General features: G+C 36.3%; 21 protein-coding genes and 2 long non-coding RNA genes across 26 annotated transcripts; 8 read left to right on the forward strand and 15 right to left on the reverse strand.

The window, feature by feature from the left end:
• Nucleotides 1–220: 220 nt before the first annotated feature.
• On the reverse strand, nt 221–1,536 carry LOC106440095 (non-specific lipid-transfer protein 12). The gene is made up of 2 exons (XM_013881685.3): nt 1,137–1,536; nt 221–406 (listed from the first exon to the last, which is right to left on the reverse strand). Exons 1-2 carry the CDS (start codon nt 1,475–1,477, stop codon nt 388–390), a joined length of 360 nt encoding a protein of 119 aa, XP_013737139.1. The 5' UTR covers nt 1,478–1,536; the 3' UTR covers nt 221–387.
• Nucleotides 1,537–4,232: 2,696 nt separating this feature from the next.
• LOC125589932 (non-specific lipid-transfer protein 5-like) lies at nt 4,233–4,995 on the reverse strand. The gene is made up of 2 exons (XM_048762638.1): nt 4,576–4,995; nt 4,233–4,473 (listed from the first exon to the last, which is right to left on the reverse strand). The coding sequence occupies exons 1-2, from the start codon at nt 4,920–4,922 to the stop codon at nt 4,464–4,466; spliced, it is 357 nt and encodes a 118-aa protein (XP_048618595.1). The 5' UTR covers nt 4,923–4,995; the 3' UTR covers nt 4,233–4,463.
• Nucleotides 4,996–17,956: 12,961 nt separating this feature from the next.
• On the reverse strand, nt 17,957–18,717 carry LOC106440093. The gene is made up of 2 exons (XR_001287614.3): nt 18,320–18,717; nt 17,957–18,231 (listed from the first exon to the last, which is right to left on the reverse strand). It is a non-coding gene; the product is annotated as an uncharacterized LOC106440093 (long non-coding RNA).
• A 1,589-nt stretch (nt 18,718–20,306) lies between these two features.
• On the forward strand, nt 20,307–25,593 carry LOC125589933. The gene is made up of 9 exons (XM_048762639.1): nt 20,307–21,544; nt 21,730–21,921; nt 22,057–22,149; nt 22,308–22,490; nt 22,570–22,672; nt 23,262–23,450; nt 23,533–24,077; nt 24,155–24,456; nt 24,566–25,593. The coding sequence occupies exons 1-9, from the start codon at nt 21,374–21,376 to the stop codon at nt 24,621–24,623; spliced, it is 1,836 nt and encodes a 611-aa protein (XP_048618596.1). The 5' UTR covers nt 20,307–21,373; the 3' UTR covers nt 24,624–25,593.
• A 729-nt stretch (nt 25,594–26,322) lies between these two features.
• On the reverse strand, nt 26,323–27,368 carry LOC125589934. The gene has a single exon (XM_048762640.1). It carries the CDS (start codon nt 26,841–26,843, stop codon nt 26,637–26,639), a length of 207 nt encoding a protein of 68 aa, XP_048618597.1. The 5' UTR covers nt 26,844–27,368; the 3' UTR covers nt 26,323–26,636.
• A 3,992-nt stretch (nt 27,369–31,360) lies between these two features.
• Nucleotides 31,361–33,193, forward strand: LOC125590648. The gene is made up of 3 exons (XM_048764302.1): nt 31,361–31,873; nt 31,952–32,920; nt 32,996–33,193. Exons 1-3 carry the CDS (start codon nt 31,856–31,858, stop codon nt 33,191–33,193), a joined length of 1,185 nt encoding a protein of 394 aa, XP_048620259.1. The 5' UTR covers nt 31,361–31,855.
• Nucleotides 33,194–33,254: 61 nt separating this feature from the next.
• Nucleotides 33,255–36,055, reverse strand: LOC125589935 (uncharacterized protein At1g43920, Chloroplastic-like). The gene is made up of 2 exons (XM_048762644.1): nt 33,932–36,055; nt 33,255–33,822 (listed from the first exon to the last, which is right to left on the reverse strand). Exons 1-2 carry the CDS (start codon nt 34,184–34,186, stop codon nt 33,535–33,537), a joined length of 543 nt encoding a protein of 180 aa, XP_048618601.1. The 5' UTR covers nt 34,187–36,055; the 3' UTR covers nt 33,255–33,534.
• Nucleotides 36,056–36,284: 229 nt separating this feature from the next.
• On the reverse strand, nt 36,285–39,571 carry LOC106442485. 3 transcript variants are annotated; one of them, XM_048762642.1, is made up of 7 exons: nt 39,105–39,562; nt 38,816–38,900; nt 38,626–38,730; nt 38,292–38,474; nt 37,620–37,731; nt 37,124–37,203; nt 36,285–37,014 (listed from the first exon to the last, which is right to left on the reverse strand). In XM_048762642.1, exons 2-7 carry the CDS (start codon nt 38,873–38,875, stop codon nt 36,658–36,660), a joined length of 897 nt encoding a protein of 298 aa, XP_048618599.1. In that variant the 5' UTR covers nt 38,876–38,900; nt 39,105–39,562; the 3' UTR covers nt 36,285–36,657. The 3 variants fall into 3 exon arrangements, with proteins under 3 accessions (XP_048618599.1, XP_048618598.1, XP_048618600.1); XM_048762641.1 differs by having other exon boundaries at nt 38,816–39,560; XM_048762643.1 differs by having other exon boundaries at nt 36,757–37,014; nt 37,528–37,731; nt 38,816–39,571.
• A 781-nt stretch (nt 39,572–40,352) lies between these two features.
• LOC106440092 (macrophage migration inhibitory factor homolog) lies at nt 40,353–41,792 on the reverse strand. The gene is made up of 3 exons (XM_013881684.3): nt 41,667–41,792; nt 41,418–41,587; nt 40,353–40,715 (listed from the first exon to the last, which is right to left on the reverse strand). The coding sequence occupies exons 2-3, from the start codon at nt 41,526–41,528 to the stop codon at nt 40,488–40,490; spliced, it is 339 nt and encodes a 112-aa protein (XP_013737138.1). The 5' UTR covers nt 41,529–41,587; nt 41,667–41,792; the 3' UTR covers nt 40,353–40,487.
• A 3,797-nt stretch (nt 41,793–45,589) lies between these two features.
• Nucleotides 45,590–48,656, reverse strand: LOC125589937. Its single transcript, XR_007326101.1, has 2 exons — nt 46,193–48,656; nt 45,590–46,106 (listed from the first exon to the last, which is right to left on the reverse strand). It is a non-coding gene; the product is annotated as an uncharacterized LOC125589937 (long non-coding RNA).
• A 151-nt stretch (nt 48,657–48,807) lies between these two features.
• Nucleotides 48,808–52,656, forward strand: LOC125590649 (patellin-6-like). The gene is made up of 5 exons (XM_048764303.1): nt 48,808–48,829; nt 48,966–49,741; nt 51,381–51,505; nt 51,600–51,741; nt 52,142–52,656. The coding sequence occupies exons 1-5, from the start codon at nt 48,808–48,810 to the stop codon at nt 52,403–52,405; spliced, it is 1,329 nt and encodes a 442-aa protein (XP_048620260.1). The 3' UTR covers nt 52,406–52,656.
• Nucleotides 52,657–59,467: 6,811 nt separating this feature from the next.
• LOC106374978 (short-chain dehydrogenase reductase 2a) lies at nt 59,468–61,706 on the reverse strand. Its single transcript, XM_013814886.3, has 2 exons — nt 60,566–61,706; nt 59,468–60,408 (listed from the first exon to the last, which is right to left on the reverse strand). Exons 1-2 carry the CDS (start codon nt 60,652–60,654, stop codon nt 59,595–59,597), a joined length of 903 nt encoding a protein of 300 aa, XP_013670340.2. The 5' UTR covers nt 60,655–61,706; the 3' UTR covers nt 59,468–59,594.
• A 5,258-nt stretch (nt 61,707–66,964) lies between these two features.
• Nucleotides 66,965–67,999, forward strand: LOC106442482. The gene has a single exon (XM_013884161.2). The coding sequence runs from the start codon at nt 66,965–66,967 to the stop codon at nt 67,997–67,999; it is 1,035 nt and encodes a 344-aa protein (XP_013739615.2).
• An 11,164-nt stretch (nt 68,000–79,163) lies between these two features.
• On the forward strand, nt 79,164–82,235 carry LOC125589938 (PAN domain-containing protein At5g03700-like). The gene is made up of 2 exons (XM_048762646.1): nt 79,164–80,775; nt 81,101–82,235. Exons 1-2 carry the CDS (start codon nt 80,224–80,226, stop codon nt 82,103–82,105), a joined length of 1,557 nt encoding a protein of 518 aa, XP_048618603.1. The 5' UTR covers nt 79,164–80,223; the 3' UTR covers nt 82,106–82,235.
• A 457-nt stretch (nt 82,236–82,692) lies between these two features.
• LOC106440090 (prosaposin) lies at nt 82,693–84,531 on the forward strand. The gene is made up of 6 exons (XM_013881680.3): nt 82,693–83,012; nt 83,095–83,199; nt 83,405–83,553; nt 83,628–83,825; nt 83,990–84,055; nt 84,154–84,531. The coding sequence occupies exons 2-6, from the start codon at nt 83,106–83,108 to the stop codon at nt 84,295–84,297; spliced, it is 651 nt and encodes a 216-aa protein (XP_013737134.2). The 5' UTR covers nt 82,693–83,012; nt 83,095–83,105; the 3' UTR covers nt 84,298–84,531.
• On the reverse strand, nt 84,354–86,223 carry LOC106444340. Its single transcript, XM_013885828.3, has 2 exons — nt 85,164–86,223; nt 84,354–84,874 (listed from the first exon to the last, which is right to left on the reverse strand). The coding sequence occupies exons 1-2, from the start codon at nt 85,420–85,422 to the stop codon at nt 84,813–84,815; spliced, it is 321 nt and encodes a 106-aa protein (XP_013741282.2). The 5' UTR covers nt 85,423–86,223; the 3' UTR covers nt 84,354–84,812.
• Nucleotides 86,224–86,787: 564 nt separating this feature from the next.
• On the reverse strand, nt 86,788–90,376 carry LOC106448264 (ethylene-overproduction protein 1-like). Its single transcript, XM_048762645.1, has 4 exons — nt 88,027–90,376; nt 87,659–87,950; nt 87,270–87,579; nt 86,788–87,198 (listed from the first exon to the last, which is right to left on the reverse strand). Exons 1-4 carry the CDS (start codon nt 89,997–89,999, stop codon nt 86,966–86,968), a joined length of 2,808 nt encoding a protein of 935 aa, XP_048618602.1. The 5' UTR covers nt 90,000–90,376; the 3' UTR covers nt 86,788–86,965.
• Nucleotides 90,377–91,904: 1,528 nt separating this feature from the next.
• Nucleotides 91,905–94,044, reverse strand: LOC106440088 (BAG family molecular chaperone regulator 4). 2 transcript variants are annotated; one of them, XM_013881678.3, is made up of 4 exons: nt 93,503–94,044; nt 92,891–93,150; nt 92,475–92,621; nt 91,905–92,229 (listed from the first exon to the last, which is right to left on the reverse strand). In XM_013881678.3, exons 1-4 carry the CDS (start codon nt 93,705–93,707, stop codon nt 92,152–92,154), a joined length of 690 nt encoding a protein of 229 aa, XP_013737132.2. In that variant the 5' UTR covers nt 93,708–94,044; the 3' UTR covers nt 91,905–92,151. The 2 variants fall into 2 exon arrangements, with proteins under 2 accessions (XP_013737132.2, XP_022562825.2); XM_022707104.2 differs by having other exon boundaries at nt 93,491–94,044.
• Nucleotides 94,045–94,483: 439 nt separating this feature from the next.
• On the reverse strand, nt 94,484–97,019 carry LOC106440087 (ERBB-3 BINDING PROTEIN 1-like). The gene is made up of 9 exons (XM_013881677.3): nt 96,753–97,019; nt 96,577–96,661; nt 96,344–96,493; nt 96,095–96,248; nt 95,456–95,671; nt 95,243–95,379; nt 95,067–95,158; nt 94,813–94,989; nt 94,484–94,713 (listed from the first exon to the last, which is right to left on the reverse strand). The coding sequence occupies exons 1-9, from the start codon at nt 96,844–96,846 to the stop codon at nt 94,646–94,648; spliced, it is 1,173 nt and encodes a 390-aa protein (XP_013737131.2). The 5' UTR covers nt 96,847–97,019; the 3' UTR covers nt 94,484–94,645.
• Nucleotides 97,020–107,237: 10,218 nt separating this feature from the next.
• LOC106440086 (calcium-dependent protein kinase 13) lies at nt 107,238–110,194 on the forward strand. The gene is made up of 7 exons (XM_013881676.3): nt 107,238–108,198; nt 108,310–108,453; nt 108,621–108,773; nt 108,868–108,983; nt 109,081–109,248; nt 109,338–109,568; nt 109,715–110,194. Exons 1-7 carry the CDS (start codon nt 107,574–107,576, stop codon nt 109,862–109,864), a joined length of 1,587 nt encoding a protein of 528 aa, XP_013737130.1. The 5' UTR covers nt 107,238–107,573; the 3' UTR covers nt 109,865–110,194.
• Nucleotides 110,195–115,992: 5,798 nt separating this feature from the next.
• On the forward strand, nt 115,993–119,784 carry LOC106440084 (vacuolar cation/proton exchanger 3-like). Its single transcript, XM_013881673.3, has 10 exons — nt 115,993–116,419; nt 116,856–116,923; nt 117,404–117,432; nt 117,520–117,716; nt 117,964–118,185; nt 118,299–118,439; nt 118,530–118,646; nt 118,974–119,027; nt 119,112–119,228; nt 119,381–119,784. Exons 1-10 carry the CDS (start codon nt 116,138–116,140, stop codon nt 119,534–119,536), a joined length of 1,383 nt encoding a protein of 460 aa, XP_013737127.2. The 5' UTR covers nt 115,993–116,137; the 3' UTR covers nt 119,537–119,784.
• Nucleotides 119,785–119,934: 150 nt separating this feature from the next.
• On the reverse strand, nt 119,935–121,532 carry LOC106440085 (high mobility group B protein 1). Its single transcript, XM_013881674.3, has 8 exons — nt 121,375–121,532; nt 121,135–121,210; nt 120,925–121,038; nt 120,784–120,841; nt 120,639–120,683; nt 120,447–120,527; nt 120,290–120,370; nt 119,935–120,184 (listed from the first exon to the last, which is right to left on the reverse strand). The coding sequence occupies exons 2-8, from the start codon at nt 121,200–121,202 to the stop codon at nt 120,104–120,106; spliced, it is 528 nt and encodes a 175-aa protein (XP_013737128.1). The 5' UTR covers nt 121,203–121,210; nt 121,375–121,532; the 3' UTR covers nt 119,935–120,103.
• A 447-nt stretch (nt 121,533–121,979) lies between these two features.
• LOC106440083 (sulfate transporter 3.1) lies at nt 121,980–126,570 on the reverse strand. Its single transcript, XM_013881672.3, has 12 exons — nt 126,135–126,570; nt 125,753–125,960; nt 125,170–125,341; nt 124,922–124,987; nt 124,492–124,605; nt 124,091–124,207; nt 123,422–123,548; nt 123,041–123,327; nt 122,734–122,924; nt 122,564–122,649; nt 122,410–122,486; nt 121,980–122,316 (listed from the first exon to the last, which is right to left on the reverse strand). Exons 1-12 carry the CDS (start codon nt 126,478–126,480, stop codon nt 122,131–122,133), a joined length of 1,977 nt encoding a protein of 658 aa, XP_013737126.1. The 5' UTR covers nt 126,481–126,570; the 3' UTR covers nt 121,980–122,130.
• Between the last annotated feature and the right edge of the window lie 4,984 nt (nt 126,571–131,554).

The raw sequence follows: 131,554 nt of genomic DNA on the forward strand, positions 1-131,554 counted from the left end.
TGTTAAATTATTTTGGACGGTGTATGCCATCTTTGGATTGAACGTGCAAACAATTATCGATAATGTCTGTGCATGGGTTATGCTAATTTAGGATTTTATATGCCGTCTTAAGTAAAAAAAAATAAAAATAAAATATCATGCATCGTATTTGATCATATCAAATGTAAAACAGGATGTTGTATCCATATCCCTGATGGTACTTCGGTATGCGAAAAAAACAGAGCGAAAATAGTTCCTTTTTCGTTATTAATTAGTAGAAGTTATTACCATATGAAATGGGTGATTACATAATGAGAATGAACTCATAAAATGGGAAATAGCAGCATGAAACTTATTATTTAGGTTAAAAGCTTGCAACTTTGATTAGTCGTACATCTCTAGCCTCCTTCACACGGCAGTCGATATACTGCAACATTCGAAATACCAAAACAATATATGTATCATGACACTTGGAACCATGCACTAAGACAGAAACTCCAATTGGATTTATACATTCATACAATCATACCAAAAATGAAAGGATTATCACTCCATTATTCTAATCATCCAGAATGCTTGACTTTTACAAATTAAAACGTTATTATAATATTATGTCAAAAGTACTACTTTTGTTATGAAAATAAAAGATCACCAGCTTTCGCTTTTTTTACGAGTGTGAATTGCTACCGATAGTATATGACATTTTAACTATTGTTAGAGATGATCTAATTAGCTGATTTTGTCATATACTCATGTGTGTAAAGAATTGTATTCTATTTGATTTTCTTAATCAGAACAATATATTTCTTCTAAAAATAATTGTATAATTTTGAAATAACACTGAAACAAAAATTGACATTTACTACAAAAATGAAACGATTTGTTTTTTTTTTGTTTTAACGATTTGTTTGTTGTTTTGTTCTTCGTAATCTTTACTTTAGTATATACAAGATATTTTGAACTATGTATTTATGTTGTAGTTTAATTAGTGCCTACATATTCATTAACTGAACTCTATGTACTTTTTTCGAGCCGCGTGTATAAATGAACTTTTAAGATATTTCCTAGGATAAAAAAAAGCTTTAAAGTTATTTTCTACATCCGAAAAAGAAAGTAATACTATGAAATAAACGAACGAACAAGTTATGGAGACGTACGTGTCACAATTGGTGCTAAAACGAATGGGGTAGGGAACTGAAACACCACAAGTTGTAGGGAGTGTGGCCACAAGGTCGGTGTTGAGGCCAGTGATATCCTTAGCCGCAGATTTTAGGCACTCACAGACTTGTCGGCGGTCCGGTGTGGTCTGAGCCATTTGGTTCAATGATTTGACTCCAACGCAGCAGTCTGATGGCAATGAACCACTGTTGGTCAAGTAGCCTATACACCGTGCCAGTGTGCTTGTCACTGTCCCACACGTTATGGTTGACTCTGATGGGGCTGCCATGTAGACGGCTAGGACGAGGAGGCATGTGGTGATCTTTGAAGGGAACACCATTTTTTGTTTTTATTGTTTTGAATTATTTGTTTTACTTTCTTGAGATCGTCGGCGAGGTTTTTATAATTCGGAAAGCTCATGAATATCATGCGTACCCGTTAATTATGCTTAATTTCTCATGCATGCAAATTTAATGAATACAAAAAGTTAATATTAAACATTATAGTACACATATTCCAACGTTAATACATTGCTTTCCCGATCTTGGGTAGTTGAGTTTCAAGAAGATGTAACATCAGAAATCTAAATAGATATTTCTACTTGGGGTTGACTTTTTTTTTTTTAACACAAACTTACTTTCATTCATACTTAATCTTCTTCAATACAATAGATAGAGGGAATGAAACATCCTCTTTGACACCAAGCATAACATACAAAACATAAATAAGCTAAGCAAGATAGGTCTTCAATCGAAGATGACAGCGGATTCGAGACGATGCTCAAATGCGTCGGGGGAGCCTTCACGACAAAGTCGTATAGCTGGTAAATAGTCACATAATGTGACGTTGAGGTCCAGTCCTTATCTACGAGAAACACCAAGGTGGTCTCGATTGCATCTTCAGGTCCCGTGGAGACCGCTCCGCAAGATGACAAACCGATGAAGAAACTGAAACAAACACTCGGACGCAAGACCGAGGAAACACCTCTTTCCATAGAAAGAGGGTAAGGTAGTAACAATTTCAATTCAAAAGAAGAGGATGGCCGAACAAGAACCGAGTCCGATGAACGCACCAGTAAATTCATCCCAAAGGATAGATTTGATCGTGTGATACAAAGAGGGGAGATCCCTATGAGCCCACCTGAGATCTCTGATGAAAAATCCCAATATCTCCAAACCATACAAATCTGACTCGTATCTTCAATCTTAGAGTTGGGCTTTAATAAGCTTATGCTTGAATTGGCAGGTTTGGTAGATCTAATGGGCCAAGCCCATTCATAATTGAAGAGCAGCCCACTACACCAAAGATGCACGAAGCTTGGCTGTTCGACGGTGCCGTAGGAGAGGTCACCGGAGATACGTCGGAGAAAAACAGTGCAGCCGTTGAAGAAGATCCACGCAAAAGGAGAGGACACCACTTTAGGAGACGCGTAGAGTGAAGAATCGCGGCAGAAATTAAGTTCTAGTCTCGTGGAGCTTTGAGATCTGGTGCCTGAGAGTTGGTGAGGAGCAAAACATACTGTGAAAATAGGCTCAGTCCTTACCAGAGACGGAAGGGGAGAGCTCTTCATGTAAAACCAATGCTCAAGGGGCGGATGACAGTACGGGACAAAGTCGACCTCGAGACTCGTTAGACAGCTATCAGGGGGAGGTTCGTCGGGAACTGTTCCTAAGAACCGAAACACAGCAGTGGCGAGAGAATCCTCTCGACTCGTCGCTGGAGAAGAAGCCATCTGGGGAGAAATGACCGCCGGTAGATCTGAGACGAAGAGTCCTCGGCTTCGTCGTTGAGTCCGTTGGGGTCTCTCTCCTTCGATAGCCTGATGGATACCACACAGTAACAAAATATGGAGAAAGCGAGATACAGCCATAAGAGTGAGAGAGATTAACATCGTCAGAGATAGAGCCCCGCGCCGGCGAGAAACCGTTTCGCCGGCGCCAGAGAAAGTAGATCTGGGTTGTGCCTCGAAGATCGTGTCTGGGAGAAAATTTCTTTTTTTACAAGACACTACTTCAGTACTATCTACTTGGGGTTGACTAAATATATATATATGAATATAGTACCGAAAGACTAAATTACGTTAAACAAATTTCCACACGAAAAAAAAAACATTTTCCGCAAAGGTAAAATCATTTAGTTATGAATGTAAACGAAGCGCGGCCACGTTATTTGGACATGTCAAAGCAGGTTGCAAGCACAAATTATGAGGCCACTCGTACGAGTTCAAGAGACTAACAAGATTTTGGACATGTGGACCGAAAATGATGATCAAGTGCAGTCCAAGGATATAAAGGAAAAGATAAGGAAAAAATGGACATGATCCAAGCAAAATATTAATGAACGAAAGCATCAAATGGTTTTAAGAGTTGGAGGCATTATTGGAGATAACTTAGCAAAATGTATATCTTGTGCATCAACTATTACAGACCGTTAATTTAATTTGTTAAATTAATATAATGATATTAATATCAAAATTTTAATATATATATATTATTTTCAAATTTTCCTAATACTACTTAAATCTTTTCAGATTTTCTTCTGATTCGCCTAGATTATCTCTTACCAGTTATATCTTTATATTTGTGTTTTTCATAATGGTCGATTTCCTAATAGATAGCAAGGGAAAATGACAACAGGAGAGGATGTAAAACAAATAGCCGGGCAAAAGATATTAGGACAATGTCTATCGTAGGCAAAGCTGTTAAATTGTATGATCATAAACTTCACACTCTCACAACTTATTCCTTCACACACTCGCCAACAAATAACAAGAGCACAAACGAGAAGGTGAGAAATGAAAGCGAAAAAGTTGTGATCATAATGTGAAGAAACTGCAGAAGGACTGATCTTGTTTACGAGTCAAGTCTCTTGTGTTTGTGAGGATCAGTTGTTTTTCCTCATATATATAGTGACGATCTTTTCTCGCAAACTTAAAGCACAATAATTAATCCAGTGGACTATCTTAATACTGATTATAAATATTTTTTCTACCTCTACTTAAGTCAGTTTGATAACATTTGTGTTTAAAAAATTCCTATAGTGCACGGTCCTGCGGAAGTAGTGATGCATTAAAAGCAGAACGTGGCAACAAGATGGAAACAATACATATCGTAATTCCATACATCATGAGAGGAATACATAACACAGACGACCAATTAAATGAACCGTCATATATAAAGAAAGACATGAAACACACAAATTCTAAAACACAACAGATAACAGTAAATATGATTTGGAAACACTTATACTAGTGACATCTTAATTATTCTTTAATACTCTCTCAACGATTATATGATAAACCCTTCAACGTATACATCCTCTCATGCTCACCTGACGCTGCAACCAACCAAATACATTCAACACATTGTTACGTGGTTAGTAACATTCCAATAAACACCCTTAAGTAAAATGAAATATATAAAGTAAAGAGTATATTACTTGTTACAGTTGGTTCTTGCGCTGATGGGGTAAGAGATCCTAACACGGCAAGCACCAGGAAGACCAGCAGCACGGCCTGCGTTAAGTCTAGAACCCAAGGCTTTAGCTGCTCCTTGGATGCAACGACAAGCTTGCTGGCGGTCAGTGGTGGTCTGAGCCATGCTGTTGAGCCTCCGAACGCCATAACAACACCCTGGAGAAATGTAACCACCTTTTGTCAGGTAGTTAATGCATTGGCCCAAGTTGCTGGCGACTGCGCCACACGAGATTGCTGCCTCGGTCGCCATTGGAGCGGACACTAGCATGCACACAATCACCAACATCGACAACTTTAAGAGCCCCTCCATAATCTTAACTTTTTGTATTTCTTTTTTTTTTTCTTAAGTAAGGAATGGATTTGGATGATGAAAGAGAGCTAATAAGGATGTGTTTATATAGAGAAGAGCTAAAGAGGGCAAATGCATGAAAGTGAGGGGAGCGGTGTGAGTGTAGTTGGTGGTTGGTTTCATTTAATACATTGCTTACTCTCTTTTCTCATCTTTGTAGTTTTATATACTACTTTAGTAAATCTATGTCAACTACTACATACTGATCTCCGTTTTGTTCTCTCTCTTTTTTTTGTCAGATCAGATCTATACACTAGATCAGAAAGTGTAGATCATTCTTGTAGACACGTAAAAGACCAATCATCATGTTACTCTATGCCCAGCTTAGCATTTTGTATTGTAACCAACGTCTGATGTAGTTATAGAATTAATGCATGGAGGTGAAAATGAAGAACATAGTTTGTTAGAAGATACATAGAGTAAATTGGATATTTAGGCTTTTAAACAACAAAATCTTATATATGTACGCATGAAAGTTAATTTCTTGCAATTTATGCTAGCAATTTGTTGATTCCTTAATTTATGCTACCAAGAAGACCTACAACAAACTAGTGTATTCTCTTCCAAAACATGGTTTGGAACAACCTATGGCAAAGACATAGTATTGCTTTCGACTATTCAACTTTGATCAAATTTCTTCGTTTTCTGGACTTGTTTTTCTTCATCAATAAGGTTAATCGTAGATAAAGAATTAACCTTATTGATTAGTATACATATACTTTTGACTATGACTCTCAGTCAGCATTGCCAAATTCTTCAATATTCGAGCTGCTTTCCACAACAGTCTCTCTTACAAACCTACAACAGTGTATTTACAAGAGTTAGGTTCAAGAAAGAAAGATGCATGTTTAGCAACAGCCTATTTTTCCTATTGAATAGCCAAAAAAAAAAACAAAGATGATTTACCTGAGACAAAGAGGACACAAAGTCCATCCTGAGGAGACATCAATTTCTGACTGTTCCTTCCTGCGTTACAATATTGGGTCTCAGCTAAATATCAGTAACATGATGTTTCAGAAGCTCTGCTACTTGACTGTAAGCATAAGCTTATTATCAAGGAGAGAGGAGAAAAAAGGTCAACAGAGTTATTGTACCATGTGTTTCTAATAAGAATATGCTCTGGCAGTGTTGAGGATCCCAGGACTGTCTTGCGGATGCGTATTCAAAGCTGTTCATGGGTAAGAAAATCTCAGCTCAGACAAAAACACTTTCTTTCAATATTTGAAGAGAGTGAGTGCCACTCTATGGCCGTGGAAGCAAAATTGCAAATTCAAAAATCAGAGCATCGAAACTATGAAACATGGAAGAATAGATGGCCATGGCAATGTAAACTTCATGTAGCAATGCCACTAGAAAGATGAATTATATCAACCTGTGTAATAGACATAAAGGTAACATCAGAAAAAAAATGAAGACGATCGAACAAACTGCCTCTATATAAATATATGTGTGTATTCGGACAACCAATGCCTCCAAGAAGATGAATATATAACTTTCACTAGATTGTAAAACCCTAGATATAACAGATAGCAGAGAGATTAACTAGGCATAAGACATGGGATTTAAGCAACAAAGGCATCACAATCTTGAGACGCTACCACCAAATAATGTCAGATATTTTTGAGTTTTCAGATTTGAGCGTAAGACTTGACATATCTGATTAGGCCAGATTCGTATTTAGTAGTTCAGAAAAAAAAACACTTATTCATATAGAAGACAGACGATAAGGAGACACCTAAATCATGATTCAGGAGAGTAAAAAATGAGCTAGATAAGAAGTATTACGTACAGCTAAGAGGAATGTTGGGGTAGAAAACGGTTACGACGAAGTTAACGTCCAAATCCCCGCAGAATACAAGTATGTCTTTCCGCAACAAATCATGCTCCATCGCAACGTATGTTCCCGAGATAAAGCTTCGTTCGAATTCTATTTAGATCAAACATAAGCCATCGGAAACATACCCAGACCAGCTACGGATAGGTCCGAGTATGACGATCAAAACACGGACGAACCAAGCTCGGTCATTACGCAACTACCGCACATGCACGCTGTCCGGTCGCTAGAGCTCGAGCCAAGCTCGGTCGCTACGTAGCGTCCGAGCTAGCGTCCGAGCTAGCGACCGAGCTAGCGACCGAGCTAGCGACCGAGCTAGCGACCGAACTCTTTCGAAACGTCGATACGACATTAGTCCATGCATTCTCGTCTACCCTTCGATGCTATCTCCCGAAGACCGTAGCGAACCCATTTCATGTTTCCCGCCATTCTAAGTCATCGATCAAACTTTACGGTAAAAACCGTGGAAAGTTCGTTCTTCATCGAAAGAAGCCGCAATAAACGCTTCGAGTTAGAAGACGGTCCAAAGGGACCTAAGACATGACTCGAGGCCCAACTTACGATTTCTTAACCAACAGCCCGTAAGCCGCATGACGGTTTACGCTTGGTTCGCAAGAAAAGATAAATGTCAAGTTTCCGCAGATAAATACGAAATTTTGAAGATAATTACGAAGATCGGAAAAAATGGAATATCTCCATTTTTATGCTATGACGGCTTAAGGGTAGAAGAGGAAAAGCGTAAACCGACCTAGGAGCCAGTATATAAGGAGTCCTAGGCGAGAGGCATGGAGAGAGACTTTTTTCGGAGCAAACTTAGCACTTAGAGCGATTTAGGCATATTTCCGTTTTTGTTATTTCGAGCTGCGACTCAATTAGGTTTAGCCGTCTTAGGAATCTCGCCGACAGCTCTCGAGCCCAGGCTTATACCTTGTTGTAACGCTCAAACACGAATTCGGAATAAGATCTATTTTGCTCTCTTTTTACGATTTTTGTACTTTGTCGTTGATATCTCGTGTTCTGATTGCTTAGCGTGTGGTATTAACAGATCTCCGGGACCTCTGGGAAATTAGAGTTTTCCTAGTTTCCTAATTTAAACGGACATCGGCAGTGCGAATTTCGGTTCCCACAGTTTGGCGCTAGAAAGAGGGGGAGGGGGGTACGGATCAATCTAACTCTCAACCACATCACGCTCAACCAGACATGTCAACTGACGACGCAGATAACGTGCAGACTCCTCTTAACGGAAGCAGTGGCACTGATCTTCACACTCCCGCAGCAGACGTATCCGCGGCCAACGCACCAGCCAACGCCACGGCGCTCGAAGAGTTTAAAAAGATGTTCGCCACCTACGAAAAAAAGTCGGAAGAACAGGACAGGCTCGTGAGCACCTTGACCAAACAGGTTGAAACCTTAACGGCAAGGACCAGAGCTATCCGTCCCCGCGGAACCACTAAAGTCCACGGGAAAAGACTCGACTTCGCTACCCCACTCGATAGGCCTGGAGCCGCGCATGAACAACCTTCGGGTCAAAACCCTAGCGAAAAATCTCCCGTCGAAAAGGGGAACCCTGAAAGTCCTCCGCCTCCCGCTAAAGATTCGGAGGATAACGAAGTCAGCACGTCGACCTGGATCCTAGCGATGTCTCCAACAATACCGATGCGGACGTCGACAGACATCCAAGGACCAGAAGCCGATCTGCTCGGGAAACCTCTCTGTTCGACAAACCGATGACGGAAAAGGAGGAAGTCCTCTATTGGAACGAACAAGAAGAGCTGGCTGAAAAGCAAACCGAGCTCACTCGCAGTAAACGCCGACAGGCTCGGAAATCTACTGACGAGACGTCGGATATCTGCGATCTTCGCGACTATATCACCAAGACTGCGGCAGAAGTAAGAGCCGTGAAATCCTAAATCCATCACGCTACCAGCGCTGCACCCGAGATCGACAGGCTGTTGGAAGGGGCTCGAAAGACCCCCTTCACCACTCGCATCTTAGATATGAGGGCATCCGATCCGTGAAAAATCAAAGTACCGAAGTATGATGGTACGACCGATCCAAAGGCGCACCTTCAGGCTTTCCACATCACGATGGGAAGAGCGAGACTGACAAGAGTCTTAACGTTCGTAGATTTTCTAGGCGTGTCCTGAGACTTTTGCGTTTAACTGAAGCGTAAGCGTTTTAATTAAAAAGAAGCAATGCATATTGTAAAGAGAGATTTTAAAAAAAAAAATCTCTAAAAACTCGATTACAATAACGCGTCTTTTCCTATGTGGGAGTATAAGAGTATACGCACCCACTCCCCTCCCCTTTTTAGAGAAGGGGATAGCTGAACTCGCCTTTCGACGAGCTGCCTACGTACCTCTTTCGAGGGTCAAGCCATCTCGTAGTTTTGTTTTATGCCGCGAGCGTTTTTACTCGGCGGTTGTCGCCGTGCTAACCGCCCTGATCGTGATGACCGTGGTCGGGTCAGCGTTCTCTTCCAGATGTTCTGGTTGAGTTGTAGCGTCGGCTTCGGATTCGTGTTGAGTTTCGACGTCCGAAGCGTTTGCGTCAGCAGACGATGTTAAATCGTCTTTCCTTGAAGCATTTTTGCCGAAGATTAATCTATCTTCGTGCGCTTGCGATTTGCCGTTGCAGAAGTCGTCAGTTGCCTTTAACTTGTGCTCCGCGAGGAAGCATAGTCCCGACTGTTTCTGACATCCTCAGATAGCTGCGACTCCGTTTGGGGTCGGGAATTTGACACCTAGGTGGCAGGATGATCGACCACCGCGAATTCGACGATTTTCGTGATCTCCTTGGCCATGACTGGCAGCTGGATTGACCCGAGGGTCATCGATACTTCTCCTGAAAAACCCGTGAGCGGTTTCGGCGTTGGAGTTACTTCTCCGAGTTCGATGCTCATCTGATTGAGAGTGTCGCGGAAGATTACATTGACTGTGCTTCCCGTGTCAATGAGTACTCTTCCGACATCCAGATCTCGTATGACGAGCGGATCGCGGTGAGGTTGGTCGATCCCGCCAGCTTCTTCCTTCGTGAAGGTGATTGAGCAATTTTGACCATCTCGGGTAAGAGACCATGTAGGCTAGTTTGCGCTCGACTCCGCCTTCCGCTGGTAAGCCTTGATGGCCGAAACCGTATCGTTGCAGAATTGCGATCCTCCAATGATCATGTTGACTCTGCGACGATTGTTATCGTTCCCCTTGTCGTCCGGCCTTCTGCCGCGTTTATCCCCGGATTGGTTTCTTTGAGGAGATTTCTCCGCGGGCGGATTTCTGTCTGTCTTTGGGGGGCGATCAGTCTCGAGGATGATATCTTTCACGCTGGTCACTTTCGAGAGCTCTCCAGCTAGTAGCTTCGTGGCCAGCCTTGCTCCCAAGACTTTGCAGTTAGTCGTGGAGTGTCCTCGGGACTGGTGGAACTCGCAGAAGGTGTTTTCGTCATATCCTTGATTGCGAGTCCACGTATTACCCGTGGTTCGGCCCTGGTCCGAACTGATCGCGTAATTGTGCGCTCCTTGGAGATCTTTCCCCTCGTGATGGACATACTTGTCGTTACGAGAGTTCTTCTTCTTCGTTTTTGGATCTACATCTTACGAGGATGGTCTTGCCGACTTATGTTTTTGCGATAAAACTTTCATTTCTTCCTCGATTATGATGTAGTCCGTCGCCTTGTGGAGGACGTCATGGATCGTCCGCGGTTTGTCGAGAGTTATCCATTTTCTAAATTTCGACTTGTACCAGAGCGTCTTTCTGAGCGCATCAATGGCCACCTTGTCGCTTATCCCGCTGACCCTGGACATTACCAGCTTGAATCGGCTGATGAACTCGCGGATGGATTCGTTTTCCCTCTGGGACAGACTAGAAACTGATACGTATCGATAACTTGAGCTGTGACTCCAAGCAAAACTCCTCCTGTTATAAATCCATGATATGGATATGTGGATTGCCATTAACCATCAGGGAGGTTTACATCTGACCCGACTATCCGGTCCGTCTACACCCGTCTCCGGTTTGTCTCATCCGTCCAAGACTAGTCAAGATGAAGACTCATTCAACCGGAGCATTTATGAGCTTTGACCAAGTCTAGATATTTGTGGTCAATATGTAATAAATGTGTAGATACTCTCCTTTGTTGTAAACCCTTGGAACCTCCACTATATATTGATAGTGAGAGCTAATGAGAAAGACACAACTTTCACAACAACACTTCTCTCATATTTCTAACACGTTATCAGCACGATTGTGCTCTCCACCTGAGAAATCTCTCTCAGCCGGCGATCCCCTTTCCGGCCAGCTCCTCCGGTGCTCAGCCTTTGCTCCACCGGCGCTCAGCCTTCTCTCCACCAGGCCACCTCTCTCTCTCCGCCGGAAAACTCCTCTCTCTCTCAAATTCCGGCCAACTCTCTCTCTCTCACGGTGGTCCTCTCAGATTCTTGTGGTGAAAAAGGTAAACAAATCAAAACCTTGAAATCTAAAGAACACCATTATATCTGAAACAAATCTAGGATCTATATGAATCCATAACTTATAAACAATCTATGGATTTAAAATATTGATCTTGTTTCTATGATCCATATGATCCATATGAAACTTGATTCTAAAAGTATCTTGAATCCATAAAACTTAAAATTCTCTAAAGGTTCTATGTTTCTCTAAAAACTTATAAACTTATCAAAATACCTAAAGATCTACATGAATCTTGTTTATAAAAACTTATGAATCATAAAATTATTAGAGAAAGCTTAAACCTTTTGATTCAATCCTTTTGTTTGGCCATTTTACCAGATGTGATAAACATAAGTGTATAATCTGGCCAAAACAAAATTCCATCAATCCCTTGCTGTGCCATTTTCGGCCAGATCTCCTAAAATCAGTCAACCCATCAATAAAATCGAAATTAAAATCATTCATTGCATATCCTTGACTATTAATATTTTTTTGTAACTATCAAAGTTTTAAAAACCTTTTATGATTTTATAAATGCATAATCGATTTTATAAATGCTTGTTTGAATTTATTAAGTGCATATCTTTGACTGAAAATTATTTCTAAAGTTTTATAAGCCATAGTCTTGTTTTAAATTGATATGTCATAAGGTAGAATAAAATCTGGTTGAAATCATTTGATCATATTGTTAATTAAACCAACCATGAACGATTTTATATCATACTGAATTTTGATCACATAAGTTTGCTAGTTAAAATAAAACTTGATCTAGTTTCATCCTTGAACCTGATTCTATGATTAAATTATGAACTGATCATTTGCATACCTGATAGTATCATTTAGTAAATCATTAGATCGAACTTGAATCATCCATGAACTGACCTTTGCATGCATCCAACTATCATATTGTTAAAACTGGACATAGGTATCACATAATTGAAACCAAACATACATGTTCGCATAGCTTTAGCAATGATGATACTAGTGCGTCTGAAGTGGTTCATGTTGTTTGCATCTAAATGATTCACACTGTTTGCATATAGTTAGACAAAATCGGTTTCCATTTAAAATTTAGTACATTTGCTTTATTCAAAATTATAAACCAAGTTTTAACCGATTTTGAAAATCTACTTTGGTTTACAAATATCTTGAACATTATAAAAGTTATTTGTCTTGTCCATGATGCATTTTAAATCCATCCACATTGATTGACAAAATTTTATCTTAATGCATATAAAATATTTTCTGAAAATAAAATGCATAATAAATCATCAATCTCCTTGGCATATAAATTCAAGTCCTGAATTATATTATGAATCCTTACTCCTTTATGGATATTTGATTCAGATGTCGAAAATCAACAACCTTGAATATGCTTCCCTCAATCTCTCCGGAGATAATTACCTCCAATGGGAGCTTGATACCAAAATCCTCTTAAGGTCCAGAAACCTTGGTGATACTATCACTGAAGGCACTGAGCCATCAGACAAGGATAATTACAAGGCACTTGTTGTCATTCGCCATCACCTTGCTGAAGGTCTCAAGGACCAGTATCTCACAATTGAGAATCCTCTGGAACTTTGGACAGAGTTGAAAACCAGATTTAATCATCAGAAAACTGTGATATTGCCAAAAGCCCTTTATGATTGGAGAAACCTGAGAATCCAAGACTATAAGTCTGTGGAAGAGTATAACTCGGCTTTGTTCAAAATAGTCTCAAAGTTGAAACTTTGTGGTGAGACTATTACTGATGCTGATATGTTGGAGAAAACATTCTCCACATTCCACACCAGCAATGTTGTGCTTCAGCAACAGTACCGAGAGAAGGGTTTCTCCACTTATGCTGCCTTAATCTCTTGTTTGTTGCTAGCTGAGCAAAACAATGAGTTGCTCATGATGAACAGTGAGCTAAGGCCTCCTGGTGCTAAAGCATTGCCTGAGGCACATGCGGCCGTAGAGCCAAAGGATGAGACTCCAAGAGAGTCATACCATGGTCGCATGAGAGGCCGTGGTAGATGGCAAGGTCGTAACCGTGGGTTTCAACCACGTGGCCGTGGATTTCAACCACGAGACCATCTTGGTCGCAGCCGAGGCCGAGGCTACAGCCGAGGTCATCAAGCTAACCGTGGGTATAAGTCCGACTTCAAAACCCATGGCTCGAGCTCGACCAAATCTGCTTGCTATCGTTGTGGGATGACCAATCATTGGGCTAATAAATGCAAAACTCCCCAACACCTTGTTAAGCTCTACCAGGAGAGCATAAAGGGCAAGAACTTTGAGGCAAATTTGGTCCATTATGATAATGAGAATGATCTGGATCATGAGGATGATCAAGCCCATGACAAAGATGATCATGAGGACTTTGAGACTTCAGACCTCCTTACAAGTGGCTGAATATGAAGATTTCGATATCATATTGCTTTTGTCTTTGCATTCTTGATTTGGCTTTATGTCTTTTTCCTATGTTCTGTGACTTTGCATTCTAATGCATTATATTCTCCTAAATCAAAGAGAAATCTGTTAAGTTTCAAAGACATTCGCATGAATGATCTACATGTTGAAACTAGGGGCGAGGGAAAGAAAGAATTCCTCTTGATTTATGAAAATGCCCAAGGCCATAAGAAAGTCCTAGAGACTATCCCTGCTATATCAATAGGCCTCTATTGTGCCAATATAAAATCGAGTGAGGCTAACACTTCAATTCCTAATGAGTTCAGAGAAGCCTTTAAACAATGGCATGAAAGGCTTGGCCATCCTGGCAGATCCATGATGCGCAAAATAATCTCGAGCTCAACTGGCCATTCCTTGAAAGATAGGATAACTATCCCTATGAGCATTACATGTATTCCATGCTCACAAGGAAAATTAATAATAAGGCCATCACCTGGAAAGGTGAGTAAGGAAACATTAAACTTTCTGGAAAGAATACATGGTGATATATGTGGACCAATACACCCACCTTGTGGGACATTTCGATATTTTATGGTCCTCATTGACGCATCGACCAGATGGTCGCATGTTTGTCTATTATCATCTAGAAACTTAGCATTGGCAAGACTATTGGCACAGATCATAAGACTGCGAGCCCATTTTCCAGATTTTCCACTAAAGACTATACGTCTTGACAATGCAAGTGAATTCAGTTCCCAAGCTTTTAATGATTACTGTATGTCCATGGGGGTAAGTGTGGAACACTCCGTGGCACATGTACATACACAGAATGGATTGGCCGAATCCTTCATTAAAAGAATCCAGTTGATTGCTCGACCATTACTCATGAGGTCGAAGCTACCAGTATCAGCTTGGGGACATGCGGTATTACATGCTGCTGAATTAATACGCATAAGGCCATCCAGTGAACATAAATATTCTCCATCCCAATTACTCTCGGGTCATGAGCCAGACGTATCCCATATCAAAATATTTGGATGTTCTGTGTACGTCCCTATTGCACCACCACAGAGAACAAAAATGGGACCTCAAAGGAGGATGGGAATATATGTTGGTTTTGATTCTCCAACCATTATTAAATATCTTGAGCCTACTACTGGAGATTTATTTAAGGCCAGATATGCTGATTGTCATTTTGATGAATCAGAGTACCCAACATTAGGGGGAGAAAATAACAAGCTGGGCAAAGAAATTGTATGGAATCAAACATCCTTATCATGGCAAGATCCTCGGACTCAATCATGTGATTTAGAGGTCCAGAAAATAATTCATATGCAAAAGCTAGCTAATCAATTGCCTGATTCCTTTGCTGACCCGAAAAGAGTGACTAAGTCCTATATACCAGCTTGTAATGCACCAATAAGTATTGATGTCCAAGATGGACACAATCAAGTGGCTACAGAGTCTAAAGCACGTCTTAAGCGTGGTAGACCAATTGGTTCCAAAGATAAAAGACCTCGGAAACTAAAGAAAGGTGCAAAAGAAACCGAGGTCATAGATTGTCCAGACAAGGCCGAAATGGCCATGCCTAAGGTACCAACCAATGAGACTCGGGACGCCGAGCCTCATGGTACTGAAGGTGCTAATGATGAGATCTCAATTAATTATTTAATGTCTGGGACAAGATGGAACCGGAATGATGTCGACATCAATGATATATTTGCATACCAAGTAGCCCTTGATGTTATGGACTTAGATGAGGATCATGAACCCACGTCTATACTAGAGTGCACTCAAAGATCAGATTGGCTCAAATGGAAAGAAGCCATAAACGTGGAGTTAGAATCTTTTAAGAAAAGGAATGTCTTTGGATCGATTATCCGGACACCTTATAATGTTAAACCAGTGGGATATAAGTGGGTATTTGTGAGGAAAAGAAATGAACATGGTGAAATTGTAAGATACAAAGCACGGCTTGTTGCACAAGGATTCTCACAAATACCAGGCATCGATTATGAGGAGACATACTCCCCTGTGGTGGATGCAACTACATTTCGATTTTTAATAAGTCTGGCCATCAAAGAAAATTTGGATATGCGGTTAATGGATGTTGTAACCGCATACCTTTATGGTCCACTGGATAACGAAATATATATGAGATTACCAGAGGGTGTTGAGCTCAAAGCTAATAAAGGTTCTCGAGAAGAACACTGCATAAGGCTGAACAAATCCTTATATGGACTTAAGCAAAGTGGTCGAATGTGGTATAATCGCTTAAGCGAATACCTTGCCAAAGTTGGCTATAAGAACGACCCTATCAGTCCATGTATCTTTATAAAGAAGTTTGCAAACAAAGGATTTGTTATCATAGCAGTGTATGTTGATGATTTGAACATCATTGGAACCCCTGGGGAAATCGCCCAAACAGTTGAATATCTCAAGAAAGAGTTTGAAATGAAAGACCTAGGTAAAACTAAAGTCTGTTTGGGGTTACAACTTGAGTACATAAAAGGAGGAATCCTTGTGCATCAAAAGGCATATACAGAAAAGTACTCAAGAGATTTAACATGGACCAGGCTCACCCATTGACCAGCCCAATGGTCGTGAGGTCCCTTGGAGTGGACACTGACCCATTTCGTCCTAAGGACGAGAATGAGAATGTCCTGGGTCCAGAAGTGCCTTACCTCAGTGCCATAGGAGCGTTACTGTATTTGGCTAGCCACACTAGACCAGATATATGTTTTGCCGTGAGTCTCCTAGCCCGTTTTAGTTCATGTCCGACCCAAAGGCACTGGAATGGAATTAAACATATCCTACGTTACCTTCAAGGAACTAAGGATTTGGGTCTATTTTATACCAATGAAACCAAAGATGGTTTAGTAGGCTTTGCTGATGCAGGCTACTTATCTGATCCACACCATGCTCGGTCCCAAACCGGATATGTGTTCACTCATGGTGGTACTGCAATATCATGGCGTTCCATGAAACAAACTATAGCAGCCACATCATCAAATCACTCAGAAATCTTAGCCATGCATGAGGCAAGTCGTGAGTGTGTATGGTTGAGGTCTATGACTCAACACATCCGATCAGATAGTGGAATGGTCGAGGACAATGGTCCGACCATCATATATGAGGATAATGCAGCCTGCATTGCTCAACTCAAAGATGGGTATATCAAAGGTGACCGAACCAAACATATACTACCCAAGTTCTTCTTCACACATGAGTTGCAGAAAGCCAAGGAGGTCAGCGTCACTCAAATCCGGTCAAGTGAGAACTCAGCCGACCTCTTCACCAAGTCACTTCCCACCAGCACATTCAGGAAGCTTACGCAGCAGATTGGCATGCGAAGACTCAAGGACCTTCAGTGATGTCCAAATCAGGGGGAGTAATGTGTGTTGTACTCTTTTTCCTGTCCTTGGTTTCCCTTTTTACCACATTGGGTTTTGGGTTTTCCGGGAGAGGTTTTAATGAGGCAACGTTAGCACATTACAAGCCCGATATGGTTATGGCATCCAAGGGGGAGTGTTATAAATCCATGATATGGATATGTGGATTGCCATTAACCATCAGAGAGGTTTACATCTGACCCGACTATCCGGTCCGTCTACACCCGTCTCCGGTTTGTCTCATCCGTCCAAGACTAGTCAAGATGAAGACTCATTCAACCGGAGCATTTATGAGCTTTGACCAAGTCTAGATATTTGTGGTCAATATGTAATAAATGTGTAGATACTCTCCTTTGTTGTAAACCCTTGGAACCTCCACTATATATTGATAGTGAGAGCTAATGAGAAAGACACAACTTTCACAACAACACTTCTCTCATATTTCTAACACCTCCATAGTATCTCCGTGCAAACGAAAAAAAAATCAAGCCACACCGAAATGACTCAAACCAATGCTAAACACATAAACTTCATTAATCAGGCAAAGCTTATAAATGACTAGAAACCGATGCCAAATTTACTAATCAGCCAAAGTTAATAAATGACTCAATGCTAAACATACCAAATTGACACCAATCACTGGAACTTCTAAGCTCTTGCGATTTATCACCAAAAGCCAAGTAAGAAATTATTCACTTCCAACTTGGAATTTTCTGCATGTAAAAGTCATACCATAACCACACATCCGACATGAAATCAGCACATGAGTACATGACTAATCTACAAACAAGGAGAAGCTGAAACCCAAATCAACATAGTACTCTCCATATTCAGCACAGCAGCAAAAAGCAATTAAAAAAAAAAACAAAATCATAGCCACACATCAGACACCAACTCAGCACATGACTAATGTACAAACAAGAAGAAGCTGTGGACAAAGCAACATCGTACTCCACATTCAACAGCAGAAAATAGATAATAAGAACACAATCTGCAAAAACAGTCTGAGACAGAATCATCACTGTGTCTTCATCATTAGCGCTACTTGAGCAACAACAACAAGAAATTGCTAGATACTATCCACTAACATGGCCACAGAACTCAAAGCACCCTACAAGATTATAATCTGAGCAGTAATCTCACATCTTAATAAGGATCTGCTCCAGTGTAGGCCATATAGGTTTCGCTATGGGGATCAATCATAACACCTACAAAAATTAACACGATATCAATTTAATTTCCAGAAAAAGGTATTATAATCCGTAAACACCAAGAACCTAATCATATACGCAGTACCTCGCGATTAACAGCGAAGATCATCCCAAGTCGTTCTCGAACTACAAGAGAGCCTTCAAATTAGATAGTAAGCTCAGCTCAGCTCAGCTAATATGCTGCCTCATCTTGCTCATCGCGACGATATCTCCTGGTCTGTAAGCGCCGCCGGAAACGATAGTGATAGCAGAAGTAGAGCTTGGATCAATGAGTTCCACGGATGCGATCCTGCCACCACGGCAACCATTCCCGCCGCCATAACTTGCTTCTTCCGTGACATTTTCGCCTGGAAACGGAGGAACTTAGACGGTGGCGATGATGAGCAACCGACAGAGCACTCTTATTGGGCCAAAACTTTAGCCCAACCCAACTTGTTGATTCAGTATTTGATCATTACTCTGCTTTTGCAGATTCATTGTTCCCAAAAAAAAAAAAAAAAGTTAATAGTCTTGAAACAACTATTTTTTTTTTTTGTTACTGAAGAGACGACTAAATTTAAAACTGAGAAAAGACTTAAAAATGAAATTCACAGTTTCATGGTAGAATTCAAACCTAATGATTAATTAAGAAGTGATGAGAACATCAAAATCCGCTAATATATATGATTCTAGGGAAAAAAATCTTACTCATTCATTGGATATGATGGCGGAATAAACCATAAACTTTATTATTTATTTTGATTTTGATTTTGATTTTGAAACTTTGAAAAAAACAACAAACATAAATAGATATTGAAAATGGGGATAAAGATCCAACTGGAAAACTTACTAACTCCGAAATTGAAACGATCTAGAAAAGATTTTAATTGATAACATTATCAAAGATTTTGAATTAGTTTGGGTCACCTTCAAGTTGGCTAGTTTAGATTTTATGTATTATGGATTTTTTTCGAATAAATTTTTATATCAAATATGATTTTTTTTTTTGAAATATAAGACATAAGTTTCCCTATCTAAAAATATATATATATGCAGATGATTTATAAATGTAAAGTAAAAAATACCAATGTAAGCTTAATCAAGCATGTGCTTGTAGCACAACATAACTTTAATATTTTAAGGAGCCAATACTTAGTAGAAAAATATTTACCGTTCTGTTGATTATTAGCCATGTTCGTTTACTGAACTCAGCGTCAATAACAAACAATCAAAAAATATAAAGGGATCTTATGTGACAGGTCAGCTTCTAAGGCAAAATTATGAATTTGAAGATGCAAAAATTGAACGCTAGCGGCACGTAATACATGTGCGTGAGCAGCTAAAATTTACGGCGGCTATAGAAATGGTAAAAAGGCCACCGGCGGCAGTTACCAGCGACAATCGTATAATAACGATGCATCACTATTTCTCTCTCATGCTTGTTATTTATTGTCGCTGCCCGCTTGGCGTTTGAGGAAGGAACAGGGCTATTGTCTTTGTGTGCATATTTAAGGTCATAGGTCAGCTCCATGTGTACATATTTTTCTAAAAGCTAATAATTAATGGGCTAAATTTTTTTTTTCAGTTATATGTTTTCCAACTAATATTTTCATAGACGAAAATTTGGCAAACCACTAACTAAAATATATGCAAGGAAAAGGTGGAAAACATTGCATCAAAGCTACATGATAGAACCTCATGTGCCTCCCTAATCCTGATATGCCATATCGGTGCTTCGTAGATTGATATTAGCCAATTAGTGAATTAAGAATGTGTCTTTAAAAATAACATAGGATACCATATATTTGGTCAGGGCCGGCCCTGAGATTTAAGGAGTTTTAAGCGGTTTTAAAAAAATTCCAGCTAAAAATTTTTTTTGGTAAATTTGGGGGCCTGAAAAAAATATTTTGAGGATTTTTTTCTATGTAATTTTTTCCAAAATTTTTGGGGGCCTAAGGCCAATGTTTCGTTAGGCTTTGCCCAGGACCGGCCATGTATTTGGTGCTGGTAGATGTTGCATGAACCTTTTTAAATTGAGTATTTGCACTCAGTATGTCTAGTTTGAGAAAAATGGATATTTATGATTAGATTTTAGATAAGTTGTCCATATTTTTTTAAAAAAAATATCAAGGATCCAGAAAATTGATTCGTATATATTTTTTTTTTGTGCAATATTAGAGATCCGTTTTAGGATTTAGTCTATTTTTAGTTTTCTGAAGATTAAATATTTATACCGACTTTTTCAATAAAAGCCCGGATACAATATAAAGGATTAACTAACAATAACGGTTATTTGAAAACCACGATCCGAAAATTTTAGTTTTTTTTTTAATTTTATTTTGTGAAGATAAAATGTGTATACCAACTTCTTCGATAAAACGCGGTTACAATATAATGTATTAACTAACAGTAACAGTTATTTAAAAAATATCAATTTTAAAATTTTAATTAATTTTAATTTTATAAAAGATGTTTATACTGACTTCTTCAATAAAAGACGCGGGTACAATATAAAGTATTAACTAACGATAACGGTTATCTGAAAAAGTGTTATACTAACCAAATTTAATTTAATATGCTAAGTTATAAACCAAAAAAAAAAAACTAATCCCCTCACAATCTAAGCAAGCATCCAAAATACCCAAAAAATCATAATTCGGACTCAAAATTTGACTTTCTTTACCAATAGAAAGACAAACATCGAACTAAATCTCTTAAAAATTGACCAAACTCAGACTAAATCAAAAAGACATAATAATGTATAACTGACGAATCAATAACCAAACTCCAAAATGGTGTCTAGAATCCAAATCTAGTTAATGCTGGTCTCCCTTTCCAAATACTGCATTCGCTAAGAATAAGAAAAGCTCATCGTCATCAGTCACAAAGGGGTCTGGAAGAAACTTTATTGATTGCAGTCAAATTAAAAAAAAAGGAGAGAGAAAGAACATTAATACACAACAGAACCGAACCTTTGAACATTAATCACTTCGAAACCAATCACATCCTCTTCCTTTTGCTCTGATATCGTTTGTACTCGCTTGTTTTGTTTTGGCCATCGCCGAATTCAAATTCAAAGGCGTAGCTTACAACGAACTGATTCCTTTCGTGTTTTGATCAATCGGTTGCTCTCGTATCAATCGTTATTCTGTCCTCTTCCATGGCTGCGCCGCCTCTGTCTCTGACTAATAAGCCTGAGTTCTGGAACAGAATGGAGGAAGTCACCCGTGAGATTATAGAGCAGGTTCATCCAACACTTGCGTCCGAGGATCGAAGAAGAGATGTGACTGATTATATGCAAAGACTAATCAAAATGACACTAGGATGCGAGGTTCATTCCTTTGTTTAAAAACATTCTCTGTTAATGTTGTTATTACATTTGGCTTCTGTCTGCATTAACATCTTGAAGTCACGTGCGTTTAATAATTGAAATCGACTATGTTTTAATCAGGGTGCAGTGTTATAGCAAAATATTCATGTTATGCTCTGTCTTGTTATTCTTATGTGTATTGTCAGGTACATGCTTTTGGATCAGTCCCATTGAAAACGTATCTTCCTGATGGAGACATTGATCTCACAGCTTTTGGTGGACCGTGGAACGATGATGAACTGGCCCATAAAGTTTTGGCTGTGCTTGAGAATGAGAGGGAGAAACATAATGTGGATGCCCGGTTTATAATTAAGGATGTGAAGTTGATACGTGCTGAGGTTTGTTTATGTAAAATATCTTATGCTATTTTATACTTTGAAAACTAGCCTCGGCCGTTGAGTATGTGGGTGTTTATGAATGCTGATCATGTGTTCTTTTTTTTTTTGTTGTTGTTCGTTATCTACTTGCTGCAGGTTAAGCTTGTGACATGTCTGGTGCAGAACCTTGTGGTTGATATCTCTTTTAATCAGCTCGGTGGGATTTCTACTCTATGCTTTCTCGAGAAGGTAATCTGTCCTCTTCGGTATCATTATGTTGTGATCATACTTCTGGTGCAGAACCTTGTAGTAACATGTTTGAAAGGCATTTGCCTAGAACAATGTTCGTATTAGCAATTTTTGAAGGATGACAAAGATTGATGATGTTGACGATTTGATTTACGCAGATGGATCACCTCATTGGAAAGGACCATCTATTCAAGAGAAGTATCATACTCATCAAAGCTTGGTGCTTCTACGAGAGCCATATTCTCGGGGCTGTTCATGGATTGATATCCACATATGCTCTGGAGACTTTGGTCTTATATATTTTCAATCTCTTCCACTCATCGCTGGATGGTCCACTAGCAGTAAGAGTGTTCAGCTATCTTCAGCGACAAATCATTGTTTAGTCTCGTATTTGATTCATTGAGCTTTTGTTTTCTGCAGGTTTTATACAAATTCTTGGAGTATTTCAGCAAGTTTGACTGGGACAAGTATTGCATTAGCTTGAGCGGTCCTGTCTGCCGTTCCTCTCCACCAGAAATTGTTGGTAAGCATTGGCTCGAGCTTATGTAAATTTGAGATGTTAATTGCCAGTCTCAAATTATTTAAAGAAGTAATGATATAATTTTAAAAGTTAATAGCTCCATCCATATATGTTTGATTGTTTTGAAAAATTTAGAAGTATAATTAAAAATTAAAAGTTTTGAAATTTTTTTAGAATCAAGGCAGTGCCGGTCCTGAGATATTTCGGGTCCAATACGAAACCAAAAATGTGGGCCCAAAATGACAATAAAAATTTTAGTTACGAAATTAAAAGTAAATTTACAATATTTTTAAGATTGAAAAAGTTTATCAATCCTAGAAATTATCTATTTACTCTTTTTATATATAGACTAATGAAAAAAATATTCAAGGTTTTATTATGTTGCAATTTGATTAGGATCCATTCTTACATTTGTTACAAAAAAACAGTATAAATTGTAAGCTTTCAAGTGTATAAAATTATAGGCCCCATACCAATGTTTCTTGAGTATCTGCTCAAGACCGGGCCTGAATCAAGGCCAGCTCCACTTGCACGTGCTAAAACGGCCCTAGCTTTTGTGATCTCAGTGTCTGCATTTCTTTGATTTATATAGTTGATACTCCGGAAAATGGCGGGCAAGATCTACTGCTGACAAGTGATTTTCTCAATGACTGTCTGGTGATGTACTGTAATGTACCTTCACAAGGTTTAGAGACAAATCCACGTGCGTTTCCATCAAAGTATCTTAATATAATTGACCCGCTTAAAGAAAATAACAATCTTGGTCGCAGCGTGAACAAAGGTTGAGACTCCTTTTCTTTTCTTTTCTTTACTGTTTTGGTAAAATTATAAAGCTCTCGTGGATAAATTGTTCTCTTACACAGCTAACTTCAATCGGATACGAACTGCATTCACATTTGGTGCTCGTAAGCTTCGGCAAATCATCTTGCAGTCAGAGGAAGACATAAGTTTTGAGCTTCGAAACTTCTTCTCGAACATGCTACTACGTAAGCATAGGAGTGACCATCATTCTCTCAATCGGATCGAAAACGGTGAAGTATTAAATGGAAACGTTGCGGAGAAACTGCACGAGAATTCATGTCTTGCTGATTCTAGAAGAGTTAAAGAAGACATGCATGCCGGCACTCCAAATGTTCTGGCTGACCTCACAGGGGATAATGACAGCCAGTTTTACAGTTTGGTATATGGACGCTGGCAGCTTGGTTATGTCCAAAACGGTCCTATGTCTCCACTATGGACTCAGCTTCCGGATAACAATTCATGGGAAGTGTTTCCACACGCACTGCCATTCATCCCGGATAATAGCGCTCATGTCTTTCATATGAACCCTCAGATGATTCCAAATGCTGATTCTGGTCTCGAGGAATTGACTAAGCATCAAGAAACTGGGACATACTTCTCCAATATGGTATTTACTAACACATCTCTAATTAAAAAATTGTGACCTCTTAATGGCCAAGCTTCTTAACATTTCTTTTGGTGCAGAACCAATACGGGGATAGACAACGGCTTAACAACGGCGGTAGCACGGCACAATGGCCATCAGAAATGAATTTCCGTGACGGAAACAGCCGTGAGCGACGACACCATCATCTTCATCATTATCCCAACCAAACAAATGGCTGTTGTGATATTAGTCAAGCTGGTATACTTGGAAGCTTCTTTGGTACCAATGGGTTTATAAATCATCCATGTGAGCCTCTACCAGCTGAAGTACGTGACCATCCTGAGGGAAGCAAGCAAAGTGATATCGCAACATCTATACCTTCCTCCATGCAGGAAGATCGGTACATCATATTCTCTGACACCATTAAAACGTCATTGAAGTATTTAATATTTTGATCATCAAATCCGTTTCACTGTGACTATTTCATTCATTGTGGTATGTGCGTGTAGGGTAACATGTAGGCAATCATACAATTTGACGGATGATCAGGAGTTCCCTCCTTTGTAGCTCTGATCTGATCACAAAAAACTTGCTCGTTAGACCGGTATAGGAACTGGTATAGCTTTCTAACTTGTTTGTTTTGTTTCCTTAAGTTATTCGTATCCCAAAAAACAAAAAAAAAAAAACAAAAACAAAAAGATGGAACTGATTTGTTTTGGGTTATGTTTATTGTTTCCCTTTTTTTTCTATAGAATTTTAATCTATGTAACTATTATCAAATCTCAAACTCTGGACAAAGCTAGCCTTGTTTACAAAAAAAAAAAAAAAAAAAACTCTGGACAAAGCTTTTGAAGAGCTTTGTACTTTATACTTAGAGAGGTTTGCGAGTATATTATAGCCTCTAATTTATAAGATGTTTTTTTTTGGGTTAGCTTCAAGCCTCAACATCAATAGTCTACTCTGTTGATGCCTTCGAAATGCATTTTTTTCTTCTTAGCGATGAAAGAAAGTTATTAAAGATATGGGTCCTTGTGTAAACTGTGTATATTTTGTAAATGTGTAAACTGTGTATATTTTGCTAAATAGAGTTTACCAAAATGTGAATGTCTTCTCTCTTTGAGTAAGATAAACAAACTTTCATTCTTGGGTTTTTTTTCTTCCGAGTCCGAAACAAAATTCGATTTATTTAAACAAAATATAGAGTGATAATTTAATAATCAAATAATCAAAAGAATTATAAGAAATGTCCGACTCCTAGACAAAGATGGTTGTTTATCTTCTCGTATCAAACGTAGGGGCAGTTGAACAATTCAAGAAAGGAGAATGTAAAAGTTGCAACAAGGAAATGGTTATTAGATAATGTGATTAGCAATTTGACAAAACATATGAATGAGTTTTAAGTTATTTTGTTATCATTTAATCAACTTTTACAAACAATGTAGAAAAACGCATTTAAAAGTTGTTGTAAACTGTAAATATTGAATTGCAATTTATAGTGAAGTTAAACAAGATTGGTTTGTCCCCAAAAAAACACACTAGATAGGAATACTCATAAAAGAAGAGAATATACATGACTTTTTCTTGGGTTCAAAGGTTCACCAACCAATAGAAAGTTGTCATTTTAGATCTAATATCTTTTAATTAAGGAAACAAAATAACTTACCAAATTATATTATGCTTTTAAAATAAAAAATAAAAAATTAAATAAAGAGAAATAACAATAGTTCTAAAAAAAGATTATTTAAAAAAAATATTTATTTTTAAGATTTAGAGTTTAGTGTTTAAGATTTAGAATTTAAAATTTATCCAAATGTTTAGTGTTTTTCCAAGGGTTTAGGGTTTACCTAAGGGTTTAGGGTTTACCCAAGAGTTTAGGGTTTACCCAAGGGTTTAAGGTTTTCCCAAGGGTTTAGGGTTTAGGATTAGAGTTTAGGGTTTAGTGTTTTGTTGACAACATGTTTAGTGTTTTTCCAAGGGTTTAGGGGTTTACCCAAAGATTTAGGGTTTACCCAAGGATTTAGGGTTTAGGATTAGAGTTTAGGGTTTAGTATTAGGGTTTAGTGTTTTGTTGACAACATTTTTTTTTTTGAATTCGTTTTTTATATATTATTTTTATTTATTTTTAAATTTTATTTTGAAAAAATAATATAATTTGACAAGTTATTTGGTTTTCTTAATTAAAAGATACTAGATTTAAAATGACAATTTTCTATTGGTTGGTGAACCTAAAGGTTCACCCTAGGGGGTGAACCCAAGAATAACTCAATATACATAATAATATATAGAAAGTAATAAGAGTTGATCATACATAAGAATAAAACATAATGGAATATTAAAAAGAAATTTGCGGTAATTAGGTTATCTAACCTCATGCATCCAACCAAATCATGTATATTAAAAAAATTGTCACGTACGAATATAAAAGTAATGAAATGCATGGAGAGATCCTTAAGCCAAGGGCTAAAGTGTCGATAGAGAGAACATGGAGAGCAAAGGGCCGTCGCCAGTACTTCCACTTGTGCTCGTCGTAGTCTTTGGATGGCTCCTCTGCGGCTCATACCTTATCTTGCTATTAGAGGATTACATATTACCAATCTTACAAGCCGGAACATTCATTGTAGGAATCCTTCTCTTACTTCTCCTTCTGCTTCTCCATGTCTTCTCTTCTTCTTGGATCTCTCCATGGATCCCTTCCCTTCTCATTATACCATCACCTGCCTCTGCGACTTCCACTGACTCAGACAGCTTCGGCCTCGGATCCTTTCTTTTGCTTTCACTTTTTTTCATCTTCTTCTGGTTGTTTCAGTCATTCTAATTAATGTTTATAATTGTAATTGAACATATTGATATGTTCTCTTCTGGGTATTGTGTTTGTGAAATATTGTTTCAGTTGTTGTACATTTCCTAGGAAAAAACTACTACTTAATCAATCATGTAAGACTCCAGCATATAGAAAAAAAGATTATGTGGTTAATAATGCAACTCTCTATAGATTGCTTGATTAATAATGAGTTCAAGCAACTCCAAATAAAATGCTATACCAAAACAAAATAAATATCATGTCATTTACTTGAGTGATTTTTTCCAAAATATCATGAGACAGGGTAGAAAAAGACAAGCTAGGCTAGAGAAGGAGCTTTCAGAGGAGAGGTAGAGAGAAGAAGTTGGAAGACTAGTGGAAGAACAGAGAAAGCTAAGAGATGAGAAAAATTGAGGCATAGAAATGCAGCAAACTTGTTACTGTCTGTCAAGGAGAAAATCATCGACGAGACGGAAAAGAAGCGTTAGAAGAGAAGGAAAGAGCGAGAGGGATAAACCTTTTAAATAAGAGCAGCTCTGATGGTGAAGAGAAGGAAAGGAAACCGAGCAGAAGTGCAATCTTGATTACATGCACTTGATAATTTTCGAGGCTCCAACATGGATAGGAGACGGGGACATGGTTTAAGAGAATAATAATGCCACTCGTATCGGTATAAAACCTGGTGGTTGGTTTCCTCTATACGTATCTTTGACAATCCCATCAGTTTTGTCCTCCCATCGCCATTCACTGTACTTTAGTGGGTCCATTACCAGTAGTTTATGTTCTTCCCTGCATTATCTAGCACGGAGAAGTGTTTCCCTTTTAGTATACAAACAGAAAGCATCCTCTTGATGAACCTACCCCAGACAATCCATTTGAACACCTTTGTCCTAATAACTGGCTCAGTTTAAGTGATTGTTCGATTGAAGACCTTTTGTTTCTGTAGTTTGCTGAGATGGCCAGATGACAAGATGTTAATCTCACTGATAGATAACCGAATATTAGAGCTGACGTGGCTGATGGCTGCTTTGCTGGAAGATAGCGAAGTTGCTGATTCATAGAGAGGCTTTGCTGTTACTGAACAGGAGGAGTATAAATAAAAGATCCATGAGTGTTGTTCAGTGGTACCAAACTTAAGCAGCCTAATCTTGAATATGTGCGATGAATTAAGAGCTGAATCATATGGTACAATTTGTGATTGTGCAGGAAAGTGAAGGGCTTAGCCTCAATGGGATAATGGTTACGGGAAGCAATATGTGGCGGCGGGTGAAGTTGAGAACAACCAAGAGAAGATGTAGAGAGTGGTTTTGGTGAACAAAGATTTAAACGTAGTGAGGTCAAAACACACTTCAGTTTGTGTTCGAACATGTTCCTACTGAATCTACACGTGCGATATAACCCGTATAAACGAAACCAAATGTATAATCTTTTTGTTGTATAATTGAATACTGGCGATTTGCGAGACAGGCCCAAGAGAGAAACTCTCTCAGACCCGCATCCCAAGGCGCTTCCGATGGATCTCCCCTGCTTCAGCCACGCTGTTCCTTCCTCCTCCCTCTGAAGCAGCCATGCTCCTCTCCATGGCTATGATGGTCACTACTCCTCCGTCATGTATCCGGTCCCCTCCAGATCTGCCGCTGTCGTCGTCGTGTTTGAACGTTCCGTTTGAAGGTCTCTCTCCCGTCATCCCTCCGGAACCACCGGAACCACCAGACGTTACTCTCCTCCCGATGTTACTCTCCTCACACTGCTCCTCAGCTCACCATGTTCCCTTCCGGGCCGGATTTCACCACGCCGTCGCCGTTTCCTCTACACTTCCTCTCGTCCCTGTTGCGTCTCCTCTTGGTGTTAGAAACGCCGGAGCTTCTCAGCTCGAGGGAGGCCTCACCGGATCTGGTTGTTCTCACCTCTTCGATTATATGCATCGCCAGCCAGATCTAATACCTGCTACGCCACCGCCTCCTGGACGAGTCACTACCGGACGTGAGACTAGCTCTCCGCTGCGTAGTCGCGCCTCTCCTATACAATCACCACAAGAAGCTCGCCCATCTGAAAATCCCGACTCTAGCTCGTTCATTCAAAGCTTGTTTGAGTCCGACGACTGGCAATTTGGCGTTTGTTCGGCCAAACCTTCATGGTTCCTTCACGGTAATGCTGGAACTAGAAGCTCTTGTCTTAACTCATTGCTCATCGTTGCTTTAGAAGTTCTCGTCAAGCCTCATTATATTTTCAATGTCGTGGATATAGTCATCTACTCATTACTGGATTCACATAGTCCATCTATTCTAGTCAATGCCAAATCAAGTCAGTTAGGACTTTGTTTTCTATACGGTCATGGAGCTTCTCACCAAAAGCTCTTGTCGGTCATCATTCCAACCGTTGCTTACAGGTGTATCAACGTCGTTTTCGACTATCAGTTCGTTTTAGAAAAAAGATGAAGTTTCTCCATGGGACTCTTTATACCGCTGAGCTTGACTCGCCCTTTGAAAGCTCTATCTTTCAATGTTTTGTAATGCTTTTTATTATCATCTCACCGTCGAACATGGTTCCGGGATCTTCTACTTTGATTGTAAACTTTGTTGATCTCTAAGCTTTTATAATATAAGTTGTGATCAAAAAAAAAAAAAAATACTGGCGAAAGTGAGAAAGCGAGAAAGCGTATTACTCTACGCGATCGCTTGAAGCGGTAGTAAAGTGATAAAGTGCCTTTGGTTAATAAAAGCATCACTTTTTTTTCTTTTTCTTTTGGAACATAATAAAAGCATCACTGAATTTTCTCTTTAGCATATAAACAAATATCTTTGTCATTTTGGCTGCAACTGCATCCACACATATTAATATATTATTAACTTAACAAAATATCTTACTTCAATTATTCAAATAATATAGAGAAATCGGCCAAAAAAACACTGAACTTTATGGGAATTGCCAAAAAAACCTGTACTCGAACCTGACCAATAAAACCCTGATCTTTTGTTGACTTTTTTAGTTAATTCACAAACTTACGGTTGACTAACCAGATTAACACACCGTTAACCGACAGTTAAGACAGTGTTAACTCACCGTTAATTATTGCCGTGTAGTGAAACTACGTCGTTTCATTCAGTTGTTTTGTTAAACACAAAATCTCAAGACGACGTCGTTTTGCTTAATTAAAATTGTTGTTGCCTGGACTCGAACCCGTGCACTCGTGGTCCTAAGGGGGTTTTGCCACTGAGCTAGTGGACTTTTCGGAAGATTATCACACATGTTTATTTTTATTGATCAAAAGATGTGTTTGATTTCAATCAAACAAAATGAAACCCGTGTTTGAACGTAACCCTAATTTCTCAAATCGATTTGGGGATTTCTCTTGTAATGGTGAGGAGATGGTAAAGACGAAGTTCACAAGGAATGGAAGGGAGGTAATGATTTTCGGAGCGATGAGGAATTTCGATTACGGGAGTGACGAAGCGGTTCAAGAGTCGAAGAAGGGTGGAGAACGCGATGCTTCTGTGAGTTTGTCATCGCCGGAGAGATCGAGGATTCGTAAAAGCGTTGAAGGGATATCGATGTTGGCATCTACAGAGGTGTCGAAGGCGTCGAAGACAAGGCGGGGAACTTCATATGGGTCGCCTGCGTCATCTCCGGAGAAGACCACGAGGAGGGGAACTTCATATGGGTCGCCATCTCCGGTGAAGGCCACGAGGCGTGGTTCAACTCTGTCTCCTAGAGTTTCGAAGAAGCAGAAGGTAAATGTGGCTCCTTCTGGTGATGACAGAGAAGAATGGCCAGAGACTGAGATGTTGGCATCAACAGTTGCGAAGAAGACAAGGCGGGGAACTTCATATGGCGGGTCGCCTGTGTCTCCTAGACAATCGAAGAAGCAGAAGGTAAACTCGGAGAGGAGTCTAGGTGATGATGGTGATGACAGAGAAGAATTTCTCCAGATTGAGGAATTTGGGGATATAGGTGATGATGGTAGGGAAGATGAGAACGGTATTGCTGGCATTGAGGAAGTTGGTTGTACAGATTTGAGTCTTTATTTTGGTGATAAAGCAAAAAATGATGACTGTGAGGTTGATGAAGACGAAGGCGATGATGATGCATGGGATGATGATAAAATCCCTGATCCTCTGTCATCAGATGATGAGAATGAAGAGGAGATGAGACCTGCGCAAGCTTACAGAGAAGACACTGATCCAGAGGAGCTCCTTCAGCTAGGCAAGACATTTTCAGATGCTGAGGACTTCAAACATGCTTGTCTGAGGTATACCCTGAAAACCAGATACAACATCAAGTACTACAGATCCAGTAGCTTGAAGATGGGTGCAAAATGTGCCGCTGAGATGAGAGATGATGAGGCTCCTTGTCCCTGGATGGTCTACTGTTCGTATGATAGGAGGAAACAGAAGTTGATGGTAAAGACATACGTCAATGACCATAAGTGTGAGAGGACAGGGTATTCCAAGATACTTAAGAGGTCAGCAATTGCAAGTCTATTTGCTGAGAGGTTAAGGCTGAATCCTAAGCTCACGGCAAAGGAGATACAGGCTGAGATATTGAGGGAGTATAAGATGGAAGTTTTAGAAAACTCATGCATTAAGGCCAAGACGAAGGTGATGAAAGAAAGGAGGAAGACCCATGAGGAGCATTTTGATAAAATCTGGGATTACCAAGCAGAGATATTGAGGAGCAATCCTGGATCAACCATGGAAATTGAGACCATACCAGGAGCCACGGTTGGAAGCAAGCAGCGGTTCTACAGACTCTACATGTGTTTCCAAGCAAAAAGGAAGCATGGAAGAAGACTTGTAGGCCTGTTATTGGCTTAGATGGAGCCTTTTTGAAATGGGACATCAAGGGACAGTTGTTGGCTGCGGTTGGAAGAGATGGAGACAATAGGATTGTCCCTATTGCTTGGGCTGTAGTGGAGATAGAGAATGATACAAACTGGGATTGGTTTGTGAAGCGTTTGGCCTTGGATTTGGGATTGGAAAATGGGAACGGCTTTGTTATAATGTCTGACAAACAAAAGGTAAACACTTTGCTTTCATGATACTCAATGAATGTTTGATTCTTGTTTCTGATTTTTTTTTTTTTTCTGATCTTGTAGGGATTAGTGAAGGCAGTTCATACCCTCCTTCCAGAAGCTGAGCATAGACAGTGTTGTCGCCATATCTACGAGAACTGGAGGAAAGGTGGAAAAGATCTAAGGTTACAGAGGTTCTTCTGGTTCATTGCAAGGAGCTACACTCCTGGTATGTTCAACTACAACATGGACGAGCTTAAGAACTATGATCCTGGCGCACATGCATCTCTGATAAAGACAAAGCCAGAGACTTGGTCTAGAGCTTTCTTCAAGATAGGCTCCTACTGCAATGATAATCTGAACAACTTGTGTGAGTCCTTCAACAAGACCATCAGGGAGCCTAGGAAGAAACCTCTGCTAGACATGTTAGAGGAGATAAGGCGCCAATGTATGACTAGGAACTACAATAGGTCTAAGATGGCTAAGGACAGGAAGACTAGGTTCACCCCGAAGACACATAAAGAGTTAGACAGGGTTGAGAAGAAGTCAAAAGAATGTAGTCTGCGTTGGGCAATTGGGCCAGAGACTGAGGTGGAAGATAGAGACCAGTCATATGTGGTGAATTTGGAGAATGAGACTTGTGCATGTCGAAGCTGGCAAATGAATGGTATTCCATGCATCCATGCTGCTAAGGTCATCCTTGGCGTGGGAAGAAAACTCTCTGAATTTGTTGCTCCTTTCTACACAACCTCTAAGTGGCGTGAAACCTACAGTTTTGGGATCAGACCTGTAAATGGGATGATAGAGTGGCCTCGGACCAATAGATTAGGTGTGATTCCACCACCTAATCGAAATGGCAAGCCTGGTAGGCCTAAAAACCATGATCGAAAGAAGGGAACCAATGAGACAGTGTCTACTACCAAGCTGAGTCGTGCGAACAGGGTAATGACATGCTCTAATTGCAAAGAAGAAGGGCACTACAAGAATACATGTCGGAAGGCTTTTGTTGAGAGCCCACCTAAGAAACCAAGAGGCAGACCAAGGAAATATCAGGTTAGGGTCTTAGTTTCTATCTCATTGTTTTTTAGCTCTCGGTAATGTGTCTAACAATTCATTTATATGTTGCAGGGACTACACTTTGGCGAGTCACAAGCTCAATCCTCAGAAGCTCAAACCTCACAAAATCAATCCTCACAAGCTCAAGCATCACCATGGGAAGTTCCTCAATCTTCAGAAGGTCAATCCTCACAAGCTCAACCATCACGATGGGAAGTTCCTCAATCCTCACAAGCTGAAGCAGCAGCGTGGGGAAGATGGTTTTTTTAGATGCTTGTGTGTTGTTTATGATGGTCTCTGTCTGAATGCTTTCGTTGTCTGTTGTTTATGATGGTGTCTCTGTCTGAATGCTTTTGGAACAAGAACTACCTTTTTCTTTCTTCTCTTCCTGCTGTTTTAATTTGAAACTCTCAATGAAGATAGTGTTGGTTATTATCTTTGTGTTTTCATCATGTTGTTTATCTTGATGGTCTGTTCATTGGTGTGTTCATTTGTCCTTCTATAAACAATCAAGAAGTAAAACATAAACATTACTGAAACATTGTCTTAAAACATAGCCTTACATGAACCATGATTCTTAAATAAACATAGCCTTACATAAACAGAGTCTCCTAGTAGCTATTCATAGACAACCCAGCTGCTTTGTCAAACATGATCAACACAAGACATATCACAACGCCTAAACAAACCACCGAAAAACCCACTTTCATGATCACATTCAGCTTCTTAAGTTCATTGCTCGCCTTCCTGACATCTTCTTTCAACTCTTCCTCCACGGTTTTCATGCTTTCGATCTCCATTTTAATTTTCATAACATCTGATGCAAAGCACTCAACTTTTGGCAATGCATCTTGAACCTCTTCGTAGACAGCTTCATCTACCCATTTATACAAGTGATCCTAGACACAAATCATGAACACAATCTTTATATTCAAACAATTTCTCACTGACTACCTAGCCATTGAATCTTATGTTCTTTTCTTAAACACAATCAAATTAAACACTTACATTTTGAAACGTTGGGCATCTAAAGAAAGTTCTTCCTGGATTGACCTTCGTTTTTGATGTGTATATCCCAGTTCTTCGACCACAGCCGCATTGCTCCGGGATACCACGAATTCCCATCGTATTCACAGACGAATCCTCACAACCCGAACTCATCATGCGATACTCGAAGAAGGAGAGATGAGAATCGAGATTCTTAAGGACGAGATCGAAGAGAATCGAGCTTGAATCGCGAACTGGATTTATGATTTCGCCCATTTAGGGTTTATACCAATCGGAGGAGAAAACGCCGTCGTTTCTTTTTGATTCATTTAACTCGGATTCAAAGAGAATAAAAGAAACTGTGTTCGTATATCCATTGCAAAGTCCACTAGCTCAGTGGCAAAAACCCCTACCATTAAACCCGAGTGCACGAGTTCGAGTCGATGGAACCCCATCTTTTTAATAAAAAAGTTAATGTAAAACGCGTCGTTTCATTAATTTGTCTTTAACTCGGATTCGAAGAATAAAAGAAATTGTGTTCGTAAATCTATTGCAAAGTCCACTAGCTCAGTGGCAAAAACCCCTACCATTAAACCCGAGTACACGAGTTCGAGCCGTTGGAAACCCATATTTTTAATAACACAGCTATATAAACGACGTCGTTTGTCTTTAATCAGACAAAGTGATGAAACGACGTCGTATACTTTAACACCCAAAATTAACGTCCGCTTAATTAACAGTTAACTCGGTTAACGGTGTGTTTATCTGGTCAGTCAATCGTAAGTTTCTTAATAAACCCGAAAAGTCAACAAAAGTTCAGGATTTTATTGGCTAGCCCATATGTTCAGGTTTCTTTCGGCAATTTCCGTAAAGTTCAGTGTTTTTTTGGCCGATTTCTCAAATAACATATGTCATATGATGTCGGTCTATTCGATTGGACATTTAGTATTTTTTTAAATATATATTTCTGTCAGCCCATCACTATAATTATTCTGTCCAAGATCATCCACGGTGGGGTTCAACAGTTGAAACTATCGCATAAGGTGTTGATAAACTGGGCTCATCTACGTGGCATAAACACACCTGTTGTAAAGTTTGAGCGGTTGAAACATTATTTTTTGTGGCCCAGTGCTCCCACGTTTCGCCTTCTAATTAGGCAAAAAAAGTGAGCGCATCACGCACTGGCTTTATCACAATTTTTTTAATCTCGTTAAGATTTAAATATTGTGTTCTGATTAGCTCTGTAGAATTCTTTTGTTTTTTATCATCGCCCAATAATTCAAACACATTTATTATATAATAATTTTTTAAAAAAAATATCAAAATTCAAAATTTTTTTAATCTATAAATAGAGAAAGCTCTCGTTTCATTTGGATACAGAAAAAATGTAATTTTTCATTATAATCAACTATTTTAGTATTTTAATTTTTTTTTCTTATTAAATGGACCCCAATAATAATAAATATCCTACTTAACAATATCTTACTTAAAAAAAATATGTTCTTAATTTTGATTGTTTTATTAATACATATTTTGATATTATTTAAAAATTAAGCTAAGTATAATAATTCAAAATAAAAATTATTAAAAGTTATGTTATTTTAATTTTTAAGTTAACCGTAAAAAACAAAAAATATGAATTAAGGGTTGTAGAGTAGAGTGTTAAATTTTTTAAAACAAACTATTATAGATGTATAGATTGAACTGGGTGTTGAACAAATGAGGTAGAAGAGAGATAAGATGATACGAAAAGTTTTTTTTTACGTCAAAAGATCATTCTATTACTCAAACTTGAAATGGTCTGGGTAACCATACCGAAATAGAACAATCGATAAAATGTAACTCTTCCAGATGATGTGAAATGTTTGAAAAAACAATATTGAAAATGGGAGGGTATTAAAACCATTTTACATCGTCTGATGTTAAGCATTCATGGTATTTCATATCTTTTTATAACTATTATTATAAAATACAAGAAAAAAACAAGAAAAACCGATTCATGAAGAAGAAATTTTTACAAAATTATTCAGGAACTTTGTGCACACTTGTCATCTTACTGGTTTGGTATGTTTATAATTTAAAATTAATTACATGATTACATTATATAAAATATTAATATTTTATTTTAAAAACTACTAGAGTTTTGTTTATGATATGCTCTCACTAAAATCAAGTCCATTGGTTAGAGACCCTTATGGGCTCTAATGAATAAATTAGTAATGAATTTTGTGAATCGAAAAGTTTAGAACTTTTAATAGGTTAATTAAATTTCTCATGGTCAAGTGAGAGAACTTAAGCTCTTAAATATTTTTGTTTTAGAAGTTGAATTATTAAATTTAAATTTAACAAAACTTATAAATTATAGGATTTCATAAAATCTAAACAAATATGACATAGAAACATATTAAAAATACAAATACAAATTTTTAATTAAAATTTTTAAACAAACATGAAAGAAACAAAGTAAAACTTCCTATAGAATTTGACAAAAAAACTAAACAAACACTAGAACACTAGAATCAAAATCCAGGTCATGGTGAGAAGTGTTTTTGAGCATATATACCTTGATGACAAGCTCAAAGCGTACAAGATCTGAATCTAACGTTGTGGGAATGTAAAGCTGAAAAGCTGAGTGATATTGTCGAAGTTGGGATGCTGAACAACCAAATTCCACTGCGAGTAATTCATATTGTAGTTGAAGTTTGTGATTGTGACCTTCACACACCAGTACTCTTTGTAGTTCGTTTTCACATGCCAATGAACTCTGATGGGACACATATGCTGTGTACATTGCAAGAGCGGCTGGAGGTTGTTCTTCCCACGGCTGTTGCGGGGTCTTGTGCCCATGAGCTAATCAAACCGCCTCGACAACAGTTTGATATATGTTGGTTGTATGGAGTTCCCGGTAACAAGTCAACTACGGTGGGGGTTTTCTTGCAGCAATGAGGAATGTTGCCTTTGAACTTAGAACAATCTCCTTGCTCTGTGGCTTGTGCACCAACCATACTCCATATCACTTCCTTTTTATACCAACTCCATCCTAGTTGCCAACCTGGGGCTTGAATGTGACGGTATTGTTGAAAATTGAAGATTGATACAACAGTCTGACGATAGAAGAAAATATTATGAGTTGGTTAGTATGGCAACTATGAACACAAGAATTTGATTATATAACAAGTGGTATTGAGGGATGAAGTTATAAATATTTGTTACCACATAGCCATCAGCAGTCCAGCTAATGATGTCCCATTTTATGGTGATGTTTCCAGTTGGATCAAGTGCATCATAAGCTTCTGTGTATAAGATGATACAAAATAGGTGAGCTCATAACCAAGAACAGAGCCAAATCTAGAAAGAACCCAAAAACAATTTTTTTCTTTCTTATCAATTGGTTAAGTGAAACAGAACAGATCAAAGCTTATGCATGTAACAAGTTGACCAACATCGGCATTACATGGAGATGGAGGTTCTAAATGTCAAATTCCTATATCTGTTTCCTTACTTTTTCACTTGTTTAAATTGATTTCAAGGGTTTTATTAGAATCAAACACTAATTCTCTCAGAAAGCAAAGGAGCCAAAGGTCATAAGAGAGAAAACAGAGCATTGAGAGCCAAACCTGTTGTGGTGAAGCTGGTCCAAGAAAGATGGGAGCTTTATACGAGCTAACAACATCCTCAATCATGTCAAGAAGAGCAACAGAAGACGAACCTCGATCATGTCGATGAAGCTGATGATGTTGGGGTGATTGATCTTCCTCGAGATGAAAATCCCCGACATCGCGATCTCCATGGCGATCTCCTTGATAGCAACCACGTTCCATCTACACCACCGAAAACGATCCCCACCCGAATTTATTGTCCCCATCGATTTCTCAGACCAAAAAGAAAAACAAAGAACGAAGACGAAGACGAAGAGGAAGAGAGAGAGAGAAGACAAAAAAAAAAAGAAAAGCCAATAATAAAGCTACACGTACGGGGTTTTTAACAACTCTATTTCCTCTTAATTAGGCAGCAGTTCTCTTTAATTTTAGCATTATTAATTTATTTATTTTTGTTTTTTTCACTTTAGAACCTTGGAGGTGGTCTAAAAGCATGTTCATTGCAATAATTCTTAACTGGGTTCTTAGTCATTATTTTAGTAATAAATTTAAGTTGAGAGTTTATGGTAAGAAACACTTAATTTTGGTCCTCCAATGGTAGTTTCTTAAGCTAAGAGTTCTTATAAAAATTATTAAACTTTTATCTTTTTGATCAAAGATAAGAAAGTGTAGTTTTGAGATTATTGTTAAGAAGATACACCAGTTTATATCATCATTTCTGAAGCCATAAACAAGAGCTTCCTATACAAAAAAAAAAAGGGAGATAAACAAAATGGAGTTACCGTGCCTGGTCCCTCAGAGCATGGTCCTCCAACTAAAGCAACGATCCTAGCACCAGTCCCAGGGAAACAAGCTCCAAGCAATCCCGCAGCCACACTCAAAGCCACTCCAATACACCGCTGTGCAGGCCACTGATCCGTCTGCAGCTCATCCAACAGCTCATCCTTTTTGCCGTGATAGATTATCTGTTCCATACGCAAATAAATGGTCAAAAACTAAACAAAACTGAATCATCCCTGAAACAATTCATCAACAACCAAATCAATCTACACATGCAAATAAATCTCCAAGCTGAATCACTACTCAAAAGTCCCTATCATGGTTATGATTGCTTACCTCGTACTTAATATGAGGGATCTCAGGGAAAAACTCTCCCTCCCAATCATCAGAAACACTACACTTCCCTCCCGAATCCGCAGGCCACGTTGGTGGGTCAGCAGACTTCACACGAATCAAATCAATAAACAAACTTTAGAAGCATCTCAGAAACGTTTTAGTGATCGAAAGACTCGAGCTTTGAACTTACCACTAGATATAAGGCAGCGTTTAAGCAGAGAAAGATCATAAAAATCTCAACGTTCTTCATAATGTTCAACCAGACGAACAAAACCCTGAACAATAGTGTGATTGGTGAGGATAAAACAACACTTTGAATAATAACACTAAATATTCATAATCGAAAGCTCATAACCCAGAAAACCCGAAGAAGAACACAGTTCTATGAAAAAAACTCAGTTGATGTAACCGAAAGAGATAGAGTTTAAGCCCAAAGCTTTGTGAAGATAAGTATAAAAGAGTAGGGATTAAACATAGACTTGATTGACTTCTTATGGGAGAAGATGTGAGTCACGGAGGCGAGAGAGAGGGAAGAAGGAAGAAGAATCGCGGCGGATCGTCTTCGGAATCTAGGTCGACGGAGGAGAAGAGGAAGCACTCGACTTCGTTGGCCATGGAAGGCAGAAGATACCGATCAAAGCTTGATCATACAGCCTTCCTGCGACGATTGGTGCCAGAGAGATTCAACGGTAGAGAAGAACCAGATTCTTCGTCGGGTTCAACTTTTTTTTTTCCTTTCAAACACCTGTCTCATAAGAAGCGTTTCTTGCAGCCCTTAATTAAGACCCGCCTCTTAGATAAATGGCTATTTTCCTTTTAATTTAATTACTTATTATACTAAGAGCCACACTTAAGATACCCCAATAAACATGCTCTAAGGTAGTGTCCTAGTGGGTGCACCCTTTCCACTAGCACAAATAGGGAAAAGTAATTTAATTATTATTCCAATAGCTTGTAGGCTTGTAGCTTTGCTAATGGCTTGTAACCAATCAATCACATTTTCATTTGCTTTATATCCAAATTATAAGGCGTATCCAATGTATTTAATTTTCAGAGTAGCTTGTACGCAAAATAGTTTGAATTTGGCTCCCGTCATGTAATTTTCATCGTTATTTCTAACTACTTTTCTTCATGTTGTATTTGGATCGGTTGACTTTCTAAATTGAGTTATATTATTCTTGAAATGCTCTTAGTTGCATTTTGAAATTTCATCTTGCAATTCTCTGAATCCCTCTTTGATCTCAATGTGTATACCACTATATTGTGGTCCAAACCAAGAACGTGTGTACCAATGGTTGGTCCCGATCATAACCAAAGACAATTGTAAACTGGTGAGATATTTTTAATTTTAGAAATTTTTTTTGTCTGTTTTATTCATTCATCTCAGTTCATATTTTAAGATAGCGATTATAAGGACGGGAAACTCATAGACTTCAAAGTTTGTTCCTAATCTTCAAGGAGTCTACTTCTCTAATCAAAAAAATGGTAAAGTGATTATAGAAGAAATTGAAATTATGACCCAGTCCAATGACTCAGTATACGGATCATATGGTCAAGATCTTACTGAATGATGATATTAGTATATTAAAGCTTCTAAGCATACAATGATAGAAACAAATCAAAAAGAAGAGATATGCGACTATGATGAGAAGAAAAATGGAACTATGACCGAGTCTAATAAGTCAGTATATATACGTCTCTGGGATTAAGATTATATGGTCAAGATCTTACGAATGATGATGTGATAGTATAATAAAGCTTGTAAACATATAATTAATGATACAAAAAGGTTCAAGAAGAGATATGTGTTGTTCGTTAACTCGAAAAAGTCAAGTATGAACAATAACAGACAGATCATAAAACTATAGTTTAGAAGGAAGAGGCAAAGAATTGATATCAAAAACTTTAAAGATAAAACGACTGGGATGAATAGAAAAATGAGTGTGAAGAATAGAACCAACGGTTGAAATAAGCTGCCTCTTAACTTGCTTGGTGATGCCTCCCATCGACACAATCTCTGCATATGCAGCTGCTTCTTTGTTTCCACCGAATACTATCTCTATTGACCCCTTCAACACCACCATCACCAACTGCAATAAACATTTTTTTTTGTTTAATAAAGATAGAATTTGGAAGATTTCTAATCTCATCTTCTCAACACATATAATAAATATTTTAGAGAAAACAAATCTTGGCCATGATATTATTCTTTGGGTTTCAATAGGCACCATGATCCACATTATAGGGTTATAAGCAAGATCTAATCATAATTCCAGGAGGACATCTGATCAATTCTTTACATATAAAATATCTAATAGAAAAGACAATGATGTTGACCTTTTTATAAGCCATATTTTTGTCAAGATGCCAATTTAAGTGAAACATAGTAAACAATATTTTTATCATTGGCATCCCAGTAAAATTATTAGTATCATTTTATAGTATTTAGGAAATATTCAACCGAATTCTATAAGTTGTACAAGATGCCTCAAATATCTTTCCCAAAGACCTTATATTTCTAAACCAAAAATATAGCTCCTTCTATTTATACAAGATACTAATTAGAGAAGATGAAGTAATTGAGTGTATTTAGAAAAAGATACATCATTTGTAGGATCTGTAAAAACATTATATACATTGAACAAATTTTAACTTGTGTAAAACTCTAAAATGGAAAGAGAATACTGAGTTTCATTAAAAGACAAAAAATGCATCTGGAGAAGCTAAACAAGTTGCATATGTAAGTCCAATTCTAAAGGAAACAGGAATCAACCGTAAAGAGAGCTTCTTACGTTCTCAGGCCGTCCAACGATAGAAGCGACGGCTTTGGTGACTTCCGAGTAGAACGGATCGGTTTTGAAGCCGTCCAAATTGACGTTAGTTGTAATGTAAAGACAAGGCATTTTGTTACCGTCAACACCAACGCCCGTTTCTTGATGCCCTTAAGCTTATTTCCAAGAATCTGAAGAAAGACAAAAAGAAGGATCAAGAAAGGCTTTATTATGGAGTTGAAGTTGAAGATGAAGAAAAGAAGATCTCACATGGCCAATAAATAGAGAACTTAGAAGAAAACATGTCTCTGTGACAAAAAAAAAAAAAAAAAAAAAAAGAAGAAAAAATCGTCTCCAAGTTAATGAAGTGGTTAATAAGAAATGATTGAGTTGCATTATTATAAAATGTGTAAGATGTGAACAATCTACGAAATAATATCTTTGGTGAAATCTGACAACTTGACGTGTGACTGAATCAATTACTACAGCTACGTCGCCCTCTAAAACAATTGGTTTCAGACCCAAATTGGACCACATAACAAATAAAAACACGTCCCTAATTAATTATTATTTAGGATAACCAAAGGATTAACCTAATATGGTGAAGCAATGTTGTTAGCATCTCCTACATACGTGGAACCTTCTGAGAAATATTGAAAGATAGAATTAAATCAGATTAAATATATACTTCATCAGATCTTGGTTATGCATAATTGCATATACATGTGGTGTGGATGGACCGCTATTTGATTATGGTTTCTACTATTAAGCTCACTTTTATAAAAGTTATTGGACAAAACTTATAAATAACATTAACCAATTTTTTGTCAAAAAATAGTATTTAAAGAAAAGAATTCTAAAATAGCATTTATTAATCAATAAAAACACTAAATTACCCTACATCTTCAACTCTAAACCCTAATTTCATGTCCCTCTTATAAATTGAACCCTAAACTCTATCAATAAATCATAAACTCAAATATATAAATATATTTATTTTATTATCTAATGAATACTGTTTTAGATATTTTTTTGTATGTTATTTTTTGAACAAAAAACTTGGTTTAATATTATTTGAAGGTATTTTTCAAAACGATTGGCTACAGCTGCCTAATTCAATTTTTATTGAAATCGTTAGGTATGGTTACTGGTTACACGGTTTGCAGTTGCGATCACACATGCTTGTTACACGTTTTTTGGTACCAGGGTTTTTTTTTTGATAAACCCTATCGGCTGATCCGATCGGCTTCGGGAGGAACGCACTTAGTGCTATAGAGTGGACTGGCTACCACACTGCCTAACCCGAGTTTGGAATACTCAAACCGGATCCGATCCGAATACTCAAACCGGATCCTATCCGAATACCCAAACCGGATCCGATCCGAAATGGACCGATTCGGCTCGGTTTCGGATCCATGAGATTTAGTCGATGGATAAAGTTATGAATATTCATGGGTATCGGGTGGGATTCGGTTTATATCTGGAATTGTTCAGGTTACCCGATTAATCTGAAAACTCTATGTAAGAACGTGTACAATAGATGATTTCTTTTACTTTTCGAGTTTATAATCGGTGATTCTATGTTAAATCTTGATATTTTATGTATAAATGGCAAAAAATCACGAATCAAATGATGAATTTCAGTCTGCAACACTAAAAGAGGCTGCAATTTTGGGTTTGGGAAAAGGAGGCACAAGAAAGCAGATACAGAAAATTACAAAACTGCCGTTCATTAATGAAAAACTAAAAAAAATGGCATTCGGACCAGAATTGCCAGAGATTTTAATAACGTTTGTGACCGCTGGGAACTATAACAAATTGTTTAAATTGCTCAAAGTTTATAGAGATATTTACATTTTGGGTTTTAAATGGTAAAACCGACCCGGAATCGACCGGATCCGAACCGAATTCAAATCGAGATTCAATCAAGTACTATTTGGATACACTTTCTAAATAACCGAAATATCTGGAACCGAACAGGTCTTATCCGAAACTGACCCGATTACCTGAAATTGCAGACTTATTTACAAGTGTGTTTTGCATACGTGTCGTAATGAGAGTTTTTCTCGATCTCTTTTGATCTTTACCTTTAATTATAACTAAAGTATTTACTAAATTTGCCACTGAACTGACATATTATATTTAATTTGACAATGCTTATTTTGTAATGATTTTTGCTTATTTACTGTGGGATTTTCCATACTCGATTATCAGCTACATTTCCATTACATGCATGCATTCTTAACATTCATAGTTGTCATTAAAAGAAGAATTGGGTGACGATGGAAAATAAAGGTTTATGTAAAAAAAATTGAAATTTTTGGAACATCAACTATGATTTTTATTTTTTAACCAGAATATGTGCATGCCCTTGGTTAGATTACTGACTCAAAAAATATGCTTGGATCGTCGACATCAATAATATGTAGCTCGAGAAACTGATTCAATTTTTTTCTCTAAACAAACTAACTCAAAATAGACATGTGATTTATAAATTTATGTCATATTTTTAGTAGTTTTGAGACTTTGTTAGTTATCTAATTATGTCATTTTTGATTTATTGATACAGAGAAATAAGATCCATGCGACAATGAAGAAATCCAATTTGAGTCACAAAAACACAGTACATATTCCTAACGAACACTATATTATTTGTATGAAATAAGATCTTGCGTATGTCTTGATCTAGTTTTAGTATATATATACAGCGAAACCTCTATAAATTAATAATGTTGAGACTACACCAAAACTATAATTTTTTATTAATTTATAGAGATATTAATTTATCGATATACTAATTGAACCAAAAACTCAATTGGGGACTATACAATTATATTATTTTATAGAGATTTTTAGTGTATATTAATTTATAGAATATTAATTTAAAGAGGTTATATTGTATTTTTTTTTTTTGAACCGAAGTTTTAGTATATATTACCCAAACCGTTCCTATGAATCACTAGGGGACTTCTTTTTCCTTTTTTTTTTACTTTGCTTACAACTATGAATCTTTTTTCGTTTCTCAATAGCTTTGAGTCTTGGATTAACACTCCTCTTGTATTGCGTTTCTGGGATTTTATTCTGGAGTAAGTCACTACCAAATTTTATGGTTATTGACGTACATAGTTGAGATTTTACCAAAAAATAAATAGATCATAATTGCGATGAGCAATCTCAGGCCAACATAGGTTTTTAGTATCGGCCCAACATATTATTAAAGGATACACATTTTTGGACTCATTAAAAATGTTTTTTTTAAATGAAAATAACAAAATGCAAGTGATGGCTCCACTTGAAACATTTAATCCATTGTAGAAACCTAAAAGGACCGGATGATTAGACCATCTCCAATTGTTTTCTTTTTTTTTTCTAAAATAGAATAATTATATATAATAGAGTTGGTTGTTGTTGTAATGATACTTTATTTTATAATGAAAAATAGAGTAACTCTATACTCCCTCCGTTTCCGAAAGTAAGATGTTTTAGATTTTTTACTTGTTCCAAAGATAGATTTTATATATGTTTAATGTACTTTTTTATATTTTTAAGAAAAATTAAATTAAAATATTTGAATTGATTAAATTTCATTGGTGAAAAGTTATTAGAAAGTGTATAATAAAGTAAAAAAAAAATTAAATTATAAACATTTATTGAATTATTAATAAGCCTGAACACTTTAGAAAATATTACTTTCGGAAACAGAGGGAGTATAATAGAATTGGTTGTTGTTCCAATGATATTCTATTTTAGAATAAAAAAATAGAGTGATGATCAAAAAAAAATTATTCTATATATATAGTGAAAAATAGAGTAAAATATAGTAGGATTGGAGATACTCTTACGTTACCAACAACTTCCGTAAATTTAATGTCCTTCACATATTTTATATTTCAAACACAAGCGTCTTCATTATTTGTATGAAAATAAGATCTTGTGCAGGTTTTAATCTAGTTTTAGTATATATATATTTTTTTTTTTAACTGAAGTTTTATTAGTCAAAAAAAAAAAAGCACAAGCGTCTTCTATTTTAGATTGGGATCGACCTTGCCAACAGAGCACTAAATATAAGGTTAGAAGCTAAAAAGTAAATAGGTTATCAGTAGTGACAAGATACCAATTTGTTGAAACAAATAAAAGTTATGATTGGCGAAGAGTGGTTTAAGTTTTGAGTCTTTTACGAGTAAGTTTCTACATGCTTCAAGTATTTAATTTCATTCTTGTATAATTGTAAATTCCATGCACATCCATATTTCATGTAGTATAAAGGAAGAGACATCGTACATGAAACATCCAACTAAAACGGTCTTCTCTCTATTCGAACATCAGTTTTCAAAGATAATGGTTTGATAATTGGTCACCCTTTGAAAACCTATACAAGTTTCTGAACGCCAGCACTTCGCGTCTTGGTATCCCAAAGACAGCAACTGTGGCATCACGCTTCTCCGCGGGGAGTTGACATCTACCTGCAGCAAAAACTGAGAACCAATTAGCACTACAGGTTCATTTGACCATGGTGGAGTTATCAGAAGTGGAAGATGGTTATGAATGGGTGGTTGATGGAAGACTGGAACAAAGGTACAAAACAGGCGTGATATACACTTATCTTAAAGGTTCCCAATCGACGGTTCCTTGGGCTAAGATCGTTTGGATCTCTTACAGCATCCCGTGGCACAACTTCCTTACTTGGTTTGGTCCTACTTGAACGTTGTCCTACAAGAGACATGTTAAATGGATGGGGTCTTAATGTTGATCCCTTATGTTTACTCTGCAATACTGCTCAGAAGAGTAGAAATCACCTCTTCTTTGAGTGTCGATACAGTGAAAGCGTCTGGAGGCGGATAGCATACCGGTGTGATCTTCAAGTTCTCACCTCTTGGGATGATATTGTCGCTCAACTTCAGGACTTGCGAACCAATCATGACTCTCTCCGCCTCCCGCTTCTAGCAACTCAGGCTGTAATCTACTGGTTTTGGACAGAGCGAAACTCAAGATTCCATCGACAGACCTTCAAACCGCCCGAAAGCAATCATATCTCTGATTGATAAGCAGATCCGTAATCGCCTACAGAGCATCCGACATGCAAACCCAAGAGCGTCGTCAGCGATGTCACAGTTCTGGTTCCTTAGATCATGATCTCAGGCGGAGCAACCAAAGGAATCCACAGACTCGTTCTTTCTACAAACTTCCCCTTCCAAAAGTTCAACTCAAGGACCTTTCAAAATCAATTGGGCTACTAGTTCCTGTCATATGTGTTATTTCAAGATTAAAACACTGGGCTCAGCCCAAAACAAGTTTAAGCTTATGGCTTGTAATGTTTTATTTCTTTTTGCATTTTAATTAAGAAAGCCAGTTTACAAAAAAAAAACATCAGTTTTCAAAGGAGAACATTTGAAATGACTATATAATTTAACCGTAAGAAGTTTTACAGAATAATACAGTTGGACTTTTACAAACACTACCTAAACCTAGATATCATTCGAGAAATAAGGACATGATTAACTCCGGTCTTTTAGCTGAGATTCTTAACTCATGATTTGACACTTTTTTATTTTTTTTTTGTTTTACATTTTTCGGCTAAGAGATGATTTTTATATCTTTTATTTAAGAGACAGTTCTTAACTTTTTTTAATTAAAATCTAAAAAAAACTAAGAACCGTCTCTTATCCGAAGTTAAGAACTTTATCTAAGAGACCGGGGTTAATAATAATACGAAGGGTGTAACTGGATTGGTATTTTTTGGAATAAAACTGTTTGGAATAGCTTATTCCAAGAGATTCCAAAGAAAATGCACCATTTAAGTGGAATTAAAAACAATTGTCATTCCATTAATTCCTGTAAGATAGGTGGAACCAAATGGAATGTAGTTATAATCCTTTCATGATAAAAAAAGAACGTGAATGACTGGAATGGAATCAAACTAAATCAAAAATAAAAGTTTGATTAAGTTTAAATATTTTTTTAACTTACTTATCGCAGTCAGATAGTTGATTTGTTAAGGTTTTAAAATTTAAAATCTGTTCTGGTAGATTTTTAAGGTTTGTTACTAACTAAATAATAGCAACATCTTCTTCTTATTTAAACATTAATACGTAGACTATCAAACCCACCGATCAAAATTTGCTTTCTCCTAGTATGTCTTATTTCCTTTTATAATTGTTATGCTGTTTGTTTCTGAGAAAAAAAAAGCTTAAATTTTACTGTTTCTTGATCGATATGTTGTCTATAGCCTAGTACATTTTGTTTGCTACATTTCCAAGTTGTGTACAAATGGTTACATTATTGTTTCTTTTTAACATTATTTAATTTAAATTAAAAATTAATTTCATTCCATTCTATTCCTTAAAAAAGTTACCATTTGTGTTATAAAAATATTTTTTTGCAATTATCCATTCCACTTATTTTATTTCATAACTTCTATCATTCCATTAGGTGGCATTCCATTTTTTTCAATTCCTTGCATTCATAGCATTCCTAAACTTGATTAGCAGTTAGACCCGAAGGTTGTGTTTGAACGTAGAGTCTTCAGAATTTTGGTGAAAGAAACCAAAAAAAAAACCACGAGAAGAAAAGAGAAAAGTGGGACCCATTCCATTCCTTCTTCTCATTAGTATCACATCTTCCCCCCACGTTACCCCTTGCTGCAACTCACGCTCCTCCCCCAACGCACATGACTCTCACGCTCCACTTCCATCTCTCTGTTTGTTTTCCCTATCACCATTCTTCTTCTGCAGTTGACGATATTTCACTCAAAAAATATACTATTTTCCAATTTCATTTCGTATTCAATCAAAATCATGTTATGTAAAATTTAAAACATTTGATTTCACTATCAATTTTGTCCAAAAACAAAATATATTTTGGAATTAGAGTTCAGTAAAAATATTCTTTCATCTGTTCAAAATCAGAAATCACAAGTAACGCCTATATCTTTCTCTATCTCTCTCTAGCTACCGTCACTCTCACTCTTCCCCTCTGCTTTTGCTTATTATTTATCCTCCATCGATAGTCTCTTTCTCACAAAAAAACTTACTCGAAGAAACAATGGACTCTTCACTGTCTCCAACCCAGAGCCGTGTATCCAAAAATGCTTTCGCCTAGGGCCCCCAAAATATATAGTTTTTTTAGGGTCCCAAATTTCCAAAAATTATTAGTAGTATATTAGTTTAAGTTTGCCATTTATTATTCAATACAAGTTCAATTATCTACATTGCTTTTTAAAAAAATGAGTATTTTATTTTATTGTCAATTTTCCAAATTGAAAAAATGAATATATGTTTTATATGTCAAACTCCTAAATAAAAGGAAAAAGTACAAGCTTTTATATACCAATCTTGACGATTCCAGTTTCTTCGCCACTGCTGAAAGAAGCTTTTCCAAGTTAAAGCTAATAAAGTCTTATCTTCGATCAACCATGTCACAAGAAAGATTAAATGGTCTAGCAATTATATCGATCGAGAGATAATTAGTTAGGAATCTAGATTATGATAATTTGATTAAAGAGTTTATTGAAAAAAATGGAAAAAAAATTTTGTCTTAGTTTTTTAAAGTTATTGTCTTAATATTTTTTTTTCAAATATATATTGTACTATGATAAAAAAATTTTTATTAAGGAGCCCCATTTTTATATTCGCTTCAGGCCCATTAAACCTTCGCACGGCTCTGCTCCAACCCCGTTTGATCACCAAAGCACAGAGCCAAAAAAAACCTTCATGACCACTCTCATCCCCCTCCGCCCCAGCCACTTCAAAGAAGACTCTTACTTCGTCTCCGAACTTAAACCCTCCGAGGCAAAATCTCTCCAAGACCTCAAACAAAAACTCTCATCTTCCTCCTTCGCATCCTCTTCTTCCATGTGGGGAGTCCCGCTCCTAGGCGGTGACGACAGAGCTGACGTCATCCTCCTCAAGTTCCTCAGAGCCAGGGACTTCAAAGTCGGAGACTCGCTGAGGATGCTTGAGAAGTGTCTGGAGTGGAGAGAAGAGTTCAAGACCGAGAAACTGACCGAAGAGGATCTTGATTTTAAAGATTTGGAAGGTAGAGTAGCGTACATGAGAGGGTACGACAAAGAAGGGCATCCTGTGTGTTACAACGCGTACGGTGTGTTTAAAGAGAGAGAGATGTACGAGAGAGTGTTTGGTGACGAGGAGAAACTCAACAAGTTTCTGAGATGGAGAGTTCAGGTTCTGGAGAGAGGTGTTAAGCTGCTTCATTTTAAGCCTGGTGGTGTTAATTCGATTATTCAAGTTACGGATGTTAAGGATATGCCTAAGAGAGAGCTTAGAGTTGCTTCGAACCAGATTCTTTCTCTCTTTCAGGATAATTATCCTGAGATGGTTGCTACTAAGGTAAATCTTTGATTCTCTTTGGATTTTTTTTTCTTAAAACTTTCATATTTTTATTTACGTTTTGATTCTTACAATTACACTTCACATTTATGATTCATAAATATTTTCTTGTTTATTGTTTTAATCTTTATAAAAATTATATCTCATAAATATTTTAAGTTTTGTTTACAAAATTTAAGTGTACACATAAAATCAAATAAAACTTTAAAAAAAGATTTAAAATATTTAAAACTAGATTTATGTAACAAAAATATATAAAAGAAACTTAACAAAAAAAACTTTTAAAAAATTACACGAAGACATAACTATTACACAAATTTAAATATTACAACCATACTAATAGTCATCTAAGTTTGATCCGGAACATTCAAAATTTTCAAATATTGTCCAATTTGTTTTGTGTAACTCAAGATGGTTGTTGTTGTTGATGATGTCTTTTCGTACAATTCTTTCTTGTTCATATTGAATATATTCACGAGTATTAATATCATCGGTAAAAGTTAGTCTTTTAGTAATATTTTATGTTTTTCTTTTATTTTCTTGTTCTGATCTAATGTATTTACAAATATTAATATCACCTGATTTCAACAATTTTTATCTCTAATCTAAAAATGAGGAGAACCATTTTTACTTCGAAATGCACTAGTAGATCATATATGAATTTCGAGAATCACTTTATGGAATAATATGGTATTTTGCTTGAAATTTAATATTAATTAAGTTATTATGTTTAAAATTTTATATTTTAATGTAATATTTTATTAATTAATATTGTTGTAATATGTCTATATATGTGCTAGTTATTTACAAAAGTTTTATGAATTCAAATTGATTATGACAAATATAAAGACCATATTATAAAATACAAATAGTTTTGAAGTTGAGTTTGAAGTTTTGGTTTTAAAGAACAACACCTTTAAACTTCAAAGAGACTTTTAGAAACTTGGAAATAGAGTTCTCCGTGGGTTTCTGTTTCTTTTGGGAGACAAGAACTTGAAACTCGAAATTATGTTACTGTACTTGTTGTCTGAAAAACTGTCGAAATTATTACGGTTTTTTTCATGTGCTTTTGCTATGTTTTGCGTGTTGGGTTGCCTAGTTGCTAATCTCTCATTCAAGAAATTAAAAAATGTCTTAAATGCTTTGTAAAAATCTGCTTAATGGGATTCAAGAAATCTTTCCCTTAAATTCTTTTCATACTAACAAGTAGTAGTATTTAGCTGTAAATCTTGGAAACTTGTTGGTTTATTTGTATGTTCTTTTTTACTTTTGTTCAAATTCTGAAAATGGAATTAAGAAATAATAGTAATTAAGAGTGGTTTTAGATGTTTCTGTGTTGGCATCATTCTGTAGCTTTTATCTTCTACTGCTACAGTTACTTACACTGAAGGATTCTGTGTGGCCGTACGCTTAGTTTATTAAGAATCAGTCTCCATCCACCATCACATTTTAAAAATATTTGACCAAGACTATGCATTATATCTAAATAACGCATTGCCCAAACTAAGACTGAGTAAAAAAAATACTAGTCTGCTCTTCGAGTTATAATGAATCCATTTGTTTGTTTCTTTCAATATTTGTAGATATTCTTTTTTTTAAAGAATGTTAAATTTTAGTCAGATAAAAAAAACTTTTGCAGATATTCATCAATGTGCCTTGGTACTTCAGTGTGATCTACTCAATGTTCAGCCCTTTCTTGACTCATAGAACAAAGAGCAAGTTTGTAATGTCCAAAGAAGGAAATGCAGCCGAAACACTTTACAAGTACAATCTAAAAGAAACTATTTTACATCCTATTTTGTTTTGCTAATTGCGCTTTATGTTTTAAATTTGCATGTACCATTTGCTGCTGTTTCAGGTTCATAAGACCTGAAGATATTCCGGTGCAATACGGCGGCCTTAGTCGTCCTACTGATTCTCAAAAAGGACCACCTAAACCCGCTTCTGAATTCTCCATCAAGGGTGGTGAGAAAGTTAACATTCAGATCGAAGGCATTGAGGTAATATATCAATAAGCATTTTTGAAGATACTAAAGGCATTAACCGAATAAAACATTTTGGTTTTTGGTTCAAGTTCGGTTAAGAGTTCTGTTCAGTTCGGTAGATTTAGAAAAGAAAATTCAGTTTTTGATTTGATTTGGTTCGGTAGTTAGTCAGTTTTTTGTTTTTTAAACTCTAATCAAAGCTATATGAAACCAAACCGGAATCATATCCAAATTTAAACTAAACTAACCGATTATTGAACCAAGATTTTATTCGGTCCAATTTGGCAAGATTTTGTGCAAACCAAACTTACCGAAAACTGCATTACAATCAAACTCGCATGCCTATACTAAGTGAGTTAAATAAAAATGATTTGATGAATTATGAAATATGTGTATGTGGATTATGACATTACAGGGTGGAGCAACGATATCATGGGACATAGTAGTTGGAGGATGGGACTTAGAGTATACGGCAGAGTTTGTTCCAAACGCTGAAGAGAGTTACGCGATTGTGGTTGAGAAACCAAGAAGGATGAAAGCTTCGGATGAAGCTGTTTGCAACTCTTTCACGACAGGAGAAGCTGGGAAACTCATTATCTCGGTTGATAACTCTTTGTCCCGCAAGAAGAAAGTTGCTGCTTATCATTACACTGTCAGAAAATCTACTACAGCCGTCTAAGACCTTCTTGTTCAGAAGACGGATTTCATAGTACTATTCCTTTTGGTTGTGTCGAGGTTTGTTTGCTCAACATTCTTGTTGAACTGGATGTCTAAATATGCGAGATATGTATAAAAACATTGATTGTATGACATTTAATGTTTGGCTTAATATTTTAACAATAGATTGAAAAAGTAGCAAAATCTTGTATGTTCGGTAACATTCCGGTTTGTGATATACGGAAAAGACTTAAGGGAATTGATTTGGCTATCTATGTCACTAAAGTTGACTTATTTTTTCTGGAGCACATCTAGAAAGAACTCCAGAGTTAAGCGTGCTTGAGTTGGAGTAGTAGAAGGATGAGTGACCTATCGGAAAGTGATTTGCGATAGCGTGCAAGTGAGCACAAAGCACGGAGAAAGGTCGGGTGGTGATTGCAGGGTCAGTAAACAATAATTTCGAGCTTTTGAAAAAATTAACGGACCGACCGTTGGTACGGGATAGGGTCCACGGGCCGAGAGAGCGGGCATGGGCAGCCCATTAGCCATGGACGGTCGGGGCGTTACAAGTGGTATCAGAGCTGGTTAGCCATCTCGGTTCTGACCCGAGAGGCGTCTTGAGACCTGTCGTGGGGCGCAACGAGCACGTTGCGTTTTTTGAGAGGGGGTGAATTGTAACATCCCGGTTCGTGATATATGAAAAAAGCTTAAGATAATTGATTTGGCTACCTATGTCACCAAAGTTGACTTACCTTTTCCGGAGCACATCCAGAAAGAACTCCAGAGTTAAGCGTGCTTGAGCTGGAGTAATGGAAGGATGGGTGACCTATCAGGAAGTGATTTGCGATAACGTGCGAGTGAGGCCAAAGCACGGGGAAAGGTCGGGTGGTGATTGCAGGGTCAGTAAACAATGATTTCGAGCCTTTGAAAAAATTAACAGACCGATCGCTGGAATGGGATGGAGCCCACAGACCGAGAGAGCGGGCGTGGATGGCCCATTAGCTGTGGGCGGTCGGGGCTTTACAGATTTTTTATATTATCAGACGTTTGACCAAAAGTGCTTATATTTTAAACATTGTTGAGATTGTTCAGGACCAACAATGGTATGTACGTAGTTTGTCTCTGTTGCATTCTCAGTGACAGTATTGGGTTTGTTTACCTTAAGAAAATGAACTCAGGGGAAGATTTGAGATTTAGGAGGCTCTAAACATTCTTTTAAGAAAGTTTATAAAACTTATTTTAAATAATTTAAGGGACTAATTCTTGTAAGAACTTCAAAAAAAATTGGAGATCATGACCAATGTTTCATCCTGCTGTGACTAAATTCGACCCAGAGTGAACTCAACTATGAAATTTTTTACAAGAAAAAATCTAAAGCTTTAAGAGCCGAAACGGGTACCTAAACTTGAAGACCCAGTCATTAGCTAATTTCCTCAGACCCTAATCTACCAGATTCTGCATGTTTTGACTGCTTCTGGTGCCTAATGCATTTGTTACCCAATACTTGTTCAATGGAAGAAATCAGAAACAAAACGAAAAATACCCAACGATAATGCAACAGAAGGCCCAAGGAAAACTAACTAACTACCAAACCAAAATGAATAGCATATAAAAGCCCAACGCACAGAAACAGATAGTTTTCTTTTCCTACAAGATAAGATAAGAGCGACAATAGGGGGTGTATTGAATTGAAGATTTTAAAGTGACTTGGTTTTTCTTTAAAATCTCATGTTATTCAACTTATGATTTCTATTTTTTTCTTCAAATCCTGTGTTATTGAATATGACATTTATCTAAAGTAGTTTAAAATCACTTGTAATCCACTATTATTCAATTAACAATTTACAAAAAGTAAATCAAATCTACTGTTATTCAATGATAAACAATTTTGAAAAGAAAACTTTATGAAATGGATTTGAAACTAACTTTTTAATTATTTTCAGTCAAAAATATTGTTACACAAATCCCACCATTGTACCTGTTATTTGGAAATACCCAAAATCAAATAAAAAATTGGCCACTTTGAAAAAGATGACCTATGAGAACAGAGAGATAACAAGGAAGCGAGAGATCATAGACGAAGCTTCCCAGAAAAGTATTGAACTTTCGATTCCCTCCTGTTCCTGAATCAATTCCCAAGTCGACAATTTTGGAAGCCAAAGATTCGATTTTGGAGTCTCTCAAACCTGAAGGAAGCCCTTTGATTGTTCGATTTGATTTCGTCTGGAGCTTTTCGTTGGATCCAAGAAAAAGTTTTTGTGCTCTGAAGAATCTGAGGTTGAGCTAAGGCACACGTCGATTGATTTGTTCCTTTGGTGTTCTATTACAAGTCTCTTCCAGTTGAATAACAGTGTTTTCAGTTGAAGTTGTTGATCAGACGCTGCCTGAATTTCTGTTGGAGTTGACCATGCATATAGAGAATCTCTTCTCCTTCAGTCCAGCCGAACACTGCACTGAGCTGGTCCCTGATCAGTTCTAGCGTGTCAATGTATTGGCTAAACACCAAGACTTTCTCCTTCACTGTTTCGCTGAACCGGATGAAGTCGATCAAGAACATCGTTTTCGCACCTTCCTTTGAGTCAAGCGTAAGGCTCTCCAGGATTTTCAGTACCACTGCCCCAATGGTTAACCGTTCCCTGTCTGTCTGATTGCGTCGCAGATACAGAGACGGGTGTACCGAAACAGCTGCAAGCTTGTGCTCAAGCTCAAACGTGTTTTGAGAATGGTCGATTCTAGTAAGTATTTTCTCCTGTTGAAAAGGAGCGTTCAGCACCACAACACAGTCTCTTAGACCTGGAAGGCTCTCTCAAAGGATGTTCCCTTTGTGGACATGGACAAAAGGAGCGATCATGTCCTTAAGCTCCGCGATGCCAATCTCTTCATCCAACCTCCCGTTTTTGCCTTCTTGGCTCAGCCTCGTAAGATCATGGAGCCTAGAAGAGATCTTATCTTTATAAGCTGGTCTCGTCAGGCACAAGACGTTAGAAATCTCCTTGAAATTGTTCTGGAACGGTGTCCCTGAGAGGATGATACGCTTCTCTGTTTTCACTTCAGTGAGTACTTTCCATATGCAACTGTTATGGTTCCTAGGAGTGTGGCCTTCGTCAAGGACCAGCAGCCCCGGAAAGTCCAGCAGCATCTTTCTAAACTTTTGCGTTTCCCCAGAGGCGAGCTTCTCATAGAGACTGTAGCTGATTCCAAGAATGCTTTTCTTGTTCCTCCATGAATATAGCTTAACCATATGGACATAATCCTTTTTGCTCATATGTTGTTTATTTCCTTTTAGAAGTGAAACAGCTGATGGGTTCTCTAGCCCTGACAACTCTTGATTACTCATGTTATTAAACGGAATGTTTGAGTTCCATTTCTTGAACTCTTCTTCCCATGTAAGCAGTAAACTTGTGGAGCTATGACCACAGGGTGGCAATCTGGAAACTTTTGCAAGCTAAGTTGGATTTGGGAAACACGCTCTGTTTCCTCTCTCTCATTCTCACAAACGAAGGAAGAAGACAAAATATTGAAATTTCACGTTCTTACTTTGTTGGAAAAAGTAGTGATTACTTCACGTTTTAAAATAATAGGACTTTGAAAAGTACTCTGAAATTTAAGATCAAATGATCTCAAGTACTCTGAAATTTAGAGAAAATCCTATCCAAATATTTTTTGTTTTTTTTTTAATCCCACCCATATAAATGAGATTTAACCCAAATCTCTTCAAACTCCAATATTTTTTCAAATCCACCCAAACTTTTAAAATCCACATTTCAATACACCCCCCTAAATGTTGATCTCTTCGGCAAATTTTATACTCTTTTTCCATTTCTAAATGATGTATGTATGTTTTAGAGTTTTCACACAAATTTTAAAAACATATTGTTAAATGTATTATTTTTTTGTGATTAGCTATTTCTCATATTTTTTATCCAATCAAAATTCAGTAAATACAATTAATGTTTTTGAAATTCACAATTTACCATTATTATATGCATAGAAAATGTGAAATATGTATTTTTAGAAACACATAACTTTTTTTAAAACATGGATTATATTGAAACAGAGGGAGTATATATTTTCTAATAAATGGATACTAAAATGTTTAGTAACACAAACAAAAAAATATCATTTGCGTTTACATTTTGCAAGAAAAAAAACCTAGAAAGTTTTATAATGGAATATCTGAAATTACGAAGGAAAAAAAAGAAGCACATACATGTTGAAGACGAGAAAATTAGCATTATCTTGGAAAAACAATTTCACAGTAATTTGACTAATCAAAAGAAAAATAATTAGTTTTTCCACCACGGAGAAACCAGAACACCACAAACATGAGATAAACTTTTTCTTTAGTTAATAGATGTGTAAAGTGATTTAATCAAACATAAATGATAAAACTAATAGAGAGTAGAAAACTAAAAGTATAGTGAGAACGCATGACTAAAGAAATCGATGACATTTGGAATGATTGGTTACACTGCAACTTTAAAATTTTAGTTGTGAAATTTGTGTTGTAGGTGAGTTGTTGTAGTTGTATTTTTGTAGTTGTAGATTTTTTGTAGAAATTTTTACTTTAGTTAAATTGGTTGTATCGCCCAATTTAAGTTGTAGATATTTTTGAATAGAATATATAAGATATGTGATATACATATAAAAATTAATTTTCAATTTAAATAAGTTATATTAATAAATAAGTCATACATTATCAAAATTTACTATTATTTATTGTAATCAATAAATAAAATTTATATTATTTAAAAATTCAATAATTTAAAAATATTCAAAAGTAAATAAAAATTATTAAAATATTCACTAAGTGGTGTTTAAAGATTTTTATTTTGTTTCATAATAAGTGATGTTCTCACTATTCAAGATAAAATTTAATGTCATTTGAAATTTGTGACCAATTACAAAATATTGCATTTTTTTAATTGTTACTTTTATGTAACCAAGATAAATTGCATAAAATTCTGATTTTTTTTTTAATATTTGTGCAAAAACCTTAAACAGCATTTAATATGATACATATGGAGTACTATTAAATAGTAATAAATGATGTTTTATTGATGATATTTTCTATGTTATAGATTTTACGGCCTAAATAGTAAATATGTAGTTTTATTTTGCTTAATACGCATAGAAAAAATTCTTTAACTTTTTTTTGTTGTAGTTTTACAAATAAAGATAAATCATGTTTGGTAAAAATAAATAAAAATTTGATATAGTCTATAATTTTTAAAAATAAAGCTGCATAATGATTGGTAAAGTTAGTTGATTTAAAAATAAATAAAGCTAAAAATGGAGATAAAATTCAATCATCCACATTATAATTATTATTTACTTTATACTTAAACTCACTGAAACACTTAAACTTATGACTTTCTCTACACTTCTAAAAAAAATCAGAGGTAAACCTTTCAAATCTTATATTATAAAATGGAAGTTCTACGTTTAGATTTTTTTTTTAAAATCATTTTTGAAATATTCTAATTTAAGAAAAAAAATTATACCGAAAGTGATTTGAACTCGGATCATAAATGATTTAACTTTCTTGTACCATTACAAAACTACCAATATTTTGGTAACTTTTCAAATCTTAACACAAGAAATATTTTGAACAAAAGGATAAGTACATGCTAAGTGAAAACTGACTTAATTTTACAATGATTTTATTTATCCTAAACATGGTTTCAACTCTTTGTTGAAGAGGTTTCCGCATTCGAACACCTCAAGAAATAACCTACCTAAAAAAGTCAACAAAACTAATTAGTTTTGATTTTTCAAAAAAAAAAAAAAAACTAATTAGTTTTGATAACATGGCTCTTATTTCTGTAGTATTTTATTATTATGGTTTAAAAAGTGAATAGTAGACCATATAGTCAAATATAGGCTATCGAAGAAAGCGAATCGTCCTTAAAGTGATGGCTTCAGAATATTAGATCACTTTCCTCCTCTGTTCAATTTTAATAAAAGTAGTGTTTAGTGTATATAGCTGTGTATTTGACCATTGGGAACCAATCTTTACTTCGTGCATTTCTCAGAACTTTTCAATTTGAGTTTAACGATTCACGATACCGCAATAGTTACTATTGATTTGTGTTTCAAAAAAAAAAGTTACTATTGATTCTAATATTTTCGTTGATATCATATGTATTACAGCCCAATACAGCCTTGCATTCATTTAAATATATCGATAAGATCAAACCTTTAGCTCCGACTATAAAAGCCAATTAACTTCTCTTTTAAAAAACTTCACATAAGATAAAGTAAAATTCGTTGTTGGTGAACCTCAACATGACAAAACACGTATAAAATTCTGAGTTGGTCCAAGAGATTCGTATTCCATACTTCCAATTATACTTATTAATTACTATATTAGTAATAATTAGTACTATATCATTTTCCAGAGAATTGTTCCTAGAACAAGTATTGAATCGGTCGGTCGCTTTTTTGGGTTTCTTCTCCAAATGCGTTTTAATTAACAAACTTTCTAAGTTTTTAAAACTATACACTTATCTAATGACGTAAACGAATATTAAGACTAACCTACTAGGGATCAAATGTTTAATATATATATATATATATATATATATGTATATGTATATTTCGCAGTTATCAATTCGGAAGCTACCTTGCATTACACATAGCTTTACATAAATTAAGCGAGCATTAAGAACAACTGTCATTCCTTGGCTTAAATTGCTTAAAGCCAAATTCGCTATAGAGTGTACTTGACAGCTACTTAGTTTTACTTCTTGATTTGCTAAAGAAACTAAATTTTCGACGTTTTATAACGCTACTTAATAATTAAGCATATAGTGGAACCAGCTAAATCTTTTATTGAGGTCAATTTCATAATAGGCATATTTTATGTAGGTTAATAAGCCAAATTTCCGTCATTTTTTATCTCAAAGTACAAGTAAACTTTTTTCTATAAAGAACCACATGTGGGTCATATGTCCCCCTCAAAAAAACTAGCTCCACCATGTACATAATGTAACTTATATATAAATCAGTTAAGAATAGATTTGGAATCAGCCATACTTAATAATGTCATTAATCGATTGCCGACAAAAATAGAAAGGTACCGTTGACATAAACAAATGATTAAAATCACTGTTTTATTGATTCACCGCAATTTCCAACAACGCAAAGGCACAAACAAAAACGAACAAAAAGATTTACCAAATCCAATTAATTAGAGAAGAGGCATATCATCACAAACCAACACAGTTCCTCGCAGTCGTAACACCCCCGTCAACAACAAGGTTATGTCCATTAACATACTTTGACTCATCACTCGCCAAATACAACGCCGCTTCAGCTATATCCGTCGCTCTCAATGTCTCTCCTTTCAAATTAGCCAAACTCCTCACGAACTCCTCCATCTCCTCTACATCATCACCATCTTCCATGTCACCACATCCACTCGTCTTCCTCCACGCGTTCACCAGCATCGACGTAGCAACTCCAAACGGTGATATGCAGTTAACCCTAATCCCATACCTCCCGAGCTCACAAGCTGCGTTCTTGGTCAGTCCAACGATCGCATGCTTCGACGCCGTGTAAGCATGTGGGCCCATACCACCCATAACGCCCGCCACACTCGCCGTCGAGATTATGCAACCTTTAAAGCCTCTTTTAATCATGGCACGTGCCGCGTGTTTCATGCCGAGCCCTGCGCCTCGCACGTTCACACGCATCACTTGGTCGAACTCTTCAGCGTTGAAGTCTAATATGCTTTTGTGTTTCTTCTGGTCTCCGAGAACTCCTGCGTTGTTGAATAGCACGTCAAGCCGACCGTAACGTGCGATGGTCACGTTCACTAGGTTTTCCACGTCAGCTTCGACCGAGACATCGCAGCTTATGAAGGCGACTTGGGATGATGAGATCGATTTAGCCAGGGAAGATCCGGCTGTGGCGTCCACGTCAGCGATCACCACCGTGGCACCGTGTCTCGCGAATATCTTGACGGTAGCTTTGCCGATCCCATGTGCTCCTCCGGTTATGATGGCTACTTTTCCTTCCAACCTATATAAAGTATATAGGAAATGAGATGTGACCAACACTACTATATGTAAGAAAACTAAAAGTACTTCACTTATACTGATAATATTTGTGTTTATTACTTATGATTTTTCACCAGACGGACAAACAATGTAATATGTATGTAAATATAGATATGTACCTCTTATGAAATAAAGTTGAATTTGTATCCTCCATGATGGTGTCGTGGAGGGATTGAAAGGTCTGCTCAGTGATCACTTGAGCCGGCATGGCGGATTTTTAGTGAGAGAGTTAGAGATAGAGGGAGAATCTGTAGCTTAGCGTTGAAATGAATAGTAGTAGATGCATACATCTACACCTATTTATACAAGTGTGTATGTGTACGAAATATAAGTTCCGAACCAGTGCGAAACAACCAATCATGCTCAAGTTTTGGAATCATTCTAAATAATAATTTAGTATACACAAAAGCTAACAGATAGGAAAGACAAACAAATTATATTTATCTATTGGATGAATGTTTCTAAATTATAGAAACTAAATTGATTAAGACTTGAGAGAGACTAATAATCTTATTTAGGTCAACTGGATCTACTTGTGATCTCTGTATAAAACAAAATTAGACGCAACCATCCAGAAACAAAATAATTTGGAATGTATCATTGATGATTTGATATCAGATTTAATGTCAGAAAAATCTATAAAGAACATTAGTAATTAGATATGAGATCTAACCAGTAGTATTTATTATGCTGGCAATGCAGAGGCTACAGTTATATACCAGAGTCCTCATCAACCATATAGAAAGGGTCGTGGTATATACTTAAAAATGTTACCGTAAAAACACAATAAAATATTAGCATTTTCTCTCATATTCATACTTTTATGTGCTTTCACGAAAATTACTATTTTCAAAATACTCCACTCATCAAAAATACACGTTTTAAAACTTTGGTGGTTGTATGTTGGGAGATAGTGATATATAGAGCAAATGACCCAAGAAAATGGACATCATTTTTTTTGGCGGATCAGAGCCATCAAGCAACTATATAATTAGGTAGACTGTATGAAACACAAGTTTTATATGTTAAAAAGTTTAACAATTCTATTGGTTCTCCAGATGTGAAGGTCTTTTATGAGATTCGAGTGACTGGTGGTGATGCGTGGCAACATATCGGATTTTAGTAAAAATGGGAGTAACGTTAGATACTTCACAGTGAATATCAATAGGATTTTCAATATTAAAATCAAGCGTTACATAAGCTCAATACCGAAAAGAAAAAAAAAAATTCACCAAATTTGAGGTCCATATAAACATTATAGCATAAATACAGGTGTTCTCGATGCTTTTAAATCAATGGTCAATGGTGTCGTCGTCGGGTTGATTGATTCGAGCTAAGTGAGTATACTGACTAGGGGTTATTGGTTGTTGTATTTTAATGGATTTGAAAATTCGAACTAAATCCAGTGTTATTGGTTCTATGATTTTCAAATCTGTGTTAAAATCATGTGTTATTGGTTTAATGATTCATAAATTCTATATCAAATCAAGTGTTATTTAATCGTACGAATTTACTAATATATTTGATTTTATAATGGATTTGTTTGGATTTTTTAGTTAAAAATACAAAGACTCAAATCCGAGGGAAAACCTCCGGATTTGCATATTTTACTTGGATTTATAAATGCTATATGGATTTTTAAATCAATCAAAATATATAAATCAATAACCCACTACAAGAAAACACATGCTTAACGACGAAAATTAACGAGGAAAAACAATCCTCGTAAATTTGCGTCGAGTTTACGACGAATTTACGTGAAAAACTAAAGTCATCGTTATTTCCTCGTAACGTAACGACAAAACTGTTTCGTCGTAAAGTGGATGTAACTTTACGAGTATTTTACGAGGAAAAACTATTTCCTCGTAAATACGACGTAAACTTTGCGTGGTATTTACGAGGGAATAGTTTACGTGTATTTAGCGAGGAAATTTTTGAATCCACCAACTTTATAGGTGTTACACGTTTTTTTTGCCCACCTAATTAATTTTCGTCGTAAATTCATAGCAAAATTACAACTACCAGATTCAAATTTTCCTATAAATATGGATGTTTAAACATCATTTTAAACACACCAACAACAAAAAACGTGAAAGAAAAAAAAATGGCTGGCTCCGGGAATATTTACGAGTTGCGGAAGTGGATGTATATGCATAGAGATGCTAACGGGAGAGTGACGAAAGAATACCTTGCGGGTCTGGAGACATTTATGCATCAAGCAGATTCAACACCGCTCGCCCAAGAAAGTGGTAAGATGTTCTGTCCTTGTCGGAAATGCAACAATTCGAAACTGGCAAACCGTGAAAATGTTTGGAAGCATTTAATAAATAGAGGTTTCACGGCAAATTACTATATCTGGTTTCAACATGGAGAAGGTTTTAATTATGATCAGAATGAAGCTAGTAGTAGTGATAGCAATTTTCAGGAAAAAAGAACCGGTTGATCATCATTTGCATAATGAACATAGTTACCAGCAAGAGGAGATGGTAGATTATGATAGGGTTCATGATATGGTAGCTGATGCATTCGTAGCTCATGATGGAGATGAAGAACCTAATATAGATGCAAAAAAGTTTTACGAAATGTTAAACGCGGCGAATCAACCACTTTACAGTGGTTGTAGAGAAGGTCTCTCTAAATTGTCGTTAGCTGCTAGAATGATGAATATTAAAACTGATCACAATCTACCTGAAAGTTGCATGAACGAATGGGCGGACTTGTTTAAAGAGTATTTGCCGGAAGACAATGTGTCTGCTGATTCTTATTATGAGATTCAGAAACTGGTTTATAGTCTTGGGTTGCCTTCTGAGATGATAGATGTTTGCATCGACAACTGCATGATCTATTGGGGAGATGATGAGAAGCTAGAAGAATGTCGATTCTGCAAGAAGCCACGATTCAAGCCGCAAGGACGGGGACGTAATAGGGTACCATACCAAAGGATGTGGTACCTACCAATTACAGACAGATTGAAAAGATTGTATCAATCAGAGCAGACTGCTGGAAAGATGAGATGGCATGCCGAGCATACTCAGACGGATGGTGAGATGACTCATCCATCAGATGCAAGAGCCTGGAAACATTTCAACAAAGTACATCCAGATTTCGCTAGCAATATCCGGAATGTGTATCTCGGATTATGCACAGATGGATTTAGTCCGTTCGGAATGTTAGGGAGACAATATTCATTGTGGCCAGTCTTTCTTACTCCATACAACCTGCCACTGGAGATGTGCATGCAACGGGAGTTACTATTCTTGACCATATTAATACCTGGTCCGAACCATCCAAAAAGGTCCCTGGATGTTTTCCTACAACCACTGATAAAAGAGTTGAAGGATTTGTGGTCAACAGGGGTGAGGACGTATGACTGTTCAACGAAGACGAATTTTACGATGCGAGCGATGCTTTTGTGGACCATAAGTGATTTCCCTGCCTATGGGATGTTGTCTGGATGGACTACACATGGGAGATTAGCTTGTCCATATTGTAATGGAACGACAGATGCGTTTCAACTGAAGAATGGTAGGAAGACAAGTTGGTTTGATTGTCACCGTCGATTTCTTCCCATTGGCCATCCTTACCGAAGAAACAAGAATTTGTTTAGGCACAAAAGGGTTGTGAGAGACACTCCTCCTCCATATCTAACTGGAGAACAAATTGAAGCGCAAATCGACTACTACGGAGCTAACGAAACAGTTCGTTGGGGTGGTAATTGGCATGTCCCTCGTAATATGCCAGATTCTTACGGTGTTCATCACAACTGGCACAAGAAGAGTATATTTTGGGAGTTGCCATATTGGAAGGATCTTCTTCTGCGCCACAACCTCGATGTGATGCATATAGAGAAGAATTTCTTTGAGAACATCATGAATACAATATTGAATGTCCAAGGGAAGACAAAAGACAACATAAAATCGAGGTTGGACTTGCCGGATATTTGCTCAAGAAGCGAGTTACATATTAAAAGCAATGGACAAGTTCCCGTTCCGATATTCAGATTATCTTCAGAAAAAAGTCGGTGTTGTTCAACTGGGTGGCATCAGAAGTGAAGTTCCCCGATGGGTATGTTTCGAATCTCTCTAGATGTGTTGAAAAGGGTCAAAAGTTCTCCGGGATGAAGAGTCATGATTGTCATGTATTTATGCAACGACTACTGCCCTTTGCATTTGCGGAGCTACTTCCAACAAACGTACATGAAGCACTTGCAGGTACGTAGTGTATTATATCACAATAATTTACAAAATAATATATGACTAACAATGTGTTTAATTTTTTTTTGAATATAAAAGGCATTGGAGCATTTTTCAGGGATCTGAGCACACGCACTCTTAAAGAAGAAGCTGTGGAACAGCTTCAGGAGAACATTCCCATCTTATTGTGCAACTTGGAGAAGATATTTCCTCCCGGATTTTTTGACGTCATGGAGCATCTAGCTGTCCACCTCCCATATGAGGCATTGCTTCGTGGACCTGTACATTACGGATGGATGTATCAGTATGAGCGAGCCATGAAATATTTGAAGGGAAAAGCAAAGAACCTCGCCAAAGTTGAAGGTTCTATAATTGCTGGAAGTTTGACGGAAGAAGTTTCTCACTTCACATCGTACTACTTTGCGTCAAAAGTACGTACACGGAGAAGAGCTCCAAGAAGATATGATGATGGTGGTGTTGCGCCAACATATGCAGTTGCTGGTGTTCCAGACATCTTTAGCCAGATTGGGCGACTCGGTGGGAAGTGTAAAGAGGTTTGGTGGTCGAGTGAAGAAGACGCTCATAGTCCACACACCTATATTCTACTCAATTGCGAAGATCCATTGATGCGTTATTTTGAAAGGTAACATATATTGACACGACGGACGTGTAACGAGCAAACGCGTTTCCTCGCTAATTCGTCGTAAAGCCTCTTTTACGACGAAATAACGAGGAAAACCGCCCTCGTTAAGATTATGTTTTCTTGTAGTGACCCCTCCTAAATATGTATCATCTGTTATAAACCATTTAGTGATCGACCCATTTATCAGCCCGTGTAGCAAGAAGGGCCAGGCTCATCCGCATGATCATACTGGCGCATATCTACTCTTGTGTTTATCTACATTATAGTTGGTGTTTATCTTACATATTGCTAGTCATTATCTAGTTAAGGATAAGTACGATCTCATGTCGATCCAGTACTTAGACCGTCATTACCATATGTATATAAAGACCAGTTGGTCGACCTAATAATACACACAAGTTCCCCTCTTCATTCACAACACGTTATCAGCACGACCTTGTCTCTAAACCCTTCCAAAAATCCACCACCCATAAATCAGAAACCAAACGATCTTTTGCTATTTTCCGGCGACTCCTAAAGCTCTTCCAGCCACCTCCTTTTCTCTCTGTCAGCAACCAGCAGCAGCTCTCTCTCCTCACAGACCGTTCAACTCATCACAAAAGGTTCAGGTATCTTCAGAAAACTCAAAACAAAACAAAAAGGATTTAAACCCTCAGCCGCATACATACAGCTACATCTAGCCGTATGTCTTTGCAGAATAAAATCTAAAACCCTAATCTATTTTCAAAGCTTAAATCTCGTCTTGTTTCACCCTGTTTAAGCTTGTTTGATTTTTTTTTAATCTTCCTGATGTGAGTTAATTGCTAGAACCTTTTAGGTTGACAATTACACCAATTTTTTTTACATATCCGACTGCTGCATCAACTTAATCTGATTGTTTGCTTGTATTAGAAACTTGTTCTTGAATGTTTAAAGTCTTTCTCTGATATGTTGAAATCGACTAGAACCTGTCTCAAATTTGAAAGAATTTTTTTTTAATATTTTTAAGATAAATTCGATTTTTCTTATAGATAAATCTGAAATTTTAAAGATAAATCTGATTTTTGATAAATCCGACTGAAAACAATATATTATATATTTTAATTCGATTTTCCTATTTTTTTAAAAACCTTATATCTTTATCTTTTAAAAAAAAGATTTTCAGCATTTATCAGAAAAATATCGATTTATTTTTTTTCCTAATCCTACTAGGAATAGGAATTGCTAGTATTTATCTGAAAATAAATAAATTTCGGATTATTACTGATATACTAGCATTATCAAATCGTTATATTTAATCTGATAAATATCAAAAACAAATAAAAGCAAGAAATGATTGCATTTTTTTAAAAATGTATACTAATCTGATTTCATGCATGGATTTAACTTTATCTCGATTTTGTATAGGTTTAACTTTACCTTCCTGCATATCACATGAAATCATCTGATTAGGATAGATCATTCATACTGATTAGTTTACTTTCATGTCGAAAATTGATAAAACTGATCAGATTTCATGCAATGGATTTAACTTTATCCTAGATGTATAGGTTTAACTTTACCTTCCTGCATATACATGAAATCGTTTGGATCATTGAAAAAAATATTGTTATTTACTTGCATTGCTTGTATCCGACTGAAAGAGTATGTGAATGATCCGATTATTTTCTTACTAATGGGGATAAACTACAAATATTTTTCAGATGTCAAAGATTGCGAATCTTGATTTCAGTGCTTTGAAAAGCAATGGTGACAACTACCTGGAATGGGCGCTTGATGCAAAGATCATGCTGCGATCAAAAGATCTTGGTGACACAATCACCAAAGACAACAATTCCAGTGACAAAGACAAGTATAGAGCTATCTACATGATACGCCACCATCTCCAAGAGAACTTGAAAACTCAGTACATGACCATGGAAAATCCATATGACCTTTGGATCGCTTTACAGCGAAGATATGACCACCAGAAAACGGTGTTGCTTCCAAAGGCTCAATATGATTGGAAACACATAAGGTTCTTGGACTACAAATCAGTAGACGAGTACAACTCAGTCCTGTTCAGAATTGTGTCCTTGTTAAGGTTATGTGGTGAAAAAGTAACCGAGGAAGAGATGCTTAATAAAACTCTCTCCACGTTTCCTCAAACCAACATGGTATTGCAACAGCAGTACAGAGAGAGGAATTTCGCCACATATACTGAGTTGATAGAATGTCTCTTGTTGGCTGAAGCTAACAACGAACTGTTATTGAAAAACAGTGAGATGAGACCTCCTGGTACAGCTCCATTACCCGACATCTCTAAGCTGGCTATAGAGCCAAAGAAAGAGAGTAACCTTGTCCAACACAATGACCATCCCGGTCCAAACCGTGGAAGAAGTCAAGGACGAGGTCGTGGTTCTTTTAAAGCACACGGGCGAGGACGTGGTCGCGGTACCACACCCGGCTTTAGCCGTGGTCGTGGCCGAGGCCGTAGTGTGTCTTTTAAACCACAGATCAAAGCTGATCGATGCCACAGATGTGGTATGGGTAATCATTGGGCAAAGAATTGCCGAACTCCTAAGCATTTGTGTGAGCTTTACATGGAGAGCTTAAAAAGAAACCCGGAAGCTAACATGGTTCGAGACCCGGGATATGATGGTGATGATGATGATGACTTGGAAGACGTCCAGGATCACCAGCACGAGTCAGACAAAGTTGATCACATGGAGTTTGAAACTTCAGACATACTGAAATAAGGAATTAAAATTCCATATCGTTTTTTTATTGTTTTCCCCTGGATTTGGTGTTCTTTAAGATTGTTTATCAGTGTTTGGCTTTGGATTTAACTTTATCCTTATGAATGAATAAATTTTTTTTCATTTCTCATATGCCTAAGAATTAGATCATTAAAGATACCATCTCTGAAAATTTTATTATTGTTCATTAACTTTATGATTATTGTTTTTGAAGAATGAAAAGTGGAATGGATACAATCGTGGTGGACAGTGGCACCAGCCACACCATTTTGAGAGACAAACGATTTTTCATACATCTCACACATAAGGTAGCTAACATCACCACTATAGCTGGCACGGCTAGCTTAATTGAAGGCTATGGCCACGCCAATATCTTATTGCCAAAAGGTACACATCTTGAGATTGAAGATGCTTTGTACTCACCTAGCTCAAACAGAAGTCTATTGAGCTTTAAAGACATAAGACTGAATGGTTTCCACATCGAAACAATGGGTGAAGGAAGTAAAGAATTCCTACAGATTTATAAAATCACCCAAGGCAATAAGAAAGTCTTTGAGACTATACCTGCGTGTGGGACTGGTCTTTATTATGCCCAGACCAGTCTTGTTGAGGCTAATGCCGTCTTGAATAAAGAATTCAAAGAAGAGTTCACTCTTTGGCACAATCGGCTGGGACACCCCGGTTCGAACATGATGCGAAAACTCATATCAAATTCAAATGGTCACAGTTTGAAAACAAAAAGAGTTATCCCTAAGAATATCACATGTGAAGCATGCTCACAAGGGAAACTAATTACTAAGCCATCACGTACCAAAGTGAATAAGGAAGTGACAAATTTCCTAGAAAGAATACAAGTTGATATTTGTGGACCAATACACCCACCCTGTGGGACATTTAGATATTTTATGGTCCTGATTGATGCATCCACAAGATGGTCACATGTTTGTCTCCTATCAACTCGTAATCTAGCACTTGCAAGATTGCTGGCTCAGATAATAAGACTGAGAGCACATTTTCCAGATTTTCCATTAAAGACTATACGTCTAGACAATGCAAGTGAATTCACTTCCCAAGCTTTTAATGACTATTGTATGTCCATGGGGGTAAGTGTGGAGCATTCTGTAGCACATGTCCATACTCAGAATGGCCTGGCTGAATCCTTTATAAAACGGATCCAGCTGATTGCCCGGCCACTCTTAATGAATACCAAACTCCCAGTATCAGCTTGGGGACATGCAGTACTACATGCAGCTGAGCTAATTCGCATCAGGCCATCTAGTGAGCACAAATACTCGCCATCCCAACTACTAACGGGTCATGAGCCAGATATATCCCATCTAAGAGTTTTTGGATGTGCCGTCCAAGTGCCTATAGCACCACCACAGAGAACAAAGATGGGACCTCAGAGGAGGATGGGAGTATATGTTGGATACGATTCCCCTTCTATTATTAAGTACCTAGAGCCAACAACAGGTGATTTGTTTAAGGCCAGGTTCGCGGATTGTCATTTTGATGAATCCCAGTATCCAGCATTAGGGGGAGATTATGGTAAGCTGGTACAGGATATAAAATGGAATCAAACATCCTTAACATGGCAGGATCCTCGGACTAGAGATTGTGATCTAGAAGTCCGGAAGATTATACATCTTCAAGAGCTAGCTAACAGATTGCCAGATTCCTTTGCTGACCCAAATAGAGTAACCAAGTCATACATACCAGCTGCAAATGCACCAATAAGACTTGATGTCCGTGATGGACATAATCAGGCTGCTACTACGTCTAAACCACAATTGAAACGTGGTAGACCAGTAGGTTCCAAAGACAAAGAAGTTCGGAAAAGAAAGAGTGCAAAGAAATCCGACAAAGTGGAAACTCTAGACATGGAAAAGGAAACTCATGTACCACCAAAAGATACTTGGGACGCTAAGAATCAAGGTAATGAAGTTCCTGACAATAATGAGATCTCAATAAATTATGTCATGTCTGGAAGGAAATGGAACAGAAAACATGTCGACATGAGTGATATATTTGCTTATAATGTAGCAGTCGAATTGATGGATAATAAGGATCTAGAACCCACATCTATACTAGAATGTATGCAACGACCAGATTGGTTGAAATGGAAAGAAGCCATTAATGTGGAGTTAGAATCACTGAAAAAGAGAGGAGTGTTTGGACAGATCATCCGGACACCTCACAACATAAAACCAGTGGGATACAAATGGTTTTTTGTGAGAAAAAGAAATGAGAAAGGAGAAGTTGTGAGATATAAAGCACGACTTGTTGCACAAGGATTCTCACAAAGACCAGGAATAGATTATGAGGAAACTTATTCCCCTGTGGTGGATGCTACGACCTTAAGATTTCTAATAAGTCTGGCTGTAAGAGAAGGTCTTGATATGCGGTTAATGGATGTTGTAACTGCCTACTTATATGGTCCACTGGATAATGAGATATACATGAAAATTCCAGATGGTATTGAATTGAAAAACAAAGAGAGTTCTCGAGAACAACATTGTATCAGATTGAACAAGTCTCTTTATGGATTAAAGCAATCAGGTCGAATGTGGTACAATAGACTGTCCGAATATCTCCTGAAAGAAGGATACAAAAACGACCAGATCTGCCCATGCATATTCATAAAGAAGTTCAATAAGGGTTTTGTAATCATTGCAGTATATGTAGATGATTTAAATATCCTAGGAACCTCTGGAGAAATTTCCCAAACTGTTGAATATCTCAAGAAAGAATTCGAGATGAAAGATCTTGGAAAAACAAAGTTTTGTTTGGGATTGCAACTTGAGTATATGAAAGATGGAATTCTTGTGCATCAAAAGGCATATACAGAAAAATACTCAAAAGATTTAATATGGACCAGTCTCACCCATTGACTAGCCCCATGGTCGTGAGAAGTCTTGGTCCGGACACTGACCCATTTGGTCCGAAGAAGAAAAATGAGGAAGTCCTTGGTCCCGAAGTGCCTTATCTCAGTGCCATAGGAGCTCTGATGTATTTAGCTGGCCACACACGACCAGACATCAGCTTTGCTGTGAACTTACTTTCTAGGTTCAGCTCCTGTCCGACCCAAAGGCACTGGAACGGGATTAAACATATACTTCGTTACCTACAAGGAACGAAAGACTTGGGTCTTATGTTTACTAACAAATCTAAGGAAGATTTAGTTGGTTTTGCTGATGCAGGTTATCTCTCTGATCCACATTATGCTAGATCTCAGACTGGTTATGTTTTTACACACGGTGGGACAGCTATATCCTGGCGGTCCATGAAGCAGACCATGGCAGCCACATCCTCTAACCACGCAGAAATATTAGCCATGCATGAAGCCAGCCGTGAGAGTGTATGGATGAGATCCATGACACAGCATATTCGTACCACTTGTGGTATGATCAAAGGAAAGGATCCACCGACCATCCTATACGAGGATAACACAGCATGCATCGCACAGCTTAAGGATGGATACATTAAAGGAGATAGGACGAAACATATTCTTCCTAAGTTCTTCTTTACACACGAGCTTCAGAAGGCAGGAGAGGTCCAAGTATTGCAAGTCCGTTCGAGTGAGAATTCAGCCGACCTCTTCACCAAGTCACTACCAACCTCAACGTTCAAGAAGCTCATATGGAAGATAGGCATGCGTCGACTGAAGGATCTTCAGTGATGCATTCATCAGGGGGAGTTCATGTGTTGTACTCTTTTTTCTGTCTTGTTTTCTCTTTTATCACATTGGGTTTTGGGTTTGTCAAGAGAGGTTTTAATGAGGCAACATCCAAAGCATGAATGAACCTTGACCGGATGTGTCGATCAAGGGGGAGTGTTATAAACCATTTAGTGATCGACCCATTTATCAGCCCGTGTAGCAAGACGGGCCAAGCCCATCCGCAGGATCATACTGGCGCCTATCTACTTGTGTTTATCTACATTATAGTTGGTGTTTATCTTACGTATTGCTAGTCATTATCTAGTTAAGGATAAGTACGATCTCATGTCGATCCAGTACTTAGACCGTCATTACCATATGTATATAAAGACCAGTTGGTCGACCTAATAATACACACAAGTTCCCATCACGTGTTATTCATGTTATATGTGTTTTCCCATCTTTATTAGTAAAATTTATACTCGCTAGTATATTCTCATAATCCATTTTACGCACTGTTTTCTAATTAATTTTTTCATCATCTGTTAATTATGTTTTTCATCTCCAACAACAAATTTATACTAAATTTCTTTTATTATTTCAACTCAATTAGTTATATCATGATTAATTTTACAAACTATTTTTATTTTCAGAAACCTTTAAATCATTTTAGATTGTTTTAATATATTAAGTAATGGGTATCAAACCTGCAACGTGAACCTTAATTTTTAAAAAAATTAAATCCATGAGAAAGTGAATTAATATTTATTAATCAAATTAAATGGATACAAATGAAATAAGATAACAACTGATACCAAAGTAGTAACACAAAACTATTCTCTCTAGCTATTTTTCGTCAAGACATTTACCATATATAACGCACATTTACATTTTTGGACATGGTCCTGGACGATGACACTATGATGCACAACTACTAGTCTACTAGGATACAAATCCGATCAACTACTCCTAATTTTATAGCTAGTTGAATAAAATCTTGTTTATTTTGTGTGCTTTGTAAACAATAGATTCTGAATCTTAGACCGTAATTATCTTCTTTACTTTATTAGTCCCCCACTTGTGTTAATTTACTGCATAGTTTTTGAATTTTGAGTATACTGATCAATATATCAGATTTCTTTTTGCGCGCGCGCTGAGCGTGTTTAGTCAATGTATATCTTTTTGTGTGCAGTGTGGTTTGATGGAACCATTGCGGCTAATGCAATTAATATATGAACCATTGGACCACTTAACTATATTTGTTAAGTGAATGACTTCGATCATAAGGAAAATCTAATCTTAATTTAAACATAGATTAACATAAGTCTAGCTACGGCAAATCTTTTAAGATCGAATCATATATATAGCCTCTCAATAATTCTCTATTATAAATAAATAGTGTGAATAACTTATTGTATATATATCGCATAGAAAAAGTGAAAAGCAGCTCAACGAAATCTTTTTCCTTGTTGTCTAAAGGGATTCATACATTATAAAAAGTTCAGGCCATTGTTTACTGTTTACAATGGCCTCCAAAATGTTAAGTTCATTATGGAATCAAAACAAACAGAAGTCTTTATTTGAGAATCCTTCCGTGCCATTTATTGCATGTTAGCTGTGCTGAAGCCCGGTTGAGTTCAATGAATGATTTACGCCTTGTATGCCGATTTGTGTAATTTGTAACTTTGGGCCATTTCTCAAATATTCAACATGGCACATAAGTCATCATAATTGTGCTGCGTTTTAGAAATATTCGAAGACATTGGATATCTATTCGTAGTTTTCAATCTTATTATAAAACACTTTAAAACTTTATCTGAGAATCATTATAACTTCTTTTTGTAGTCACATGTATCACTAGGATGATTCTTAGAACATTAGAGAAATATGTTAGTTCATCTAATTATATAATAAGCTTTTTATTAAACTAACAATAAATTCATCATTAATGTACTTTATTATTTCCTTAAATAAAATTTACGGAATTTTCTAATGTGGCTAAAGTATATATGACAATTAATGTTTTGAATAATAAAGATTTGATAAAAAAAATAGTGTATCTTCTATCATATTTGTTTAATTTTAAACTATTAAATAAATTAAACAACCACAATAACCATATAATAAAAATTTAAAGTTTTATGTATATGTTATATTTTGAATTTTTACAAACGGATATAAATTACTAAAACTGTTAAGAGTCTCACATTCAAATTTTATGATCCATGGTTTAAACATTTTGCTATGACAAAATACAAATGATTACAAAAATTATATAAGTAAAAATTCTAATTTAATTATTTATTAAGATTAATATATATATCGTTTTAAATTAAACTATAAACCATATAAAATACAATATTTTAGTTTCAAAATTTACTTTGAACAATTTTTTTTATAAAAGTTTTGAACGATCATTGACAACCTATTTTTTTAAGATTATAAATTACTAAAACTATTAATCCCACAATGAAAATTTTGTTATCAGTAATTTAGATTTTTTTCTATAAAAGATATAAATGATCGAAAAAACTATATGAGTAGAAATCATCATTTAATAGACATTAATATTAAAAAATATACTAAAATATATTATCTATGTTAGTATCATTTAAATTTAATTACATATCCTATCAAATATATAAAAAAAATATTTTTTGGATTAATAAAATTAATTTATATGTTCGCACCAATTTAATAATATATTTAATAGTTACTGAACTTTAATTATTTAATATATATTAGTTATTTCATAATATGTAAAAATATTTAATACATAAAATAATTTATATATATAATGTTGATCTCGCGCAAGGCGCGGATCTTAACCTAGTACTAAGTAAATAAGTTTCACGGCGGTAGTTAATCAAAAACGTATCAAAACTATATTAAAAGCTCTTATTCTAGAGCTCTGAGGGTATCCACATCAGAATAAAAATTCGTCCAATCAGGTTTTAACGTTTTGCCACGTAATCAAATGATTTCGGATATTGGGCTTAACTTTTTTAACGAGCCGGCAATTTAATCTTAATGGTCCAGTAAGCCCATTTCGTAGAAGGCATTGTCACCTTAATCTTCACTGACGCGAGAAGCTAGATCTGCTTTTTCATTTTGTCCAAACCCTAAATTTCGTGAACCCTTTGCTCTTCTCCTTCTTCTTCTTCGTTTCTGTTTCACGAATCTGTTGATCAATCAATACACTTTCCACTTCTTTTTCCCTTTAGATTCTTCAATTGTAGATTCGTATAAGTATATAGTCAAAGAAACGCTGATTTTCATGTTTACATTTGTAAGTTTTGCGAGAAGGCTATGTTGCGGTGAAGAAAGTTTGTGTTGAGAACGACGTACGGTAGCTTGATGTGTAGATTGCACCGCCGAGAAAGAAAAAAATATTTACAAAACAAGGAAGTAGCAACGTGATTTCATGGTAGCATGCTTAAATCCTAATTAGTTTACTTTTCACTTTCTGATTCCTTTCATTATTTATTTTCTTCTATTACTTAGGTCTTTTATCAAATTTTGTATGTGTTTTATGGGTCGTTTATCAAATTTCTATGTTAAGAAATGGTCTCTGCGTCTTTTGTTCAAACCTTTTTCGGACAGTTAGAAACCATCCGCGCTTGAGTATATATAATAAATGGGCGCACTCACTCATGTCCGTGTTTGTGTTTTGTAGGAGAAATGTATATGTATGACTGCATCGATATTATTGAACTGGTCACTCCACTGCCATCTCCAATAGCTTGAGTAGAAAAGGATATTCGGAGATTTATACATCTAAAACTATGGTGGTGTTCTGTGTTGTACATCTCAGCATCTGGAGAAATATATATTCACTGAAACGTCTTTGTTTGCATGCCAAAGTGTATTGTGTTTGTTTTTTGCTTATATGGTTCAGGTGTACTATATTTTAGCTCTGAAGTTTTTAGGATTTTTCCGTGCAGTTCTTCAACTAATGTTGCTCATACTTTGGTTTGTTATCAAGTACCTCAATATTGACACATCTGGAAGGTAAGCCCAGGTTCTGATATCTTAGCAATAAAGAAAATGTAGGCCTTTTTGTGATGCTTCTTTTTGATCTTTAATTACTTACTAGAAATTTAGACCATACTAACTGGGTTGTTAAGTTAATCTAATTGCTCTTTAGTTCAATCGTGGATGTTAGTGTATTCAAATATAATCATTTTTAATTAGACAATAGTCTTGAAATAATTTATCACCTGTCTACTCTTTGTTTGATTCCAAAATTCGAATTTGCGGTCTTCCATATGGGATTCATGTTGCTGTGTTGTGATAAATTGGTTCCAATATATATAAATTGTATGGGATCAGGCATGTGCGGAAGAGGAGCTCAGACAGAGTCGGTGAAGCTGCAAACCAACATGAAAAGAACATATGGTTACCGGAAGCTGTAAACTGAAAATGGAAGAAAGTATTGGTAAATGAAGATATTGTCATTTGTAAATGAGTTGCAGGAAGAACTTATTCGTTGGTTTTTATAATTAAAATAACAGTTTGTGGAGACCGACAAGTCTCATGTTGGAAAAAATATTGCATCTACCAATACACACATATTAGATAACATGCTTTTAACTCATCACTAAACTGATCAAAAAACCAGTTGTCTTCTCTAATTCAGGACAAATTCAAATTTAGAGTTATCAAATATCTAATCACCTTCATAGCAAGTCACAAAATTTAAATAATGGCAGAAATAGGCCTGGGCGTTCGGTTCGGTACTTTCGGATTTCGGTTTTTTCGGTTATAAAGATATAGGAACCGTTCGGTTATCTATGAAATTCGGTTCGGGTCTGGTTCGGTTCTTTTCGGTTTCGAGTCGGTTTCGATAACAATTATAAGAACCGACTAATATCCGATATATTTGTGGTTCCAATTCAGTTACGGTTCAGTTCCGGTTTTTTGGTTAATTTTGGATAATTCAGGGTAAAAACAATTTATTGGAGATTTTCGGATATCAATCAGGTAATTTAGATAAATTTTAATATTTTAGATAAAAACTATTCGGGTAATTCGGTTCTTTAGGATAATTTGGATAATTTAAAATACTCTAGATAAAAAAATATTAGAGTATTTCGATTTTTTGGATAGTTCGGTATGTAAGTAGCAAGTTTTGAATATTTAGTATTTTCAATACTAAATATAATTAATATTTTTAGGTATATAAATTTTATTTTGGATATTCAGGTACTCATTCGGTTCTCGGTTCGGTTCTGGTTCGGTTTCGGTTTTTCGGTTATAGAAATATAGGAACCGTTCGGTTATTTTTAAATTTTGGTTCGGTTTTGGATTCGGTTTTTCGGTTCGGTTCCGGTTCGGTTTTCGGTTTTCGGTTTTTGTGCCCATGCCTAGACAGAACCAATACAACATATGTTGGGTGAAGCAGAGCTATTGGAGAAAGCCGGAGCAACAATAAAAAACATATATAACAGTGGAAGAAGCCACTATTAAATGGAGCTCTTTTCTTTCTACTTGCAGGAAAACTGGTGACGTTGAGATGGCTGAACGAGTAGTAAAGTGTTTGATGAAGCTGGATCTAGACGAAACTTGTGCTTATGTGCACATATCTAATGCTTGCTATTCATGGGTTTTTCCAAGAGGCAATTGAACAGAGGGTTTTCATGAACGAAACGCAAGTAAAGAGTAAGTCCGGTACAGTTCGGTGATGTAGATTACAAAGTTCATGGATTAGATTTTTTTTGCAGGAAAATACACTAGATTCTCAGAACATCAACAACAAATTCAATGTCAAGAATTATCTGAATCTTGTGTCTGGTGGACGAAGAGGATCCGTTGTTACTTAAGCAACAATAAATGACGTTGTACAGGCTCAACAAGGAAACATTTTGATGTTTACAGAAAGAAAAGAACAAATGAGAGTTTTTCAAAACTTTGTAAAGCGTATTTAAGAACCAAACGTAATACTTATGGATGGTTCACTCTCTACTGGAGAGTCTCTACGTACAGAAACGCTGATTTTTTGTTGCAAGGTAAAATAGATAATAATATGATACTTCGATATGATGAACCATAGAGATTATATGAGTAATATTGAGGTTTATACATGGTACGCTGTGAACCCCCCTCTCTACAGCTCCAAGACTAATTATTAGAACCGGAATTTCTATTAGTGAGGATGATTGAAAGCAATGAGTGAACGTCGATTGAAAAATCATAAGTTGTCAATTTTTTTTTGAAAATCAACTACGTTCTTTTGATTTTCTTATGGAAAACATACAAATAGCTCTTAGAAAATATTATTATAATTTTAATTTTTTAATATGTTGTTTTGCTGCATGGAAACAAAAGTATTTGACATAATTTAAGGATTCTTTTAATGTACATCACTTTTAGATTTCAATTGTTCTTCTTTTCTTTACTGCCTTAACACTTAATAACAAATTCATATAGATTTTCTTATCACCAAATAATAAATAATCAATATTAAAATTTTAAAATATATATTGGCTGATTTTAACGTTAAAAAAATGTTCGAATTATATGCTAATTTTGACCATATTTTCATAAAATTCAAGTAAACAAGATAAACGAATAATTGAATTTGAACTAATTTTTTAATTCAGTTTGGTTACCAACTTATATGTATTTTGATATTGAAATAAAAAAAATTAAATTTTAATAATTTTAAAATTTAGTCAACAAAATCAATACAAATAATTGCAAATTTTTAAAATAATTTATATAGCATATTCAGTCTAAGTATAAATTATTTAGTCAAATCCAAACTCCATAATAAACTAAATAAAATTACAATATAGGGGAAAATCTCGGGCTACAAAAATCTCTAGTGTATGTAAGGCCTGGGACTTTTATCCGAGATCCGGATTCGATCCGAGATTCGATCCGGATCCGATCCGATAATCCGGATATCCGGAGGGGCCGAATCCGGATCCGGATAGTAAAATGTTGGATCCGTCAAAGCCGGATCCGGATCCGGATATCTTAATTTTTAAGTCCAGATATCCGGATCCGTAAGTTTTATTAATAAATATTTCAAAAATAGTAATATCTATATATAAAAATTAATTTTATTTAATATATTTCATTTTTATAATAATATATAAAATTTATGTAAATTTTGTAATATTGTACATAGAAATAATTAAAGACATTATAATATATATTTTACTATTGTTAATATTTATTATATATATATATATATATTAATATTATTTTTTATTTATTTTAAGGATCCAAATCTGGATCTGGATATCCGCCGGATATTACAATTTTTAGGAGGATATCCGACACCCGGATATCCGAGAACCTCGGATCCGGATAAGGATAATAAAATTATGGATCCGCCGGATAAGGATCCGGATCCGGATACCTTAAAATTGCCAGGATATCCGATCCGTCCCAGGCCTAGTAATAAGTACAAAACATCTTTTAGATTGTCATTTAAGAAGTGAGATAGTAGAAGTTAATAAATCTCATATAAATTGCGTTTATGGATAATGCGTGGGCCGAAATGTAGAAGCCTATAAGCTTTGAGTATTTTTGGAGACCAGGGTGTTCATACGCATTGCTGACATCATTACTTTGCACCTAATAGAGACAGGGATTGCCACTGCTCGTGGTCCATGTTAAAGCCGAAAATCAAATAAACATATATATATTAACTAGTCCGACTAAATTATTACCACTAAACAAATCTCACCTAATTCGACCAAAAAAAAAAAAAAACAAATCTCACCTAATTCCCAACTTATACCTGCTTTACATTACATATATAAACTTTGTCAAAACTATTACTGTTAGCAACCTGTTGTTCATTAGCCTTTAACTTAAAATCAGCTGGCTATGATTAGAGAAATTCATATCTCTAAACATTATATAAGCCTTTAGTGTCAGATGTTACTCTACTTTCGGTATGAGACATTATAACAAAACAATCAAACCTTTCATTACCCAGACTAAACTCGTACTAAAAGCTCAAAAGAACTTATTACAATATCTATCCCCGTGTACAACTTACCTCATATTGGTCTCGGTTATTACTTGACATTAGGGACATTTTAGAAAACACCACACTAATAACTCATGTTTTTTTTCTGTTTTTTTTCCGAGTAATTTTTTTTCCTCTTAAAGAAAAATTAGCTATTATTTTTTACGCTTTGAGGTGGAAATAGAAAATGAACATGAATATTTTTACCTTAAAATAATAAACGTACATATATCTTTTTACATTCAAAGATTAAACGACCCATTTTAATTTTGTGTATGCAATAAGAAAAGAACTAGTATTAATATTATGTCATAAAAATGTGGAATGCAGAGGCAGAACCCTACATTAGACAAGACAGCCTGTGGAACACCAAATCATGCATCATATCCTGCTCGCATGCTTTATTAAACTTTTATGAAACTATACAAATAAGTGGAAAAACTGAGAAATATTAATCTGTAAACATTTCTAAGTAAAACAAAAATTAATACCAAATATAGGAGAAAGAGTTAAGGATAACAAGAAGGCTCCACACACAAAAAAAAAAGAAGGCTCCACAAACAACAAAACCATGGCAACATGAAAGCAAAAAAAAAAAAGCCTTTTCCCAGCAAAAGTGTAGAGAAAAACACACTCATACCAAAATTTCTTTTTTTCTTATCATCTTTCCTCTTTTCCCAAAAATTCCAAATATCAACAACAGAAGAAACATCTCATGATATGGTGATGAAGATCATTACATTCAGTTTCTTAATTTGCTTAATCTATAAACTCCAAGGTCACTGCAAATCAGATATCAACCTTGGTTTTACTCTGCCACTCTCTGCTCCTATAGAATACACTCCTGGATTTATTGGCAAAGCTTATTTAATGGAGACAGAAACATCATCAAGAAGGGAACCAAGTTTCAAAGCCGCATTAACGATGGAGTCAAGCGATTATAAGGGACGATATTTGTGCTCTATCCAAGTTTTCCTTGGAGATGTAAGAGTTTGGAGTTCAGGGCATTACACAGAGATGTATGTTTCTAGCAAATGCATCTTCGAGCTCACAGAAGATGGAGACATGAGGTTAAAGAGAAGCAATAAGCGCGTTGGATGGCGAAGTGGAACCTCAGGACAAGGCATTGAGGTATTACAAAACATTACAACATTAGATTGGTTTGAAGAAAATCATTTTTTTAAAAGACAGAACATGTAACTTATAACATCTCCAATCATACTCTACTTTTCGCTTCAAATCTTATTTTGCAGTAAAATATACTTTAACCATATTCCATTTCTAACTCAAAAATGAAACAAAAAAAAAAGGCTAACTCCAAAAATAGAGTAATCTAATTACTTTTTGTTATTGCTTTTTTTTTACTCCAAATGGAAAAATGTTATAGTAAAATTTAACTCTATTTTGGAGTAAATCATAGAATAATATTTATGTGTTTGGAAACAAAATATTGCAGAGGTTGGAGATACAAAGCACAGGGAATCTAGTGTTGCTTGATGCTATGAATATGATCAAGTGGCAAAGTTTTAACTTCCCAACAGATGTGATGCTGAGTGGTCAGAGACTTGATGTGGCTACGCAACTAACTTCATTCCCAAAAGACTCGACTATGTTCTACTCTTTTGAAGTTCTACGTAACAAGATTGCTCTCTTCCTCAACTTGGACAAGCTCAAGTACTCTTACTGGGAGTACAAACCTATAGAAAACAAAACAGTCAACTTCTTGAGATTAGGGCCAAATGGTCTTGACATATTTGATGATAACAGCCATAGGATAGGGAGAATAGAGCAACCTTTGACCAGGTTCTTGGCTATTGGGAACATAACCGGTAATCTAGGTCTTTACTCGTATAAACCGGACAAGGGAAAGTTCGAGGCAACGTTTCAAGCTTTGAGCAACACGTGTGATCTTCCAGTAGCGTGTAAACCATATGGAATCTGCACATCTTCCAAGTCTTGTTCTTGCATTAAAGTTATGAGCAAAGGAGACTGCAACAACAACGAGGAGGAATGGCTTTCGATGAAGAGGCTATGCGATCACGAGATGGTTGAGCTAGAAGGAGTCACGACGGTGCTGAGAAACGGTACTGAAGCGAGGAACGTGAGCAAAGAAAGATGTGAGGAGTTGTGTAAGAAAGACTGTGAGTGTAGAGGGGCGAGTTACTCTGTCCCTGATGAGAGTTGTGTGATGTATGGGGTTGTGATGGGTGTTAAGGAGATTGAGAGAGTGAGTGGGTTGAGTTATATGGTGAAGATACCTAAAGGAGTGAGGTTGAGTGATGAGAAGTCTAATGTGAGAAAATGGGTTGTGGGGTTAGTTGGAGGGATTGATGCTCTTGTCATATTGCTGCTTCTGTCTGGTTTTGGTTTTTATTACATTAGGAAGCGACGGAAGAGATCTTCACAGCCACAGCCACAGCCGCAGCCACAACCACAGCTGCAGGAAGATCCCAATACATAATAGATTTTCAGAGTTGTGTTGCTCATGCAGACTTTGATAACATTTTTTAGGTTGCCATATCAAAAAGTTGTAATGTATTGAGATTACTTTGTAGAAAATTTTGTTTTTTGAAGTTTGTTTTTTGATCAAAGTTTTTTGAAGTTTTTATTCCAAAAATGAGTTATATGGTGGAGAAAGTGAAAATGGGAACAGAGGAGACACTGCAGAGGAAATGGTAGTGGTCAGAAGATAGGAGGAGATCATCTTTATACACTGGTTCTTGAAAAGTCTAACAATAATTGGAAGAGATAGAAGTGATGAAATTAGAGAGGAATTTGATTGAAACAAAACATCTTTATTCAAGTTTTTTTTTTAATCAATGATGTGAATCCGTATTTATAATCCTCAAAATTTGATATTCTTTTTACCTAAAAAGATTTTGTAGAAGTTATTTGTGAAGTTTTGAACAAAGAGAGCAAGAATAATAAGAATGAAGATAATTTGAACTTAAAATAGAACATTTTCACACACAAAAAAAAAAAAAAGAACTTGAAATAGAACACATAACTGTTGTTATAACAGATAAAACACATCACTGTTGTTATAACAGATTGGTTTCTTTTTCTTTAAGAACTCTTACAGCTTCTCTGTTCTGACTTTATCAAGAGAAGATCAAAACAAAAGAGATTTCATCCTCATCCAGCTCTCAGTTGATAAAACGTAAAGGAACCGAAAATAAAATAGTTTTTAAGTGGGAATATTCGAATTATCAAGGTGACGTGGAGGGATAATTGCTTGTCGTTTGAGATAACTTCTCTTCATTATTATTTGACCTTCTCTTATCATAACGCCATCTCGACGGATCTGCAAACTCTTTTGATTCCTTCACCTTGCACGAATCAGTAGCTCTCGATCCTTGAGACAAAAGGTAAAAGCTTTCCCTTCACCTTCTTGAATCTCAGGAGGTAAAGAGTCTGTCTTACACTTGGAATCTTCTAACCTTTCTCCAGGATTAATATCAATGGGACCCAAAGCTGGAACCTTTGTCCTTTTCTTGCTGGGTTTGACCTTTCTTTCCGACGCTAGATCCTTCCTTCATCAGCCCACCCTCTCAGGTAACTAATTTGAAGACAAGCTCTTGCTGGGTTTTTGACCTTCTTCCTTGATTGTTCCTATACAAGATTTTACCTTAAAGTTCGGCTTTTTATTAGACTAGACATAACTGAATATTTTTTTATGTCACTACCTCTGTAAGAATGGTGTAATAGAAGCTCTGAATGGATTTAAAAATCTGAAAAAGTCTTTTCTTTTTTTGTGCAGAGGAAGTATCCAAGAACGAAAACGTGTGCACTCTTTGTGAGGAGTATGTTACCTCTGCTCTCGCCTACCTTGAGAAAAACGAAACACAGACTCAGATACTAGAGGACCTTCATGATCAGTGTTCCCTTATCCGCGGATTCGAGCAGCAGGTTTGTTTCTGTTTCTGTTTCTTCTGTGTGTTAGTATATAATAATAACAAAACTGTGTTTTGAAATTGATGCAGTGCGTAACTTTGGTTGACTACTATCTCCCTCTGTTCTTCTTGCACCTCGAGTCCTTCCAACCTCATTATTTCTGCAAGAGGATGAATCTCTGTGGTCACGTCGTTGCTCTTGTACAAGAAGCTCGTCAGGATACTTGCGATGTCTGCCACAGGACTGTTTCTGAGATTCTCATCAAACTACAAGATCCTGACACACAGGTTAGTAGAAGAAAGTAGTAACTACAAGATTGTGTAGTTTGAGCCTTGCTATGTTATTTATCCTCAAAGATTTACTCTGTTAAGTTTAACTATGACCGTTTCTTTTTTTTCTTATAATGTTTATGAGTTTCATATACTGACTTTGTTTTCTTTTGATTATCCAGCTGGATGTAATTGAGCTGCTTCTTAAGGGGTGCAAATCGTTCAAGAACTATGAATACGAGAAGAAGGTTAGGATCCAATATTTAAGAATTCAATTGCATGATCGTAGTAGTTAGCATAAGGCTTTTCTCATTTTTTAAGGCGCTGTGTCTTTTATTGGTGACAGTGCAAGAAGTTGGTGTTCGAGTATGGACCTTTGATCCTCGTAAATGCAGAGGAGTTCCTAGTGAAAAACGACATCTGCACACTCTTACGCGCCTGTCCGAACAAGCAAACGGTTCTAAGGCTGCCAGGGTCGGCGGATTCTTGAATGGTTTAAAACGGTGGTGGTGGTAGGAACACAAAAAAGTTGCTTGTGTATTTTTGTCCATAAGAATTGTCGCAAAGGGCATTGTGAACTTGGATTTAGACACAAGACTCTCCTTAAAAACATGGTTTATTTTGCGTTTTGTGTAAATAATGATCGTTTTGCTACAATTGTATCTCCATCGCCAGCTGCTTGTATTTTACCAAAATATACTCTTTATTCTTCTTTTTACTCTCACGTTTCTTTGTTCCATGTTTAACTTGGATTTTTTTGTTGCCTTCACGACATTTATAGATAGATTTATTTAACTAAAAGTTATTTATTTGTTTTTGATTAAAGAGCTGAGAAAATAGACAAGATAAGTCCATGATGGATTCAAAGTTTAGCCTGGACTCTGGAGAAGATTTCAAATTCACTAAGAAGCAAAAAAAAAAACAAAGGGTTTCTCTAAGAGAGGCACAAAAATCAGAAGTCCTAACAACAGAAACGATGGAAATGACGTGTGGTTTAAGTCTTCTTCAGTCAATCACAGAGTGGATCAGCATGGATGCTTCCTTTGTCGTTGGAACTTCAATATCGCCTGCTTTAACAAAAAGGTGGTCTTTTTAATTAAACCAAAGTTAATTATCAATAAGCTACTTAAATCCTTTCCAAACCTTGAAAGCTAACACTATTTCTGTTAAAGATTCAACGCTAAACATCTAGATTTCACAGAAGCATCCAAATAATTACAGGAGTGAACACTGAAGAGACACTATATGGTGAATACTTTCCACAAATGGAACATTTTAAGCCGAATCCTAAATGAAAATAGACATACGCCTAGTGTTAGGACCGAATATGGAGTTATGTCTTAAAACAAGGCGTACCTGGCAGATGAGAAATAATATTTTCCAAGATTCCAGCACCTGAACTCTCTTTCTTCTTCTCATGATCTCCATCTTCACATTCAGATTTTGGGATGTTTTCACCAGATTTGTCGTTTACTGTTGTTGTTGTTGTTGTTGTACCAATCAAGTTGGATATCAGATTGTTCAAAATCCCACCATTAGCTCCCTTCTCTTCCTCTTCTTCTGTTTTATGTTTGATACGTGAGAGGTTGTCTGCTTCTGGTAATCCCTCTTCCATTTTTTTCCTTATGGCGGTGTCATTATACACCTGGTCAAAGTAACCTCTTTATCCAGCCAAAGCACTGAATAAATAAATGGACTATGTTTTGTATTGAATCAATGAAAATACAGTGTTAACAAACATTGTATATATCCAAAAGAAAGACAATATGGTTATCCACAATGGGTCTGAGATAATCTGAAAGACACGACACGTCTACTATTCGAGACAAGCAGCCATGTACTTCTTACACGTACCTCGTAACTTGTAGTGTACGGTGTACCCATATATTACATTACACATGTCCTCTAAAGAATATTGATATTTTTATCTCATTACACATACATCCCTTGTGCCATTCTTAACATTTTGTAAGATTAATTCTAATTCTTAAACATTAGACTAGTACATGTTACTCGGTTATAGGGATTTGTTAACATGTGTTTGAACTCTCAGAGATATAAGGTTTTTTTTTCAAGTTGGCTAAAATGCGTTATGTTTATACATGATAGTGTTATTAACCACCTTAATATAATAGTGTAACAACAAGAACTTTACTTAAACTAGTTATCTTTTGTAATAAACTTTGGTTGCGAAAATGCGTTGTTGACTCCACAAATCCTATGCTTAGTGCTCCAAGGCAGCAACACATGCAAGCCACAAGCTATTGGTGAGAAACAAGATTGTCTCACCGTTGCAGTCAAATCAGAGAGCTTCTTCTTCCTCTGGCTAGCCGCCGATGTCACGGCTGCTAGAACTGCTGCATCCGGCAGAAACCGCTCTATTATGTAGCTTGACGACATGTCCTCGCTTCGCTCTGTGCTCTCCATAGTTACGTAGCCGTTTGAGTCACTTCCTTCGCTGCTTCCATCATCATATTCCGTAACACTGTCTTTTGTTGGACCATGTCTATGGCTTGCGTGAGAGACAAGACATCGACTGTGTCTAGGTCCCTTTGATGGAAATGTTCTTGATTATCACGTTTCTTCAAAGGCCAAAACAAGAGCTTAAACCAAGATGTTGGAAATGTATAGTGAATGAATAGTTTCTTTGTTTTCTTGTTTCACGAGGATAAAAAAAACACATCCCTGGATGCTTTGAGAATCAATACAAGAAGCATGTAAAAGAAAAAAGTAGAGAAACTTACAGATACACAATTACATAATTCCAGTAAAGAAAAAAAAAGAAACAATAATACATGTAGAAATAGGACAGTAGAAGAAGTCCAGTTTCACCCGAGGTAAAGTTCTTCTTTCTGGTTTCCCCTTTTAGGTCAAGAAAACGTATTACTTTCAGCAGCAAGAAACACTCTTTGCTCTGCTGTAGTATCCTCACCTTCTCCCCCCCCCCCCCCCCCCCCCCCCCCCCCCCCAATAACCAAAATTAAAGGAAAAAAAAATATATATATATATATATTATAAGAGTTTCTATTTACATGGCTATGCTTCTTCTGCTTCTCTGTTCACTCAAACCAAACCTTGTTGATTGAAACAGTGTAGAAGCATACCAGGAGGTAAAGAAGAGAAGAGACTTGCCCACCAAACAAAATGGTAGTCTTGTTCTACTTTTGGTCGGTCGCATTTGTTTCACGAGCTTTGTGGTAGAGGTCGAGTGTATCTGCATGACCTGGATCAATACACAATGCTGCTTCACAGTCTTTGATAGCAGATGCTCCTTCTCCCATGGAATCATAAAACGCTGCCCGTAGATGTAACAGCTGCAGATCTGGTTTAAAGGATATCGCCTTCGAAAGCTCCTCTATTGCTTCATTTTCTTTATGGTCGTCCATAAGAACTGCAAACCAAGACTTCAAGTATAAAACAAAACCATCATCATATCATTCTAGCTTTTGTAATTAGCATTACCCGCGGCTCTGTATCTGTAAGGATAGGTACGGAGAGGGTCTAGCTCCGTTGCTAGACTAAGGTCGCTTTGCGCCATTTCGCGGTCACAATACTCAGAACGCTTCTCGTACGCCGACGCATTGTTCTGAGCCTTCTCTATTAGCTTTGTCATCTCATCATAAGCAGCTTTACGCTGATTTTTCTGATGGTAAACACGAGCAAGTCCTTGGTGCGCTCGTGTGTGTTTGATGTTGAGCGCGTTCGTATAGCAATCAGCTGCAAGATCCAGCTTATCACAGTCCACATATACGCTCCCCAGGTTGTTCAAAGCCTGCAAGAATCAAAAACGCACCAAATAAAAAAAGTCTGCGACCACCTTCGAGTACACAACAATTTTTTTTAATACTTACTTGTCCCTTACGGAGAGCATCAGAGGGGCAACGAAGCGCTTCTTCAAGAAGCTGGATAACGTACTCCGAGGACTTGGGGTCGAGCGTAGAGTCTGCGAGGGCGTAAGCTTTGAGGAAAAACACTTCGAAAGATCTTTGTATAGAAATAGACTCCTCAGCCTTGGCCAAGGCTTCCTCACGGTGGCCAGTATCATACAGTATCCATCCTTCATACACAAGTCTCTCATGCTTCAACTTCGAATGGTTACGAGCCAGCCTTAGACTACGCATTGCTGCCTTTTGACAATTTAGCCTGTCAAGTAATGAAAACCAATCACCTTTGTTAAAAGACTCTGACACCACCTAAATAGAATAAAAGAGTTTCATACCGTAGCAGAAGAAGAGACTGTCTGAACCGTAAGAGACTATTCCCAGGATCATGTGCAAGCATGTCATGAACAACCGCTAGAGATCCAATATCATCCACAGAAGACCAATGATCAAACAGCTGCATCCAGCAATCAGCTTGGCTCCTCTGATGAGCCAGAGGACGGAGCAGCTCCACCATGTGATCACCATGGATCTTACCGTTAAACATCATAAAGTTCGGCTCCAAGGTCAGAAGCGCGCGGATATCTTTCAAAGCACCCTCGTAATCCTCCTTGCCTATAGAAACCCACGCCCTCATCTCCAGACAGTCAGGGGAAGCCTTGAATCCAAGAACCTTGTTCAGCTCCGAGATGGCAGCGTTAAACTGATTCTCCTCCACCAACGCCACCGCTCTAAACTTGTAAGGGAACGTCAGAGTCGGGTCTAACTCGGTCGCTGTATCCAAATCAAGCAGCTTCTCTTTACCGCTGCAGTACAAGGACCTCTCCTGGTGCATCCACCCGGTAGCCGCCTTGTGATCCGAGATCAGCGAGTTGATGATCTTGTAAGCCGAGTATCTATGGTCACGCTTGAACTTAGACCTAGCTACCCCCACGAGGGAGTAGAGATGACCAGCCTCGACCGCGGTGTTGAACGCTCTCTGAGCGTCTTTATACTCTTTCCTCTCAAGCATCACAACGCCTAGCTGGTGGTAGGCGAGCTGCTTCTCCCAACTCTCCACCGCGCATTCGACCAGACGCTCCAAGATCATCACGGTCGTGTTGGATTTCGTATCGTCTTCCATAGCAATCTGGCTTAAGAAGAAGTACAACGCGAAAGAAGCGTGGCCGAGAGACGCCAGCCTCTCCCTTCCCTCAACGCTGCAGAAGATCTTTATAACGTTGGGGTTGTGCATAGAGCTCGGCAGCTCCCTGAGGAAAACCTGGAGACAAGCCGCCACGAGAAGGTACGCTGACTCTTCTAATCCATACTCGATCAACAGCATCGCCTCATCAAGAGTACTAACGAGACGCGCCAAATGCGAATCGCAAGAAGACTTCAACTCGTCGCAGCAGAACCTATTCGCCAGCTTGAGCAGCTCCAAGACAACGTGAGGAGGGAACTCATCTAGCCTCTTCGTCCTGCTGAACACCTCCGCAGCTCTCATCCCTTCCACAGAGATCCCGTTCTGCGTGAAGCTGATGGTCCCTAGCTTCGATTCTCTAAACCCTCCGTACAGCATCGCCTTGAAAGGTCTAGACAAGGAAGCTATCTTGTAACGCACGCAACGAACCTCCTCGTCGCCTATACAAAAGGACATATCATACTCGAACGCTTCATCAGAAGTCGAACATTCGTTAACAACGACACCGTTTGATCCTCCTCCGGATCCGGAGCAGAGACACGGATCGTAAACGGTCTCCGGGTCATACCCGGGTAAAAGACTCGCCTTCGGACATTCCAAGATTCTCCCGCAGCAATCCATAGAGCACGTCCCGATCAGCTCGTCCTCCCTCCTCTCGAACCTGAGCCACGAGGACAACACGACCTTCGCGTGGACGTCAACCGCGTGCTGCCTCGATGACCGGAGGCTCCGCCGGAAAAGCTTCGGATCGGATAAGCCTCGGAAGACGGCGCATTGCTCTAAAAAGGCTCGGGATCTCTCGAGATTCGTGGAGGCGTCGATGCGGCGGTAGACCTCCGCCATCTTGTCCACCAAGTCGGGGAATTTTAGGGAAGGATCGATCTGAGGCTCGAGGAGATCGGTGGCGGGGAGGCCGTAAGGGAGGAGGGAGGAGGTTGATTGGTGGTGGTACGTGCGGCTTGATTTGGATCGGATTGAGTTTACGCGGAGGTGGTCTTGAAGATGCTGGAGTAGCTTGTCACCGACTCCTCCAGGCGGAGGAGGAGGGTTGAGAGCGTAGACTTGCGTGCCTTTACAACCTTCGGCAAGTTTTAAGCTTCGCATTGTGGTGAATGGATTGTGATGCATCTCTTTCAATTGAGCGGAAACCCAGATCGAATTGGACAAGCTTTCGGATTCATGTCAACGAATTACGAAGATCTGAGATGTGGGTTTCGGTCAAAACTAACGAAGTTATTATTAAAAATGTGATCTTTCGTCACGAAATTTGAAAAAAGTTTAACGAAGCTCCTTCTTCTTCTTCTTCGTCGGCGAAGAGATTGTCTTTTTTTGGCAGTGTCTTCTTCTCAGGTTCGTTTATTCTTTGTTGCCACTAATTTACGAATCTTTCCGTAAAAATAGAGGGAGAGGAAGATTCTTCCTCCGTTCGATCGCTCTCTTCTCTTCTCTCTCTCTCTCTCTCTCTCTGTTTTCGTTTATTATTTTTTTTTTCTTTTCTTCTAATAATGTAAAATTAATTAAATTGCTCTTTAGTTTATGTGTATTTGTGGCATCTTTTCTTTTATTCGCGTGTTTTTCGCTTTTTTGCCTTTTTAGTTTTTGTCCTCTTGTTAGCTTTTTGAAAGTAATTGATTAGTTTATCTCCATTTTATTAGTTTAAACTCAAATTATCCTCTTCATCTATAAAGTTAAAGACGTTATCAACTGCAGTTTTCCTTAATTTCTTAGATCAAGACGCACTTATTTACATATCCAAAAAGTTGAAGGTAAATAATTAAATTATTTACTTTAGAGTTTTGACAGCTTATCCTTTTTTTTTTGTTTACTCGTTAAAATTATTCATTTGTTTTAATAAGTGTCATTTTGATATTTTACAGACAAATTAAAAAATGATTGAAATATATTTAAATTATTCTTAATTACATATATTTAACTAATCATATTAAAAATAAATATAAGATCAATATAATTTACAATTAAATAGATGACAATAATTAATGATCTTTTAGCAACACATTTATTTTTAATCAATATTTTTAGTAATGTTTTGCGTTATACTAAGTTTTTTTTATAAAATTAGCAGGTTTTATATTTAGTTGCATAATATAATCGTAATAGTTACACCTGGCAAGGTTTTTCTCTTTGTCATATAAATATAAAATCAGTTATCTGTTAAAATCCGTTAAAACCATAATCTCCTGTATAATTTTTTTCATTCTTGGATCATTATAATTCTTGTCTGCTAGTCGGGTCAGACCATTATTAAATTCCGAAAAGGAACCACCATAAATCTGTCAGAATCTTCCACAAAATTTCTGCAGAGATTCGTCGTTATCACATACCGGTGTGGGTATCCATAAAACAAAACTATATAATTTTCTGTATATTTCCTCAAAACTAATAGTATTACAAAATGTAGCAAATATCGTAAGAGTATTTATAAATAAAATATTTTATGAACAAAACATAACAAATGGCGAGAACAAAGAATGATTAAATGTGCTGTAACATAGCCGGCAAATAGCTGATGGCACCCACATTGAGCGGAGAAGTCATGTCAACACGTTTTACTGCTAATTGTTATATTTATATGCTTAAGGAAGTAATTGTAATTAAATCCTGGACTACGAAGCTATGATTAAGTCTGATATTGCTGGTGATTAGTTTGTGTGATGGCATAAGAATATTATAAATATATATATATATATGGAACATAATTGAGATGAGAATGAAACAACAATCAGGTCATGTGGGTGAGACAGCTAAGAATGTCGTTTGGGTAAAGAATGGAATTGTTATCCAAAAAAAGCACGGATCGTACTACATTACCCACCAAAATTCACTTGTCTATCTCTCTATGTCCCACCTTCACTTGCTCTACAATAAGAGATGAATTTAGATAACAAACTAATGTTTTGTTTGATTCTCTGTTTGGATGCTCAACATCCATAGGCCCATTCATTTGATCAAAGAACCAGTTAGCAATATGATCCATCGTATTCAAATGGGTTAACCATGCTTGACACCCTTGCATAAAAAAATGTATTGCTATTCAGATTGAGATACAAAAAGTTCATACAAATTCCAGGGTACAACCCATATTTTTCTGGTCATTTCCTCGTTTAATACTAACAAAACGAAGCAATATATTTTTCTGCAACGTAACAGAATAATAAAAAAGTCAGTCAAATTTCTCCCAATCTTGGGTTTACATTGGTACAAGGCGAAAGCTGGCGGGCGGAGGGTTCAACACCGTTTCAGAATGAATCCCACTCAGTGCTTACAGCTGCGGCTTGGCTCTGTAACATCTTGCCTTCAACGTATCCACATCCTCCTGCAACTTTTGAATCCTACGTACCTGCACAACACAAACCAAAGTCTCAAATATTTAACGAACCCGAAATGCATCGTAACAAAAGTCTCTACATTTACAAGTAACTAAACAGAAACTATAAATCCGAATCTAAACCATTGCAAACTCATCCCAAAACCCCTCTCAAAACTCACAAGTACCCGATGCATGCATACCTTTCACCGGTTATCGTGTAAACATATAAGTCTATGATGCATACAGAGGAAGAACGTAACAGATGAGAAACTAACCTCTGCCTTTCGCTGTACTCTAGCTTCCCCATCTGCCTTGATACCATCCAATTTGAGCAACTGCCTCATGAGCAGCTCAGCAGCCATGTCAAACTCCTTCACCGCAACTATCGTCCCTCCATCGACAGCAGCCTCTAAAGCACCAACCTTTATTTCAAAAACAAAACCAGCTTTAAGCCTTAGACCATCTCCAATGGTTCTCTATTTTTTTCCTTCAAAATAGAGTTGGATTCTATTCCAATGGTACTCTATTTAGAATGAAAAGTAGAGTGATGAAAAAAAAAAAAATGGATTACTGTATTATAGAGTTGAAACTAGAGTACCAATGAAGCAAACTCTAACTCTATTTTAGAGTGGGGTTGGAAGTGCGATAGAACAACCAAAAAGATCAGTAATAATAAATAAAAAAAACTAACCCTATCCGAGAGCTCATCGACCTCTCCAGAGACTGCTAGAACAGCAGAAATAGCCTTGGCAATCTCTTCGGTCATCACAGGAGGCGGTTCAACATGGTCCACTCCATTATTAGGTTCCTCCACAAGGACAACATTAGACCCGTCCGTAACACCAGCAGCTTGCAGTTGCTCAGCATCATCTTTCTCATCTCCCCAGAACAAGATGTTCATATCACTAGCCTCCAACACAGTTTCCAGAACAAAGGCTTTCTTCAAATCCCCTGTTGACCACATTTGAGCCTTAAAGAATCAACCTTTACAAAAATTAACACAGCTCGAAAAAATAGGAATTTCGGTAAGCTCGTCTATAATGAATCTACACGAAGATGTCTAACTGTTGACTAACTTCAGAAACCAAAGTAAGGGAAAACTGGGATCTTAATAAGTAAAAATAAGTTGTTTGTCCGTAAAATTAATTGTAAAGTTAAGCAATAACCTAGTGGTAAAGCAAGGCTGGTGGGAACGGTTAGTAGTTGGTAAAAAAGTAGAGAGAGTAGTTGTTCTACTTGTCTAATAAATATGTAAGAGTTAAGTTGTGTAAATGAATCAGTTTTCGATTACTCATGTAAATACCGAAAGTGGCGTGGTCAGGAACATGGAGATGGTGGTCGGAGGAGCCATGGGAAACGGTGATACTGATGGTGTGACTAGAAACGGCGGAAGCAGAGTCGGGATCGTGGAGAGGTCGTGAGTCGGAGGAGGAGGCAGAGTCGTCTCTTTGTTGGACGGGCACAGGTCTTACTTCCAACTCTGAATCGTCGTCGGTTGAGTGATGCATCTTCGTTGTGGAAGATAGAACCTAAAACCCCTTCCGCTAACGAAATTAGGGTTTTCGCAGTCTCTTCGGAAGACTCTCACCTCCTCCTCTTGTCTTTACAAATTCTCCAGATAGACGGCGCTTTTCTACCCTCTTTTTTTTTTTCTTTTTTTCCTTTTCCGTAATTAGAATTTTTAAGGACCTTGGAACCTAAAAAAACACACACTGTTGGGGTCAAAAATGAGTGAACAAGATTTCTTTTGTGACAAATGAACATTGTAGCAGTTGTTACTTCTCTATTTTAGCATCATTTTGATATTTATATGTTTTATTATAATTCCATAAATACTTGTTCACCATAAACATAGTTCAGTGCAGAGTTAGCAAGTGAGTGTAAATAATGGGCGGTGGTTTGTCCCCATTTTAAGATTGGATAAAAGCACCAACATAACGATTTGATTGTGCCTCTCGAGCTGATTCAAGTTGGGAACAGCATCAACCAAAACCGATCTTCACTGGATTGTTACTTGAATCATATTTAGTTATTTACCATCCACAAGAACTCTTTCGTGATCAAGAGATCCAGAAGCTATCGAGTAACAGTCGACACCCCAACAACACTAGCTGGTGATCAAGTACCAATTACCAGAGGCCCCTAACAATTTTTTTCTGTTACATACATATGGTTGAGCAGCTTGACAATCTCAAGAGATAGTTACACGATCCTTAATATTCTGTGCTCTGAAATTTCAAGTTATTTCCTCTAGAATTGCATTCAGGTGCATGAGCTAAGCCAATCAGAACAGTGACGATGAACATTTAGAAAATGACTTGTGCAAAAGGAGACATTGATAAGTACCTCTTTTTTTTTTGTTCTTTTTATCTAAGAGACTCTTAAACTCAAACATACAAAAGAACTGAAGTTTCAAAAATTCTTTAAAAAAAAAAAAAAAAAGATCTCATGCTTCAGCATTGCTACTTGCTTCCATTGGCTCAGCCTCCGTTGAGGCCTCACCTGCCTTCTTGGCTGCAAAAAACATTCATAAAGAATTATATATGTTTTCTTCTGAACACTCAAAATGTGGATTGCATTTTGTGGTTAAAGTCTGCAAATTTAAGTTCATACCTTTCTTCTTCTTTCCACCACCCTTCTTCTTTTTGATACCCAAGGCTAACCATCCTTTGATCTCAGGGTCATCAATGGTCTTCGTAGGTTGAAGCTCCTGAAGTGTGTGTGAAGTGATCTTATCCGATCCATTTGGCATCAGCAGAACTGTGAATTTAATCTGGGCAACAAAATCCCCTGTTGAGAAAACACATACAAACATGAGAGTCCCATTGTCATGATTCATCTTATCAAATAATCTTTATCATCCTTACCAGGCTTCTCATAAAGAACAGGATATGGTTGCAAATGACCATGGTTCACACACTCCACAAGTCCAAGTCGTGCCCTTTTCTCCTCCAATGATCTGTATCCTCAGGCAACATTAGTTAGTAGTTGATATAATTTAAAAAATATATATATTAAGTGTTAAAGCATGTACAAATGTCACCTTGAAGTGAATGGCATGTGGGGGAATCTCTCTTTAACCTCGCTTATTAAGGATCTGGAAGCCTTCATCTTCAACTGATAGTGAATACTCTCATCTTTCCGGTAAATAGTTGTTTGCTTCTCGTCTAATAGCTTAGGCTGCAAATTCAAAAAATCATGAGACCAACGGCAATTAAAGAAGCAAAGCCAATGGTCATCAAGAGAAAGAAATTACCTTGCCATCACCGGTGCTAGCCACAATATCTATTGCATACACTTCATTCTCTTCAAACTCAGCATCATCAACTCTTGTTTCTGGAGTGGATACACTTAGGAAACTCTTGCTTCCATCTATCACGTTCTGTTTCATCTCGTGGGAGATAACCCCTTCCACAATTTTGCAGTCGTAAGCATCAGCCACCTTCTGAATAGCTTCAGTGACAGCATGGTTCTGCCACAGAAAAAAAAAAAGGTCTATCAATTGTCTTGACTGTAGTACATACATTGTCGGGTTAAAAGGGAACCAACAAAACTACTAGCAATAAACTATGTTCTCTTAATCTATCATTCCCATATAAATAAGAGTAACTATGACAAAAAAAAAGCCTCATTCGAATGTGAATCCGTAGTGAGAATTCATCATTGGGGACATACAAACGAGAAACTTAACCAGAATCAGCAAAACTAATATCACTAACAGTCAGTCTACAATGGAAAGAAGTAAAAATAAGAATTAAAAGTTCCCATCAGAGTAACTATGACAAAAAAAAGGCATCATATGGATAAAAAATCCATAGCCAACAGTAAGTATTCATCATCTAGAGTTTGCCCAATACAATCATGTAAGAACACCACCATAAAAACAACTGGTTACCTTCTTCCCAGGACGAACGAGTCTCAAAGCAACTTCAGCGGCGGTATTCGCAGCAGCAATAACATCAGCTTTGCGTCCAGTAACGGGTCCTTTTTGAATAACATGCGTGTGGCCAACAAGAGCAATGAACCCATCAATATGACATCCCATATCACTGCAACAGACCAAAAAAGGCAAAACATCATCAGACCACTACTAATGCAGACAAAAACCCAATTTCTTCAAAAAGAAAAAAAAAAAAGTCTTTACATTTTGACCATGTCACCCTCTTCCAACACTGACTCATCACCAGCAAGAGGTGAGAAATGACCAACGACGTTGTTCACAGAAACGCACGTGGGAAATGCAACGCCTCGATCAATCTTCTTCTTGGCATTCTTGTACATGTTTCCTGTTTGCCTTTATATCAAAATCAAAAAAAAAAAACAAATGAGCAATGGGAGCTTGACAAAGAGCAAATGACAAGAGTGGATAACACTAACTTTATGATAAAGGCGTCTCCTTTCTCGCAGATATCGACAATCTTAGCTCCTGGCTTGCAAATAGCCAAAACAACCTGCAACGCCTCTGCAATTCCAACCCCAGAATCAATAAATACACAGACCCGTAAAGAGAAATCGATAGAAAATGAGAGAAAGAGAGAGAGAGAGAGCGTTACTGTTGACGATCTCAGCGGCGCTCTTGTACTTGGTGACGACTTCAGGAGAGGTGAGATCCAGCTCCTTGTCGTCTCTCTCATCGTCGGAACTCATCTCTGACAGCCCTCGAAGATTCGCAGCGATGTGTTTAGGGTTTAAGAAAATGTAAAAGGAGGAATGATTTGGGGTGATGAGAAGTGTTTAGCTCAAATAAAGGGACTAGGGCTTTCGCATGCGTCCTCTCTGTTAAGCGGCACCGTTTAGATTGGATTCGTCTGTTTTGTTTCTGAGTGCTACGTTTCAAATGGTTGCCACGTGTTGTTCTTTTTGCTCCTTAATGGGCCGGGAGATCACAGTTTCAAGACTGTGGGCACTGGGCACCAAGAGCATGATTAAATGTTTTTTCTCTTAATTCACTTTTAAGTACAAAAAATGAATTAAGAGTCAAGTTTAAGAAACTCAAACATTTAAATGGTCCATTGCAAAATTTTTAATTAATGGTTCTTTAAAAAAAAATGTATATAAGATGCACACACTGACATTTGTATGTGTTCTTGCTTCTTACATATCAGAAAGCGAGCCAAACAAACTTGTACATAGACCTCACTGCTTGCTCTACCTTCTCTGTGCCTTGAATCTTGAAACCGGTTTTGATGGCTGAGACCCTGAAAGCTGCTTACATATACATAAACAAACAAACACATGCAGTAAAAATCTATTTTCAGCATTGTGAGTGTCGTATGGTAGAGACATACCTGCATTTTGCCGTGTGTGTTGGTTTCTAGATTATGAGTGTGCTCTACGATCGATCCAGTAAAAGCCTACACGGTTGGGAGCAGATATTTAACAAGCTTATCAGATCTGCCCGAGTAACTATACTACTAGCAAACATTTGAGCGAGAGAGAGATATGTAACCTTGTTAGTATCAAATTTGGACTCCAGTTTCTGTATAGGTGACTGCACAAAGAAAGTTGTCATGATGATTTGTGAGATTCTTGTTATGAGGTTACGTTTTGTTTGTAGAAATATAGCAAAATGCAAGGCTGTATTTTTATTGCAAAACTCTTATAGTATAAGATCGATATACCTCAATCTTTTGTGGACTTACAACACTGGAACTTGCTTTTTTCTCTGGAGGTTGCTCCCCTTGTTGCGCCTGCAACAACATACACTAGTATTGTTGACAAAGCTATATCCACAAATACATAGTAGCAACCAACATAAACAAGGAGCGAATCTAAGCCTACAAACGTTATCTGCAAGTTTCAATAGCTACTAATAGTTATTAAACAGCTGATAGAGAGTTCGTCCTTATCACAAACAATCACATTCTATCTATACCAGATGCAAAATAGGAAAGGAAACCAAAGTCAACACCTTTCAGTGAAAAACAAATCCACAATCCAACACAGAAACTGTTGCTCTGTTCCATAGATGACAAACTACCACCACATCTACTACCATTTCGTCAATTTAGCCTCATAAAGAAGTGTTATTTTTTCTTCTCATCAGTAGACGTACCTTGACATTATGAAGAGCTCGGAGCTGAAGGCGCGGGGAAACATCAACGGTACTCTTAACAAAAGCATTCTTCTCCTCGACATCATACAGAACAGAGACGTACTTGGGAGTGAAAGACACCTGAGGCTGAGAAACTTGTCGCTGAGTGTTGTTGTGAAACGATAGCTTGAGCTTGGCGAGGTTATCAAAGATCTTACAAGACACTTTGTTGAAGAAGAAGAGACTGTCGCTGTCGAATTCAGATGTAACGCGGAGTTTAGGCATGTTCACACTCTTGAGAAAAGGAAAGACGAAGCACCGTGGTGGTGGTGGTTCAAAGGTTGGTGACTGAAGGGCAGGAGGAAGAGGAGGGGAAGTGGAAAGGGTGGGGATTTGGGGAGATCACCAATGTAAGAAAACGGTAAGATGAGCAGATTCCTTCGGAACAATGACCTGAACGAGCTGCATCGGCTCCGAGCGCATCAAATCCATCGGCGGACATCAACCACCACCACCGCGATTCTCCGCCATATCGAGATCAGATGCTGATGATTCGCAGTTCCTCTGGAGGATCGATGAGCTTAACGACATTTCTCAAGGGGTGATGTCTTCTTCTCCTCTTCATCTCATCCAACTCCTATTGTTACCAACACCAAATCAATCAATCCATCCAACTCCGACGTCTGGGATTTCTCCACCGTATACCTCATGCTCCTCTTCCTCCATCGCGTCTCTCTCTCTCTCTCTCCTCTCACCGTGACGCGTGGCTCACAAGAGGCGTTTCTTATGTTGCCTAATTAAGGTACGTCTCTTATCTTAATTGCTATTTTCTATTTTTTTATTTGTAAATAAATTAAAAGACGGAGTCTCAATGATGGCCTAAATAATAAGATTATATCTTGCAATCAAATACACATTTAACGTGTAATGATGATATATCTACCTCTTATTTGGTGCTTTGGTTGCAGTTACCGTCTCTCATGAGTAGCTTGGAAGCAGGGCGGCTCATTGGTATTATGGGTACTCCTGGGGCAAAAAAAAGTTTTAATTTTCAAATTATTATTTTTCTTTAGAAAATCTGATAAATATATTTTTTTTTCAAAATACCAAGTTTTTTTTAAATACCAGAAGTATTTTTAAAAATAAATCTATGAAAATAAAAAAATACTTTCATATAAAACAATTGAGCTCATTTTCTTATTTTAATATAGATATACATGTATTTTTTTTAAAAAAAATTGAATTTTTATCTATTAATAAATAGGGAGACAACGGATTGGGCCCGGAGCGGTCGCACCGCTCGTCCCCCTATCTAAATCGGCCCTGCTTAGAAGCTTTACATCTGGAACAATAAAATCCAAGATGTTGTAAATGACCATAATATAATGAAAATCCACACACACCCAAGTGAAGCATAAAAAAAAGATGTGTCTTCGTTAGCCAATTTCTCTAGAATCTGTGACATTGATTTGTGTGTTTTAACCGGTGGTGAGTATCTAGTTGAATAAGACCAAGCAGAAAAATTAAAAGCCACAGGTGAACAATACTCTATATACGGCAACAGAGAGCTGACTGAGTAAAACCATCTCCAATGGTTTATTCTATTTTCTAATTCAAAATAGAGTAACTCTATAATAAAATTGGTATCTACTTTAATAGTATTTTAAAGTAAAAAATATAGTGATGAACATAAAATAAACAAGTTATTCTATATTTGGAGTAAACTCATTTTTTATTCTATGATCTATGATAGAATGCAAAACACAGTACCATTATAATATAAGCTACAAAAACTATAGATTGGAGATGCGTTGAGGCCTATAGCACCGACCCATATCCATTTTGGACCCGGGCAAGTTACGGGAGAATACTATCTTAGGATAATATATTTTATCTTTCCATATGAATGGTAACAGTGCTTATAAACAAGAACGACAGATTAGAAGTAAGCTAGAAAAACATTTATTAAAAGCTCGACAAAATGTGTCGCTAACGTTTCATTGTTTATTTCAACGACAGCAATGAACATGCTTTGTTGCATTTCGTTTGTCGTTATCACACGAAGAGTATTATGGAAGGTTTGAAAATAAGTTTGTAGAATAGAACATTACGAATATTTATCACTTTGACATTGAACAGTTCCAAATGTCAGTCAATTATGGATCGTTTTTTTTTCTTAATATTTTCAATACGGAATTAATTATGTTTTTTTTGCTTAACTGAAATTAATCATGCTGCAGTTTTTTTTTTTGAGCAACGCTGCAGTTTTACTATGCAATTTTTTTCCGACTATGGATGTATACTATTATGTTTCATACGACTATGAACATGACAAAGTAAAATGATGACACAACCTATTATGTTTCATACGACCATGAACATGACAAAGTAAAACGATGACACAACAACAATACTTCAGATTTTTCAAAAATAAGCAACAACAATATTTTAGATACTACACATATAAATGTAAGTATATAACGTTACGCCGAGACTTGTAAGCCACAGGTTTAAACCTTTTTTTAATAAGTTACACTGCTACAGGTTTAAACTACTTGTGTCACTTATCATAAATCTGATTCAGGTTTTAAAAGTGCGCGTGTGTGTGAGTTGTAAACTTGTAAACAAGATTTAACTAAATATATATGTGTAAATGCCATCATTTATTTGGTTCTAGCTTACTTTAAATTTGATTATGAACTTAACTCGTACTTAGATACCATCAACGCAACCCAACTTTATTGCCAAGATAATGGGGAACACATGAGAGAATAAATTTTAGAAAATGTTAGAGGAGACGAGGGCACTGAAACCTTATTTTTGTAGCATACTTGAGTTTATATTCAGATGACCCATCATGCTAGGCTTTCTCTTTCGCTTATACCATAGACTTTGCGACAATTGAGAAAAAGACAAACCCAACATAATTTATTTTACTGACAACTTATCAAACTTTATTTCTTTAATTATTTAATACTCCATCTGTTTTAAAATGATTATATTTGTTGGGAAAATTTTCTCAAAATATACTTTTTATATTTTAAATAATTTTTATTAGGTAATAATTGTAAATTATAAATTGTAATTATAAATTTTGAAGAAATTAACTGTATTTATTAAATTTTAATTGACTAGAAGTTTTGAGAAATAGTTTAATCACAAAAAAAAAAATTATAATCAAAATTTCATATATTTTAATATTTATGAAAAAATTTAAACATACATCATTTGAAATAGAGGAAGTGCTACTTTATGTTTTTGGCTTTTAATCCATTAATTCATATCATCTACCGTGTGTGTTCCTATAGATCTTGCCTTTAAAGTTCTTTGACTACCAAATCCTTTTAGAGTTGTAATAATTATCATTGACCAAAGTGTGTCTGTATTAATTGTCTTAAATTCACAAAGACGATATGATGTAAAGCTTAGGGGACACGGTCGAGCAATGAGCATCGATGGATTTATGAGAGATTCACTATTGTGGCAATAGGATATTTTCTTATAGATTTAATGGATTTATCATTTGATATAAGAGAATAGGTTGAAAAACTAGCAACGACACACACAAGTGAGGAGATAAAAGTTACATGTTGTTCAAGAGATTCGTCAACACACTGGAAAACAAGTTGAAAACTCTATTTAGGTCTGGGCGTTCGGGTCTTCGGGTCGGGTTCGGGCCGGTTCCTTTCGGGTCCGGATCTTTTCGAGTCCTAAATATTTAGACCCAATAGGTACTTAGAAATTTTCGGTTCGGGTTCGGGTCGGTTCTTCTCGGATCCGGGTCGGTTCGGGTCTATAATTAAAATACCCGTATTTTTTCGGTTCCATATCGGATCCGGGTCGGGTTCGGGTATTTAGGATCTGAAAAGGACATGATATACCCAATTACATCAACTTTAGTTGAATATTTGTCATATATATCTAAAATTTTACAAAACAACTTAAATGAAACTATTAATAATTAAAATAAAACATTTTAAAACACTAAATTTTACATTTTAAAGCTTTATATTACTTTAAAATGTTAAAAATAATAACAAATGTTATTAACAAAAAATATTTCAACTAAATCATAAAATAATATATATAAAATAGAACACAAAAACATCATCGTTTTAGATATACATGTTTTTAAGTCGGGTACAAATCGGTTCTTATCGGGTCGGATCTATTCGGATCGGTTCTTTTCGGGTCCGGGTCTATTCGGGTCGGTTCCTTTTCGGTTCTGGTTCTTTCGGGCAAAAAAAATTTAGATCCAAAAGGTACTTGTAAATTTTCGGTCCGATTCTGGATCGGATATTTTTGGGTCGGTTCCAGTTCGGGTCTTCGAATCCAGGTTAAAATGATCAGGCCTACCTTTATTCCTTAGTTCGAATAAATATTACCAAGGATAGTCATAGTGTTGGTTCATGCAAAAAATATTGAAACGAACAGAATTCTCAAATAAAACCCCAGAAAGGTATAGAAAAGATAAGGGATCAAACATCTCAACTAATGGATTGTTTATTGGATGTTACTAGGGTGTCAAAATGGGTAAAAGTTAATGGGTCAACCCAAACCAATCCAAACTATGGATCTTAATGAATAGAATAATTGGATATAAATGGATTAATGGATTAAATGGATAAATGGACTTAGTGGATTGGGTTAAAATAGTTTGGATAGTAGTGGATAATGAGTTATCCATAACCAAACCAATAAAAAATTATAACAAACAAAAACTCAAATCAATAAACACAAAAAATAACCAAACCAAATTTCTAAACCAATTTTACTACACCAAATTTTATTTATTTGTTCCTATATATAACTAAATTTTAATAAACTAAATCTAACCCACATATTCACATATACATATATATATATACATATATATATATATATATATATATATATATATATATATATAAATTTGTTAACACCCAATTTTTCATATATATAAAACTATTATATGTTGACTTTTAATAAACCAAATTTAATCATAATTTTTACCAAAATCATAAAATCAAATTTTCCACCGAAACTCTAAATTGGATTTTGTTCATAAAAAAGCTAAAAATCTCATTTTCCCACAGAAACGACAAAATCATGTTTTCCTGCCAAAACCGCAAAGTCTTGTTTTATCACCAAAACAAAAAAATGGTATTTTCTGCCAAAACCGAAAAGTCATGTTTTTCTGCAAAAATCTAAAATCGAGTTTTTCCGCCAAAACCGTAAAATTGAGTTTTCCGCAAAAAATCACAAAGCTGTGTATTCCCGCCAAAACCGTAAAATCAAAATTTTCCCGACAAAATGGAAAATCGTGTTTTCCCGTCAAAACCGTAAAATCGAGTTTTCCCGCCAAAACCGTAAAATCGAGTTTTTCCGCCAAAACCGTAAAATCGAGTTTCCCGCCAAAACCATTAAATCGAGTTTCCCGCCAAAATTGAGTTTTCCTGCCAAAAATGTAAAATTGAGTTTTCCGCAAAAACTGCAAAATAGATTTTCCCGCCAATGCGGAAAAATTAAGTTTTCCCGCCAAAACCGTAAAATTGAATTTCCTGCCAAAACTACAAAATTGATTTTCCCGTCAAAATCGTAAAATTGAGTTTTCCCGCCAAAACCGTAAATTTGAGTTTTCCCGGCAAAAATTGTGTTTTCTGTCACAACCGCAAAAATTTGTTTTCCCGCCAAAACCAGAAACTCGTGTTTTTAGTGAAAACCGTAAAATTGAATTTACTGCCAAAACTGCAAAATCGATTTTCCCGCCAATGCGGAAAAATTAAGTTTTCCCGCCAAAACCGTAAAATTGAATTTTCCGCCAAAACTGCAAAATTGATTTTTCCGTCAAAACCATAAAATTGAGTTTTCCCGCCAAAACCGTAAAATTAGTTTTCCCGGCAAAAAATTGTGTTTTCTGTCACAACTGCAAAAATTTGTTTCCCGCCAAAACCAGAAACTCGTGTTTTTTCACGAAAACCGTAAAATTGAATTTACTGCCAAAACTGCAAAATCGATTTTCCCGCCAATGCGAAAAAATTAAGTTTTCCTGCCAAAACAGTAAAATTGAATTTTCCGCCAAAACTGCAAAATTGATTTTCCCTCAAAACCGTAAAATTGAGTTTTCCGCCAAAACCGTAAAATTGTGTTTTCCCGGCAAAAATTGTGTTTTCAGACACAACTGCAAAAAATTGTTTTCCCGCCAAAACCAGAAACTCGTCTTTTCTCGTGAAAACCGTAAAATTGAATTTACTGCCAAAACTGTAAAATTGAGTTTTCCCGCCAAAACCGCAAAATTTTATTTTTCCGCTAAATCCGCGATATTGTATTTTCCAGCCAAAATCGACTGTGTTTTCTCGCCAAAACCGTAAAACTTTATTTCCTCTAAAACAGAAAATCTTGTTTTCCACATAAATGTTAAATATATTTTTCTCACTAACATGACAAAATTATCTTTCCTGCTAAAATAATAAAATTGTTTCTAACGCCAAAACCATATAATTGTATTTATCAAAAGTCTAAGTATTCTTTTTGTTTTCAGCCCCAAAATAATATTTTTACTTAGTAACCATTTAAGCTATAAAATTATTGTTCATGGGTTAACCATTAAAACCATTAACTCAGTAACTTAAATGAGTTATGGATTGACCTGACCCAATCCATTTGTCGAATGGATTGGTTAAAACCATAACCCATATAAACTTAAAACCATTTGGATATGGTTTGGTTTGGGTTGGTTTATCCATTTTAACACCCCTAGATGTGATACGCTTTGGTAGCTGTGAATAGATCTCCACATTTTAAAATTTGGTTGGTTATATGGGTCAAATGTGAACGCATCATTGGTGCTTCAGATTTAGTATACAAACGTTTGTAGCTCCGAAAACATGTTTGTGATCCACTCCACCCAAATAAGATATGTGAAACTCCATCCTAAGCCACGAGAGTGATCAAACACTTGGATGACCAAGGTATCAACATACAGACTTCTTTTGAAAGATTAAAAGACTACAGCTTCGATGAGAGTCTTGTTCTCTGGTTTGGCACCGGACCAAGTACTTAATGCACTGGGAAATGTGTAATTACTGCAAATAAAAAAATAGTTACTGCCAATAACAATAGTTTTTCGTCCCAATTGACCATATGTTAAAAGTATCCCAACCCAACGGCAGTGTAATTTTTATACTGAATTCATTTAATCAAATTTTAAAAATCAAATTCTAAAAATCACATTATTTTAGATCGTTTCTAATAAATTATTTTATTTCTTTTTTTAAAATAGAATAACCTTATAATAGAAATGAGTTTTATTCTAATGTTAATTTATTTTAAAATGAAAAATAAAATAATGAGCAAAAAATATAAAATTATTCTATTTATGGAACAAAACCTATTTTTACTCAGTAAAATATATATTAGAATCAGAGATGATTTTAATATAAAGCTACAGTACAACACTAAATTTGATACACTACTATTAACAACACTAAATATTAGTCACTTATTTTTATTTATAAAATATTAGTTAAATAAATATCAATAGCAAGATAAATAGATATATTATGTATATTGAATTGTTTAATATAATTATTTTAATTTTATCATACGTTAAAATAGTAAATATTAATTAAAAACAAATATTTGAGTGTTATATAACTTTTGTGCAATATAATTACATAATAAATTCTTATATTAAATATAAAATAATAATGAAATTTCTAATCTAATAATAGAAAAATTAAAATACATTTTTAGTGTAAAATTTAGTTGTAAAAGGAAAATTAAAAATTTAGTGCTAAAATCACAGTAAAATAGTGTGATTTTTACACAAAAATAATGTTATAGATTGACACCTACTATGAATTACTTTCTAAGAATTTGTGGGAAATTTAGTTGTTATGTTTTATTTTATTTAATATTTGTTTGCCAAAGTTGTTATATTTTATTATGTTGAAGAGATAGATCATAGAAAACAAATAAGTAAAGACCACTTATCTTCTTTTTTTTGTCATCTCTTTATTATTATGAAAAGCTCTAAGAGAGCCCAAACACATTTACAATGAAAGCCTCAAACGTAGGCCTTTACAAAGGGGCACACATAGCCCAGACAAGACGAGGCCCAAACGGGGAAACGCCAAAAGTTCGACAGCTCTATGCCACGTGTGAAGACGCTGGTGCGTGAAGGGACACGAGGCAAGGGTGGGATTACCGATCAAGATTTTGTCGCGGGACACGGAAGCTCTGATAACGGAAACAACCATAAACGAAAGCTTCGAATGCCACAAACCCAGATACGGTTGAGCCAGTACCAATCATCGCTTTAAAGAGAATGAGTTTCAATTGCATCGCGAAGGAAAAAAACACAGAGATAGCTCAGATCCAAACAAATCAGCAAAATCCATCTTTGAAGATAAGTGTAAGCATGAAGATGAATCGACCCATTAAAATGGGGATAAGGATGAAGCTATCCAACATTAAAAACTCAATACAAACAAAACTCCATGGAAAAGTAAAGAAAACGATGATCAACGAAAGGAAAGAACTAAAAACTAAAAACTAATTCGGACATATCCCGAGCTATACTAGAGAAATCACCGGAGATGACGATGATTCACTAAAGTCGTCGGCCAAACGGTGCTGTAGAAGCCATCGTTTGCCAGAGTCGTTGCCGGACAAGATTGTGTTATGAGAACCACCCACTTGCCGGAGTCAGAAGCCGGCCAAGACGGTGCTTTGGTAGCCACCGCTTGCCAGAGGCATAGCCCGAACATCGGGAGTCAAGCTCCGAGCAGCTTGACGAAACCTCTCTCTGAAAGATAGAGAAAAGAAAGAGAGAGACCATTTAGCTTGGCTTTCTCAATCATTCATCTGTATGAAACGTTTGGAAGAAAGAACACAGAGGAGAGAGAAAGCCAAGATTGTCGACTTTTTGTAAAGACCATTTATCTATAATCTATCTTTATTTGAAAAATAAAATAAAAAAAAAGACCATCTATCAAAAAAGAGAAATAAAGCAAAGAGACCACATTATGATTTGAGTTTTATAGAAAACATCAAAAAGGAGAGAGTCCTCTCTCTCTCTCTAGTCTCTACCTACTCATCTTCACCGTAGCCTTTCTTCGATCTATGCTTCTTCTCTCCATAGATTCCCACTGTTACGATTCCCTCCAAAGGCTATAATGCGCCACCCTAGATTAGCTAGTTAGAGCTTCCCAGAGATCTCTCTACCTTTCGCTATATCACTTTCTTCTTTTGTATAGCTCAGACGAAAAGCTCGAGACTTTGAGCTAACCCAGACCAAAGCTCGACGCTTTAAGCTAACCCAGAAGAAAAGCTCGAGACTTTGAGCTTCCAACAACTCATGGGGAACTGCTGCAGATCTCCCGCCGCTGTGGCCAGAGAAGACGTCAAATCCAACTACTCCGGCAACGATCACCGCCGTAAAGACGCCTCCGGCGGTAAAAAACCGGCGCCGATTCGAGTCCTCGGCGACGTCCCCAAGGAGAACATCGAGGACCGCTACCTGCTCGACAGAGAGCTCGGGCGCGGTGAGTTCGGCGTCACGTACCTCTGCATCGTGAGATCCACGCGCGACCTGCTCGCCTGCAAGTCCATCTCCAAGAGGAAGCTCAGGACCGAGGTGGACGTGGAGGACGTGAAGAGGGAGGTGGCGATTATGCAGCATTTGCCTAAGAGCTCGAGCATCGTCACTCTGAAGGAGGCTTGCGAGGACGACAACGCTGTGCATTTGGTGATGGAGTTGTGTGAAGGGGGCGAGCTTTTCGATAGGATTGTGGCTAGAGGGCACTACACGGAGCGAGCCGCGGCGGGAGTCACGAAGACGATCATGGAGGTTGTGCAGCTTTGCCATAAGCACGGTGTTATTCATAGAGATTTGAAGCCGGAGAATTTCTTGTTTGCTAACAAGAAGGAGAACTCTCCGCTGAAAGCTATTGACTTTGGATTGTCTATCTTCTTCAAGCCAGGTATAGAGCTTTTTGATGTTTCTTGATTGATACCTTAGATGCAACAACTAGGCAAGTTTAATTGTGGCTTGATGATGCTGTTGTCTTACAAAGCTTACACATATTTGTCAGGTGAGAAGTTTTCGGAGATAGTTGGGAGTCCATATTACATGGCACCTGAGGTGCTAAAGAGGAGCTATGGACCAGAAATAGATATTTGGAGTGCTGGAGTCATTCTTTATATTCTCCTCTGTGGAGTTCCTCCTTTCTGGGCAGGTGCCTTCCTCTCTTCTTTATTCTCCTCTTCCCGTTTGCTTATTGATTCTTGTAATATGCGTCTATGGCATTCTACAGAAAGTTACTATTGGTTATGGATTCTTATAGTACTAGTAAGTTAGGTTATTGTAGTTTCAGCCTTTTTATTTTCTTTCTGTCAACCACAGAGTCGGAACAAGGAGTTGCTCAGGCTATTTTACGAGGGATAATTGATTTTAAGAGGGAACCGTGGCCAAACATTTCAGAGACTGCTAAGAGTCTTGTCAGACAAATGTTAGAGCCTGATCCAAAGCGCCGGCTAACTGCAAAACAAGTGCTTGGTACATAGAATTTACTATTTCTTTGCCTAATCACTTCATGGATCCGGAGATAGTCCAAAAGATATCATATGCTTATTTATTTCTTATTTTGTAGAGCACCCATGGATTCAGAACGCCAAGAAAGCTCCAAATATCCCTCTTGGAGACGTTGTCAAGTCCAGACTAAAGCAGTTCTCAGTGATGAACAGATTCAAGAGAAAAGCTTTGAGGGTTCGTTAATCAAGAAAACTCTCACTGTTGCTTATTTGCTGCATTGGTCATTTCTTTGATTAAACTTATCTCTTTACTTGCCTTGAATCAAACTTAGGTTATTGCTGAATTTTTATCTACTCAAGAAGTAGAAGACATCAAGGAGATGTTCAACAAGATGGATACTGACAAAGACGGTATTGTTACCGTCGAGGAGTTGAAAGCTGGACTTCGCGATTTTGGTACACAGCTAGCTGAATCAGAAGTTCAGATGCTTATTGAAGCGGTGCACATATTCTTTTCCCTTACATCACCATATGTCTGACACCTAACACAATATCTTAGTTCACTTAAATTCAGATTTGTGTAAAACAGGTGGATACTAAAGGGAAAGGAACACTAGACTATGGAGAGTTTGTTGCAGTCTCTCTCCACCTGCAGAAGGTAGCAAACGATGAGCATCTCCGCAAAGCGTTCTCCTACTTTGACAAGGATGGAAATGGTTACATTCTCCCCCAAGAGCTTTGTGAAGCCTTAAAGGAAGATGGAGGAGATGACTGTGTTGATGTCGCCAATGATATATTCCAAGAAGTTGACACTGACAAGGTAAGCGGTCCCTTAGAGCTATAGTTGGATTGTAAAGAGTTCACTTATCACATCGTTAGATAGAACACCTTTTAGAGCTATTGTTAGTGTTGTTGAAGATGTTTTTTTTTCTTGTGGTTATGTTTGACATGGATGATTGACATTAGGATGGGAGAATAAGCTACGAAGAGTTTGCGGCAATGATGAAAACAGGAACTGATTGGAGAAAGGCTTCTCGTCATTACTCGAGAGGGAGGTTCAATAGCCTAAGCATCAAGCTAATGAAGGACGGATCATTGAACCTAGGCAATGAATAATAGCAAACAAAGTGAGTAATAGATTTTGTTAGAGTTTGTCTCTCACGTCACGTCCCTCCACGTCAAGTATTAAGCTAAGTAAAGACAAACAACAGCTTGGGACTCGGAATCAATCTTTTTTTTTTTGTAAATCTTTCGTTTTTTTTACTTTCTATTTTTTTGGTGATTTGTGCTATCTGTGTCCTTTATCGGTTTGTGGGATGAGTTGTGTTTGTTGTGGTAGAAAAGGTCGAAGACGTGAGAATCAATGTTTGATGTGTAGAAGATAAAAACATCGACCTTTCTGTAATATTCTTTTGTGCTCCTTAACCTCGTCAGTGTTGTGCATCATTTCACAACTCGCTCATCTGTATGCTGAACACTTGTAAATCAAATTTACTCCAGGTATATTTTGATGACGGAAGTTTGATACACAAGTTACTTAAGACCCATAATTAAAGTTTGGGATTTGTGAGTTTAAACTTGTCTTTAATAACCTAAGAGCGTTAAAGTTGATAAAACAAACAAGACAAAATAAAATAAAATTTTAGAGTACATAATCTCAAGCATTTAATATATAGATATCGAGATATCACGAGGCTGATTTCAAACTTAACACGAAAGCTACCTAGTACCTAATTTCCTTGTCTCAGCTCTAGAGCATCAACGTCAAGTGACTAACACCAGAAAGCAACCCACCTACAATTATTGGCCTGCAAAGGAATCAAAAAAGATCAATCAACGTCTCACAAAACGATGCAGCTCAAGATCTAGAACAATCCAACCAGATCCATTATGTCTATATGGGCCGTTCTTAATTCGATATGAATCACATCTTACAGGAACAAAAGTAAGCACATACGGCACTTGCTTTCTTTTAAAGTTGACAGTAACATCCTACTGCAGATTTGCAATCATATTCAACAAGATTTGAGGTTTATGATGTTAAAGTTTCCCAGATTTGGGTTTTCACAAACTCGTTAAAAGATGTGATACTTGAAGAATCCCATTTGCTCACCTCAGCAACTACAATATATCTTACAAAATTAGAGAAATTGAAGTGATAAAGATTTGTATTGATTGTGTCAGATATATTACAATTTTTTTTATTCAATCAATCATATTTTAATAATTTCTTGAATAATATGTTATTCAACTAATGGTAAAATTTGTGTTAGTCAGTTAATACAAGCTAAAAAGTATATATTAAATCTTCAAATTTTCTCTTGCAAGAAAAAATTAGATGATTTTTTTTCTTTTTTGGCCAAGAGAAAAATTGAAGATTTATAATGGAAGGTTTATATTTTAATCGTTTGACATGATACGAATCAAATTTAAAATGCTCAATCCTAATATAACATGTGAAATCAGGATCTACGGGGAGAGTGAAGCATGCATAGCTTAGCTATTTCTTCTACCATTTTCAACCTCTTCTCTAATTTTCAGACAAAGTTTTAATATTTGGAATTTTCTTATAAAGTTATCTAGTAATAAAAGTATTTTTAAACAATACAAATTCGTTAAATTTTTTAAGTGTTGCTTAAACAAGAAAGCGACATATTGAATCAAGAGATTAATATATGCTGTATTTTTAAAAAGCCTACTACTACTATATTACGAAACAATGGTTAAACCCAAACATCGAATACATCACCTAATTATATATATATATATATATATATATATATATATATATATATATATATATATTGTAAGTAATAGATGGAATATCTGTAGAACCACAAAAATTCCAAAGCTTGAGCTAATCATTCTCAAAGCTCCTATGTCTTCTTCCCAACAAAGCAAGTCAGTATTAGAATCATACAAATCAATGAAGAAACAGAGTTACAAACTTACAATAAGTACTGAAGAACTTTATAAGATATAGACTCAAGTGGGCACCATGAGAAGCAGACGCCAACACTAGACAACTCAAAGACACATGTGTCGCGTACGAATGGTACTGTACTATACTACTATGTTATTAAATATTCCGGAAAGCTCCACAACTCTCTATTCTTTTTGGAATTTCCCCCAGCATCTCGTTTTGGCTCGGTGTGATTTACGTATGGCAACAATCAATGGAAAGTGATATAAATCACACAATTAAAAAGTCAAGAAATGACTTAAAGTTGTGTTACATGTGAGATATGCTTGAACGACTATTTCTGGATGATATTTACTAGATCTTGGCCGTTAAAGTGAAAATTTCCTAAACAAATTAAGCATTTAGGAGCCGAACCCTACATATATTACTTATTATATTTTGTAACCAATTAATTTCAGTTGCTAGTTAAGTTTAGTCCAGATTTCTCCTTCCCCATTACCTATTTAAGCCCTTTAACAAAAAAAAAGTATTTAATAAGTATTTTTTTGAATAGTGACCAACTATTTATTCGAGTTTGAAATGTCATCTGACTACATAAAAACCTATTCGAGTTAACAATTGAAGGCCATAAAAACACAACACGGTATTCTAATTTTGAAGTTTGAAATGGTTGGTGACCATCGTAGTATGAATGATGGCCAATACTTTACAACTACAAAAAAAACTGGAGTCACGTATGATTTAGACGTTGCAGTTGTTGGCTATTATAGGCCTGATTTTTTGGTGTCTCGGCTACGAAAATGGATATTCTCTTTTTATTCCATGTTCCTTGTCAAATCGCTAACTAGTACTTTGATCCGAAAAGAACACTAGAACTTAATCGGCGCTCGGCACTCCCTTGTGGATATTTGATTTAATTTTTGTTCAACGTAAATTTGTAAATTGCTGATTTTATAAAAAAAAAATTCATGTATATTTATACATAATATTATATTAATTTTTTTATAACTTGATGCAATTTGATGTAATTGTACTATTCATATATTAACCTGTAATTTTTTGTTAATTTATTTTAAAATAAAACAACATATCAAAAATTAGTTTTCTATGAATTATTATTAATTTTATGATATTTTGTTTTCTTGAAAATTGAACTCTCAAATTTTTTATATTTGACTACATGCAATTTGGTTAATATTCGTACAATATTAACAATGGTCAATATATGAATATTGATTTGGCTAGATAAGTTTTGTAATTGTAATTAATTAATTTAAATTGATTTTAAATACAGTGACAGAATTTGTAAATAAAAGAAATACAAAAAATACTTAATTTATTATAAATGCATTTTCTAAATGAGTATATCTGTGTTTCCAAACAATTATCATTTATACTTTTATATATGTTTTCAAAGAGTACCAAAAAATACTTCAATTTTTATAATATAGATTTATTTGTCGCACACATACAAGCTTATAAATATGACTGTTATCAAACACATTACATTGCGTGTATAATATTTATATATGCATTATTAAGGATATATTATATATATGTATCTAGAATGTCAGATAATATGCTAAATACACATCCCAATTTGATATAAAATTATTTAATGGAAAATATTCATTTTAGTAGGGTTTCAAAGATATAAATCGATGGGAAACGAGATGCAGTTTATTACTATTATATAATGGCAAGTTATATCACCTCCTCCATCGGAATTTTCAATGAATATTGTCATAAAAAAAGATATTGAAAGAGATTTGACCCAAAAAAAAAAGATATTGAAGAGAAATGGGAGATTCTCTTTTAATCAAAAGACTACAAAAACATCTTAGACATTGTTAAAAACACATGCATATTTTTATTTAGAAATATTAAAATTTAGTATATCAGAAATAATAATTATAACATATTGGTCAAAAACTAAAAAAAAAGCTTAAGCAAAACCATGGAAAGATTCTTTACACGTGCCAGCAGGTTTCCAAATCACATGTTCAAGCACAATGTAATACTATATTTATATAGAGTAGATCCACATATTAAAAATGATAAAGAATACATGTTCAAGCACAATGTAATACTACATGTCTATAGAGTAGATCCACATTCAAAATGATAAAGAATAGTTTGTTTCTTTTTTTTTGTAAGTAATTATAAAAACAGTATGGTGGTATCTCTCGGAACTCAATGTGTATTTATATTGGTTTTGAATTCGGTTTCTACCGTGAATTAATGTATCACTGCTTAGTCAATCTGGCTTCGGTCCAAGTGAAAATCCGTTCATCCTTTAGCATTAGTCGAAAGATATTCAAACTCGAACAGACTGAGATGGTAAGCTTTCAAACTACTCTACCTAGTAGCATGCTCTCATACCGAAACCGACCAAATAGTTGACAGAATTTATCAAAAACTAGAAATCGTTAAACTTTAGAAATAGACAGTATTCTCATAAACCAGAAATGTCGTTCACAGTGATATTTTATATTGGAGTACATAAGATAGCCTTCTCCACAAAAACATATAATATAGATTGTTCTACAAAAGATTCTTGAAAATTTCAAAATAAAACACATGATCATATCATATCAATATCGAGGTAACAAATAATTCAACTAAGGTAACTCATACGTCATATTAGTTGTGCCCCATTTGCCTCCAATTTCCCAACCAAATTAACACAATATCATTTTAACTCAATTTAGATCCGAACTTAGAACATGTTTATTGCAGGTCTCTTAGATTAGGGATTCTTAGCGTAATATAAGATATGGTCTCTTAGATTTTAACTAAAAACACTAAGAGACGTCTGTTAAATAAGAGATATAAGAAACGTCTCTTACTTAGAGCATGTTTATTGCAGGTCTCTTAGATTAAGGATTCTTAGCGTAATATAAGATATGGTCTCTTAGATTTTAACTAAAAACACTAAGAGACGTCTATTAAATAAGAGATATAAGAAACGTCTCTTACCTTTTTTAGTTAAAAGCTAAGAGACCGTACCTTATATTACGCTAAGAATCCCAATCTAAGAGACATGCAATAAATATGCTCTTGAAGCTATTGCATAGCTTGTTGGGGCTCGCATTAAGAGATTTTTCATTTATAAAAGAATTTTTAATCGTACACAATAATTTTAGAATAACTTTATTATAGAATTGAATTTGTTCAAATGGTTCACTTTATAATAAAACTACTTTATAATATAGTAGAATATATAATAATATTGTTTTTTACTCCAAATATAGAATAAAAAAACAACATTACTCGATATTTTTTTGTAACTTAACATTACTCTGTCATAGAGTAAACCATTGAGACAAATAACTATATTATAAAAATATGGAAAAAATTATTGTGTACCACTAGAGATGGTCTAACATATCAGACCCATTGTCAACACAACAACGTGATTGTTTCTATTTCCCAAAACATGATATAACAAAGGTGGTGTTTGTTTGTTTGATATCTTATATATTGACTAAATAAATTAAACAATAAAAAGTTGATTTGAACAAAACCAACTACTCAGAAAAAAAAAAACCCAACCAATCACAAATACCTTCAGAGTTTAAGATATCCTCTCAACACTCACTCTTAATGCCACTAGAGATACCTAAGATGATAGGTATAATCGTTATTTTCTTTGTTTCAAAATACATGATGTTTTGACTCATTACACAAAGATTAAGAAATTTTTTTTTTTCCAAAAAGTAATTTTACAAATATAATTTAAAAATCATTCAAACAATTAAAAAAATGACCGTAAAATCTAATTGGTTACGCAGTTTTCAGTAAAGTTAAAAATAATATAAATATATCAAAACTTCAACTATTTTAAAACAACACATCTTTTAAAACATAAACTATTATGAAATAGAGGTAGTATATGATAGCGGGAAAAAAAAGTCTCTTGGAAGGCCGGTCGAGATTGAGAACCAAAATTGAGAGACATGGAGCGAGATCACACATAAAAATGTACAAAAGCTTTGAAGAAATAAGTGTGCATATATTAATTTTTTTTAATGTTAAAAACAACTTTTTGACATGAAGTTTTACTTTATTTTACGTAAAGTATCTTTGTTCTTTTTTTAAAAAAGATATAATACAATTAAAATTGATGATTTTTCGTATCTGTGAGTATCTACGTTACTTTCCTAAATAAAACAATCGTACGCCATTTTGCTAGTTACCCTCATCTCGCAGTTGACTCAATCACATAAGTATTTTAACTAATTAATTGTAAATCTACCAAAATATAATAAATTTGATTTTCGTCAATAGAAACCAAAAACCTACCAAAAACTTCACTTATAAAAACAGAAAAGAGGAAATTTCCGGGAAGTTGCGCAAGTGGACCCAACTTAAGCAAAAACAACAACACATACATAGTCGCCACCTATTTATTCAGAACCTGACACAACACACACAGATGTAATGACATTCAAACGTATTAAGCTATGGGAAGTATCGCCGAGCCATGGGGAATCTCGGAGAGCGAAAACGCAAACGGGACACCAAAGGGTTTGAGCAGGGAGCTGCGACATGGGAAAACGGCCCACAACATGTCGTCATCGTCGCTAAGGAAGAAGTCAGACCTGCGATTGATTCAGAAGGTTCCATGCAAAAGTCTCAAGAACGTTCTCTCTAATCTCCAAGAAGTCATTCTTGGTACTAAACTCGCTGTCTTGTTTCTCGCGATCCCTCTCGCCGTTATCGCCGATTATTACCACTACGGTCGCGTAAGCTCCTCTTTCATTCCTCTCTGTCAATTTTGGTTAAATTTTCCAGAGAAACTAGGCGATCATTGTTCAGTTTCCAAATGAATTCCTTGAGTTTAAATAATATTTAGTTTAAGCCTTGAGGGAATATGAATTTCTCAAACCAGTTTTTATTTAATTTCAAATTATTTTACAAACTAATTTTAAAAAGTATTATATCTGTGGAAGAGTATTAAATAATTCGTCCAAATCCCGTGAGTAATTTTATGGTTACATAATAATTAATTTGCTTTTATGGTTCAGAATTTTAATGTATCATGGCCACGTAATTTATCCGTTACCTTTATTTAGTGCGTTGCGTGAAAAAGATAAAGACAAGTTTATCTTTTTTTTTTTTTTTTTTTTTGACAAGTTTATCTATTTATAAAATACGCTTCTTTTGTTAAATGTGCCACAGCCGTTGATATTTGGACTGAGCTTGACAGGACTGACACCTCTTGCTGAGCGAGTTAGCTTTTTGACAGGGTAAGTACTTATCTAGTTATCCTCTACAACAATTTATCATTTTCGTACTTTCAGGTGTTTTGTTAATATTAGTTTCACTGATTAAGGAATAATTTTAATATATAATTTTATTTTATTTAGTATCTAAATCTAACTAAAATTATAATGAAATTTGGTTGTGTTGACTAAATGAGATGATTGATTGATTATGTATTGTTGGTGAAAATCACCTTTTTACATTTTTTTTTTGCAATTTTGAAACTATGTTAAAAGTTTCTGTTTCTTTAATAAAAAAGTACTTGCAATAAAAAATTGTCATGTGATATTATGCGTTTAATAAAATACCTTAAAAGCTTTTATTATATTATATAAGTATCAAGTATCGTAAAATGGAATTTGTAGTTACTACAACCATATATAGTTTGAAAGAAAAATATACAACCATATATCACATAAAGATTATAATCTTTACCCGTAATTGTTCTTCCTTTACCCGTGCAGGCAACTAGCTTTCTACACCGGCCCAACAGGTAACACATTCGTACCAATTGAACTATCAATCATGTAAATGCAATCTCGGTAACGTGCTTAAATGTTTCAATGTATTTACTTGGCAGTGGGCGGTTTGTTGAACGCCACTTGTGGAAACGCGACGGAGCTAATAATAGCGATACTAGCGTTGGCCAATAACAAAGTGGCAGTGGTTAAATACTCTCTGTTGGGTTCAATTCTCTCAAACCTTCTCCTAGTTCTCGGCTCTTCCCTCTTCTGTGGTGGAATTGCCAATATCCGCCGCGAGCAGCGGTTCGACCGGGTATATATATGATCTCCCCTTTGTAGGCTCTGGTTTAATTCTCATGATAATTTGACTTACGAATACATAATTTAGTGTAGCCAAACCTAACAGATTTAATTATAATATATATAATTTAATATATAAGAATGCATTGAAATACAATAAATATTCTCAAAATTTTTCCAAGTTTTCTTACTAAAGTAATAGTAGCGGAAAGCTGGTGTGATTTTTTTCTAATGTGATGTTTCTCTTCTCACTGTAACAGAAACAAGCTGATGTGAACTTCTTCTTGCTGCTTATGGGTTTGCTATGTCATTTACTCCCATTGCTGCTAAAATATGCAGCGACCGGAGAAGCATCGGCCTCGCTGATCAACAAAATGTCTCTTAGCCTGTCCAGGACAAGCAGCATCGTCATGCTTATTGCTTACATTGCTTACCTCATCTTCCAGCTCTGGACTCACCGCCAATTGTTTGAAGCACAAGAGGTAACTAAAAGTTATAATTTACTAGATCAAGTAGAATGTGAATAAATGATGTTTTGTTACAAAAAAAAATAAAAAAAATGATATAACTATATTATATGTTCAATGGAATTCAGGATGACGAGGATGATACGTATAATGATGAAGTGACTGTTGAGGAAAATCCGGTGATAGGGTTTTGGAGCGGATTTGCTTGGCTCGCTGGGATGACACTCGTCATCGCATTGCTATCAGAGTATGTTGTGGCCACGATCGAGGTAATTAATTAAGTTTATATGTTTAAATTCCATGAATTATATAAGAAAACAGCAACAATATTAATATGGAGACTACAAATATTTGGTCAGGATGCATCGGACTCATGGGGACTATCAGTGAGTTTCATAAGCATCATATTGCTTCCCATTGTTGGAAATGCCGCTGAGCATGCTGGAGCCATCATCTTCGCTTTCAAAAACAAGCTCGTGAGTTTTCTTTTGCTTTACAACGTTCTAGCCTCTGGCATTTTGCTTGTCTGAGTTTGTTTATGCTTAGTGTAATTTTTTTGTTAAAATATAACCTACAATATTTTAGAATTTTAAACAAAATTTGCTTGTTGCAAAAATATTTGATAGAAAAGAGATTAATTGATTAGTAGTATGCTTAGTGTAAATTTTTTGTTAAAATATAACCTACAATATTTAGAATTTTAAACAAAATTTGCTTGTTGCAAAAATATTTGATAGAAAAGAGATTTAATTGATTAATAGCATTTTGCAAAAATACTTAACAAATTGGTCACAATGTTGCAGGACATATCTCTAGGGGTCGCGTTGGGCTCTGCAACTCAGATTTCTTTGTTTGTGGTAAGTAATGAAAGATTCGATGAAATGTTTATGTTCGATGTAACAAGAAATCTAAGACAATATTAATGGGGTGTGTTTTCTCAGGTCCCTTTGAGTGTTATCGTTGCATGGATCATGGGAATCAAGATGGATCTCAACTTCAACATCCTTGAAACAAGCTGTCTAGCCCTGGCAATTATCATCACAGCCTTCACTTTACAGGTTAACATTTCTCCTTACACTTGCAATCAAATATTATATTATGATAACAATATGAATGAATACATCTAATTTTAATATATCTAGCTAAATATAATTTGCTCTGTATTTTACTTCATAATAATCGTTTGTATTTTTTTTGGGATGGTTATTAGGATGGAACATCTCATTACATGAAGGGACTTGTTCTAATGTTGTGCTATGTCATCATCGCCGCATGTTTCTTCGTCGACCAAATTCCTCAACCAAAAGGTACCGGCCTGGGGATGCAACCCAAGAACAGTGTGGGGGGAGGATTTGTCTCTGCTTAGAATATATAAGAGAAATCATCAAATGACTTGGGAAAAAAAAATGATTTGATTGATTTGTCAGACAAAATGGAAGAGACTTGTTAGAGAGATTCCTCAGCATGAATGAGCTAGTGAGTGAGGTAGCTTGGTGAAAACAGGTTTCTTTGATGTTTTATAAGAGGGTTACATTTGTTTCTATTTGTTTGTTGGGATTTTATGTTTAATCCTGTATATTATAAAAACTATATATAAAAGAGCTTAGCTGGTTATCTCATAAACCCAACCAATCAGGCTACAAAAATTTATTTGGTTGGTTGATGAATTGTGGTTCTAATTTTACTATTGTTATCTAGCTTTTGACATGTTCAAAAAGACTAGTCTGCATTAAATTTGGTATTACATTCGACTTTTTTAAAAAAAATCAAGAAACACAAGATGCATTAGAAGGAGAGTTTAGTCATGTTACATTGTTGTTGTGGATAATAAGCTGAAACAAACCTCCTTGAACCGCTAAGAACTGTTTCGCTTTCTTAGGAAAGTAAAAAAGAAAAGTACACACCATTTGGATCTATAGTTGTTAACACACATTTAGTCTTCTTCCTCGTCATCATCAGCATCAGCATCCTCTTCCTCTTCATCTCCTGCCTTTCCCTTCTCAAGCTGCGCTTCCTGCAGAGAAACATTAAGGGAAATGTATTCTTCAGAAACCTATAACTCAACAGCAAAACACAACGGGTATCGTATAAAATCTGCATTGTTTATAGGAATTGTTACCTCCTCACTAGCTTCATCTTCATCTTCATCTTCATCATTCACCTCAGACCTAGACTTTTCAGATTCATCACTCCCTTCCTCCTGCACCCATTACAAGAAGACCAGAGTTAAGACACAATATATGTCATTCTATGCGAGATACGGCTTTAATGCTTACCAAGTTTTTGTTGTATGCATCCATAAGCTTTTCATATTCAGCTTTCCTCTTCGCAGCTTTCTCTTCATATGGAGCTTTTTCCTTCAAAAGGGAAGAGGGTGAAAACTAATGATCAAAAAGATCGAAACAGAGTATTCACAAGTGATGAGTTTGTACGGTTAGCAGATATATCCATCAAAGTATAAGACTTACATCTTGAGACATTGACTTCCATTTCTGACCTGCAGCTTTCCCAACCTTCACAAGGAAAAGCAAAGGTAAAGACTATGAGGACTTGATCCAAACAAAGGATTTAAAGTACGTGTAACACTTTTCAAGGAATCTTCCAAATGCTTACAGCAGATACAGCCTTCACATTTGGATTATCTTTCTTGAAAGTTGTCCTAAAATCTTCTCTGAAACAAAAAAAGAAACCCAAGCAGTAACTTTAGAACATATTACAGAAACAACAAAGCAAGGATCCAAGAATACAACTAACAGGAAGACAAAGAAGGCACTAGGAGCTCTTTTGGGTTTGTTAGGATCCTTTTTGGCCTTCTTCTCTTTACGAGTCTCCCCCTTCTCAGCTGGTGCCTTCCTCTTTCCCACCTTTCTGAAAATAAAATAAAAAAGCTTAAGAACCCAGTCTCTGCACTCCAACCTAAGCTACAAGATGCTTTAAAGGATGACGATTCAGCAAGAAAGTAACCTGTCATCAACAGGCTTCAAGGCTTCCTTGGTGGTCTTAGCTTTATCTTTCCCCTTTGCTGTCTTCATCTTGGAAACTGTATAGAACCAAGCAAATTGAAACATAGCAAACTCAACATAGAACATAATATCAGAAGAATCAATCTTAACAACGAAACGAATGAATAAGTCAAATTGCAATCAAGCTAAGCTCCAGATTCTCCCAAACCAACCAAAAGAAAAAACAGAGAGAATCCATTACCCTAGAAGAGTACTCAAGACGGATGTCAGATATGTTCGTTTCAGACAAACCTACTCGAGCATTATCAAAAGAGAGAGACGGTCGGAGAGAAAGAGATGCTTATTACCGGTTACCTGTTTAACCTAGGAAGTGTGCACAAGATCCCATGGGATTTGACCTGCTATAGGCGGTGAGATGATAATAGTAAAGGAAGGTCGTTGCGATCAAACGGTTACCCGCCAAATAGATGATACGATAAGGATGCGACGGAAGTCACGTGCGGGTCTAAGATGGGCCGGTCTTTTATCCAAGGTATGGTTTGTGTTGGGTATATTATGGCCCAGATTGATTCAATACCTAATATGAATTTAAGTGGTAACAACACAAAATTTCACACTTACAAACCGTATTGACTTTCAATCAGTTTCGAGAAAATCAAACCAGACCAAACCAAACCGATCGTTCCAAAAATCTCAATATTATGTACACACATTTTTTAATGACTAGAAAGTTCTAAGTTCATAAATCTGTATACCTGAGTTTCGTTTTTTTACTCTACGTTTTCCTTTATTGTAACGTCGAGAGAACTAACTCCAGACTGAATGTGACTCATCATCAATAATCAATATTATATTCTGAAAAAGCCCTTTTTCAAAAAAAAATAATCAATATTATACAAAATGCATTTTTCTTTTACCTTTTCCTGATATTTGAGATTACATCATACTATTTGGTAACGAGTCACAAACGATTAAACAGAAAAAAAAAAAAAAGGAACTAGACGTTGTTCCAAGGCTCTCCTTTGGAGGCCGGTTCGGTTTTTAAAGTGTGAAGCATGAACCTACAAGCCTCCACGGCTTCTCCAACCGTTAAAAACATCCATTCTCTTCCCAACTTGTCATCGATGAATTTAGATCTGGTCAGTTTCTTTACGACTTCTCCTTTTGGATTTGCCAATACTAGCTGAGAATTTTTTTTTTTTTTAAATGACGTGAGAAATATTATTATACGGCAACACATCTTAAAGAAGTATTATTATACGACTTGCTACGTTACCTTCAACGCTCTTCGGTCGATGATTTTCTTAATTTCCTCCATCATGCTTATACCACTCGTGTCGATATTACCGACAGCTGTTTTGCTCAACACACACACATAAAGTAAGCCTTGATCAAAGACGATGTCAGAGAAAATCAAGGTATGTAATTACCGGACATATCGAGTATAACATATTGTAAACTGTTTTCTCCTGATGTTTTGACCCTTTCTTCTTCTTCGTTGATCCACCTTGTGATTCTGTGCCCAATATATAAACGAATGGAAAAATAAATAACTAACATCCATATTTGGCATGTATTTATGAATTAGGACTAAGGTTACCTCTCACGCAAGTAACCAGCGTTCGCAAAGTAGATGGGTGCATCAATCTCCAAGATGAGAAGACCAGGAACGGTTCTTGAGTAAGGATACTGCTCAGTATTTCTATAGATCATGCTGTTTGGTATGTTTCCCTTTATCGCAGTTCTCGGCCTTGACATGAATAGCAACAACCTTGCTATCGATATTGCCACCTTCACCACGTGGCAAAAGAAAAAACAAATTACGTTTAAACCTGTATAAAAGTACTCAATTTTTTATAAAATGTTTTTATGTATAATGTAAACGTTGCGCTAAAGTATACACTTACTGCTACAACAAGTCCGATCTCGACACTACCGAATACGACCCCAAAGTAAGCGCTCATGCAGACAAGGAAGTCGAATTTGTCGACATTCCAGAGATGAATAGCAGCTTGGTAGTCGATGAGTCCAAGCATTGCGGATATGATGATGGAGGAGAGGACGACGAGTGGTGTGTAGTGGAAAAGCGGCGTAAGGAAGAGCAATGTGAACATAACAGCAATAGCCATCACTATGTTCGACACCACAGTCTTGCAACCCGCGTTGAAGTTCACGGCCGATCTCGAAAATGGTCCTAGTAGTGTGATAAGTTGTAATTAATATTTTTTTAAAAAAAATCATATATAGTTAATGTGATAATGCAGAAACATTAGAATGTGTGTTCGTACCGGTTGTGAGGTAACAAGATGTGAGGGAACCAACGATGTTCATCATTCCAAAAGCGAGCATTTCTTTGTTTCCGTCTATGTTGTAGTTCTTAAACATCGCAAAGCTCCTTCCCACAGCGATTCCTTCCTACGTTTATGCATGAATTTCACCTTATTTTGGATGGGTCTTTTTCAATTGCTTATTATGAGTTATATAGGTTGACCGTATTGGTTAGTTTCCTAGCCTTTAACTTAAATGGAGAATGTATTATTTAGACAAGAATAAGACCGGTACTAAACAAAATTGGTCCTTGACAAAGCATGATGAAACATTCACGAGCCAAAAATTTTAAAGTATAATAAACATGTCTTATGGTTACCAAATTATACAATTTTTTATTAAGATTATTACTATAAAATATTTTTTTGACAATGAACTTCAAAATATTTATGGAATAATTGTTTCAGACATAATTATTCTATAAAATTTGCTCTATCTATTGTATACACTACAATAACAACAACATAAATAGTTTTCCACGTTTAATTCAATATTTGTATAGCTAGTCTCTAGTTCTATATATAATATTGTATATTCAGCATTTCCAAATCTAGCAAAAATGAGAGTAAAAGGGTGTTTAGGAGTCATGAGACTAGTTGATCAAAAAAAAAAGGAGTCATGAGACTTACAGCGAGAGCTATGATCCCAGTGATGATGCCAGTTTTAACAGCCGTCGACATGTAAGGCGAAGTAAAGACCATATCAGACAAGGAGAGTGGATTCAACCCTTTCTTCAGGTTCCCTATCTGGTACAATCATACATCTTTCCTTTACTCTATCATCACTTAATTTCCAATCCGGACAAAATATATAAAAAAATGTTGAAAATGCCCATATAAGCCCACGTCTTGCTTCTTGTATCTTTTTCTTCCACCCATAATATTCTACCCAACGTTTCCATTTTTATATTTCGGTTAAATGTGTGTGGTATATATATTAACTTGTCAGATTTCGAAAGGTATACATACCTGGCCTTAATAAATTGAAGTTTTCTTACTGTAATATTAAAATAATTAGATTGAAAACATACCACTTGAACACCATGTCTCTCAGCGTGAGTGAAGTAAACCAAGAGGCTTCCAAGAATTACTGAGGTTAAAGGAGTCATTGCCGCCACCCAAAAGAATTTTGGTTTCTTCGTGCTCTGATAATCAATTCGTCATTTAGAACACATTATTATTAGCTAATCACGTGGTATCAGAAAACAAACACACATTAACTAATTGCGTTTTCGATTCTACAAAATTTAATTTTCTATTATTTAATGCCTTATATATTCTTTGTAATTTTCTATTATTTGATGCCTTATTTATTCTTTGTAAGAAAAAGATTGATAAAGACAAAGAGTAGATTAATGGAATCGAAATATCATTGAAACGTGTTTTTGTTAAAATCCGCCTTGTCGAAAAGAAATGGATTAATCGATTTATTAAGGTAGAATGAGAAATAATAATACTTACGAAATATCTGGTGGAAAGAAGGAAGAAAAGGAAACCACAGCCGAGAACGCCACTCTCCCATCTCCACTACACAACAAATAAACAAACAGAACACACATGTTTAATAATGTCTAAGTACAATTATTAATTTGATTAGGAGAATAATCACTGACATTGGGAATGATATGTTTGGATGTATTAGTGAATACTAATTAACGTAAGGAATAAACAAACAGAAACACATGTTTAAGTAAAATTATTAGTGACACCTGGTGAGTTTGGGAGAAGACGGAACGCATGACGGAGATAATATCAGTGGCTTCTGTGAAATGTTTAAGTCCAAATATACCCTTAAGCTGTTGCAGGCTCACCACCGTCGCTGCTCCTCCCATGAATCCCACTATTGTTGCATGCGATAGAAAATCCACTATGAATCCCAACCTGCAAATTATTTTTAATTTTTTTTGCGTAGTTAATGACTATTAATTATTAGGTTGCCTCGTTAACACATCATGACCAAGTTAGCCAGTCTCATCATGTAGTAACCCTTTTCTACCTACCTATATGTATGTATACGTCACAGAAATCATACAGTTGCTTCGTGACGTAACTCGCCATGACGAATGTCACTCATGGCCTAGTGCTTTCTAAATTATTTATCATGTTTTCTATCTTTTTACGTACAAACAAAAGAGAGTTAATTGGTAAATTAAAAGTTACTATTTGGTAATATATTTTTTTATGCCGAAATCTTTGTTACACATGCTTTGGATCTATATAACTCCCACTCTAAACTTCAGGTAGGCTGATTTTAAGTAAAAAACAAATATGGAAATAAACTAAATACGAGACCTGAAAATGCCGAGGGAGGCTTCGAGAACGCCTGCGAAAAACGTGGCTGTGAAAGCAAGATGAAGGTAGAGCTTAGGATCTTTCTCAGCGTTAACTTCTTTGCTAAGCATCGCACCCATCAACAGAGACCCAACCGCCGTCGTCCCCACCGCCAAATCCCTTGAACTCCCCAGCACCGCGTACACCAGTGGTGGAACAAAACTCGAGTCTTACCGCCACGGAAACAATAATTAGATATTTTTGAATATATATTTGAGTTGACGACAAGAGCATAAAATGCTGGAACCGAGTTTGTTTTGTTCTTTCTTGTTTTAAAATAAAATTGATTAATACAAATAACCGTTTTCAGAACAAAAAAAAAAGAAGAAGGTATAACGCTTACAAAGGCCAAGAATGGGAGGCAAGTTAGCGAGTTTAGCGTAACTAATGCCCTGTGGGATGGCTAGGCTAGCGATGGTGATACCGGCTATGAGATCTGATTTGAATAACTTGAGATTGTAGCGTGGAGCCCATTCACATATTGGGAAGAAGTATTGGAGGCCTAGTACAACTTTTCTTGATGCGTTCTGGTTCTTGAATTGTCTGAAAGGATCGTCTGGAAACAGAGTCTCCTTCACTGAGTACTGAAGTGACTTCAAGAACGGCTGAGGCTCTGGAGCCTCCACCGTGTGGTGGCGACGGTGCGGCTCGTCCGCTCCTTGAGGAAATGTGTAGTCAACCGTTCCCATATGAAGACCGGTCGGTTTAGGAAAGTTTTTGTTGGATTTTTTTTCTTTCTTTTTGGCGGCTGTAAGTGAGGAGTGAGGAGAAGAGCCAAGGTGGGTTCTTCTTTTTATAGTAGTTTTAGCATAGTGTGCACTGTGCATTAGTAAATAAATAATTATAAGAAAATAATACAATGTACTATCAAAATAGATCACCCAGTGAAACTGAGTTACCAAATGAACCACTCGTAATTATTCCAGTTGTTTATTTTCTGAATTATTATTTTGAGTTGAGGCCAGCTATACGAGGCCAATATAATCATGGACGCAGATCTACCTGGTATCCTAAGTTTTTTAATATTCGTAATTTTTTGTGTTATGCTCTATCTAGTTTATCATATTTCATTTCATATCATAAAAAGAAACATCAAGAGAGTAAGAAAATAGAGATGGAAGATGGACTAAACACCGGCTCACGCATATATGAGTCTGAATGTCTGATGCATGTCTTGTCCCGACGCAGCACGCAAAGAGCCAGAAAGCTGACGTTTCCACTTTCAATCATATCTTCCATTTCTACCCCTAACTAACTCTACGACTACTGACTTCACTTCATCATCGTTCCCATCCATCTCACTACACCACTTTATAATGTATGGCTCTGCCGACACTTTGGCAATTAGCAGATGGGTTATTAACTTATTTAAGTATTATGTTTTTTGGGTAAAAATGTTAAGTATTTAGTATTATGTTTGATATTTATAAATATCCAAATATACATATAGTAAGGTAGATTCTACCAGGTTTACGTCACACGATTTTGCGATGTGGGATATTTTTGGAAAAGCTATCGTGAATGTGCCTAACGTTAGGAGTTGGAGATGACGATACAGCAACACCGAATGGCCACAATACTTTAGTCGGTGTTAAATATTATACCTCTTTATACACTTGTAATTAACTATGGTATGTTCTTACTTTATGTAATTATAAGTTTCTCTCTAACTGTTAATTTTGCACCCAAAAAAAAAAACTAACTGTTGATTTTGGTAACGGATCCAAACACATGAAACTCAACGTTGCTTCAGTAATGTCTTCGGATTAACCGTTCCAAATATAAAATAATCCAAAGTTGACCAAAAGCTTTTGCTTCAGATACTAACATTTTGCATAAACATACAAAGGTAGGAAAGTAAGATACTAAATAGTTGGGACTAATGCATTTCCGTTTCTTTGTACGAAGACGAAGTGCGATCACAGCTGGATGGGAACGTGGTAAATTATTAATTGACCAAACTTATTCATTACTTGTTCAAGTTTTGAATAATTTCCAAATTTTAGCACAAAAAAAAAAGTTTTGAATAATTTGGCCCTACCGAATGTCCCTATCTTCAAATGTGTTTATGACTTGTCTGTTTCCTGACCAAATTTCATTTGCATGCTAAACAATCAGCACCGATCCAAATATTACAAAAATATTTTATGACCCTAAAGGCCTAAACAAAGATAGACAACAAATTATATGCTCTCTTTATTTTGGAACAAGACAAATTATATGCTCGTATAGTGAAAATTATAACCAAAATGTATAATGAAAAAAAAACCACTACACACAGCCTATGGGCCTCTAATCAAACGCTTAGAGCATGATTAACCCACAATCTCCATTAAGGTCTCTTAATGATTATTTTAGTAATTAAATGTTGATAAGAACTTTAGTTAAGAGACCTTTTGATTTTGTGCTCCAATGCTAGTTTCTTAGTTAAAGGTTCTTAAAAAAAAGTGTTCACTAAACCCCAAAGTTGAACTAATAGAGAGAGAGACATAACTGCAGTTTGGAAACGTAATTGCTTCAGTTGGTGAGACGAGCATCACCGCAGTTCCATCAGTTGGTGAGACGAGCATCACCGGGTTAGCAATTTCTTCAGTTCCATTAGTTGGTGAGACGAGCATCACCGCAGTTCCACGACAAACCTGAAACCATACACAAGACTTAGTAGTTTAGAATCAACGGGTTTTAACTACAGAACATCATGACAAGTAAGAGGATGCCAGAAGTAACAGCGCTCTTAATCCCATTATATAGAATTACTCATAATAAACAGTGAAAAGAGAAGGTAAGTGAGTCATACAATTAGACCAAGAACTCTCGTCTGATCAGTAGTCTTCAACGGATCATCATGATCTGGTCAAACATTAGACAAAATGTTATAGTACTACCATATGAATCACAGAAACCAAGAAGACAAACAAAACTCTAGCTTCAACATGGATATATACCATCTCTTTTCATATTACATCATGGATTAAACAAATGAAAACCCCTCACTTCCAGCATATCTAATGAAGATTTAAATGACTTTCAAACTGCACAGAACAAGGATAGTACTGTATAAATCATGGAGACCAACAACAAGACAACATAGCTTCTGGCCCCAACAAGAGTATAGAAGTGTCCCAATTATATCATAGCAAACATGATTAAGAGATAAAGAACAAGGTCCTCTCTTCTCATACACATAACGATGATGTAACGGAAGAGATATACCTCAAAAAGACTCCACCGCCCCATCTAGAACAAGGTTCAACAACTGATCGTAGCCTTTAAGAGTTCCAGTGACTGCAAACAATAAAAAGAAACACACACATGATGAAACAAGCAAGCATCAAAATCTCAAAGCAAGAATCATGTAAAAAAAAAAGCTATGTTCTTTCTTTACCTTACCAGTCAGCTTAACTTGAACGCCCTTATCCACAAACTTAACCAAATCCAACATTGTCTCATTTCTTCCCGACTGTAGATTAAAAAAAAACAGACTGAATGAATTGACTCAAATAATAATAAAAATGAAAAATTTGTTGAAAGTTAAACTTGATTTGGATCACATTTTGGGCTAATAATTTACTAATCATTTTAGTCCAAACTTAGTCCAATATCTAGAATCATCTTCCACCTCCTTAGAATAAAAATCTAGATATTCTCATAGAATTATCTAGATAATTATAATAAAAAAATCTTAGATATTATGGTAGAATTCTCTAGATTTATGATTAAAATATGTAAGATATTTTGTATTTTGGAGGCTATAAATACCTCCACTCCCCTTTCATTTTGAATCACCAAGAAATAAACAAAGCTTGTAACAAGTAATAAAAATCTTCTTCTAAGTTATAAAATCTTTATTCTTCACAAAATTTCTTTCTCTTCAAACACTTTAAACACTTTCTCCATCTTTATAAAACTTTTCATTCCAACAAAGTGGTATCAGAGCCACAAGTTCCTTTTGAAGATGGCAAATAATGGTGTTCCCTTCCAAGTTCCATTGCTCACTAAGAGCAACTATGACAATTGGAGTCTTAGGATGATGGCTATCTTAGGAGCACATGATGTGTGGGAGATAGTCGAGAAAGGCTTCGTTGAACCGGAGAATGATGGTGGTTTATCTCAAACACAAAAGGATGGTTTGAGAGATTCAAGGAAGAGAGACAAGAAGGCTCTCTGTCTAATCCATCAAGGATTAGATGAAGATACATTTGAGAAGGTTGCTGGAGCAAAGACATCCAAAGAAGCATGGGAGAAGCTTCGGACATCTTACAAGGGAGCGGAACAAGTTAAGAAGGTACGTCTTCAAACTCTAAGAGGAGAATTTGAAGCATTACAAATGAAGGAAGGAGAACTCATCTCAGATTACTTCTCAAGAGTATTGACGGTTACTAATAACCTAAAAAGAAATGGTGAGAAGTTAGATGAGGTGAGAATCATGGAGAAAGTTCTTAGATCATTGGATTCAAAATTCGAGCATATCGTCACCATTATTGAAGAGACAAAAGACTTGGAGACTATGACAATGGAGCAACTTCTTGGATCACTACAAGCTTATGAAGAAAAGAAGAAGAAGAAAGAAGATATTGTGGAGCAAGTTCTCAAGATGAGAATTGATCACAAGGAAGAAAGTGGCCGAAGCAATCTAAGACGTGGTGGCGGTCATTTTCGAGGACGAGGTTGTGGTGTAAATGGACGAGGTTGGAGACCATATGAAGACAACTTCAACCAAAGAGGAGAGAATTCATCAAGAGATCGTGGAAGAGGAAACCCAAAATCAAGGTACGATAAATCAAGCATCAAATGCTATAGTTGTGGAAAATTTGGACATTATGCTTCTGAGTGCAAAACTCCAAACAAGAATAGAGTTGAAGAGAAGTCCAACTATGTTGAAGAAAGGAGTAAAGAAGAAGATATGCTATTGATGGCTTACAAGAAGGATGAACCAAATGAGGTTCACAAGTGGTACCTTGATAGTGGTGCAAGCAACCACATGTGTGGAAATAAACGCATGTTCGTGGAGCTTGATGAATCGGTGAAAACTGATGTGGCTTTAGGAGATGAATCGAGGATGGAAGTGAAAGGTAAAGGAAATATTCTCATCCGCTTGAAGAATGGAGATCATCAATTTATTTCCAACGTTTACTACATTCCAAGCATGAAGACCAACATCTTGAGCCTAGGACAACTCTTAGAGAAAGGTTATGACATTCGACTAAAAGATAATAGCCTTTCTTTAAGAGATAATGCAAATAATCTCATCACAAAGGTGCCAATGTCAAGCAATAGAATGTTTGTCCTAAACATTCAAAATGACATTGCACGATGTCTCAAGATGTGCTACAAGGAGGAATCTTGGCTTTGGCATCTTCGATTTGGTCATCTCAACTTCGGAGGCTTAGAGCTACTTTCCAAGAAAGAAATGGTGAAAGGATTACCTTGTATCAATCATCCAAATCAAGTGTGTGAAGGTTGCTTACTTGGAAAGCAATTCAAGATGAGTTTTCCAAAGGAGTCGGAGACAAGAGCAAGAAAGCCACTAGAACTCATACATACAGATGTATGTGGGCCAATCAAACCAAGTTCACTTGGTAAGAGTAACTACTTTCTTCTCTTTATTGATGACTTTTCAAGAAAAACATGGGTTTACTTTTTGAATCAAAAATCAGAAGTGTTTGAAAATTTCAAAAAGTTCAAAGCCCATGTTGAGAAGGAAAGTGGTCTTAAGATCAAGTCCATGAGATCAGATCGGGGAGGAGAATTCATGTCCAAGGA

This window comes from Brassica napus, chromosome C7, assembly GCF_020379485.1.
Source record: "Brassica napus cultivar Da-Ae chromosome C7, Da-Ae, whole genome shotgun sequence".
Classification (NCBI taxonomy): domain Eukaryota; kingdom Viridiplantae; phylum Streptophyta; class Magnoliopsida; order Brassicales; family Brassicaceae; genus Brassica; species Brassica napus.

Excerpts from the sequence above, each read along its gene's own strand:
- LOC106440095 (XM_013881685.3), bottom strand. The coding sequence starts at position 1,477 with ATGGTGTTCCCTTCAAAGATCACCACATGCCTCCTCGTCCTAGCCGTC.
- LOC125589932 (XM_048762638.1), bottom strand. The coding sequence starts at position 4,922 with ATGGAGGGGCTCTTAAAGTTGTCGATGTTGGTGATTGTGTGCATGCTA.
- LOC125589933 (XM_048762639.1), top strand. The coding sequence starts at position 21,374 with ATGGCTGCGCCGCCTCTGTCTCTGACTAATAAGCCTGAGTTCTGGAAC. Across the intron at positions 21,922-22,056 it reads TGAAGTTGATACGTGCTGAG|GTTAAGCTTGTGACATGTCT; the intron begins GTTTGTTTATGT and ends TACTTGCTGCAG. Across the intron at positions 24,078-24,154 it reads GGACATACTTCTCCAATATG|AACCAATACGGGGATAGACA; the intron begins GTATTTACTAAC and ends CTTTTGGTGCAG.
- LOC125589934 (XM_048762640.1), bottom strand. The coding sequence starts at position 26,843 with ATGAAAAAAAGTGAAAGCAAAAGAAAGGATCCGAGGCCGAAGCTGTCT.
- LOC125590648 (XM_048764302.1), top strand. Across the intron at positions 32,921-32,995 it reads GCAGACCAAGGAAATATCAG|GGACTACACTTTGGCGAGTC; the intron begins GTTAGGGTCTTA and ends TATATGTTGCAG.
- LOC125589935 (XM_048762644.1), bottom strand. The coding sequence starts at position 34,186 with ATGGGCGAAATCATAAATCCAGTTCGCGATTCAAGCTCGATTCTCTTC. Across the intron at positions 33,823-33,931 it reads GATGCCCAACGTTTCAAAAT|GATCACTTGTATAAATGGGT; the intron begins GTAAGTGTTTAA and ends ATTTGTGTCTAG.
- LOC106442485 (XM_048762642.1), bottom strand. The coding sequence starts at position 38,875 with ATGAAGAACGTTGAGATTTTTATGATCTTTCTCTGCTTAAACGCTGCC. Across the intron at positions 37,732-38,291 it reads GCTCTGAGGGACCAGGCACG|ATGGAACGTGGTTGCTATCA; the intron begins GTAACTCCATTT and ends TCGGTGGTGTAG. Across the intron at positions 37,015-37,123 it reads GGACTGCTGATGGCTATGTG|ACTGTTGTATCAATCTTCAA; the intron begins GTAACAAATATT and ends TTCTATCGTCAG.
- LOC106440092 (XM_013881684.3), bottom strand. The coding sequence starts at position 41,528 with ATGCCTTGTCTTTACATTACAACTAACGTCAATTTGGACGGCTTCAAA. Across the intron at positions 40,716-41,417 it reads TCGTTGGACGGCCTGAGAAC|TTGGTGATGGTGGTGTTGAA; the intron begins GTAAGAAGCTCT and ends TGTTTATTGCAG.
- LOC125590649 (XM_048764303.1), top strand. The coding sequence starts at position 48,808 with ATGTCACAAGAAAGATTAAATG. Across the intron at positions 48,830-48,965 it reads GTCACAAGAAAGATTAAATG|TCAAATATATATTGTACTAT; the intron begins GTCTAGCAATTA and ends AATATTTTTTTT. Across the intron at positions 49,742-51,380 it reads CTGAGATGGTTGCTACTAAG|ATATTCATCAATGTGCCTTG; the intron begins GTAAATCTTTGA and ends AAACTTTTGCAG.
- LOC106374978 (XM_013814886.3), bottom strand. The coding sequence starts at position 60,654 with ATGCCGGCTCAAGTGATCACTGAGCAGACCTTTCAATCCCTCCACGAC. Across the intron at positions 60,409-60,565 it reads TCAACTTTATTTCATAAGAG|GTTGGAAGGAAAAGTAGCCA; the intron begins GTACATATCTAT and ends TACTTTATATAG.
- LOC106442482 (XM_013884161.2), top strand. The coding sequence starts at position 66,965 with ATGTCAAAGATTGCGAATCTTGATTTCAGTGCTTTGAAAAGCAATGGT.
- LOC125589938 (XM_048762646.1), top strand. The coding sequence starts at position 80,224 with ATGAAAGCAAAAAAAAAAAAGCCTTTTCCCAGCAAAAGTGTAGAGAAA. Across the intron at positions 80,776-81,100 it reads CCTCAGGACAAGGCATTGAG|AGGTTGGAGATACAAAGCAC; the intron begins GTATTACAAAAC and ends AAAATATTGCAG.
- LOC106440090 (XM_013881680.3), top strand. The coding sequence starts at position 83,106 with ATGGGACCCAAAGCTGGAACCTTTGTCCTTTTCTTGCTGGGTTTGACC. Across the intron at positions 83,554-83,627 it reads TCCGCGGATTCGAGCAGCAG|TGCGTAACTTTGGTTGACTA; the intron begins GTTTGTTTCTGT and ends AAATTGATGCAG. Across the intron at positions 83,826-83,989 it reads TACAAGATCCTGACACACAG|CTGGATGTAATTGAGCTGCT; the intron begins GTTAGTAGAAGA and ends TTGATTATCCAG.
- LOC106444340 (XM_013885828.3), bottom strand. The coding sequence starts at position 85,422 with ATGGAAGAGGGATTACCAGAAGCAGACAACCTCTCACGTATCAAACAT. Across the intron at positions 84,875-85,163 it reads TATTATTTCTCATCTGCCAG|GCGATATTGAAGTTCCAACG; the intron begins GTACGCCTTGTT and ends TTGTTAAAGCAG.
- LOC106448264 (XM_048762645.1), bottom strand. The coding sequence starts at position 89,999 with ATGCATCACAATCCATTCACCACAATGCGAAGCTTAAAACTTGCCGAA. Across the intron at positions 87,580-87,658 it reads ATGCTCTCCGTAAGGGACAA|GCTTTGAACAACCTGGGGAG; the intron begins GTAAGTATTAAA and ends TGATTCTTGCAG. Across the intron at positions 87,199-87,269 it reads TTACAGATACAGAGCCGCGG|TTCTTATGGACGACCATAAA; the intron begins GTAATGCTAATT and ends CTTGGTTTGCAG.
- LOC106440088 (XM_022707104.2), bottom strand. The coding sequence starts at position 93,707 with ATGCATCACTCAACCGACGACGATTCAGAGTTGGAAGTAAGACCTGTG. Across the intron at positions 92,622-92,890 it reads TCGATGAGCTCTCGGATAGG|GTTGGTGCTTTAGAGGCTGC; the intron begins GTTAGTTTTTTT and ends TTTGAAATAAAG. Across the intron at positions 92,230-92,474 it reads GAGTACAGCGAAAGGCAGAG|GTACGTAGGATTCAAAAGTT; the intron begins GTTAGTTTCTCA and ends TGTGTTGTGCAG.
- LOC106440087 (XM_013881677.3), bottom strand. The coding sequence starts at position 96,846 with ATGAGTTCCGACGATGAGAGAGACGACAAGGAGCTGGATCTCACCTCT. Across the intron at positions 96,249-96,343 it reads GAGGGTGACATGGTCAAAAT|TGATATGGGATGTCATATTG; the intron begins GTAAAGACTTTT and ends GGTCTGTTGCAG. Across the intron at positions 95,380-95,455 it reads CTAGCACCGGTGATGGCAAG|CCTAAGCTATTAGACGAGAA; the intron begins GTAATTTCTTTC and ends TTGAATTTGCAG.
- LOC106440086 (XM_013881676.3), top strand. The coding sequence starts at position 107,574 with ATGGGGAACTGCTGCAGATCTCCCGCCGCTGTGGCCAGAGAAGACGTC. Across the intron at positions 108,199-108,309 it reads GTCTATCTTCTTCAAGCCAG|GTGAGAAGTTTTCGGAGATA; the intron begins GTATAGAGCTTT and ends CATATTTGTCAG. Across the intron at positions 109,569-109,714 it reads AAGAAGTTGACACTGACAAG|GATGGGAGAATAAGCTACGA; the intron begins GTAAGCGGTCCC and ends GATTGACATTAG.
- LOC106440084 (XM_013881673.3), top strand. The coding sequence starts at position 116,138 with ATGGGAAGTATCGCCGAGCCATGGGGAATCTCGGAGAGCGAAAACGCA. Across the intron at positions 117,717-117,963 it reads GCGAGCAGCGGTTCGACCGG|AAACAAGCTGATGTGAACTT; the intron begins GTATATATATGA and ends TCACTGTAACAG. Across the intron at positions 118,647-118,973 it reads TCGCTTTCAAAAACAAGCTC|GACATATCTCTAGGGGTCGC; the intron begins GTGAGTTTTCTT and ends ACAATGTTGCAG.
- LOC106440085 (XM_013881674.3), bottom strand. The coding sequence starts at position 121,202 with ATGAAGACAGCAAAGGGGAAAGATAAAGCTAAGACCACCAAGGAAGCC. Across the intron at positions 121,039-121,134 it reads TTGAAGCCTGTTGATGACAG|AAAGGTGGGAAAGAGGAAGG; the intron begins GTTACTTTCTTG and ends TTTTATTTTCAG. Across the intron at positions 120,684-120,783 it reads ATGTGAAGGCTGTATCTGCT|GTTGGGAAAGCTGCAGGTCA; the intron begins GTAAGCATTTGG and ends TTCCTTGTGAAG.
- LOC106440083 (XM_013881672.3), bottom strand. The coding sequence starts at position 126,480 with ATGGGAACGGTTGACTACACATTTCCTCAAGGAGCGGACGAGCCGCAC. Across the intron at positions 124,988-125,169 it reads TCTTCTCCCAAACTCACCAG|TGGAGATGGGAGAGTGGCGT; the intron begins GTGTCACTAATA and ends TTTGTTGTGTAG. Across the intron at positions 123,328-123,421 it reads ATCTTGTTACCTCACAACCG|GACCATTTTCGAGATCGGCC; the intron begins GTACGAACACAC and ends TCACACTACTAG.